The following is a 144,179-nucleotide window of genomic DNA, read 5'->3' on the forward strand; positions in this document are numbered from 1 at the left end:
TTTGTTACATTTGTACCCTGCGCTTTCCCACTCATGGCAGGCTCAATGTGGCTTACATGGGGCAATGGAGGGTTAAGTGACTTGCCCAGAGCCACAAGGAGCTGCCTGTGCTTGCAGTGGGAATCAAACCCAGTTCCCCAGGACCAAAGTCCATCACTCTAACCACTAGGCCACTCCCCCACTCACTTTTTGCATGTATCATCCCACAAAAATATCACAGAAATGATCCCCAGAGCAGTAGCAACTCATGTCTCCTTCCAACCACTCAGGTGATAATTCCCAGCCCTGTGCTGACTAGAGCTGCTAAATTAGCCAGTTCTAGGCTGGAGGCGTTTTGGTTAGTCCTGGTTTTAACTTACATCCCAAAGCAGCGTGGGGGCTTGTAATGCCTGATCCTGCCCGTTGAAATCAGTGCTGCAAGTCCCATAATGCACCAGGATGGTGTGGTCAGAAATCCAGGTCTGTCCCAAAATCTCTAGCCTCGAACTGGGTATCTTAGCATCTCTGCATTTTTTCTATTTCCTCCATGGCCCAATGGAAGGGCTTCTCAGTCCTGTACCGATTAATCTCTCTGCTAGGACTCTATTGATGATCTCATTAGGGCAGTATTAATCATCTTCTCCCTCAGGACCCCAGGGAGGGAATATCCATTTCCATCCCTGTGCCAATTATTCCTTCCTCCATGGCTCCAGAGAAGAGCTTCCTCGGTCCTGTATTGATTCATCTCTCTTCTGTGGCCCCGTGGATGATCTATTTTGTGCTGTATTGACTGTCTTGTGTCCCAGGGCCCATGGAGGGAATCTGTACTGACTGCCTTTTCCTCCAGGGGCCCTGCTCCCTTCCTAAACACATGACAGGAAACTGTGTACATTGGCCAGTTTTTTCAGAGGTTGCTGTTACAACTTTTTCACAGGTCTTTCACCCCTTCTTTTTAGACCATCTCTAGAGGGAGCCTCAGCTGGGTGCCCTCCATGTCCACAAAGAGGAACATTCTGGAATCCATGCCCCTAAACCGAACCCAGCTTGTTACTGAATATTCTCGATTCAGATTGTTATTTCTATTGTAAAGTGTACCGAACCTGAAAGCTATATTGTTATAGATGTTGCTGTAAGTTGTTGGCTTTGTTTTTAATACGCTACTGTAAACTGCCTTGAACCATGAAAAATAAATTTAATATTAATATGATCTAATGGAGGCCAGACTTGCCTACCAGTATCTTGGCAGAAGGAGTGCCTCTCTAAACTGGAGGGCCTGTGTCTTCCTTCCACCAAGGGGTACGGGGGGGGGGGGGGGATAGAAGAAACTGTCTGAGCTCACCTACTTGGCCATGTGCTACTGGATGGCAGCTCACCCGCAAGCCAGCTAGGCTTGATCTCTGCAGCTCCGCTTACTGCTTAGCAAGGGGCCAACTACATACCTATAGCTTTCTTCAGAAAACACTATTTTTTAGCAACACTAAGGAGGTGAGTATTCAGCAAAGGCCACCACATAAAATTAGTGGATAAGTATATAAGTACATGTGTTGTTATACTGGGACAGACCGAAGGTCCATCAAGCCCAGCATCCTGTTTCAAACAGTGGCCAATCCAGGTTACAAGTACCTGGCAAGATCCCAAAACAGTACAATACATTTTATGCTGCTTATCCTAGAAATAAGCGGTGGAATTTCCCCAAGTCTATTTTAATAACAGTCTATGGACCTTTCCTTTAGGAAGCCATCCAAACCTTTTTTAAACCCCACAAAGCTAATTCCAGAGTTTAATTACACGTTGAGTGAAGAAATATTTTCTCCAATTTGTTTTAAATTTACTGCCTTGTAGCTTCATTGCGTGCCCCCTAGTCCTAGTATTTTTGAAAAGTGTAAACAAGCGATTCACGTCTACCCATTCCACTCCACTCATTGTTTTATAGACCTGTATCATATCTCCCCTCATCCGTCTCTTCTCCAAGCTGAAGAGCCCTAGCCGCTTTAGCCTTTTCTCATAGGGAAGTCAACCCATCCCCTTTATCATTTTCGTCACCCTTTCTCTGTACCTTTTCTAATTCCACTATATCCTTTTTAAGCTTCGGTGACCATCCACTTACCGTTATGCCAGATTTTCACCTATGCTGTCCAAACAGCACCAGTGAATTTGTAATCCTAAACTTCAAAGGATAGATAAATAAAGTTCAGACAGTTATTTATGTGTCCCTACTTAAAATGGATAAAGAAAGCAGGCAGCATCTCAATAATTACCACTATCCACTTAAGTAGAGGACTGTGGTAGCCGTGTTAGTCCACTCTTAAGGTTATCAATAGAAATCAAACAAAATAAAACATGGAAAAGAAAATAAGATGATACCTTTTTTATTGGACATAACTTAATACATTTCTTGATTAGCTTTCGAAGGTCGCCCTTCTTCCTCAGATCGGAAATAAGCAAATGTGCTAGCTGACAGTGTATATAAGTGAAAACATTCAAGCATTACTATGACAGTAAAATAGATACCATTGGAGATTCTACATGGAATGTTGCTACTATTGGACATTCTACATGGAATGTTGCTATTCCACTAGCAACATTCCATGTAGAAGGCTGCGCAGGCTTCTGTTTCTGTGAGTCTGACGTCCTGCACGTACGTGCAGGACGTCAGACTCACAGAAGCAGAAGCCTGCGCGGCCACATTGGTGATCTAAAAGGGCTGACTTCTACATGGAATGTTGCTAGTGGAATAGCAACATTCCATGTAGAATCTATAGAAATCAAACAAAATAAAACATGGAAAAGAAAATAAGATGATACCGTTTTTATTGGACATAACTTAATACATTTCTTGATTAGCTTTCGAAGGTTGCCCTTCTTCATCAGATCGGAAATAAGCAAATGTGCTAGCTGACAGTGTATATAAGTGAAAACATTCAAGCATTACTATGACAGTAAAATAGATACCATTGGAGATTCTACATGGAATGTTGCTACTATTGGACATTCTACATGGAATGTTGCTACTATTGGAGATTCTACATGGAATGTTGCTATTCCACTAGCAACATTCCATGTAGAAGGATGCGCAGGCTTCTGTTTCTGTGAGTCTGATGTCCTGCACGTACGTGCAGGACGTCAGACTCACAGAAGCAGAAGCCTGCGCGGCCACATTGGTGATCTACAAGGGCTGACTTCTACATGGAATGTTGCTAGTGGAATAGCAACATTCCATGTAGAATCTATAGAAATCAAACAAAATAAAACATGGAAAAGAAAATAAGATGATACCTTTTTTATTGGACACTAGTAAAAAAGCCCCGTTTCTGATGCAAATGAAACGGGGGGCTAGCAATGTTTTCTTTTGTGTGCATGTGGGAGTGTGTATGTCTCTGCCCTCTGGCCTCTCTCCCCTCCCCCCTCTGAGTCCTTCACTGTTACAGAGCCAGCGATTTGATTTCGTGCTCTGCTGTTTTCCTTCACTGACTGTGTTACAGAGAGGGCGGGGCAGACACTCATAGGGAAACCGGATATCTCGCCCCCTTCACACTTCCGGCTGGAGGCTTCATAGAACGTTGGTTTGCCTTTTATATAGAGAGATAACTTAATACATTTCTTGATTAGCTTTTGAAGGTTGCCCTTCTTCCTCAGATCGGAAATAAGCAAATGTGCTAGCTGACAGTGTATATAAGTGAAAACATTCAAGCATTACTATGACAGCCTGACAGGGTGGGAGGAGGGGGGTGGGTAGGAAGTATGCATGGGGACATCAAAGCATATCATTGATATGTGGTATATATCATTCAGTGTAAAAAATGTAACGAAGGATGCTATATTGGAGAAACAGGCCAGATGCTTAAGACAAGATTCAATTTACATAGACATCCCACCCCTGTTGGTCAGCATTTTACAGGACCAGAACACTATACCAGTGACTTCACAGTGAGAACCCTGAAAGGTAACTTTAAAACCATACAAGAACGTAAGACCTTTGAAGTCAGAATGATTGAATATTTTAACACCCAACAGAAAGGACTTAACAAGGATCTGGGGTTCCTAGCCCATTATAAACCATAAAGCTGTATTTCTCTGTTGATCACCCCACCCCACCCCTCACCTATCCACACCCATCCTGTTAGAATATCAATGATATGCTTTGATGTCCCCATGCATACTTCCTACCCACCCCCCTCCTCCCACCCTGTCAGACTGTCATAGTAATGCTTGAATGTTTTCACTTATATACACTGTCAGCTAGCACATTTGCTTATTTCCGATCTGAGGAAGAAGGGCAACCTTCGAAAGCTAATCAAGAAATGTATTAAGTTATGTCCAATAAAAAAGGTATCATCTTATTTTCTTTTCCATGTTTTATTTTGTTTGATTTCTATTGATAACACTATCCACTTCAAAGGGGGGTCATTCTGAAAAGGCAGCTGACCCAACATAAACACCTACACCCCGCAACACAGCAAATCCAAGCCCGAAATGGACACTTTACAACCTTTCCTCTCTTCGACCCCACTGTACCTGAAACATGTGTACCTTATCCAACCACAATGTCACATTGTAACTGTTTCTACCGGATTGGCGAATGCCTTTATGGTACTATGTAAGCCACATTGAGCCTACAAATAGGTGGGAAAATGTGGGATACAAATGCAACAAATAAATAAATTAGTCAACAACCAAGACTCAACTGTGTTTCGGCCGAGGAGTCTCCTGGATTGTTGGCAGTAAAATTCTCAAGAATACTAGACTGTATCATCCACTTAAAGCAATGTCTGCCGCCAGTGGAAAAAAAACAAACCAAAGAGTTCTGTGCGCCAAAACGATATCTTCCTTACAAACGCTTCTCAACTCCGAACAGTGATGGTTTTCCTGAGTGTTGATTAGACCACCAGGACTTGTTTCTTCTGTGTGTACATCAAAAATGCTGACGTATATATGCATATTGTGCGCAGATACACACGTAAATGCCAAGATGCCACCTTGGTGCTATTCTGCAATACCCCACTTCACCTTAGACAACACATATTTGCAAGGGGGCCAGAACATGGGTTGGATATAGGCGGGGATCCCACTTAGACCATTCTATGGCTGGTGTAATGGGGTGAATTCTATATATGCCACTGAAAAAAATTGTTGCCAAAAAAATACACTATTCTATCAGCCTTAAAGTTAGACGTGGCTTATAGAATAATGCTTAAACCCGGGAAATGCACGTAACTTTACGCACAGCCATTTGCACCAACCTAAACATGGTGCAAATATAAACGCCTACATTAGGCTTATATCCTCCCTCATTATATAAGAACACACGTGGATATTAGAAACACCCCCGTTCTCCCCATGACCTTCCCATTTCCACACAAACAAAAAGCGGAGAGGAAAATCCTCACACGAATTGAAGACAATGAAAACAAAAACATGAGGACAAGTGTGGAGGAAATCCGAGGAACTTTATTCATAATCATAAAACGACCCGACACGGCCGTGTTTCGGCATCTAAGCCTGCATCAGGGGTCAAACAAATCTTCTTTGGTTGTTACTCGATTAAAAACCAAGAGAAAACAATGTCACTTCTGTGTATTGCCATCGAGGCGTATAGTAGTTGAGTTCTTAAACTCCTGAATTTGAGGGAAGTCCATAACCAGTTTTTTCTCTTGGTTTTTAATCGAGTAACAACCAAAGAAGATTTGTTTGATCCCTGATGCAGGCTTAGATGCCGAAACACGGCTGTGTTGGGTCGTTTTATGATTATCAATAAAGTTCCTGGATTTCCTCCATACTTGTCCTCACTTTTTTGTTTTCATTGGCTTCCCATTTCCACACCCATTTTTTCAACTCACACGTCAATGTCAATTAAATCTAATTAGTGCCAATAATTGCTTGTTAAAAAGCCAATTAATGGCACTAATTAGCTCGTTCTTCAACTAAATTGCACACGCAAATTGGGCATGCACCCAAATTTGTGTGCTCAATTTTTGGCGACTTTTATAGAATTAGGGTGAATGTGGGCACCTACATGTTAGACACATCAAAAGCAGGTTACGCTAGTATTCTATAATACAATCTAAATGCCTAGGTTCCTTTATAGAACAGGCTTCTACTACACAGCCTTGCTGCAACTAGGTAGGGGCGCCCAGTTATAGACTTACGACCATAGTCTCAGACCCAAAAATTTCAACTTAAACAAAACTCATTCTGAATATCAACCTCATAGTTTTCAATCTTTTCAAAGACACTTCAAGCATTTCTGTAGGGCAATGGTTCTCAATCTGTACTTAGGACACACCCAGATAGTCAGATTTTCAAGATATCCACAATGAATATGCATGAAGTAGATTTGCAGACAGTAGAGTGGTGTGTGCTGAAGACTGGGTTGAGAAACACCGTTGTGGATGGTTACAGCACGCTGACAAAATTCTTTCCAACCCAATGAAAGTTGGAAAGGATTGTACAAAAGACGTCAAGAAATATCTGTCTGTCCATCTAGAGGCATAATAACCAGTGGCGTAGCAGGGGGGGCTGCCACCCGGGGCGGGGCAGTTCGCCGTTGCACCCCCCCCCCCCGGGTGCAGCACGATGACACCCCCCTCTCCCCCGACAACAGGCTCCCGCACCCTACCTTTAAAAAGAATATCGGGAGGCGAGACGCAGCGCCTCGCGCCTGCCCTGCACGTAAAAGAAATGTGGACTGTCGGGCCTTCTCTCGCTCTGTCTGTCCCGCCCTTGCGGAAATAGGAAGTTGCGTCAGCGGAGGGCAGGACAGATAGAGCGAGGGAAGACCCGACGGTCCACATTTCTTTTACGTGCAGGGCAGGCGTGAGGCGCTGCGCCTCGCCTCCCGATATGCTTTTTAAAGGTAGGGGGTGTCAATTCGCCAAGAGGGGGAGCTGGCAGGGAGCACCCCCCCTGAGCTGACACCAGGGGCGGACCGCCCCTCCCCCCCCCCCCTTGCTACGCCACTGATAATAGCACTCCAAAAATTAAACAGAATGGGATGAGACTTGGCCTGGGGGAAAACCAGTGAAAAGATACATCAAGTTTGAAACAGAGCTAGATCAGACTGGAGGTTCCAGGGAAAAATAAGCCCCCTAAAAATGCATTTCTATGGGAGAAGCAGATACAGCTTGTACAGCGTAGAAACATACAGTACTCATACAGAGAAACATAGCACTTAGAGAATCCCCCCTCCAAAGTGTCTGTCCTCTACTGCCTCCACCTTTCAAAACTACCCTCCTGCAACTGTCCCCACTCAACAAACTGCCTCCACCTGCCAAAAATACCCCCTCACCTGCCCCACCACATAAATAACCAATCCCCTAAACTACCCTCTGCAACTGCCCCACTACCCCCAAACTGCCCCACCCCCTAAACTACCCCCACAATTCTACTAGATGGTTTAGGGGAGATATGATTGATGTGTACAAAATCCTGAGTGGTGTAGAACAAGTAGAAGCGAATTGATTTTTTACTACTTCCAAAAGTACAAAGACTAGGGGACACTCAATGACGTTACATGGAAATACTTTAAAAACAAATAGGAGGAAATACTTTTTCACTCAATGAATAGTTAAGCTCTGGAACTCATTGCCGGAGAATGCAGTAACAGCGATTAGCATATCTAGGTTTTAAAAAAGTTTGGACAAGTTCCCGGAGGAAAAGTCCATTGTCTGTCATTGAGAAAGACATGGGGAAACCACTGCTTGCCCTGGGATTGGTAGCATAGAGTGTTGCTACTATTTAGGTTTCTGCCAGGTACTTGTGACCTGGATTGGCCACTGTTAGAATCAGGATACTGGGCTAGATGCACTATTGGTCTGACCCAGTATGGCTTTTCTTACGTTCGTGTGACAAACACTACACATGTGCATGCTATAGAGAAAGGAGTGTGCACTTTTTCATAAAGAGTGCATATTTTTTCCAGTCTGCCTGCTTTCAAAGAAGGGCGTACTCAGGGGTCCTTTTACAAAGGCGCACTGAAAAATGGCTCACGGTAGTGTAGGCGTGGGTTTTGGGCGCACCCCAATCCATTTTTTTAGCGCGCCTGTAAAAAAAGGCCTCTTTTCCTTTTTTTGCCGAAAATGCACGTGCGGCAAAATCAAAATTGCCGCACGTCCATTTTGGGTCCGAGATCTTACCGCCAGCCATAGACCTAGCAGTAAAGAGTCTGAGCGGTAATGACCTGCGCGCGTCCATTATGTGTGGCGGATAATACAAAATATTTTTCAGACACGCCCCAAAATTGAAATCACTGCAATGGGCTGTAACTCCAATTTGGCGTGCGTTTGGCGTGCATAGGCGCCTACACGGCTTAGTATAAGGGGCCCTCGATGACTATGCACCCGAGATGAAAAAATGACCGATGAAAACGATAAAAATGAACATTCCCAGACACAACATGGGAAACAAGAAATAAAAATGTTCTAGCTGTCCATCCCTAACTGTTACTAACCTTTATTAATAAGCACATTAAAACTATATCATAGCACTTTTCGTGCCCCAGATGTTGCTACAAATAAATATCATTCCTCATTTTCTTCATTGGCTTGGATGGCTGTTTTGTCTTTTCTGTTCTTCTTACCATCGTCCTGCTGTTTGTTGATGGTATTAATAATATAACCAGCAGGACATGGGGCACCATGGGGGCCAGAACTATCTGAATAAATATTGAATGACATTAGGACTGTTCGGTAAATTACTTGGTGACCTAGGAATTCAGCAGGTTACTTCTATAATTCAGCCTTCCTCAGTTTATTGCATTTACCTCCCGCTGGCCTTGAATATTTATTAAACTAGTTCATATAGAGAGCACGGATTTCTTTCTAAAGCAGAAAGGTAAGACATTCCTTATTTGTGAGAAGGGAAGTATAGTTAAAAGAGCACGAGGTCTTTAAAAGTCTCGACAACGAAAACAAGTTAGCAAGCTAACGTTTGTGTGGAAAATATTGCCTTGATTTATACAGCGCTGTAAAATAACATTTCAGGGTGATTCCTTGCCTTTTCACAAAGCAAGGTGAGTTACAACAAAGACATAAACCGCTCCACACACACACACAAATTCACGCTCAAGATGAAGTAATAACTAATTTCCGCTTTACAGCTTTTCCTTTTTTTGTTCTTGCTTGCTTTTTCTGAGAAGGAAATAAAGGACAATATTTGTCATGAGGAAAAATGTCCCTTCCAGCAGCCTCTTAATACATGATGAAGGAATATTTTCCAGGTCTCAAGGGAGCGGCCATTTTGACTCCACATGAGGTGAATGCAAAACTAGTTCTAGGGAAGGAAAGATCACAAGATCTCGATGAAAGCCAGGCTGCTATAAATCCACCCTCGCTACACAAAAAGAACAAAGGACTCTGAGGTCAGGCTCTGTGGTCTTTGCTATTCTGCTTTTTCTCTACTTTGATTTTTAGAAAAACAAAAAAATATATATGCACCTATGTACTTAAAGAACAACAGTAACTGCCATAGACCAAGAGACATCTTAATGACTTTTCTAAACAAACGTGGCTTAGCTCATTAAGGGGCCCTTTTACTAAGCTATGGTAGAATGTGGTCTGCGGTAGTGTGGGCACGTGGAATTGCCATGCACTGAGGCCACTTACTATCACAGCCGTGAAAAGGCTATTTTTAAAATGGAGATTTTTAATGGCCGCATGCTAATGTAAAAATGGTGCACAGCCATTTACTGCCTGAGCCCCCTACTGCCTCCTATTTAGTGGGCGGTAAGGGCTCATTCGCTAATCCGGTGATTATCAGGCAGCAATTACTGCTGGGCATGCTTACTCCCCGCCCCCACACTAGAAAATAGAAAATTATTTTCTGGCACAGGAAACGGCGCATGGCAAAATCAAAACTACCCACTGGGCAGCCAGTGGTAAAGCTCTTTTGTCACAAGCTACCCACAGGACAGCCCTACATCAGCTTGATAAAAGGTCCCCGAAGGATTTAGGTACTGGTACCATTGCTCATAAGTACATAAGTACATAAGTAATGCCATACTGGGAAAAGACCAAGGGTCCATCGAGCCCAGCATCCTGTCCACGACAGCGGCCAATCCAGGCCAAGGGCACCTGGCAAGCTTCCCAAACGTACAAACATTCTATACATGTTATTCCTGGAATTTTGGATTTTTCCAAGTCCGTTTAGTAGCGGTTTATGGACTTGTCCTTTAGGAATCCGTCCAACCCCTTTTTAAACTCTGCTAAGCTAACCGCCTTCACCACTTTCTCCGGCAACGAATTCCAGAGTTTAATTACACGTTGGGTGAAGAAAAATTTTCTCCGATTTGTTTTAAATTTACTATACTGTAGTTTCATCGCATGCCCCCTAGTCCTAGTATTTTTGGAAAGCGTGAACAGACGTTTCACACCCACCTGTTCCACTCCACTCATTATTTTATATACCTCTATCATGTCTCCCCTCAGCCGTCTCAGTTGTTTTTTAGTATTCTGGCAAGGGCAATGTGTTATAATCTAAGGGGTCCTTTTATAAAGGCGCTGAAAATGGCTTGTGGTACTGTAGGCGTGAGTTTTGAGCACACACCGATCCATTTTTTAGTGCGCCTGTAAAAAAGGCCTTTTTTTGCCAAAAAATGGACGTGCGGCAAAATCAAAATTGCCACACATCCAGGGCCACCGAGAGGGGGGGCAGGGGGGGACAAAATTCCCTGGAGCTGAAGTCCCACCCGCCCTCCGTTGTCAACCGTCCGCCACCGGGCTGGGCCCCCTGCATTGAAATCACAGCACCTCTCACCTCTGTGTGAAAGCGCTGCAGGCAGCATCAAATCACCTCCCTTTGGGCCTCCTTCCCTCCCCGTGTCCAGCCCTCATCTGATGTAACTTCCGCAAGGGCGGGACACGGGGAGGGAGGGAAGGAGGCCCGAAGGGAGGCGATCTGCCGCTGCCTGCAGTGCTGTCACATGGAGATGAGAGGCACTGTGGTTTCAATATGCAAGAGGCCCGGCCCGGTGGCGGACGGAGGGGGTGGGTGGAGGGGGGGAGCGGCGACGACCTAAGGGGGCGGCGGCAGGGTCCCGGGGGCAGCCTTGCCCTGGGCCCGGCCCAGTCTCTCGGCAGCCCTGCACACATCCATTTTGGGTCTGAGACCTTACCACCAGCCATTGACTTAGCAGTAAAGAATCTGGGCAGTAATGACCTACGTGAGTCAAATGCCACTTGGCGTGCATCTGTTACGTGTGCCCAAAAATAAAAAATATTTTTCAGATGCTCGTATCGGCCGCGCACCAAAAATGAAATTACCACAAGAGCCACGCAGTAGTCGGGTGGTAACTCCATTTGGTGTGCATTGGGCACGCGTAGACGCTTATGCGACTTAGTAAAAGGGCCCCTAAGTGGATCTAATCACTTGATGCTTACATTATGAACAGATTAATTCTTAAGGGGCCTGATATGCCCAAAAGCTGAGCTCCCAATTTTAGGGGCCCTTTTATCCAGCGCACACAGCAAAACAGCGCTACCATGGGCGTACCCAGCTGCCAAGCAGTAGTTTTGTTTTTGCAATGCGCTGTTTTCAATGCCAGAAATTAATTTTGTATTTTCTAGCATGGGGGGTGGGGGAGCGGGGAGTAAGCATGCCCGGGGGTAATCAGGCAGCGCTGTGCACTGCCCAATTACTGGTGGGTTAGCGCTTCAGCTCTCGGCACCTGCTAAACAGAAGGCAGTAAGGGCTCAGGCAGTAAATGGCTGCACACCAGGGGCATAGCCAGACTTCCCCGGGAGGGGGGTCCAGAGCCCGAGGTGAGGGGGCACATTTTAGCACACCCCCCCCCCCCCCCGCTATTAGAATTTTGGATCTAGTAAAAAAGCAGTTGGGGACGCCCAAAATCGTTTTTCGATTATACCAATTTGGGCGACCCTGTGAGAAGGATGCCCATCTTCCAATTTGTGTCGAAAGATGGGCATCCTTCTCTTTCGAAAATGAGCCTGATAATGATGTGAACGAAACGCAAGAGGTAACCAATGAAGACAGATCAGCAAATGAGAAACACAATCAAACTTTAGCTCTACACAGAAAATGAGCACAAGAATTTTGTAAGCTTTGGAGAATACGAAGCTGAGGTTGAGAAATACCAGAGTAAAGAAAATTACAGTAACCCATCTGTGAGATAAGGCGGCATGAATTAAAATGTGTAAAGATTGGAAAGCAATAAAATTGAGGACAGAGAAGAGACAACATAGTAAAAGAAAACACAATTTAAGAACCTGAGAAATTTGGACAGAGAAAGAATGCTCAGAGTCAACGATAACACCTAGATACCAAAAAGAACGAACAGCAGGTATAGAGACGTAAAAAAGAAAAGGATCAAGAGATGGAGGGGAGAGTGTTCCAGTGATCCAGTGGTTTTAGCAGTTCCATCCTCAGTCCAGTAAACTGGATATATATAGGGCACCACTGAAGCCTCCAGAACATCTCCCTAAAGACTGCTGCACCACTCATACTATAGAGAGCTACATCAATCAATTTTAGTGCAATCAAAAGAAATCACTTAAGACCAGGGAGGGAAGATGACGGCTGTCCCTGGAATGACACCGAGGAACTATGTTTGAGAAAACATTCCTCCAGTTCATAAGGCCATTGAGAGTAAATGAACTTGGGGGTGCTGCGATAGGACGGGAGAGAAGATGATATCCATTGGCCTAGCGGTTAGGGTGGTGGACTTTGGGCCTGAGGAACTGAATTCGATTCCCACTTCAGGCACAGGCAGCTCCTTGTGACTCTGGGCAAGTCACTTAACCCTCCATTGCCCCATGTAAGCCGCATTGAGCCTGCCATGAGTGGGAAAGCGCAGGGTACAAATGTAACAAACGTAAAATAGATACTACTGGAGATTCTACATGGAATGTTGCTTCTATTGGAGATTCTACATGGAATGTTGCTATTCCAATAGCAACATTCCATGTAGAAGGCTGCGCAGGCTTCTGTTTCTGTGAGTCTGACGTCCTGCACATACGTGCAGGACGTCAGACTCACAGAAGCAGAAGCCTGCGCGGCCACATTGGTGTGACTCTGGGCAAGTCACTTAACCCTCCATTGCCCCATGTAAGCCGCATTGAGCCTGCCATGAGTGGGAAAGCGCAGGGTACAAATGTAACAAAAATAAAATAGATACTATTGGAGATTCTACATGGAATGTTGCTTCTATTGGAGATTCTACATGGAATGTTGCTATTCCACTAGCAACATTCCATGTAGAAGCCTGCGCGGCCACATTGGTGTGACTCTGGGCAAGTCACTTAACCCTCCATTGCCCCACGTAAGCCGCATTTAGCCTGCCATGAGTGGGAAAGCGCAGGGTACAAATGTAACAAACGTAAAATAGATACTATTGGAGATTCTACATGGAATGTTGCTTCTATTGGAGATTCTACATGGAATGTTGCTATTCCACTAGCAACATTCCATGTAGAAGGCTGCGCAGGCTTCTGTTTCTTTGAGTCTGACGTCCTGCACGTACGTGCAGGACGTCAGACTCACAGAAGCAGAAGCCTGCGCGGCCACATTGGTGTAACTCTGGGCAAGTCACTTAACCCTCCATTGCCCCATGTAAGCCGCATTGAGCCTGCCATGAGTGGGAAAGCGCAGGGTACAAATGTAACAAAAATAAAATAGATACTATTGGAGATTCTACATGGAATGTTGCTACTATTGGGGATTCTACATGGAATGTTGCTACTATCGGAGATTCTACATGGAATGTTGCTTCTATTGGAGATTCTACATGGAATGTTGCTATTCCAATAGCAACATTCCATGTAGAAGCCTGCGCGGCCACATTGGTGTGTCTCTGGGCAAGTCACTTAACCCTCCATTGCCCCACGTAAGCCGCATTGAGCCTGCCATGAGTGGGAAAGCGTGGGGTACAAATGTAACAAAAATAAAACTGTAGGGTAGTTGCTGGGCAAAATGGCGCACGCACGCACAAACACACACTTTTCTTCAGGGCTTGCAAGTTCACAGACCAGTGTACCTTGCCTTCCCCATCCACCCCTTGTGTTGGCCTTGAAATAGGGGGATAAAAAAAATATGTGGCATTCCATAGCAGGTGATGGCAATAGAGAAAGACCTACCAGGAAAAAAAAAAAACATGCTGGGTTCACAATATCTCTTAACTGCCCATTCAAAGGGAAAGAGTGCACCACAGAACGAAACTTTATGCAAACGGGAAGTTCAGGCTGGGAAGTATACTTTGGGCAACTGTATACGCTGAATCAAATCACTAGATCCCCCTTTTCATGAGAGAGAGCTGTATTACATTGGAAGCTAGGAGACATGTCAGTATTCTCTCTGCTACCTATGAAATAAAACCGAGCTTCCAATCTCGTAGGGTGGTCTCTTAACAGTGTTTTTCAAAACCAAAATGGGAAATGCTGCTGTTATCATAATTAAGCAGGTAACCACCATCTTCTTTCCAGGTCATTTTTTTTGAAAAAATTCAAAGAAAAAACATTTTGAACTGGAGTCTATTGGTCTAAATTCAGAAAAATGATTCATCTATTTATTGCCTTACTGTTATCAGCAGTGGGAAGCAATTGCATCACAGCTGCAAAGAAACATGTAAGATGAATACTCAATATATCACAAGGCACCATCAAGAAAGGGAAATGGGACTTGATATACCGCCTTTCTGAGGTGTTTTTGCAACTACATTCAAAGCGGTTTACATATATTCAGGTACTTATTTTGTACCAGGGGCAATGGAGGGTTAAGTGACTTGCCCAGAGTCACAAGGAGCTGCAGTGGGAATCGAACTCAGTTCCCCAGGATCAAAGTCCACTGCGCTAACCACTAGGCTACTCCTCAACTCACTCCACAAATAAGAGCCAACCTCATCAGTGATGTCACAATGACTTGATTGCCCGATACTTGGCTCACTTCTGATATTGTGATGTCATAAGGGAAAGGGGGAAAGGGAAATGGGACTTGATATACCGCCTTTCTGAGGTTTCTGCAACTACATTCAAAGCGGTTTACATATATTCAGGTACTTATTTTGTACCAGGGGCAATGGAGGGTTAAGTGACTTGCCCAGACTCACAAGGAGCTGTGGTGGGGGAATTGAACTCAGTTCCCCAGGATCAAAGTCCACTGCACTAACCACTAGGCCACTCCTCCACTCCATTTATGGCCAACCAAGAAAGACTTGGTTGGCCATAAATTCTCAGGGAAATAAATGCATGGTGCCTGTAAGCTCTCTCTCCTGGACCTTCATGCAGGATAAAAGGTGAAGCCAGATAATATAAGCAGCTGCAGTCAACCCCTACCTCTAGAAACCTAAGCATCCCCCCCCCCCACCCTCAACAAGAAACACCAACTGCTTCTCAGAGCATCCTGCATCCACATGAGAGAAGGGATTAAGCAGATACAATCTGTTAGAATAGCTGAATGTATCTCTTTAAACCTTCAATACCCTTCTCACACTGGCTAGGATAATCACATTAGTTTTGTCATTAAAGGATTCCCTTTTATAGAAAGCACCAAAAGCGCTTAAACCACCCAGAGAGGTCGCATACATTAGACACAGCAAGACAGACGGAAGGGATTTTCTACTCCGTAGCTCACGGCTTCTTTGCCCTTCATCTGCCCAATATCCTGAACCTAAGAATCTGTACAACGATCAGTAACAGGGAGAATTTAGCACTGAAGGTAAGATTGTTCTTTTTTTGTTTTGAGAGGGATATAGACGCTGGTATGGGAAAGCAGTAGCATCGCCGAAATGAAAATTGATCAAAAATGGCACATACAGATGGGTATGTGGAAAAATGGGTACTAAATGTGGGACCAGAGGAAGGCTGAACAAACCTCAGGAACAATGAAGTTAAAAATAATTATAGTGTGTATAAAAAAATGACATAAAATCATTGCTCAACAATTCAACATGTAAAAATCAATACACAATAAAATAAATCAAACTGCATCGAAGCGAATACCATGGTACTTCTTTATACCCACAGGCTTTGCCCAACAATCAAAGTAAAGTTACATACTTAACTGTTTTGATTATCACAATAGATAAAAAGTAGCCCTGGTAATTGTGCCTCTACATCAGTGGTTGCCAAGTTGGTCCTGGAGTACCCCTTACCAGTCAGGTTTAGTATAATAATGATAATAATTAGCATCATAACAAAATATGACGACAGTGTACAGAAATAGTAACATAGTAAGTGACAGAAGATAAAGACCTGTATGGTCCATCTAGTCAGCCCAACAGTCATACATTATCAATTCATGATTAAATCAACAATGAACATGATATTATATACTTGACCATGGTCTTTCTTTGGATATTTCTGGGACACAACCCGTAGAAGTCTGCCCGACTCTGTTCTTGTGGTTCCAACTATTGGAGTTGCCATCAAAGCCCACTCTAAACTATCCAAAACCATCTTGTCATTTGCGGGACCCAGACCGTAAAAGTCTGCCCAGCACTGTCCTTGGTTCCAGCTACTGAAAGTTGCCGTTGAAACCCTTTACAGCCCATTGTAAACTGGATTGCCATATATAGAACATAGACTTACAAAGTCTTCCTGGCACCGGCCTTAGTTCTTCACAGCCGAAGTTGCCATCCAAGTGTCACACACACACCATCCATTTTCTAAATAGAAATCCTCTGTGTTTATCCCATGCCTTTTTGAATTCCATCGGTTTGTATCTACCACCTCCCTCTGAAGGACATTCCAGACATCAACCACCCTCTCCGTGAAAACGAATTTTCTGACGTTACTCCTAAGTCTACCACCCTGCAACCTCAGCTCATGTCCACTAGTTGTTTTGTTTCCCCTCATCTGGAAGAGATTTGTTTCTATATTAATACTTTTCAAGTATTTAAACATCTGCATCATATCTTCCCTATCCCTTCTTTCATCCAGACTATACATATTCAGGTTGCCAAGTCTCTTCTCATATGTCTTATGGCCAGTGGTGTTCTTAGGGGGGCTGACACCCGGGGCGGATCGCCGATGCGCCCCCCCCCCCCCCCGGTGAAGCGCGACTATCCCCCCTCCCCTTACTCTGCTATCCCAATCCCTGGTGGTCTAGAGGTACCTCTTCGGGGCAGGAAAGAGCCCCCTCTTTCCTGCTCGGAGCTGCTAGCTGCCTTGCATCCTCCTGTCCTGTGGTGAGTCCGGCTTTCGGCATTTCAAAATGGCCGCCGAGAGTTGAAGTCTCACGAGGCTACTTCAATTCTCGGGCGGCCATTTTGAAACGCCGAGAGCCGGACTCACCACACAGGAAATAACCCGTTCCGGGGCCAGAGGGAGCAGAGAACGAGCATTGCCAACAGACGCTCGGCACCCCCCCAGCGGCGTGCACCCGGGGCGGACCGCCCCCCCCTTAGTACGCCACTGCTTATGGCACAAGCCCCCATATCATTTTTGTTGCCTTCCTCTGGACTGCTTCTAGTCATGTTACATCCTTAGCCAGATACAGCCTCCAAAACTGAACACAATACTCCAGGTGAGGCCTCACCAGCAACTTGTACAGGGGCATCAACACTTCCTTTCTTCTGCTGGTTACGCCTCTCTCTATCAGCCACCACTTTGTCACACTGTTTTTGTTGCTTTAAGATCCTCGGACACCATCACCCCAAGGTCCCTCTCCCTGTCTGTGCATATCAGCCTCTCACCTCCTTGGACATATGGCTCCCTTGGGTTTTAACATCTTTGTGAGTGATATTGCGGAAGTGCTATCTGGTAAAGTTTGCAGATGATATCAAACTCTGCAGTAGGGTAGACATCCCGGAAGGTGTGGATGACAAGAGGAAAGACCTAGCAACGCTTGAGGGATGGTCCAATATTTGGCAACTAAGATTTAATGCTAAAAAATGCAGGGTGATGAACTTGGGTCACAAGAATTCGAGGGAATGGTACAATAAAGGAGGGGAAGTGCTTCTGTGTACAAAGGAAGAGTGGGACTTGGGGGTGACTGTGTCTGATGACCCTAAAGTTTCCAAACAGGTACAAAAAGTGACGATCATAGCCAGAAGGATGCTTGGGTGCATAAACAGCAGGAACAAAAAGGTGATAGTGTCCTTATATAAATCTCTGAGGAGACCCCATTTAGAGTACTGTGTGCAATTCTGGAGCCCACACCTATGGAAGGATATAAACAGGATGGAGTTGGTCCAGAGGGTGGCTACAAAACTGGTAAGTGGTCTTGAACACAAAACATATAGGGACAGGCTTATGAGCCTCAACATGGGAGAGAGGAGGGAGAGAGGAGATATGATAGAGATGTTTGAATAGCTCAGGGGCAGTGGCGTACCAAGGGGGGGGCGGTGCACCCCGAGTGCACACCGCTGGGGGTGTGCCATGCGCCTGTCAGTTCCACTCGTTCTCTGCTCCCTCTGCCTCGGAACAGGTTACTTCCTGTTACGGGGTAGAGGGAGCAGAGAACGAGCAAAGTAAGCAGTCTGCTACAGCATTCACAGGGAACCGGTTCACAGTTTTCGCTTTTCAGTTGTCCGTAAGGCTCACCTGGCACCTAAGTTAACGGAGAGAAAACACTGAAATAAGAGGGGAGGGGAGGATTTAGGAAACGACAGGATTCCTTGTTATTTGCTGCTCATTGTGAGCGGGTTATGCCTGCCTGCCCTCTGCTATCTCACATCTTGCGAGACAGCTCTGTAGGTGCTGCACCCCCCCAGCAGGTAAAAATGCACCCGGGGGGGTGTCCTTTCACCGGGAGGAGGTGTCCTTTCGCCAGGGGTGGGGGAGGTCACGCTGCACCGGAGGGGGGGGGGGCGCAACGGCGATCCGTCCCGGGTGTCAGCCACCCTAGGAACGCCACTGCTCAGGGGCATTAATGTACAAGAAGTGAGCCCTTTTTAAGTGGAAGAAAACTCTGGAATAAGGGGGACATATGATGAAGTTAAGAGGAAATAGGCTTAGGAGGAATCTAAGAAAGTATTCGTTCATGGAAAGGGTGGTGGAGGTCGTGGAGATGAGAACTGTGTCAGAATTTAAGAAAACGTGGGATCCCTTAGGAAAAGGTAGTTAGTGGTTATGAAGGATGGGCAGACTGGATGAGCCTTCTGGCCTTTAGCTGCCGTCATGTTTCTATTTCTACTCCCCAAATACATCACTTTGCACATCTTTGCATTAAATTTTAATTGCCAAACGTTAGACCGTTCGTCTAACTTTTGCAGATCCCTTTTCCACTCTATTACAAATCTTAGTATCATCCACAAAAACACAATAAATAAATAACCAAAAGGATGACTCTGCTGGTCCAGGTTCACAGAGATTCAACCGCATTCAATTTGAGATGCTCTGGCACCCTCTTGAGGCAACAAGCAGTAATACAATGCATTCTAAAGGTGGCTGTTTTTCATCCTGAAGGTCACAGGTTCAAGGCAGGCTTCTGCATAAGGCTTAACACTGGGAAATATCAGGCGCACTGGAAAGAAACCCGTCAGGTGGACTTGGGGGAAAGTCCGCTGCTTATTCCTAGTTCGGGCAGCATGAAATCTACACGAAAAAAGAAAGCCACATTGGTTTGATTTTTGCCACCCAAGTAATGAGTGTAGCAACAGAATGTCTAAAGAAATCAGTACATTACAAAATGCACAGTGTTCATCATGGCAGACATATGCTTTAAATACATAGGCAATAAAACAAAGAAAAAAAGGTATTAATATGAAAACACAGAAATTATTTTTTTAAATGCATAAGTTCCACATTATAGAGAGATGAAGTTTACAACTGAGACACAGATCAGAAACTTAATTAGCAGAGTTTTTTGATTGATTGTGTGTGCTTCCCTTGCAGCCAGCACAAATCCTCTCCTCTTCTCTCCCCTCCCCCAGTATCCCCTGACCCAACATACCTTAAAAGGTAGGAGCAATGCTCACTCACTCCTGCCTATACCACCATCTTGAAAAATAGCATGTCCTGCCCTGTGCAGTTTATCCTAGGGATGCTCTGGGTGGGGTTTAGTCTGCCATAAGGGAAAAAAAATCCTCTCAACCAACCTTTCTACTCTGGCCTGGAAGACATTTTCCCGCATCAGCCATGCATCCAAAACTGTATTCTTTTTTTTATTTGCATTCTACAGAATGGCTAACCACCACATTTGCATTCATTTTGATGCAGTGTGCAGTAAGGTTTCTGCATAAGTTTACACCCACAGTTAAAATGCACGGCAGTGTATGGGAAGCTTTCCACATGGTTCTCTCACCCATATACATAACCAAGAAACAAAATACCTGTCTGGTATTTCCACTAACTAACTAACTAACTAACTACCTACCTACCTACCTACCCCCCCCCCCCCCCCTTGCAATAACTTTGGCTATTTCTTTCAGTACAAGAATCTCTCCCTTACCTGAGGGTAAATTGTGAGCTCACTAAGGGGTAGCATCAGGGATCATGGTCCCAAAGCATGTGTTTCTATGTTCAGTCCCTACACCTCCATGCTGCTCTGCACTGAGGAGATGGAGAGCTTGCTGCAGTGGGATGATGCAGGGAGAAAGCATCGTGGTAGAAGCAGGGCGGAGAGTGAATGGATGAAGAAGAGAAGAATTCATTAGGTTGAAATCTTTGCACTACTTTGTAGATTTTGACTCCAACTATGCCTTCTAGGTCACTGAAATATTTAAATACTTTTCTGTCTCCTCAGGGAACAGGAAGGCCAACAATCTATCAGATCCCACTCTTGGTAGAGAGTCAGCCAGCCTGAACTAGTTCACTCCTCTTACTTTTCTTCTTTAAGAGCAGAGGACTGTGGCTGCTCTTTTTTCAGTTCCAGGTTAGGCATATTATCCAGTCACATGGTATTAGTGGTCTTGATTGAGATGATGATGGAGTGGAGCTAGAACTATATCACCTCCTCTCCCCTCCACCATCGATGGGCTTAGCTGGTCTGTGGTGTCCTGATGTGATTTACTACTACTACTTAATATTTCTAAAGCGCTACTAGGGTTACGCAGCGCTGTACAATTTAACATGGAAGGACAGTCCCTGCTCAAGGAGCTTACAATCTAAAAGACAGGTGTACAATCTAGAGACAAGTGTACGATCTAAAAGACAAGTGTAGAGTCAATCTGATAGGGCATACTATATTTCTCGAAAGGGTTAGGTGCCGAAGGCAGCATTGAAGAGGTGAGTTTTAAGCAGAGATTTGAAGATGGGTAGGGAGGGGGCTTGGCGTAGGGGTTGAGGAAGATTGTTCCAGGCATAGGGTGAGGCAAGGCAGAATGAGCGGAGCCTGGAGTTGGCAGTGGTGGAGAAGGGTACTAAAAGGAGGGATTTGTCCTGAGAGCGGAGGTTACGGGCGGGGACATAAGGGGAGATGAGGGTAGAGAGGCAGTGAGGAGCCGCAGACCGGGTGCATTTGTAGGTAAGGAGTAGAAGCTTGAATTGTATGCGGTATCTGATCGGAAGCCAGTGAAGTGACTTGAGGAGAGGGGTGATATGAGTATATCGGTTCTGGTGGAATATAAGACGTGCGGCAGCGTTCTGAATGGATTGAAGGGGGGATAGATGGCTGAGTGGGAGGCCGGTGAGGAGTAAGTTGCAGTAGTCAAGGCAAGAGGTAATGAGAGCGTGGACGAGAGTTCGTGTGGTGTGCTCAGACAGGAAAGGGCGAATTTTGCTGATGTTGAAGAGGAAGAAGCCACAGGTCTTGGCAGTCTGTTGGATATGCGCAGAGAAGGAGAGGGAGGAGTCGAAGATGACTCCGAGGTTGCGGGCAGATGGGACGGGGAGGATGAGGGTGTTATCAACTGAGATACAGAATGGAGGAAGAGGAGAAGTGGGTTTAGGTTGAAAGACGAGGAGCTCGGTTTTGGACATGTTCAGCTTCAGGTGGCGGTTGGACAACCAGGCAGCAATGTCGGATAAGCAGGCCGATACCTTGGCCTGGGTCTCAGCGGTGATGTCTGGTGTGGAGAGATATAGCTGGGTGTTATCAGCATAAAGATGATACTGAAAACCATGAGATGAGATCAGTGAGCCTAGGGAAGAGGTGTAGATTGAGAAGAGAAGGGGTCCAAGGACAGATCCCTGGGGAACTCTAACAGATAGTGTGATGGGAGTGGAGGAAGATCCATGATTTATTCATTTGATATACTACATTCATTTGTTATACTACATTTTACACCCAAGTCACCAAACCAGTTCACAATACTGCAATTACAATTACTAAAACAAGTATAAAACATCTCAGACAACACAAAAAACTTTGCCCAGTTTATCATCTACAATGCAGAAATAACTCAATCTCATCCACTACAATTGCCCAAAACAATTTATTTATTACATTTGTACCCTGCGCTTTCCCACACATGGCAGGCTCAATGCGGCATACATAGTAACAATATGAAGAATTACAAAGCGTAAAACGTTTGTAGTAAACGCAATATTAATGGGGTTAACAGATAAGTAAATTGAACATAGGAGGAATTGGGTGCAGAAGGAAATGAGCATTAGAAGGTAGGCGTAGGATGATGGCGAGGAAAGGATATGGGATAGCAATAAGGATAATGGGAAATATGGTCAATGTATAACAATTGTCAATAAGAATCATGTGGGCAAGCTTTAGATTAGGTTGAATCGTTAGGGTAGGTAGGCTATCTTGAAGAGATGGGTCTTCAGTCTTCAACTGACAAAGCCAGGTTTTCAAAGCTTTACAGAAAATTCCCCTAGTGCCCTCAGGCAACAAAATAAAACAGCCAAAGTGACAAAATGCCAGTTTCGTGGTAGTTAATTTAAGCATGGATAAAGGGGGAAGTTCCAATAAAGTTAATTGTGAGGATCGTAATTGCCTGGATGGAACATATTTAATAAGCAGAAAGATACTAGGAACTCTCAACCAAAACGTTTTAAATACCAAGCGTAAAACTGAAGTTTATCTTCGCTGACATTGGTAACCAATGCAACTCAGCCAGAACAGATGTGATAAAATCAGGTTTCTTGCCTGTAATCGGACAGGTCGCTGTACTTTGTACTAACTAATCTTTTTAAACTAACGAGTCAACCCCCTGAAAAAGAGAATTACAGTAATCCAATCTACTGCTGAATAGAGCATGTATAACTTTCACCAGGTTTGAGCTAATCAGTACTGACCGCAACTGACACTCTTAATTGAAAATGGCCAAGATTTGACTACATTACTGTCCCAAGATTGAATTTTATTTGATCATCATAATGAAATCCTAATGTTACCGGATCATGAACATTTAATTCTTTACCTTGAAGTCTAAGGAATTAGACTTATGAGACATCAACCCAGCTACTGCCATGTATGTAGTCAGTTCCCTAAAGCTACCAATTTTTGATTAAATTTTGTGACGACATCACACTGATAAAGATGATGAGCTGGATGTCATCTGCAAAAAAAATGAAAGTTCTGATATGAAGTTTCCAACAGTCTTGCTAGAGGAACTAAATACAAATTAAACAAAAAAGAGGTGACAAAAGTTATCCTTGAGGGACTCTGCGAACTAACTTCTTGGGTTCGGAAATTTCTTGATTCCAATTTACCATTTGTGAATGATTAGACAAATACGAAAGAAGAAAAAAAAAACAATTCAACACTGTAGAACTGATTCCCCAGGCTCCTCAACAATTCAAGCAATTTAACATGGGGGACACTGTGTCAAAAGCAACGCTCAAATCTAGCTGAACCCACAGAGAGGCATATTTTCAAAGCACTTAGCCTCCCAAAGTTCCATAGAAACCTATGGAACTTAGCCTCCCAAAGTGCTTTGAAAATATGCCTCAGAGTATCATAACCCTGTTCAGCCTTACTTAATACATCATTAAGTACAGAGATTCAGTACTATGATTACGTCTATAGCTGATTGACGTTCATGCAACACCCAAATAGGGAACTGGTTCTGAAGAACCTGAAGATTCTCTCACTCCCAGACCAGCACCTTGTACGACTGGACATACAAAAGCACGGTGGTATAATACCAAAGAGCGCAGTATTTACAAAAGTAGAAGATATTCACAGATTCCATCCTCAGGCATTGGCGCAATGAAGATTAATATCATGTATTATTCCACAGTGGCAGCAACAGCAATCACTATGTCCCTTAGGCACACATGCGGATTATCAGGCCCAAGGCAGAACGCATTTGCTCAGTCAGCAGTACTGTCTGCATCCCCCATCTCCACAGGTTGATATGACTGGGGATTTCCCAACCCTCCTTTAAGAAGAGTAGAGAAAATAACTACTGGCAGTTCTTAGATGTTAAAACCCCAAAATAGTTCCTGGAAATAGAGATTGTGCAGGGTATTCAAATTCCTCATGCTGAAAAAAAATCAGACCATAGCAGAGTGCATGCTCAGTCTAAGCCATCCATGTAACCAGACAGTGAATGATACATACCTGTAGCAGGTGTTCTCCGAGGACAGCAGGCTGATTGTTCTCACGACTGGGTGACGTCCGCGGCAGCCCCCACCAACCGGAACAAAACTTCGCGGGCGGTCCTGCACTCAGGGCACGCCCACCGCGCATGCGCGGCCGTCTTCCCGCCCGTGCGTGACCGTTCCCGCTCAGTTGAATGACAAGCAAAAATGATGAAACGCAACTCCAAAGGGGAGGAGGGAGGGTAGGTGAGAACAATCAGCCTGCTGTCCTCGGAGAACAACTGCTACAGGTATGTATCATTCACTTTCTCCGAGGACAAGCAGGCTGCTTGTTCTCATGACTGGGGTATCCCTAGCTCTCAGGCTCACTCAAAACAAGAACCCAGGTCAATTTAACCTCGCAACGGCAAGGGAACAACAGAAAATTGACCTACGAAGAACAACTAACAGAGTGCAGCCTGACCAGAATAATTCGGGTCCTGGAGGGTGGAGTTGGATTTACACCCCAAACAGATTCTGCAGCACCGACTGCCCAAACCGACTGTCGCGTCGGGTATCCTGCTGGAGGCAGTAATGTGATGTGAATGTGTGGACAGATGACCACGTCGCAGCCTTGCAAATCTCTTCAATAGTGGCTGACTTCAAGTGAGCCACCGACGCTGCCATGGCTCTGACACTATGAGCCGTGACATGACCCTCAAGAGCCAGCCCAGCCTGGGCATAAGTGAAGGAAATGCAATCTGCTAGCCAATTGGAGATGGTGCGTTTCCCGACAGCGACCCCTATCCTGTTAGGGTCGAAAGAAACAAACAATTGGGCGGACTGTCTGTGGGGCTGTGTCCGCTCCAAGTAGAAGGCCAATGCTCTCTTGCAGTCCAATGTGTGCAACTGACGTTCAGCAGGGCGGGTATGCGGTCTGGGAAAGAATGTTGGCAAGACAATTGACTGGTTAAGATGGAACTCCGACACCACCTTCGGCAGGAACTTTGGGTGAGTGCGGAGCACTACTCTGTTGTGATGAAATTTGGTATATGGAGCATGAGCTACCAGGGCTTGAAGCTCACTGACCCTACGAGCTGAAGTAACTGCCACCAAGAAAATGACCTTCCAGGTCAAGTACTTCAGATGGCAAGTATTCAGTGGCTCAAAAGGAGGTTTCATCAGCTGGGTGAGGACGACGTTGAGATCCCATGACACTGTAGGAGGCTTGATAGGGGGCTTTGACAAAAGCAGGCCTCTCATGAAGCGAACGACTAAAGGCTCTCCAGAGATGGCTTTACCTTCCACACGATAATGGTAAGCACTAATCGCACTAAGGTGATTCCTTACTGAGTTGGTCTTGAGGCCAGACTCTGATAAGTGCAGAAGGTATTCAAGCAGGTTCTGTGCAGGGCAAGAACGAGGTTCTAGGGCCTTGCTCTCACACCAAACGACAAACCTCCTCCACTTGAAAAAAGTAACTCTTTTTAGTGGAATCCTTCCTAGAGGCAAGCAAGACACGGGAGACACCCTCAGACAGACCCAACGCAGCGAAGTCTACGCCCTCAACATCCAGGCCGTGAGAGCCAGAGACTGAAGGTTGGGGTGCAGCAACGCCCCGTCGTTCTGCGAAATGAGAGTCGGAAAACACTCCAATCTCCACGGTTCTTCGGAGGACAACTCCAGAAGAAGAGGGAACCAGATCTGACGGGGCCAAAAGGGCGCTATCAGAATCATGGTGCCGCAGTCTTGCTTGAGCTTCAGTAAGGTCTTCCCCACCAAAGATATGGGAGGATAAGCATACAGGAGGCCGGTCCCCCAATGAAGGAAAAAGGCATCCGACGCTAGCCTGCCGTGTGTCTGAAGTCTGGAACAGAACAGAAGCAGCTTGTGGTTGGTCTGAGAGGCGAAAAGGTCCACCGAGGGGGTGCCCCACTCTCGGAAGATCTTGCGTACCACTCTGGAATGGAGCGACCACTCGTGCGGTTGCATGACTCTGCTCAGTCTGTCGGCCAGACTGTTGTTTACGCCTGCCAGGTATGTGGCTTGGAGGAGCATGCCGAACTGGCAAGCCCAACGCCACATCCCGACGGCTTCCTGACACAAGGGGCGAGATCCGGTGCCCCCCTGCTTGTTGATGTAATACATTGCAACCTGATTGTCTGTCCGAATTTGGATAATTTGACAGGACAGCCGATCTCTGAAAGCCTTCAATGCGTTCCAGATTGCTCAGAGCTCCAGGAGGTTGATCTGAAGATCCTTTTCCTAGAGGGACCACAGTCCCTGGGTGTGAAGCCCATCGACATGAGCTCCCCACCCCAGGCGAGATGCATCCGTCGTCAGCACTTTCGTGGGCTGTGGAATTTGGAATGGATGTCCTGGGGTCAAATTGGTCCACCAGTGCAGTGAAGTGCGGCAACTGGTGGAGAGGCGGATGACATCTTCTAGATTCCCGGTGGCTTGAAACCACTGGGAAGCTAGGGTCCATTGAGCAGATCTCATGTGAAGACGAGCCATGGGAGTCACATGAACTGTGGAGGCCATATGACCCAGAAGTCTCAACATCTGCCGAGCTGTGATCTGCTGAGACGATCTGGTCCGTGAAGCCAGGGACAGGAGGTTGCTGGCCCTTGCTTCGGGAAGGAAGGCCTGAGCCGTCTGGGTATTCAGCAGAGCTCCTATGAATTCCAGAGACTGGGCTGGCTGGAGATGGGACTTTGGGTAATTTATCACAAACCCCAGCAGCTCCAGGAGTTGAATAGTGCACTGCATGGACCGGAGAGCTCCTGCCTCCGAGGTGTTCTTGACCAGCCAATCGTCGAGATATGGGAACACGTGCACTCCCAGCTTGCGTAGATACGCCGCTACCACCACGAGGCACTTTGTAAACACCCGTGGGGCAGAGGCGAGCCCAAAGGGCAGCACACAATACTGAAAATGCCGTGCGCCCAGGCGGAATCTGAGATACTGTCTGTGAGCTGGCAGTATCGGGATGTGAGTGTATGCGTCCTTTAAATCCAGGGAACATAGCCAATCATTTTTCTGAATCATTGGCAGAAGGGTGCCCAAGGAAAGCATCCTGAACTTTTCTTTGACCAGGAATTTGTTCAGGCCTCTCAGGTCTAGGATGGGACGCATCCCCCGTTTTCTTTTCCACAAGGAAGTACCTGGAATAGAATCCCTGCCCGGGTGGTACGGGCTCGACCGCATTGGCGCTGAGAAGGGCGGAGAGTTCCTCTGCAAGTACCTGCTTGTGATGGGAGCTGAAGGATTGAGCTCCCGGAGGACAATTTGGTGGCAGGGAGTCCAAATTTAGGGCGTATCCGCACCGCACTATTTGGAGAACCCATTGGTCGGAGGTTATGAGAGGCCACCTTTGGTGAAAAAATTTCAACCTACCTCCGACCGGCAGATCGTCCGGTACGGACACTTTGAGGGCGGCTATGTTCCCATGGATCCAGTCAAAAGCCCGTCCCCGGCTTTTGCTGTGGAGGCGCAGGGGGCTGCTTAGGCGCACGCTGTTGACGAGAACGAGCGCGCTGGGACTGTCCCTGTGCCTGACGAGGCCTTCGGGCCGGCTGGGTGTACCTACGCTTGGGAAAAGCATAGGGCGCAGCCTGCCGGGCCCGGGAAAAACGTCCACCTGCTGAGGTGGATGCTGAAGGCGCCCGGTGGGAGAGCTTGTCAAGGGCGGTTTCCCGCTGATGCAGTTGGTCCACCAGCTGCTCGAACTTCTCACCAAAAATATTATCCCCCCGGCAAGGGACGTCGGCCAGTCTCTGCTGGGTGCGGTTGTCCAGGTCAGAGGCACGCAGCCATGAGAGCCTGCGCATCACTATACCTTGGGCCACAGCACGAGATGCCACGTCACAGGTGTCATATATACCCCTGGACAGGAACTTTCTGCACACCTTCAGCTGCCTGACCACCTCCTGAAAAGGCCTGGACTGCTCCGGCGGGAGCTTGTCAACCAGGTCCGCCAGTTGCTTCACATTATTCCGTATGTGGATGCGGGTCACGAGCATGGAAGATTGGTAGGCCTTCCTCCCAAACGAGTCCAGAGTGCGAGATTCCCGCCCCGGGGGCGCCGAGGCGGTATCCCTTGAACTCCGTGCCCTCTTGAGAGCAGAGTCCACGACTGCCGAGTCATGAGGCAATTGGGGCCGCATTAACTCTGGGTCCGAGTGGATTCTGTATTGGGACTCTGCTTTCTTGGGGATGGTGGGATTAGATAATGGTCTCACCCAGTTCCGAAGCAGTGTCTCTCTGAGGACATTGTGCAACGGTACCGTGGAGGACTCTCTAGGTGGTGATGGATAATCGAGGACCTCGAGCATCTCAGCCCTCGGCTCATCCACAGAGACCACGGGGAAGGGAATGCATATAGACATGTCCCTGGCAAAGGAGAGGCTCTCAGGAGGCGAGAGCTTTCTCTCTGGTGAAGGCGTGGGGTCGGAGGGAAGGCCCACAGACTCCTCTGAGGAGAAATATCTGGGGTCCTCCTCCTCCCCCCACGAGGCCTCTTCCTCGGTGTCGGACATAGGTTCGTGCAGCTGAGTCCTCAACCGGGCCCGGCTCGACATCGAGGCACAGAGGCCTCGGTGTCGTCGAGCGGTGGACTCCCGCGCCGGCGGGGATGAAGCTCCCTCCATCGACGGGGACTCCACCTGCGTGGCGGTCGAGACCGGCGCCGCAAGCGGCGTCGGAGGCCTCGGCACCGGGCTAGAGCTCGCCGGCGCCACAGTCAACAGCGCCGAGGGCGCAAGCACCCCCCGCGCCGGCACAGTCTGGCGCATCAGCCCTTCCAGGATCCCCGGAAGGATGGCTCAGAGGCACTCGTCCAGGCCCGCTGCCGGGAAAGACGGGGGGGCCGGTAGAGGCGTCGGTGCCGGAAGCTGCTCGGGTCCAGGAGACTGCACCGAATTGCTGGGACCCTGACGCGGCGGTACCTCTACTACCGAGGGGGACCTCTCCTCTCGACTCCTCTCCGGCGCCGGGGGCCGGATGCATCGATGGCGACCGATGACGGTGCTTCTTTGTTTTCTTGCGATGCCCGTCATCGGCGCTAGGTGGAATGGAGGAGGAGGAGGAGGTCGATCCCCCTCGGCCTCAAGGGACCGGGTCCGACAGGGTTCGGTCCCGAGGGCCCTGGGTAGAGGGAGTGACCGGGGCCGATTGCCCACGCGGCCTCTCACCCCTGCCGTCAACGGAGGATCGGCGGGCCGACGGGACCTGTGCTCCTGGGGTCGATGCCATCGGTGCCGATTTCGCGGACATCGATACCGAAGAACCGGCCGTCGATACCGATGCCGTCGAGGTCGACGTTGAGGGGCCGGCTCAAGTTCCAAAAAGACGGTCCCGAAGAACTTGCCTCGCTACTTGAGTCCGTTTCCGGAGACCAAGACACAAAGTACACGACTTGGTATCGTGCTCCGGCCCGAGGCACTGGAGGCACCAAGCGTGAGTGTCGGTCTGCGAGATAGGCCGGCTGCACCGACCACACTTCTTAAATCCACTCGGGACCTTCGAGGACATCGACGGAAAAATCGCGTCGGCGAAATCAAAGTCGTCGATGGTGGCGGTAAAATCACACCTTCGAAAAGAAATCGACCGTGCGGCCACAAGGCCGCAACGCGACGCCCCCGCTAAAAGACGAGGGAAAACAAGTACAGCGCGTTTTTTTTTTTTTAGAAAAACTAAAGAGAAAAACGCGGCAACGAAAATAAACGAAAAATAAACGAAGATTCGCGAACAACGCGATCCGGTTTCCGGGGTTGAGAAAGAGAGAGGCGAGCACGTCTCTCTCCAGGCGCGGAAAAGAAAAGACTGAGCAGGAACGGTCATGCACGGGCGGGAAGACGGCCGCACATGTGCGGTGGGCGTGCCCTGCGTGCGGGACCACCCGCGAAGTTTTGTTCCGGTTGGTGGGGGCTGCCACGGACGTCACCCAGTCGTGAGAACAAGCAGCCTGCTTATCCTCGGAGAATGTCATTTTTGAGGGGGCCTGAACCCACAGAGGAGGGGGGCACAAATTTTTTCCCTTGCTCTCTGCACCCCCCAACCCTGACCCTCACCCCAAACACCTTTGGCAGCTGGGGAGAATCCCCAAGCAGAGGCAGACTCAGTGATCTGGGCCCCCTGGCTGAAGTGGGATTTGAACCTGGGTGAGTAGGAGGAACAGGGGAGCTCAAATGGTCCTGCCATTTCATTTTGACTCAAGCAGAAGAGGGCTGAGCTGGCTAGTGCCGATTTTCAGCACCAACCAGCCAAGTTATTTATTCATTCATTGGTATTCTGCTCATCTTTCATTCTTCAAAGACATTTAAAATCTGCAATACTGCATACCGATATGAAGTGGTGCTTAAGACCACTCTTAAAACACAACATGCATGTCTTTCATAGCATTCAGATGTATAGATGTGGAAGCTAACGACGATACAGGGTAATAGACATTAACGCAAGGTTAGTTTTAAACAGCTGAGCACAGGTTCTGAAAGTCACATGATCAATGGCACCAAGCATACCAATAAATTAAACTCGGACCACTCAGTAGCTTTTGTTCAAATCAACCTTTACTACGATACAAAAAAAAAAAAAAAAAAAAACACATTGAGATTGAAAAAAGGATCAGTAACAAAAAACAGATTGAAGCTAAGTGATTCTACAGCATTCCTGATGCAATATGCCACGCAATGTAACAGCTGCAGGACCCACTGGAATTAACAAAAAGGTTTCAATTCCCACGTTTTAAGCTGACTGCTCTGTCCTTAGACTGCCACAAGATACTGTGCACACGAAGTCTGGCTGATTGTCTTTGTTTCGAAATCTTTATGCCAGCCCACTGGTATCAGAACAGGACTTAGATCTGAAACTATTCAGTGGTGTCGCTGTGTGCCAACTGCTGCAAAGATACCATGCAAAGATTTTAAGAGTCCACAAGCTTCAACCAAGTACAAAGCATATGAACCATACCAATGCATGAAGTAAAATGGCCAAGAATTATTTTTTTCCCCACTGGCGAGATTGTCTACGCTAGAAGAGACATCATCTTTATGAAAATTCCATTAGACACAAAGGTGTTTGTGAAAACAAAAACTAAAAGCATAAAATCATGGATTTCGTGAACAGCCAGACAGTGCAATACCTTATGACTTCCAGACAGAGAAGGGATACATCAGAAACAGAATCAGGGTCCAGCCCCATAAGTTATTTTGGTGGAATTAAGAAAAAAAAAAGTTATATAAAGTATATACATTTGTATTTGATGAACAATTTTTGATTATTTAAATCAGCAATAAAAACAAACCATTTTTATTGTTTTACAACTGTTTCAAATCCAGTGGAAAAGGAACACTTAACCTGCAAAAAAGCAATTACAGTACAGCCAAGGTACAATATAAAAATATTCTTGCAATACTTGTCAGGAAGAAAAAAAAAAAAGAACCCCCCCCCCCCCCCCACCTTATCCTGTCTAGCTCTTCTCTGACAGACAATAAATAGTTATGGATGTCACTTTCGGCACCTAACCATTGTACCTCTATCCCAGGAAACCTAGACTGCCCCCAATTTGATTGCCTGCACTTTTTTGTCCTTTAGATTGTAAGCTCCTTTGAGCAGGGACTGTCCTTCTTTGTTAGATTGTACAGCGCTGCGTAACCCTGGTAGCGCTTTAGAAATGTTAAATAGTAGTAGTAGTAGTTTAATGGGCAGTTGGTGGATTCCTCAGCTACGCTCTTACAGGGGCTAACACAAAGCTTAGCTGGAAATGAGCTAATAGTGCTTTTGAGGAACCAGGAGATTATGGTGGTAACTATACAAAACCTACAGGAGCACATTTCAAGAACAGAGGGAAGAGCGAAGAGCTACCCATATAGGCAGTAGAATGGGGTGGCCATCGTCCTACCAATATTTTGCCCAACACAACATCAACTAAAGAGCTTGGGGTAGGGATGGATATTGGTTTGCCCCCCCCCCCCCCTTTTTTTTTTGTTACATTTGTACCCCGCGCTTTCCTGTGCCTGGCCCTTGCAGATTACCGATGTGGCCGCGCAGGCTTCTGCTTCTGTGAGTCTGACGTCCTGCACGTACGTGCAGGACGTCAGACTCACAGAAACAGAAGCCTGCGCAGCCTTCTACATGGAATGTTGCTAGTGGAATAGCACACTACACAAATCCAAAGATAAGAACTCAGTGTCTGCTCACTGCATATAAATACTTTTAGTAATGCAAATTCTCATATGGTTTGGATATTGGGAGCCCTCGGACGATGCCACTTAAAAGCAATTTCATTAGTTTTTGCCTAGTGGCCAGGCCTCTCTTCATCGGGTACTCCCTTTTCTTAAACCTTAAATAAATGCTGTGGCACTGTGAGAGTCTGCGTGCACAGACTGTTGAGGATTTAAGGCGGGCAAGTTTAACCCGAGTCCCTGATGAAAATATTGAAACCCGCGGCGTCGGGCGTAATTTAGGGAAAGCCAAAGCGGACTTCAACAGCGAGAGACATGTACTATGTTCAAGATAAGTTTTTTCTATTTTTCTTTTGAATTTTGAGCACGTATATTTTGGGCACCAGTGGAGTGTGTTTGCCACAGCATTTATTTAAGGTTTAAGAAAAGGGAGTACCCGATGAAGAGAGGCCTGGCCACTAGGCAAAAACTAATGAAATTGCTTTTAAGTGGCATCGTCCGAGGGCTCCCAATATCCAAACCATATGAGAATTTGCATTACTAAAAGTATTTATATGCAGTGAGCAGACACTGAGTTCTTATCTTTGGATTTGTGTAGTGTGTGATTGCAGTTTCCAAAGATTTTTGGTATTGGAGATCTTAGTGGTTTCAGGCTAGTGGAATAGCAACATTCCATGTAGAATCTCCAATAGTAGCAACATTCCATGTAGAATCTCCAATAGTATATATTTTATTTTTGTTACATTTGTACCCCGCGCTTTCCCACTCATGGCAGGCTCAATGCGGCTTACATGGGGCAATGGAGGGTTAAGTGACTTGCCCAGAGTCACAAGGAGCTGCCTGTGCGTGAAATGGGAATTGAACTCAGTTCCTCAGTTCCCCAGGACCAAAGTCCACCACCCTAACCACTAGGCCACTCCTCCACTAGCAACATTCCATGTAGAAGTTGGCCCTTGCAGATCACCAATGTGGCCGCGCAGGCTTCTGCTTCTGTGAGTCTGACCGGATTCACAGAAACAGAAGCCTGCGCAGCCTTCTACATGGAATGTTGCTAGTGGAATAGCAACATTCCATGTAGAATCTCCAATAGTATCTATTTTATTTTTGTTACATTTGTACCCTGCGCTTTCCCACTCATGGCAGGCTCAATGTGGCTTACATGGGGCAATGGAGGGTTAAGTGAATTGCCCAGAGTCACAAGGAGCTGCCTGTGACTGAAGTGGGAATCAAGCTCAGTTCCTCAGTTCCCCAGGACCAAAGTCCACCACCCTAACCACTAGGCCACTCCTCCAGACAAAACCAAAAGGCATTCTGAAAGCCCTGAGCTAAACTGACATTAAGGACAGAGTAATTTATTTTAAGTTTGAGAGCAACATATACAATAGCCTCTCTCCTCATCCCAGCCACAGGAAAAAAAAGAAAATGGGGAGGTACACTGGGAGAATGCACATGGCCATTTCATGCAAGAATAAAAAAAAATTTTAAACAATCTAAAAAGACTAGAAAAATACGTATTGTCATTAGGGTGATACAGAAAGTTATGCCTAATAAACAAAAGCATGAAATGAAACTGCCCAAAGGAGACTGAGGCTCAACCAAATTTTATGAGGTACTTATAAAAAAAAAAAAAAAAAGGGGGAGGGGCAGGATATCAAGATAGCTCATCTTAAGGATGAAATAAACTTTATATTCATTTGAGGAACTCTTCCAATTGTTAAAAAAAAAAAATAGATAACCACATCTTGCTGCTTCCCATAGTCTCCCAGAAACATTTCATTTCTTAAATGTGCTCAGGACAACAGTGTTCATAAACCCAACAGCAGCAGAAGGGATCATACGGGACAAAACACATGTCCCTAACAGTGGTAGCACTTTCAGCGATCAGATCTGGACTTCTTAATCCATTGCTTCATGTAATGCACTTCCAAGTCTCGGGCTCGTTGTACCGAAGGTGGGTCGTGTGCGTTGCTGTAGCGCAGATCCAGATGGTGTGCGCCTTCAGGAATTGTTACAGCGACCAAGGTATCCGAGATGTTATAATTCACCCCACCAGAAGACCATGGATCCAAATAGCCATTACTAAGAAAGGAAAAAAAAAAACAAATAGCACCCGTCAGTCATATTACAGATCCTTGGGGCAATACAGAGCGCAATTTTGTTAAATTGTTCACACTGGTGCAAAGCCTGCAGGCATCGTTTACTCACAGATAATGCGTTAACTTTCGAAGTGAAGCACATACTGCAGTTTCACTCCGAAGTTATTCCAGAAAAAAATTACCCATACATTATACCAGGTAAGCTTACAAGCACTGTCGTTTTTTTTTGTTTCCTCAAATCTCTGCTGGAAACCTGTTATATGGTTGAATTGCTTTATGTTAGAATTTACAGTAAATTGGAAAAAAGATTAAACAGACATGCTAAGAGGGGCATTTTCGATATGACGTCTAAATCCAACTTTGGACATTTTTGCTGAAAATGTCCAAAAATCAAGTGGTAGACATGGCCATTTTTGAACCTGAAAAATGCTATTTTTGTGTTTGAAAAATGGCCATGTCCTAAATGTTTTTACACATTTTACGCTCGGTGCGTTTTTCTGTTGTGACCATTTCTGGAAAAAAGAAATGTCCAAGGGAAAAATACACCCAAGAACAAGCCATTGGGATGTATGATTGGGGGCAGCATTCTTAGTAGACTGGCCACACAGACATCACAGCACAGCAGTGGGACACCCTAGGGCAGGGGTAGGCAACTCCGGTCCTCGAGAGCCGCAGGCAGGTCAGGTTTTCAGGATATCCTCAATGACTATGCAGGAGATAGATTTGCATACCGTGGAGGCAGTGCTTGCAAATCTAACTCCTGCATATTCATTGTGGATATCCTGAAAACCTGACCTGCGGCTCTCGAGGACCGGAGTTGCCTACCCCTGCCCTAGGGGGCACTGCAGTAGACTTCACATAAAAGATCCCAAGGTGTACATCTCAGTTACCGCCTTATATTTTTCAGCAAACCTACAAAAACCAACAAAAGCCTACAGTATTCAACTGTACACCAACAGCCCTTATGTCTGCAGGTATCACCTATTTGTGTTACAGTAGGCTTTTGGTGGGTTTCAGGGGGCTGACACTCAAGGCCTGTCTTAGCAAGTGCGGGCCCTGTGCATACCAATTTGGAGGGGCCCCATCCTAGCTCCGCCCCAGCTCCATCTCATTGATAAGATTATTCAATTTTTAGAAAATTTTTTATTTATGAAATTTCAAATAAAGCCAAATGAAGCTAAACTTGTACAGAAAAACTGATTGAAATAATAAGCACAATGCTATCATGAAACCCCCTCCCCAGAAATTATACAGTTCCAAGTCCACTACAATTAGTAGTTCCAATTCTCATAACCCCGGGGGGTCAGAGATGCAGACACACAATCTCTCCACTGCAAAACACTATACACAAACTTGTGCAAAAACACACTCATAACCTTACCAAATCATAACAGCACTAATTCCAAGGACAGGATGAGCTACAACCATATGCGTGGAAAGGCAGCACTGTAATTACACCAGGCTCTAAAACACCAATACACTACCTCGTGAAAAAAACAAAACAAAAAGGGCTGCAAATACTACACGCTAGCAGGATACTGCACCTTGATCACACATGAAAAACACATGACAACAGATATGAAGGCAAAATACTGAACTGGAAAGTTACCTCAAGAAGTCAGACTCAGCATGCAGCAATACTAGAAAAATTGAAACTTACATGCAAAATATCACAGATGCATATTTCCAAAAGCTGACATATTCCAATTAATAAATTCTGAATAAAATACTTTTTTCTACCTTTGTTGTCTGATCATTTAGTTTTTCTATTTGCTTTGGTCCCAGTGTCTTCTGTTTTATGCAGTGTCTTCATTCCATTTGATATTTTTTCTCTCACCATGTCCACCATCCTCCTGTGTCCTTATGTGTCCTGTCTACCATCTGTAGCCCTGTCCCTATCCTTTCTCCAGTTTCAGCATCTGCCTTCAAAGTGTTCCGATCCAGCCCTTAAATTTAGCAATTTCCCCTCCATCCATATCCAGCATTTCTCCTCACGCCCCTCCATCCATGTGCATCTACTTTCCAACCCTTCCCTCCATCCATGACCAGCATTTCTCTTCTCTCCCTTCCCCTCCATCCATGTGCATCTCCTTCCTTTGTCTTTCCTTCCCTCCATTTCTCCTCTCTCCCTGGGCCCTGTCCTCCCATCCATGTCTATCCTTGTCCATTGATGCTCCTCTCTCCCCTTCCTTCTTCCATCCATATCCAGCAATTCTCCTCTCTCCCCTGCCCTCCCCTCCATGTCCAGCAATTTCTCCTCTCTCCCTGGGCCCTGTCCTCCCATCCATGCCCATCGATGCTCCTCTCTCCCCTGCCCCCCTCCATCTATCCATATCCAGCAATTCTCCTCCCTCCCCTCCATGTCCAGCAATTAATCCTCTCTCCCTGGGCCCTGCCCACCCATCCATGTCCATCGATCAATGCTCCTCTCTCCCCATCCCATGTCCACCTGCCCGCCCTCCCCTCTTCTCAAATCTTCTAGTATTTAAATTTACCTCCGTTTCAGCAGCGTCAGTGAAAGCGCTGTCTGACGTCTGTCCACCAGCTTTCCCTTCGCTTGTTCGTTCCCTCAGTGCCCCGCCTTCTTCTGACGTCATTTCCTCGAGGGCGGGACACAGAGGGAACGAACGAGCAAAGGGAAGGTTAGAGACGGCGGGCAGCGCTTTCACTGACGCTGCGCAGCTGCTGCGACGTTGGAGCGAGGTAAATTTACCGGAGCGCCGGGATGGAGCGAAGATGGCTGACTGAGGAGCGCCGCGCGGGGCCCCCTTAAGCACGAGGCCCTATGCGGCCACCTCGGCCTAAGACTGGCTCTGCTGACACTTCACCACAAGTGTACCAGTTAGAGTGGGATATGGACCTGGGTTCCCTTCTCTACAGTGTACTGCACCGACCAATAGGCTGTTCGAGTAACCTGCTTGCTGCTCTAATTGGACTGACCATAACACCTGAAGCCGTCAGAGGCTGGTATGTACTGTTTCTTTCACATCTTTGGGAGTTGGGGGGCTGGGGGGAGTAAGGGGGTTTCTGCCTTAATCCCTCCAGTGATCTGGTCATTTAGGACACCTTTTTATGAGTTAGTTGTTATTGAAACGGGTCTAGACCAAAAAAACATCCAACTTTTAGTCCTTGATGTCATTACTTTGTTCCATTATGGCAGAAAAACATCCCAAGTTGTGGGAATGCCCAAATCCTGCCCCCAGCACGCCCCCTTGTAATTCAGATGCACTGCAGATGACCTGCATAGAATAACATCTTTAAAATGTGTTTTGAAAATACAGATTTTGACGTTTTTGCAAGAAAAACATCCATCTGCTGCTTTGTACTCTTTTTGGACATATTTCTGTTTTGAAAATAAGCTCCTAAAGCATAAGCATTATTCAAGAGATGTCTGAAGAAACTGCAAATTTCAAACAGAAAATCACAAGCACCAGGATTTAATGAGGCTCTACACCAAGAGAGATTGTAGAAAATCTGAATGTGCATGAAGGAAAAAACAAAATTCTAAACTGGAGCAAATCTATTAGCTATAAATCACAGCTTATTAATGCGAGGGGCATAATCGAACGCGAACGCTCATCTCCATGAGCGTCTTATCTCCGAGGACGGGTACGTGAAGGGGCGGGCCAGACCGTATTTTCGAAAAAGACGGGCGTCCCACCTTTTGTTTCGATAATACGGTTTGTGCCAGGCAAATGCATCGCATTTGGGCGCATTTGAGCTGGGCGGTACCGTTTTTCAGCGATAATGGAAACCCAAGGCGCCCAGCTCAAAAACGAACAAATCCAAGGCATCTGGTCGTGGGAGGGGCCAGGATTCGTAGTGCACTGGTCGTCGTCCCCCCCCCCTCCACATGCCAGGACACCAACCGGGCACCCTAAGGGGCACTTGTAGCAATTTAAAAAAATTAAAAAATACCTCCCAAGTCCATAGCTCCCTTCCCTTGGGTGCTGAGCCCCCCAAATCCCCCCCCAAAACCCACAACTCTACACCATTACCATAGCACTTATGGCTGAAGGGGGGCACAGTGGGTTTTGGGGGCGGTTTGGAGCGCTCCCATTTACCACCACAAGTGTAACAGGTAGTGGGGGGGATGGGCCTGGGTCCACCTGGCTGAAGTCCACTGCACCCACTAACAACTGCTCCAGGGACCTGCATACTGCTATCATGGAGCTAGGTATGACATTTGAGACTGGCATACAGGCTGGAAAAAATAAAGTTTTTAAAGTTCTTTTTTTGGGGTGGGAGGGGGTTAGTGACCACTGGGGGAGTCAGGGGAGGTCATCCTCGATTCCCTCCGGTGGTCATCTGGGCAGTTGGGGCACTTCTGGGGGACTTGTTCGTGAAAAAAAAAAAAGGGTCCAGAAAAAGTGACCCAAATTCTCGTTTCTGGCACCCTTCTTTTTTCCATTATCAGCCGAGCGCGCCCATCTCTCCTCGGCCAATAAATATGCCCCAGTCCCGCCTTCACCACGCCTCTGACATGCCCCTGTCAACTTTGTCCGTTCCCACGACAGATTGCAATTGGAGATGCCCAAAATCGGCTTTCGATTATACCGATTTGGGTCGAAATATGGGCGTCTTTCTCTTTCGAAAATAAGCTGGTTAGTCTTCTTCAATAATAGGGATACATCAATTGGATTCTAAGAAACTTTTTAAAATAGTGGAAAACCTCCATCTCCAATTCAGGAGGTATCTTTGAACAGGCAGTATTAAACTAAGCACAGTACCTGCTTCAGTTGATCATTAGTCTGTACACTACCTGCATGATGTAATATCTTGTCATGCTATGCTCCTTTTCCTTTTTTCAATGTTATGCACGTTTCATAAATAATAATTAAAAAAATAAATAACTTGGACACTAAATTCAAAAGATAGTTTAGGAAAGACTACCTACAGCAGATAAACTAGATCTGACATTATGAAAATTAGACCAGTTACTAGTGCTTTTTTGACCTGGCTTTAAGTTTTTTTTTTTTTTTTGCGGTTCCAGAGGCCATCTTAGGCCTGTACCCCAGCTAGGTTGCATTGACCTTTTTGGGGGGGGGGGGGGGGGGGGCGGCGGCGGCAAGTGGCCTTTTCCCCCTCGTCATGGAGTCATTTGATTTTGCATCGCCTGTTTTCCTCTTCATGTCCCAGAAGATTCCCAGTGGCTTCAAGCACTGTTACCAGTGTAAAAGGGTCATCTCTGGAACTGATTCCCATAACTAGTCTCTCCAGTGTTTGGGGCCCGACCATGACACTCCTTCCTGTGTCCTCTACCTGTTCATGCAAGAGGACACAGAGCCAGCGAGATCCAGCGAGATCCAGCACGATTTGTGGCACTAAGTCTGGTCCAGCGATGTCAGCACTGAAACTACTGGCCCCGATGGCTGCTGTGACTACTTCCACACACAGAGCGCACTGGCATTGATGTATCCCCCTGCCAGATGCTGTGACAGTGCCCAGGTGTAGATCTGCATCAGACCTGACACCAAGGTAGCATAAGGATATGATGTCATCCTCATTGGTACCACGATAGGCTTAGACTGGTGCCAAGCACTGGAGTATAAGGAAAAGTAAACATTGGTTCCCCTCGAAGTGCCATACCAGGAGCTCCAAGGCATCAGCGTCACTTGGGAAATGTCAACGTTGAGAGGAGCAGAAGAGTGCTCCCCCTCTGAGGAAGGGGCCGACACTGCAGTCGCCATATAGCTGGGCTTCATCATCTGATTCAGGACTAACAGATTCTCAAGCGGTTTGCACATCACCCCCTATCCCACCTTTGCCAATGCTCATCTTCAACAACTGGTTCCAGGCCATACTCAGGAGCAGCTGTTGGACTTGCTGTAGCAGCCAAGTGTGTCAGCATATAGGGTGCTTGCGCCAGCCACGGCACAGTTCTAGCTTTCCTTTGAGGCCCACGCTTTGGAGTCAGGTTCAGGCGATGCAGTGACCTGCTCAACATCAGGGGACCAAGCTTCCCTGGGGACAGGTGGTAGATCTGCACCTCGGTGACCCAAGAGGTCTGGATGCTCAACCAGTAGACCAAGATAGCAAGGGCTCATTTCTCTTAGGAACAGTACCTTAAATCATATTCCCACCCGTCTTGGCAGTTTTAGGGAGAGTCAAACTACTTCTCAGGGGAGAGGTCTTATAGCATAACTTCAGACACCTCCCCTCCAGAGGAGGGAAGGAAGTCTCTACCAGAGTCCCCTAGTAGCGAGATAATACAGGCCAACATCTAAGAATTTAGACATAAGAAAAACAAAACAAAATAGATGCCTACCCCCTGGACTACCCTCAGGAAACAGAATCGATTCTTGTGGAATATACAGCCAAGGTCCTAGGCCAAGATAAACAGTCTAGTCTAACCTCCAGCACAGACATATGGATAGGAGATCTTACACTGCAAAGAATAAAACTAAATAAAGGGCAACATACAGTTTTCATAAGAACCGACATACAAATGAACAGCGGTATGTTCCAGCATATTCACAAATATTAGCAATTAGCTAACCTCGGGATCCACAACTGAGAAAGAATAAAAGGGAGAGGTAATTAATATGAGCTACTTTTTTTGTTTAACAGGAGCTTATGCCAAAGAAGGCACCCCCCCAACTGAACTGAAACCCACACATTAAACTGGATCAAGTCCAGGAAGGCACCCCCAACTTGACTGAAACAAAGTTTGAGAAGCTGGTCCAGGAGACAGGCCAAATAGGCACCCCCAACTCAACTGATACTCGGCATAAAACCCCAAAAGGGTAGTTAAAGCTCAACCAAAACTAGTTAGAAATCAGGTTAGAAGCAGGGCCATTAGCCTGTCATCCATCCGCTTGGAGAAACACTGAACATTTGATGCTGCACAATACCCTTAAGGGGCGATATCACTTGAGAACTATTTTCATTCTGTCTCCATCTGTTGGTAGATGGACACAACCCGTTGGTCCGGACTGGTAGGATACTAAAGAAAGATGGATAAGGCAGCCATAGGTGAAAAATCTCAGTGGGTGGGGGGACATCTTAGCCATATCTAAGCCTCTACTACTTTCTTCTAGCTCTGTTGGAAGAAGGCTCACAAAGAGGGACTATCTTTATTCAGAAAAAGCTTGTTTGCCACCAGATGCCTCAAACTGGTGCATGCCATTGTCATCAGAATGGGCCACTCTTGCCAGTCACCTGTCAGCTCACCTGAACAGAATGTTGCTGTGAGAGCTAATATTCTTCCCACCATATATGGATGTAATCCAAGACAACCGAGGCCTCACTCCCCACTGCTTAAAGCAATCTTCAGAGTATATCTCAAAATCCCAGGACTGAGGTTCAAACATGTCATTCACTCCATCTGCACACATGGGCATCACCATTTCAGTGCAGGCCTGAAAGAGAAAATACAATATCAATATTAAAGTCAAACCATAAAGCTTTGGAGCTATAAGACAGGCAACACCTTGCAGTTTTCCCCATTTTATTCAGTAAGGGAATTCAAATATTTTAATTCTGTACTTGATATCTCCCTTGTATTGGCCCTGCCAAATGAGCATCCAAAAACTGTACCCAAACCACAGTAAAAAAAATCAAGCAGACTAAGGAGACATCCCCACATACAAACTCACTCCCAGGTCATCTCCATCCAACTCAAGACTGTCAAGAAACAGATGAAAACCTGCCTAGTTATCTGAAGAATTAAAAAAAAACATGTGTGCAGTTGATTTGTGTTCAAATACGTAGCCCATGTTATTCATCTAGAATAGTGATGTCCAACCTCAATCCAAGGGCTGCAACCCAGTCATGTTTTCATATTCATTGTGGAAATCTTGAAAACCCAACTGGGCTGCAGCTCTCAATGGCTGAAGATGGACACCCCTGATAGAACTTCTGTCATACCCAGTTCCAGCTCTCTGTATGTGCTATTGTCACATGTCCCCTCTGTCCTTTATTAATGTACTAGCCATTAATCCCGTTAAAACGGGCGAGATTTCCAGCTACCCTCCTCGCCGCTGCTCCCTCCCCCCTCCGTGCCAGGCCCCCTGCACTGACAGCGCCTCTCACCTCCGTGTGAACATAGTAACATAGTAGATGATGGCAGAAAAAGACCTGCACGGTCCATCCAGTCTGCCCAACAAGATAAACTCATATGTGTATACCTTACCTTGATTTGTACTTGCCTTTTTCAGGGGACAGACCGTACAAGTCTGCCCAGCAGTATTTCCCACCTCCCAACCACCAGTCCCGCCTCCCATCACCGGCTCTGGTACGGACCGTATAAGTCTGCTCTCCACTATCCTCGCCTCCCAACCACCAACCTCTCTTCCCCCACCTGCTCCGCCACCCAATTTCGGCTAAGCTTCTGAGGATCCATTCCTGCTGCACAGGATTCCTTTATGCACATCCCACGCATGTTTGAATTCCGTTACCGTTTTCATCTCCACCACCTCCCGCGGGACATCGCTCTGCTGCTGCTGCCTGCAGCGCTTCCACACGGAGGTGAGAGGCACTGTCAGGTCAGTGCAGGGGGCCCAATATGGAGGGGGGCGGGAGCGGCGGCGGGGATGGGGAGAGGGTGGAGGTTGGTGCGCGCGATGTTCGTTTCGAGGCTCCAGCGGCAGCGTCCGAAAGTTGACCAACTCCATTTCCCTCTCTGTTCCGCCCTCTGACATCATCACGTCTTGACGTGAGGGCGAGACAGAGAGGGAAGTCTCTACTGCGCATTTGCAGGCGAGTTGGTCACTTGCCATATGTTTGATATGCCAATATTTTAATTTTAAAATTTAATTTAACCCAATTTATGCACCACCTCCTTGGTAAACAAAAAAAAAAAAATACAACTCAAGGCAATTTAGAATTCATAAGACGCATACAATCTACAGTCAAACCGTGCTCAAATTTGAACATTTTGTTGTTTCACCATCACTAGAATTTTAGTTTGCTTATTTCCATTTAAACTTGCTGTACACTATCCACCTTATAATTGAAAGAGAAAAACGCCTATATTCCGACCTAAATCGGGAGATGGACGTCTTTCTCTCGCGGGTGCCCAAATCGGTATAATCGAAAGCCGATTTTGGGCGTCTTCAACTGCACTCCATCGCGAGAACGAATAAAGTTGATGGGGGCGTGTCGGAGGCGTGGTGAAGGCGGGACTGGGGTGTGGTTATCGGCCGAGCAGAGATGGGCGTCTTTAGGTGATAATCGAAAAAAAAAGGCATTTTTACCGCGATTTTGGGTCACTTTTTTTGGACCCTTTTTTTTTTTTCACAAACAAGTCCCAAAAGCTGCCTCAACTGACCAGATGACCACTGGAGGGAATCGGGGATCACCTGCCCTGGCTCCCCCAGTGGTCACTAACCCCCTCCCACCAAAAGAAACCCACTTTACAAACTTTTTTTGCCAGCCTGTATGCCAGCCTCAAATTCCGTACCCACCTCCATGACAGCAGAACGTGTTCTATCCTCTGACAGCCTTTCCCTGGTTCTGATGTGGGTCTCGGGTGAGTAGGACACCTTTTCTGTTAGGTGCACTGCAGAGTCACATCAGCAATGCATTGTGGTGGGTTTTGGGTATTGGGCTCCGTGATTCAACTAGCTATTGTTAAATGCTCACGATGTTGGTAGTTGGTAGGCTGTACTCCCAAGGTGCTTTTCCCCCTGCTAACTGGGTCAGAGTGTGCCCTGTTGTGTTTCCAGTAGTCCATAAGGTAGCGGCCATTTTTGTAAGCCAGTTTTAGATCCCGGTCATGTGTTAGCCACGTTACAGCGCTTAGTTCTTACCTTGAATGTTGCTGAAAGAGGGCATTGTACACCCAGCTCGGACCTACTGCTAATCTCAGTACCAGCGAGACTCGTTGCCAGTGGGGCACAACCTGTGATCTGCAGTTAACTGTGAGTAAAGGTGCTTATTCAAATAAAGGACATTTTCAGCGAGATTAGTCTTCAGGTGTGAACTGCTGTGCCAAGGTTATACAGCAGCAACAAGTCCTGTCCCTGGAGCACTTTTAGTGGGTACTGCAGTGCACTTCAGGCAGGCAGACCCAGGCCCATCCCCCCCCCCCCCCCACCTGTACCACTTGTGGAGGTAAATGGGAGGCCTCTGAAACCCACATGTAGTTGCCCCCTTCACCCCTAAGAGCTATGGCAGTGTTGTACATTTGTCCCTCCCACGACCAAATGGCTTGGATTAGGACGTTTCTGAGCTGGGCGTTTTTATTTTCCATTATCGCAAAAAACACAAACCGCCCAGCTCAGAAAGGACCAAATCCATGGGCATTTGGTCTGTTCAAACTGTATTTTCAAAACAAGATGGTCGCCCATTTTTTTTTCGAAAATACGGTCTGTCCCGCTTCTTCACGTATCCGTTTTCGATCATGCCCCTCCACGTTAGATACATATTTTCAAAAGGCAGTTATATTTATTTATTTGTATCCCACATTTTCCCACCTATTTGCAGGCTCAACGTGGCTTACATAGTGCAGTAGTGGCAGTCGCCAATACCGGCATGAACAAATACAAAGTGTGGTTATGACAGACTAATGATCAGAATGGATAGACATATTGGGGGTCAAGGAGAAGAATAGGTTAGGTTATGTCCAACATGAACATTTATATTGATGGATTGCGGGGTTAGGCATTTAGGTCGAATCATTTGGAGTATGCCTTTTTGAAATAGTAAGTCTTCAGGAGTTTCCGGAAGATTAGGTGGTCGTATGTTGTTTTCACAGCGGTCGGAAGCGCGTTTCCATAGTATATAGTATACTTCCAATTCAAAAATCACCTTGAGGTCCAAGCTTCAAAGGAAAGGGTTGCTGACGTGCACACATTGGGTGCAGTGTGAATGTAAGTGTATTTAAACTGAAGAGAAGATAAGTATCTTAAGCAAAGCAAAGCAAGAGCAAAGCTGACCAAGCATATATCTCTGTATTACTGCTAAGCAAATATATATCTCTGTATTATTGCTAAAAATATATTGTGTAAGCAGACTTTGCTTCCAGTGTGGTGTTCCCACACTGCCTCTGTCCGACGGAGGACAGTTGAAAAAAATAAAAAATTTTTGATTATTCTTTTTATAACAGGTGTCAGTTTCTTTGTTTACACACATATAGGGTGTAAATCAACAAATTCAAAAATCACCTTGAGGTCCATCTTTCCTTATTATTGAGAAAGTGAGATTGTACAACCCAGAATGCTTCAAGATGAGGGAAAAAAAAGTTCTGCAAGTTGAACAGTTGCCGTGGAGGAGTATTTTCAAAGCACTTAGACTTATAGAGTTGCATAGTTACCTATGGAACTTTGTAATAGAGAATGACACGGGGACAAAGTTTGTCCCTGTCCCCACAGGCTCTTTTCTCATCTGAAGAAGTCTCGGACATTTATGATTTCATGTACCATTGGAGAATTTCACTCAGCTATCAAAAGTAAACTTGAGCCCCTAGATGACGTAGCCCTCTGGCACAGCTCCCCATTTAACCTCACTATCTTAAGATCAATAGAATCCACATGAAAACGTAATGGCATCTGGGCTTTGTCTCAAACGTTTATCATTGGATGCTTTTTCTCGCCTCACCCTACGTTTGGAATAAACTCCCCGAGTCCATACGTCAAGCCCCCTCCTTGCCCATCTTCAAATCCTTGCTCAAAGCACACCTCTTCAGTGTCGCATTTGGCACGTAACCATTATACCTCTATTCAGGAAATCTACACTGCCCCAACTTGACATTTCGTCCTTTAGATTGTAAGCGCCTTTGAGCTTGTAAGCTCCTTCTTCGTTAAACTTTACAGCGCTGCGTAACCCTAGTAGCGCTTTAGAAATGTTAAGTAGTAGTAGTGATGTTCCATTAAACCACTCTTTCTTGGGAACAGGTAACTTCATTTGCCACCTCTGATCAATCTGTGTCCTCCTTACATCTTCCCCTTCAGAATTCACCTCCCTTTGTCAAGCCATTGTCATAGGCAGAAAGAAAGCCATCATCTATGTTTAAAAAACACCACTTCAGGACTATTAATTATATGCTTCTGTTTGAATCCTCTTGGTTAAAAGATCTGGATATCAACCCAATGGAATTTGACTGGGCTACCTTCTGGTCCAAGACTCTGTCCTACAAAATCTAATGCACTGATGCGGTCTTCCTTGTTTATTATGCATCAGGCATATTGGACCCCTCAACGATTAGCAAAAATAAATACATTTTTTTTAAAAAGGTCTCTACGAATATCTACTGGTCTTGTTCGTCTGAACCAGAGTCTCTATCACATATTATATTTACTGTAAGAACGTGCATGCTTAATGGTCCTAAATCTGGAACAGAATTGTTCAAATCTTCAGGATCTAAACATCAACTATAAAAAAACTAATCCTACGCTCCGATAATCCGTCTCTCTCACTACCAGATTCCCATCAAACTTTTCAATTTGATGACAGCTACTGCGATGCATCTCATCTGAAACCGGAGAGAGAACTTTTAAGCAGAACTTTTCTGAATGGTGAAGCTACCTATTTGGCCCTTAAACAGCTTACTATCATTCTGTTCTGAAAATGTGGGCACCGTTGCACTTTTGCTCTACAATATCACCTAAAAACAGCATAGGTTTGCATTTGCTTGTAAGCATATCTTCATCACTTTGGTTACATAAGTACATAAGTAGTGCCATACTGGGACAGACCAAAAGGTCCATCAAGCCCAGCATCCTGTTTCCAACAGTGGCCAATCCAGGTCATAAATACCTGGCAAGATCCCAAAAAAGGTCAATACATTTTATGCTGCTTATCCCAGAAATAAACAGTGGATTTTCTCCAAGTCCATTTTAATAATGGTCTACGGACCTTTCCTTTAGGAAGCCATCCAAACCTTTAACCCCACTAAGCTAACCACCTTTACCACATTCTCTGGCAAAGTTCAGTGAAGAAAACATTTTCTCAGATTCATATTAAATGTACTACTTTGTAGCTTCATCGTATGCCCCCTAGTGCTAGTATTTTTGGAAAGTGTAAACACTCTTCACGTCTACCTGTTCCACTTCACTCTTATTTTATAGACCTCTATCATATCTCCCCTTAGCCGTCTTTTCTCCCAGCTGAAGAGCCCTAGCCGCTTTATCCTTTCCTCATAGGGAAGTCGTCCCATCCCCTTTATCATTTTCGTCGCCCTTCACTGCACCTTTTGTAATTCCACTATATCTTTTTTGAGATGCAGTGACCAGAATTGAACATAATATTCAAGATGCGGTCGCACCATGGAGCGATACAAAGGCATTATAACATCCTCATTTTTGTTTTCCATTCCTTTCCTAATAACCAACATTCTATTTCCATTCTTAGCCGCCGCAGCACACTGAGCAGGTGGTTTCAACGTATCAATAACGACACCTAGATCCTTTTCTTGGTCGGTGACTCCTAACATGGAACCTTACATTATGTAGCTATAATTCGGGTTCCTCTTTCCCACATGCATCACTTTGCACTTACTCACATTAAACATCATCTGCCATTCAGACACCCAGTCCTCCAGTCTCGTAAGGTCCTCTTGTAATTTTTCACAATCCTCTCACGATTTAACAACTTTGAATAACTTTGTGTCGTCAGCAAATTTAATTACCTCAATAGTTACTCCCATCTGTAGGACATTTATAAAATATGTTAAAAAGCAGTGGTCCCAGCACAGACCCCTTGGGAACCCCACTAACTACCCTTCTCCATTGAGAATACTGACTATTTACTCTCTGTTTTCTATCTTTCAACCAGTTTTTAATCCACAATAGGACACTACCTCCTATCCCATGACTCTCCAATTTCCTCTGGAGTCTTTCATGAGGTACTTTGTCAAACGCCTTTTGAAAATCCAGATACACAATATCAAACGGCTCACTTTTATCCACATGTTTGTTCACCCCTTCAAAGAAATGTAATAGATTGGTGAGGCAAGATTTCCCTTCACTACATCCTTGTTGGCTTTGTCTCATTAATCCATGCTTTTGAATATGCTCTGTAATTTTGTTCTTTATAATAGTCTGTACCATTTTGCCCGGCACCGACGTAAGGCTCACTGGTCTATAATTTCCCAGTTCTCCTCTGGAACCTTTTTTTTAAATAAATAAATAAATAAATAAAAATCGGCTTTTCATTGGCCACTCTCCAATCTTCCAGTACCACGCTCAATTTTAAAGATAAATTACATATTACTAACAATTGTTCCACAAGTTCATTTTTCAATTCTTATCAGTACTCTAGGATGAATGCCATCCGGTCCAGGAGATTTGCTACTCTTCAAATTGCTCTATTACATCCTGCAGATTTATAGAGATTTCATTCAGTTTCTCCGACTCGTCAGCTTTGAATATCATTTCTGGAACCAGTATACATAGTAACGTGGAGGGGCATAATCGAAAGGCGCTGGGCATCTATATGGGTGGCCATCTCTAAGGCTGGCACCGTAAAGAGGTGTCCCGAACCGTAAAATCGAAACAAGATGGCCGACCATCTTTCATTTCAATAATACGGTTGGGGCCGGCCAAATGTCAGAGATGGCCGGGTTTCAGATGGCCGGCATCGGTTTTCGCCGATAATGGAAACCGATGCTGGCCATCTCAAACCTGGTCAAATCCAAGGCATTTGGTCATGGGAGGGGCCAGCATTTGTAGTGCACTGGTCTCCCTCACATGCCAGGACACCAACGGGCACCCTAGGGGGCACTGCAGTGGACTTCACTAATAGCTCCTAGGTACATAGCTCCCTTCCCTTTGGTGCTGAGCCCCCCAAAACCCATATCCCACAACTGTACACCACTACCATAGCTCTTATGGGTGAAGGGGGGCACCTACATGTGGGTACAGTGGGTTTTGGGTGGGTTTTGGAGGGCTCCCATTTACCACCACAAGTGGAACAGGTAGTGGGGGGATGGGCCTGGGTCCGCCTGCCTGAGGTGCACTGCAGTACCCACTAAAAACTGCTCCAGGGACCTGCATAGTGCTTTGATGGAGCTGGGTATGACATTTGAGGCTGGCAAAAAAATGTGTTAATTTTTGTTTTGGGTGGGAGGGGGTTGGTGACCATTGGGGGAGTAAAGGGAGGTGATCCACGATTCCCTCTGGTGGTCATCTGGTCAGTTCGGGCACCTTTTCAAGGCTTGGTTGTGAACAAAAAGGGACCAAGTCGGCCAAATGCTCGTCAGGGTTGGCCTTCTTTTTTCCATTATCGGTCAAAGACAGCCAAATCTTAACCATGCCCCTGTCCCGCCTTCGGTACACTGCCGACACGTCCCCTTGAACTTTGGCTGGCCCTGCAGCAGAAAGCAGTTGAAGCCCTAGGGTGCCCGGTTGGTGTCCTGGTATGTGAGTAGGGTGCCCGGTTGGTGTCCTGGTATGTGAGGGGGGCCAGTACACTACAAATGCTGGCTCTTCCCATGACCAAATGCCTTGGATTTGACCGGGTTTGAGATGGCAGCCATTAGTTTCCATTATCGGCGAAAACCAATGGCGGCCATCTCTAACACCGGTGATTTCTAAAGGCGGCTCAAATGTTGAGATTTGGCCGGCCCCGACCGTATTATCGAAACGAAAGATGGCCGGCCATCTTGTTTCGATAATACAGTCGGGTACGCCGCTTAACGGGGCCGCCCTTATAGATGGGCGCCCCCGTTCGATTATGCCCCTCCATGCTACCCCGCCATCAATTCGATCCACCCTATCACTACGATATAATTTGTACCCCTGTATGACAGCGTCCCACTGGTTATCCTCCTTCCACCAGGTTTGAGAGAGGCCTATTTTATCTAATTTTTCATTTAGTGTAATATATTCTAACTCTTCCATCTTATTTTGTAGGCTTCTGGCATGTGCATATAGACGTTTCAAACTGTTTGTTGTTCCTATTTACATCATGCTCAGTACTTGACAGTATTAATTTGCAATCTTTTGTCCGATTTTTATTTTTATTTAAGGACACCTGATCTACTATGGTCTCTTTTGAAACCTCACTATCGGGACATCCTGTCTTCCCTGTTTTGGTGATATCTTTGAAAGATATCTTATTCCGAACCATGCAATTTTCTAGTTTAAAAGTTTCTAGTTTAAAAGCTGCTCTATCTCCTTTTTAAATGCCAATGCCAGCAGCCTGGTCCCACCCTGGTTAAGGTGGAGCCTATCTTTTCGGAATTGGCTCCCCCTTCCCCAGAATGTTGCCCAGTTCCTAACAAATCTAAAACCCTCCTCCCTGCACCATCATCTCATCCACGCACCGAGATTCCGGAGCTCTGCCTGTCTCCTGGGCCCTGCGCATGGAACGAGTAGCACTTCAAAAAATGCTACCCCTAAATACTAAACTAGGTCCTGCAGTGCCTGCTAGAAGATATCTGTTAATGCTGTGGTACAAAGTTCAAGCTTTAAAACTAGGCGGAACGAGTATGAAGATTAGTTGATAAAGTTTGATTCTTTATATTTTTATTCTGCCTATCACTAACCTGGGAAAATGTGGGATATAAATGCAGCAAAATAAATAAATAAATAAACCTACAATTCATCCTTTAAACCCCAATCTTTAAGTTCCCAAAGCAAAAAACAAAATAGTGTTGCAGCTTATTGATAGCATGTGTTTTATGGACGCTGACTTTTTTTTTTTTTTTAATGAAAAGCTTTCAACAAATATTGGAGGAAAAAAAAATAAATTAAGAAAATGAGCACCTTCGTGATTGGAGAGGCATCCGATTGCCTTAGATCAGGGGTAGGCAACTCCGGTCCTCGAGAGCCGCAGGCAGGTCAGGTTTTCAGGATATCCACAATGAATATGCAGGAGATAGATTTGCATGCCATGGAGGCAGTGTATGCAAATCAAGTTCATGCATATTCATTGTGGATATCCTGAAAACCTGACCTGCCTGCGGCTCTCGAGGACTGGAATTGCCTACTTCTGCACTTTGCTACTCCTCCACTGGCAACATTCCATGTGGAGGCAATGCGGCCGCGCAGGCTTCTGTTTCTGTGAGTCTGACGTCCTGCACGTACGTGCAGGACGTCAGACTCACAGAAACAGAAGACTGCGCGGCTGCATTGCTGATCTGCAAGGGCAGGCTTCTACATGGAATGTTGCTAGTGGAATAGCAACATTCCATGTAGAATCTCATATAGTAGCAACATTCCATGTAGAATCTCAATAGTAGCAACAGAATCTCAACATTCCATGTAGAATCTCAAATAGTAGCAACAGAATCTCCAACAGTAGCCAACATTCCATGTTCCACTGCACTAACCACTAGGCCAGGGGTAGGCAACGCCGGTCCTCGAGAGCCGCAGGCAGGTCAGGTTTTCAGGATATCCACAATGAATATGCAGGAGATAGATTTGCATACCATGGAGGCAGTGTATGCAAATCAAGTTCATGCATATTCATTGTGGATATCCTGAAAACCTGACCTGCCTGCGGCTCTCGAGCACCGGAGTTGCCTACCCCTGCCTTAGGTCTACATTGTATTATCCACAACAAGTGACCCACATTGGAAGGATTTACCTGATAAGACCAGCCCAAGTCTCCAAGATTGCCTGTTGCGGTCTGAGATATGTTCAAGCACTGTGTATCCCCCGAGTAATTGTAGTAAATATTTACTGCCTGGAAAATCCCGGTCACTAATTCTTTATCTGGAAGCCTGGGATCTTGCAAAGACTTGCAAACAACCTATAACAGGAGAAAATGCATTCTTGTAATTTGTATGTCTCAAATATTATACTCAAGAACTACATTTTTCTGAAGTACTATCTAGGACCAGATGTATTAACCATTTTCCCTGTTTTGTGATGGGGGGAGGGGTTGAAGTGGAAAGCTTAGCATGCCTGGTTCTGAATCACAAAGGGACCCTCTTACTAAGCTGCATTAGGTGCTCATATGCACGTAACACAGCTTTAAAATGACGTACTATGGGACACTTAAAGATATTTAGCACATGCTAATCCACATGCTAAAAAATTATATTTTGGGGGGGGGGGGGGGTGGAAAGGGGGCATTTCTGTGCTAAACAGCATTTAGTAATGTAGCTGTGCTGATTAGTGCAGGTTTACTGTTTGAGCCCTTACTGCCTACAAAATGGGTGGCAGACTTTTTTTTTTTTTTAATGGCCATATTACCATATGTCAAATTGAAACTAGTTTACCAACACCTCATGGATAAGGTAGATTGCAAAGGGATATTACAAATCCTATATAATAAAACTCACCCTCAACGTTCTGAGGACACTGACGTCACTGTCAGGTCCTCCGGGCACTTCCTTCCGGTTCGAAGCCTTCGTGGTGGTGAAGCCACCGAAAACACTGTGTTGAGGCCCCACCCTCGCGTCAAACGTGATGACGTCAAGGGCGGAGCAATGGCGTCACAGGCTTCAAAACCAACGATGCAGCAGATTGAAGGTGGCGTGCCGAGGACCGCAACAATGGCAGTCAGTGCCTTCAGAACGCCGAAGGGGTGAGTAGGGAGGGAGGGAGGTACGGAAGGAAAACTGTGCTAGCGCCTGTTTCATTTCCGCACAAAACGGGCATGTTTTACTAGTAAATTATAAAACGAGGCCACAGAGCTCGTACACGCATACAGGGAAATCAGTATACTCTTCAGAGTCCCAACGTTTTGTAGCATAGAATGTTGCCACGATTTGGATTTCTGCCAGGTACTTGTGACCTGGCTTGGCCACTGTTGGAAAGAGGATGCAGGGCTAGATGGACCACTGGTCTGACCCAGTATGGCTACTCTTTATGTTATGTTTATCATTGGCCTAACAAATCCAGAAAAAAAAAAAGAGCAGCCAAAAAACTCCCAAAAATATGAAAGTGGGTGGGAAAAAAAAAATACAAAATCCCAGTTCCAAACAAACTTCAGTAGAGAGGTGAGGTAGCCATTGTTAGTCCACTTTTAAAGGTAATCAATAGAAATAAAACATGGAAAAGAAAATAAGATGATACCTTTGAAGTCAGAATGATTAAATACTTTGACACCCACCAGACAGGACTTAAAGATCTGGGCTTTCTAGCCCATTATAAAGCATAAAATTGTATTGCTCTGTCACCTTCCTGTCTCCCTGACTCTCACCTATCCACCCCCATCCTGTGAGACTGTCACTGAAATGCTTTGATGTTTCACCCATATATACTGTCATCTACCAACAATTGCATATTTCCGATCTGACGAAGAAGGGCAACCTTCGAAAGCTAATGAAGAAATGTATTAAGTTATGTCCAAACAAACTGGCTGCTGTTTAACACAATGGACAGCACTGCAGGTCTCTCTACCATCTGGTAAACCCCATGTTAGCCGCTTAATGCAGCATAGTAGAAGGGCCAGTAAACGAGTCCAATATTCTGAGGACAACCTATGTAGAATTGTATAGGCTATACAAGTCAATTTAAACTGAATACGATCCTGAATTGGTAAGCAATGAAGTTAAGCCTCTCTATAAGTACTATATCATTTCTTTTTGATTTCAAAATCATTCTAGCTGTGACATTTTGAAAGAGTTGTAAATTTCTTCAAAAAAAAAATGTATAAATAAATAAATAAAAATTAGAACAGATTCCTACATACAGGGCACTGCATAATCCAGTTGAGGGAGTTACTAGCATGAAAAGAGCTAATGTTGCTTTGGGGTTTTGTTTTGGGGTTTTTTTTTTTGGTTTGTTTTTAACAAGAAAGGAGATTCTTAAAAAGGTTATATACCAGAGGTTCCACGGATAGAGAGGCATCTGAATACCCAGAACCTTAGACACACTTTCATGGCCAGAGGAAGAGTAGAAGGAAAATTATCTTTAGAATCATTAAACCATAAAATCTAATTTGCATTCGAACGTTAGTGAGTTAACAGAAAACCAGTCTTTTACCCCTTTAAAACAGGTTTAAAAAAAAAATCTTAAATGTAAGTGGATCCTGCTCAACACAACACAAATGTCATCTACACAGTAAATGTCAGCAGATAAGACCTGCACGGTACATCCAGTCTGCCCAAAAAGGTGGCTATAATTGAATCTAGCACTCTGCACAGGTTCCACTTCATAATTAAATGCTGGTATACTTAAATCTGTCTGTCCCTATCAATTTTGGGGCACAGACTATAGAAGTCTGCCTGGCACTGGTCCCACTTCCCCAACTACTGAGTTGCCATCAAAGCCCACTCCAGCCTTGATCCTGATCTGTTTTTGCCATTTACAGGACTCAAATCTAGTGTCCTATAATTGTTACCTATAATGTTCTACTTCAGGTATGCTGCACTATTTCCCATCCCCCATCTTTCTTTACTATCAGCCACATGACGGAATTTCTGGCTGGTCACAAACTCTGATGGTGCCTCCCATTGCTACGGCAACTCAGCTACCTGGTATAACTTGTTACAAATGTAATTTACTGAGAAGAGGTGTGGCAAGGACACCAATTGCAAGCCTCCAGCACATATGAAAGACCCAATTACAAATCTCCAGCACATATGATTGGTCCAGGGTAGAGGAGAGGTGGATGCTAACCACAGCCTATAAAACCACTCTGCAGACAAAGAAACTCTGAAAAACTAGCCATGCTTGGAAAAAGAGTTTCAGATCCGTCCAATGGCCTATTTGTTCCCAAAGGGGGTGCTCTCCCCACTTTGTAAAAACTAATTCTCTACAGCTAAGAATCTTTCTTTCATTCATTCTCTCTCTTTTTTTTTTTTTTTAAATTTGTACCCCGCACTTTCCCACTCATGGCAGGCTCAATGCGGCTTAGGTACTTATTTGTACCTGGGGCAATGGAGGGTTAAGTGACTTGCCCAGAGTCACAAGGAGCTGCCTGTGCCTGCAGTGGGAATTGAACCCAGTTCTCCAGGACCAAAGTCCACCACTCTAACCACTAGGCCACTCCTCCTTTCTCTCTGTTCTGTGACCTTTGTATGAGGAATAAACTTTCCTTCCTCCTTTTTTCTCTCTTTATATAATTAGTCTGATTACTTATAATTACCAGAGGTACTGATGTTAAATGTTGTAAGTTTGTTACAACTTGAAACTAAACTAATAACTGATGCTATGCTGGTGGGTGAGTAATAAAAGACTTTTCTCTGGTTCCTGTCTAATTTTTCTGTAATAGTTTGTAACAAGTTTAGAGAATAGCAAACCAAATAAAGATGCTCTCCAGTTCCTAGATAGTCCAGTTTCTATTTTCTGAGTTACCTGAATGGGCCAAGCAGGCAGAGGCTGTAGAAAGTTAGCTGCGTATGGGTAGTCTACCATGGCCAGGTTCACCCATGTTTCACTCAGCCATGATTTCAGCATCCCAACATCCTCTTTCGTCTTCAACAGGAAACACAAGTGAAATGCAGTAGAAAGCCACAACAATCCTTCATCTAAAAAAGAAAAAAAAAATGTTTTTAATGCATTTAAGGCATGTTGGAAGCAGAAAGGAAACCAAAAGCCAGGGGAACCTAGGGATCTGGCTCCAAAAATGCACAATGGCAAAGATGTTATCAAATCCCCAACTCCTAGCACTTGAGTTTATGCATTAGCCATTAGCGGTTTATAGGTTATCAAACATATAAACGGCAAGTGACTGTACTCACTTGCAAATGCGCAGTACAGACTTCCCTCTCTGTCTCGCCCTCGCGTCAAGATGTCATGACGTCAGAGGGCGGAACAGAGAGGGAAACGGAGTCGAATTGTCGGACGCTGCCGCGCCGCCTGGAAAAGAACATCGCACAAAACAACCTCCACCCTCCTCCCCCATCCCCGCCGCCGCTCCCGCCCCCTCCGTATCGGGCCCCCTGCACTGACCTGACAGCGCCTCTCACCTCCGTGTGGAAGCGCTGCAGGCAGCAGCAGAGCTATCTGCTGCTGCCTGTAGCGCTTTCACACAGAGGTGAAAGGCACAGTCATGTCAGTGCAGGGGGCCCAGCAGGGAGGGGGGAGGGAGCGGCGGCGAGGAGGGTAGCTAGACATGGGAGGAGGGGGGAGGATCGCTGGACAGGGTGAGGCCAAGGGAGAAAGGAGGGCTGCAATACTCGCCCGTTTTTACGGGCTTAACGGCTAGTGGTTATATATAAGAATATAAGAGTATCCATTACTGGGTCAGACCAATGGTGCATCTAGCCCACTATTCTGTTTCCAACAGTGGCCAAGCCAGGTCACAAGCACCCAGCAGAAACCCAAATTGTGGCAACACTCCATGCTACAAATCCCAGGACAAGCAACTTTCATTATTTAAATATATATTCTAACCTAGATACTATTTGGGCGAGTAAAGGATTTTAAGGCTCTGTTGGGTATGATGAAGATACAGAATTTTAATCAAAACTTGTGGCATGCAGAAGCTAGATTCTATGAGAAAGAAACCTGCAGAGATCGTTTTCAAGCACAAGTACTGGTCAGCTTATAATGTTAGTAGGGAAATATGATAAAATGAAATTTATATATTAGAAATAAATTTGAGAAGAAGTGTATTGCTCTTGACTGTAATATTTGAGAGTATATAGTCTTCACATTCAGTGAGAATGTGCATCAGGCTGGTATAATGTCTGCCAAGTAGACCAGTGTCTAGACTCCATTACTCTATTTCAGGAAAAATCTATATCATGCTTGGCCTTAAATCGGTTTTATGACTAAAAACAGAAACATCTCATTTTTTTTCTTGTTACTTGTGCACAGATTGTGAAAAACAAAACATGATTGCCAGCTTTTTATATTTACCCAGTCTCTCACAACATTCCCCGTCTCGGAGTACATTTAACTACATTTGCAAAGACTTGGGAACCTGAAGTCCTTGTTAAAATGACTCGCCCAGTTGTCATCCTGTGCTTGCAGTTCCTGGGACCGGGGGGGTAATTTCCTGTGGGTTTACCAGAGGTCTATAGACTGCCAGGTCTATCCCCAGTGGGCTGCACTGGTTCACATTCACACAACCAGTCTTTAGTTTTCGGTTTTGGCCAAAACCAGGCAGTAAGTTGACTTGTATCTCATAAGGGACAATGCCTTGCTGGGTTTTTCCCGGAGCTGCTACACTGACCGTCTTGGCCCCCACCGCTGATGCTTTTGGGTCTGTTTGTGCGTGCCATTAGTCCCTTCCTGAAACAATGTCAGACAACCAGAAACACAAAAAGCGTTTTTCTAACTCTATGAAACATGCTACAAGCTTTCATTATTTTTCAGTGGACTGGAGGACAAGTGGTGGCAAGTTTACAATGGGCAAATTTTGCTGGATGATGCTTTGATTTCCTTGGAACCAATGGCAACCAGTGGTCTTGTGTTGCTACAAATAACGCAGCATTGAAATTGTCTTGACCAAGAAATTAAACCAGATGATGGTAGATAACTGAATAGGCCATTACATTTGCCTTTCCTACTGCAATACTACAACCACTGACCCCCATCTCCAACTTACTTTCACTTCCCTATCAATCCTCTGTACTTATCCCATACTTTAAAATTCCAATAGTTACTTGGAGGGGCATTTTCGAAAGAAACGTCCAAGTTGCGATTTGGATGTCTTTGCAAAACGGTGAAATCCAGGGGCGAGGAAACCCGTATTTTCGAAAAAAAGATGGACATCCATATTTCATTTCAAAAATACTGTCAGAGACATCCAAATCCTTAAATTTGGACGTCCCTAGACATGGATGTTTCTAAACAAAGACGTCCTTGTCAAAAACATTCAAATGCAAGCCATTTGGGCGTGGGAGGAGCCAGCATTTGTAGTGCACTGGTCCCCCTGACATGCCAGGACACCAACCGGGCACCCTAGGGGGCACTGCAGTGGACTTCATAAAATGCTCCCAGGAACATAGCTCCCTTACCTTGTGTGCTGAGCCCCCCAAACCCACTACCCCCAACTGTACACCACTACCATAGCCCTTACGGGTGAAGGAGGGCACCTATATATGGGTACAGTGAATTTGTGGTGGGTTTTGGAGAGCTCGCTGTTTCCTCCTCAAATGTAACAGGTAGGGGGGTATGGGCCTGGGTCCGCCTGTCTGAAGTGCACTGCAGTACCCACTAAAACTGCTCCTTGGACCTGCATGCGCTATCATGGACCTGAGTAGGACATTTGAGGCTGGCACGACATATTTTTAAAGATATTTTTTGAGGGTGAGAGGGGGTTAATGACCACTGGGAGAGTAACAGGAGGTCATCCGGTCATTTCCGGCACCTTTTTGTGCCTTATTCGTTAAAAAAAACATGTCCGGGTGAAAACACCCAAGTGTTCGTCAGGGACGTCCTTGGTTTTTTTTTTTTTAATTATGGGTCAAAGATGTCCAAGTGTTAGGCACGCCCAAGTCCCACCTTCGCTACGCCTCCAACACGCCCCCTTGAACTTTGGACGTCCTTGCGACAGACAGCAATTGGAGACGCCCAAAATCGAGTTTCTCTGGGAGAAAGACGTCCATCTTCTGATTTATGTCAAAAGATGGACATCCTTCTCTTTCGAAAATGAGCCCATTAGTAAGTCAGGATTACAAAAGGTTTTTTGATTGTTTATTGTTTTGTATTAGGTTGACATTTTTACTTACAATAGTTGTTTATAGCTTTGGCGATTTAATCCTGTCTAGATTCTGTATAAAATCTTGGAATCAGATGGGCATACGGGCTGGGCAGGAGGTGGTGAGTTGGGGTAGGAGTGAATCTTGTAACAATATTGACCACCACATGTTTGTTTGAATTAATGTATTTTTATTTCTCTGCTCAATAAAAAAATGGTTTACAATTAAATTCCAATATAGTTTACGCTTGTAATCACACCCCTACGGGGAGACTCTTCTGCCCATCTAAAACCCCTTCCAGGAAGGAAGATTTGCATGCATTATTCCTGACCAGAGCACTTTTCAATTCACTAAGATTCCCTCTTTATTCTGGAAATCTTTCAATGAAAAATGCAGGGCTCTTCAGGATTATTTACATCTTCTGAAATGCTTGAACATACAAAAAAAATACTCAGATGGTACCCTAATTGGTATCATGATTTAGAATTAAAAAAAAGTTTGGCCCACTTCCATACAAACCCACAGCAAAGGCTTCATACCTGTCGAAGACAGCCGGTTAATGGCTTCCCAGGACTTCTGGATGCTTTCAACACAGCCAGGGCCACTCGTTCTGAAATCATTTGTCACAATGTTGTAAAACGTGTTGCAGGGAACAAGATCCTCGAACTGCCAGATTGGTGCAGAGGCTGCAAGAGCTCTACACGGAACAAAAAAAAACAAAACACAAAAGAGTCAGCTGGGCTTAACAAGTGAGGAAAGGATACAGAATATGGCATATGGACTTCTTTCCAAAGTGTATGTGGGCGGAGTGGGTAGTCAGCGTAATGACAAGGGAATCATTGGTGCCACCCAAGACATTTTTTCACAGGTTCCACTAGTTGGCTGGTGCTGCTGCTCTAAGAAACTGTTGCGAGTCGAAACATTTCGGTAGTCAGATGGGTCATGAGCCTATATAGTCAAAACATGGCTAAGTGGGAGCCTACTAGAGAGTTGCATGGGGACAGAAATCTTACCCATCCCCACAAGAATTTATCTCATCCCAAACCATCCCCACAAGAATTTAACCCACCCCCACCCATCCCCGTAAGAATTTAATGGTACATAAAAGAAAATTCTGGTCAGTTCTCTGTCTCTCTCTGGATTTGAGCCACAGCACTGCAGGCAAGGAAGGAATGGAAGTTGGAACTTGGAACACTCTGGTGCGCACATGTAAGATTTGTCTCACCGGCACTGTGTGCTGAGAGGTCGCCACATGCATGCACCAGTAGGTCAGGTGACATCTGATGCTCACGCCTGGTCAGAGCTGAGGTCTGCACATTAGCCCGGGAGCAGAGAGAATTAACAGTAACATAGTAAGTGACGGCAGATAAAGACCTGAACGGTCCATCCAGTCCGCCAATAGTCACACTCATTCAATATATGATTAAATCAACAAGTATGATATTATATACTTGATTATGGTCAATTCTTTGGTGTTTCTGGGACATAGACCATAGAAATCTTTCCGGCTCTATCTTTATGTTCCAGCTGCTGGAGTTGCCGTCAAAGCCCACTCCAATGTTCCATCCACTGAAGTTGCTGTCTAAGCCCTTTCCAGTCCATCCTAAACCAGATTGCCATATATGAGACACAGACTATACAAGTCTGCCCGGTATCGGCCCTAGTTCATCACAGCCAGAGTCACCATCTAAGTGTCACTTGACAAATCCACACACATGCAGCCATTTAAGGTTAGGTTTATTTTTTTTATAACTTCCCATTTTCTAATTAAGAGATCCTCTGTGTTCATCCCATGCCTTTTTGAACTCCGCATTTGTGCTGTTAAAGCAAGGAGGAAGAGGGGGAGGAGACAGCACTCAAAGAACTTGGTAATTGGTAGATAAGAGGCTGGCGCAGGTGCAGCTTTCACTTCCACAGGAACTGCTTCCGTCCCCAGGGGAACCCCGCAGAACTGCTTCCATCCCTACGGGAATCCCGCAAACCCCGTTCCCATGCAGGTCTCTAGGGCCTACCTAATCAAGCTTAAAATTTCACATATTACTTCACAGCTATCTATTAGAGCTGTTATTTTGAGGGGGGGGGGGAAGGCTTATGGACAGCGATCTTGTTAAACAGTTACAGAATGGTCATAGATAATATTTAATAAATTGTGAGTGGGTTAAAGATAATAGCTCAGCTTGCATGACCCATTGTTTTCTCTGCTCCAATGACCACCTTTGGTACAGTTCAACTTATTCCCATTTACCAGAGGGGGGGAGCAACAGGGCCACCTAGCCTGGGCCTCAATCTCAAAAGGAGGCCTGGAAATGTAGATGCTTGTTCATTTTAAAAGTTAGTTCATTTGCATAAAAAAGGCTAGATGAGAATGTATTAAGATTCAAATTATGTCTACAATGAGTATTTATTAAATAAGATATTCAAATTTTGTCTCACTTTATGGATTCCTTATTTTTTTCTATGTTACCTTTTTTGTTGCTGTTCACTCTATTATGGCTAGGAGTCTCAAATGCTGAATTAGCCCAACACTCTGGATCTCCAAGGCCTGTTCATGCCCAGGGGTCAGCATTGCACCTAATGGGACCCCCTTTGTTAAATGGCACAGGTATGTGACAATACTGACATGGTATATTTTGAGAGAAAATGAGAAAAAAATTTTAAAAAACCCCAAATCACACACAAAAAAAATGTTAAAGAAAAAAAATATTAAAAAGAAAAAAAAAAAGTTAACTCTGTCCTATGACGCCTAGGCATTATAACTTTCTTTACCCAACCACCACATCGGGGTATTTCATTCTAAACCAGGCTGCAAGCATCCCTCCATAGGATCCACCAATAGCAATGACAGGACTGTCCCAGGCTCCTGAAATGCTCTCTTTTAGGTAGCGAATTAGCACTGCGAAATCTGCCAAGGCCTGCTCAGATGTCAAGTAGTTTAAATGTTTGGAATCCTACAAAAAAAAAAAAAAAAAAAATAAGACATGAGACAGCATAAAACTCCATACCATTTCACCTACAAAGTAATGTCAACAGCTAGAGTATTTGGAGAAGCCTTACAAAAAGATATATAAAATCCATCATTTGACTAGTCTGTATAAGAAAAATAGATTTTTTTTTTTTGCAAAGGATATCCGGCTGGGCATCTTTTTGGTGGCAAACATCTGTACTGATGAAATCCAAGGATTCAACCATTCTACTTACAAATCCAGAACACACTGTTGGAAAGTCTAAGATTTGGTTGGCTCTATCATGCTAGACCTCAAAAAAAGTCCAACCTCTGCACTATTAGGTGTTTTGTAAACAGTTTAAAAAAAAAACAGTAACCGATATCTATATATTCAAGCAAAATATTTTGAAGTTTTGTGTACATAACATAAGAAATGCCATATTGCGCAAGACTTAATAGACCTACCACCCAGAAACGCTAAAAGATCATCCCGAACTTTCCTCAACCTTCACTTCCCTAATTGCAAAGGCATAAAATACAAAGCGCTGCATGCATCAACCTTTTCTCATATAAGCATGCAACTCTACCACACTACCACACAACCTGAAAACGATCTACGAACTAACCAACTTCCGCAAATTATTGAAGACTCATCTCTTTGATAAAATTTATTGAAAGGATCAAAACACATGAAGTCCACACACACTGTTAGTAATGCATCAATACATTCTCTTCTGAATTCTTATCCCCCTTAATTTATACCTTTACTCACAGTAAAATGTTATACCGAACGCACTCCTACTATTGTTCTGTTGCCCTATCAGTTTCCCGTTGTTTCTTTCCACTGTTCGATTCCCTCAACGATACTCTGACTTTGACTTCCCATAACTCCTCATAATGTAATCCATAACCGCGTTGTAACAAATTGAATTTCCATCATTCACAATGTATTGTAAGCCATACTGAACCCGCAAATAGGTGGGAAAATGTGGGATACAAATGCAATAAATAACTAAAATATTACAAGGTCCTTTTAGCCTGCCTCTCCTGTCTGACAGCAGCCAATGGTTACTTGAAATACCCACCCAACAGATCCTAATGAAGAACCCCTTAGCCACCTACGCTCACTCTCAGCAGTAACAGATAGTGTTCCCCAAACTTGCCTGGTTAATATTTTTTTAAACAGCCACACACACCTCAGGAGGTCAATATTCAGTAACCTGGCAAACTGAATTCAGAAAGATACCCCAATGATGTTAGTCAAATATTAAGATATTGGAGACCGCTTATCCAGATAAAAGTACCTCTGTATATACCCACCCAAATTTATCCTGGATAACATTTTCCAGGTTAACTTTGGCACTCAATGTGCAAAAAGTGGGAATACGACCAAGGAAACCAGACACTGGAAGACGTTCTTAAATAAAAAGACTTTATTAAGGATTTGAAGAGTCTTTTTATTTAAGAACGTCTTCCAGTGTCTGGTTTCCTTGGTCGTATTCCCACTTTTTGCACATTGTTGTTTTTACCGTGGGGTGCTTGAGTTTTCCACCTTCTAGTGGATCTTCCCTAACTTTGGCACTCAACAGGCTTTCAATATTGGGGGGGGGGGGGGGGGAAGAGGGAAGAGAATCAGATGGCCCACTGGTACCTGTTCCTCCTCCCCTTCCCCCCACAAGTATAAAAGATAGCACAGCTTCTTCCTACTCTCCCAACAAAAATGTTGTCCTGCTGAAAAAGCAGTTTTTTTCCCTGGATGTTCTTGAAACAGAGCTGCTGTTTTAGAAGCGCATTAACTGGATATCCGAGACCAAGTCAGAGTATAATTGTTTTTCTTCTCTACTTTCCAGTACAGAAAACTTTTGCAGCCCATGTTGTCATATATCCTTAACTAGTTTTCTCCGTTTTCCATATTTATAGAACTCTGGAATATTCTACAGCACAATATGGATTTTCTAAAACTTAGAAAAACGCTTGAAAGCTTTGTTATTCAAGCATATTGGAGGAGCTGAAGTACAATTTCAGCATTTTCTCTTTCATAAAAAACTTCAGGACCACCTGGCCTTGCCTTTATTGAATGATCATAAAACCTACTTGACCACTAGTCTTCTTGCCTGTCCTGACCAATTCAAATCAACGTTCCTTCTAAGGTGTGCGGGAGCACTCTTTCACCTGTTAGGAATGAGCAGGTTCTGAGAGTCTCGCACAACTTTAACTGATGCTTAAGATGCTGTAGATTTAATTATACTTTATTGATTTACTTGTATTTTGTATAGCTTTGTTTACACCAATTTTTAATCTTACTTAGTAGTCACCTTGATTATCATAACCCCTTATATAATGGTGTTTCCTAATCTTTCCTACATCATTTACAAATGATACAATACAGCCATTAAACTTCTGCAGTCCCTTAGAGGGTCTATCTCCAGCAAAACTCAGGCCCACCTGCACCCTATGCACTACACTAGCACTTTCCTCCACTGGGTCACAACCGCCTCTGGGCAAGTCTCCCACTTAAATTATCCCCAGTGATTTCTAGTTTACTGGTGGCCACGTTCCCAGTGGTCTTAGTTCCCAGAAAGCACTCACAGACCCAGCACACAAACCACCAGGATTCTTTATCAGTCTAGAAAGGCAGAGGCAATAAACACTTGTTTATTGTCTTTAAAAATTGAACAATTAACAAAAAATTGTGCAATCAGTAAACAGTAACAGATAACTGAAATATGGATCAATTATAATACTAAACATTTGTTTACTTTCTAAAAAGTACCTGGGAAGATCAGATCATATAACTGTGTTTACTGAACCCCAGCAAAGAGATCCTGTTCTTTTCTCCCAGGCTAAGCCTTGGGGAAAAAACCCAGTAAAGTCAAAATGAAAAGAGCTCCTGGGTCATCAGAGCCCAGTCAACAAGTTTTTAAAATATACTGCTCACAGTAATGTAGATCACTTCTTCAGAGTGAAACTAAAAGAGGGAGCTTTAACTTTTCTATCACAGCTTTACAGCAAAAAAAACACCACCCGCTGGCCAACTAGGAGAAAATACACTTCAGGACTTGTAAGGCAGGAAAATATCCAATACATTTGTTTCTTCACAATGATCATGTTACTCCATTGTCTGGAGCACCATAAATTGCATTGCATGTATATTCTTACCCTAGCTCATGGGGTGGGGGAGGGGGAATTCATCCAGCAGCATTAGGTTCCTTCACGCAGGTGTTAATTCCCTTAACACACAATAAGGCCCTAAGCCACACTAAATACGAAGCAGCCCATTTTATACCCATGGACCTCTTACATTTTAGCATGCGTTCAGACCCTAATGCCTCTTCGGTGGCAGGAAAGAACCCCACTCTATTTTCACTGGTTCTTCTTTTCCAGCGTCCACTTGAATATATTAGCCACCCTCCATCCTAACCTCCTTCCCCAAGTTTATAAAAATACATTATAATTATTAACTGCCAGTACAGCTAATAGCTATACTGGCACTCAGGGGGGGATGCACTAACGTCGTCGTTAGAGCCGTTCCGTACCGAATTCCATAGCGAATCAGACGAGGGCGGGCCAGGGAGGAAAGGAGGGAAGTCCAGAGAGGTGATCAGCTGTTGTTGCCGGTGCAGCACCTTCACACAGAGGTGAGAGGCACTGTGAGGGCCCGGTGGCAGAAGGAGGGGGGTGGGTGGAGGGGGCGGAGTTTCCTCAAGACAGCATAAGTAATTAATCACCACATTTTCAATACAACAGGTAGATACTTGAAAAAAAAAAATTATAATGGAAGGCAAGTCCAGCCTCAGTTATTTAAGTCTAGGAAAAGGACTTACCTTATACGACTCATTTCCAAAGGGCAAAGACTCTCCATAGTACCTGTGTTCAGCAAATACCAACATGGCTTTTAACTCCTCAGCCACTTCCCACATAAACCCCTAAAAAGATGCAAATTAATACGTTTATAGCAGTATATTAACACTTGTCAGATAAGGACCACCTGGCCTTGCCCTGCTTATTGAATGATCATAAAACCTACTTGACCACTAGCCTTCTAGCTTGTCCTGACTAGTTCAAATCAACTTTCCTTCTAAAGGTATGCGGGAGCACTCTTTCACCTGTTAGGAATGAGCAGGTTCTGAGAGTCTCGTATAACTTGTCAGTGGGAAAGCAGATGACGGACTCCTCCCTCCTCTACGCACACCTTAAGAGGGGACATTATTTCAGATATAGACACTTAGTTATGACTAAAAACGTCTTAAAATAAAATTTTGGCCCTACATGTTTTCATTTTGTTAAAAAAACAAAAACAACAACAACTCTTGGGGCTGCCCTTGTCCCGCCTAAAACATTCCCCCTTGAAATTTGGATGAACTATGGAGCAAAATGTGTACAATAGCGGCATCAAATCGCAACTTGGACCTTATGACATTTTGTTTTGAAAACGAGGCCTTTAATCTTAAATACCAGCATTCACCATGGCTGGCTATGCCCCTTCTACTGAAGGGTCAGAATATCTAAAGAAAGAGTTGCACATACCGTATTGTTGCAAAACCAGGCGATATCGCCCTCGTTGCCAGTATAGAAGAGTATTGGGCCATTTTTAGACCAATGAAAGTCAGATACCAAATAGCGCTGCTTGAACGTAAGATCCAAATCAAATCCGAAGTGATCAATCTGTGGAAGCAAGAAAACAGGGTTAGTGCCAATATTCCTACATGCCTCTCAGAACTACCTTCTCTGTCCCCCCCCCCCCCCCCCACCACCACCACAACAGCCAGACAAGACGAAGGTGTCCATGGAAAAGTTACTAATGCATGGAATGGCCAGTGGAGGTGGAACACAGCGGACTCTCGGTGTAGATGCAGTTGTCCTTGGAGCTGCTGTAGTACCTGATCTGTGTCTCCATCTCATCCTACCCCACTCCACCAGTACAGCTCTTCACACTACCACTAGAACTCCACTTGCTGGGAAGGAGGGAGCCCTGGGCTCTTCCAGCTGCTTCCCTCTTGGGGCCACCACTACCCCAACTTTGGTAGTCAGACAAATAAGACCTATGGTCCCACAGCAATGCTTTTTAGCCACCATGCCGCCCCACCCCCACCCCCCAAGTCTGTCTGCCTGCAGGCTAGACCCACCTGTGACAGGACAGGCAGAAACAATAATATATATATTTTTTTTTTCTTTAACACAACTAATACTTTCTTGCATAAAATGGCCCTCATTTCATTTTACAAGCCTTATTCTCATCTGTTAGTACATAAGTACATAAGTAGTGCCATACTGGGAAAGACCAAAGGTCCATCTAGCCCAGCATCCTGTCACCGACAGTGGCCAATCCAGGTCAAGGGCACCTGGCACGCTCCCCAAACGTAAAAACATTCCAGACAAGTTATACCTAAAAATGCGGAATTTTTCCAAGTCCATTTAATAGCGGTCTATGGACTTGTCCTTTAGGAATCTATCTAACCCCTTTTTAAACTCCGTCAAGCTAACCGCCCGTACCACGTTCTCCGGCAACGAATTCCAGAGTCTAATTACACGTTGGGTGAAGAAAAATTTTCTCCGATTCGTTTTAAATTTACCACACTGTAGCTTCAACTCATGCCCTCTAGTCCTAGTATTTTTGGATAGCGTGAACAGTCGCTTCACATCCACCCGATCCATTCCACTCATTATTTTATACACTTCTATCATATCTCCCCTCAGCCGTCTCTTCTCCAAGCTGAAAAGCCCTAGCCTTCTCAGCCTCTCTTCGTAGGAAAGTCGTCCCATCCCCACTATCATTTTCGTCGCCCTTCGCTGTACCTTTTCTAATTCTACTATATCTTTTTTGAGATACGGAGACCAGTACTGAACACAATACTCCAGGTGCGGTCGCACCATGGAGCGATACAACGGCATTATAACATCCGCACACCTGGACTCCATACCCTTCCTAATAACACCCAACATTCTATTCGCTTTCCTAGCCGCAGCAGCACACTGAGCAGAAGGTTTCAGCGTATCATCGACGACGACACCCAGATCCCTTTCTTGATCCGTAACTCCTAACGCGGAACCTTGCATAAACCAGCACTTAAAATGTTTCTTGCATAAACGCCTAACGTTCCCGTAGTACAAAGTCAGGATATGAACCTATCAAACCCAAGTTCATGTAAAATGGCAAGGAACATGTCCTGGGCATAATTAGACTGGGACAAGGGTATAGTAAGTTTAGACATTAAACTCCCTATTTCAGTATCAGTAATTACACCTGCTACCAAGTACACTTAAGATTTGGTAAACTGCTACTGAGTAGCACTCCACTGCAGGAATTGGTGTGGGGGGGAGGGAAATTGCCTTCTTAATCCCCAATCGGAAATAGCAAATGTTGGTAGATGACAGGCCCACCCATTTCCACCCAAGGCCCACCTAAAAATAGTGGATCGCAATCGGGCATCATGGTGGCTAAGGTGAAGTTTCTTTTCCCGCCCTCACCACCACTGCGAAGCAGCAGAGATTCACAGAGATCAACTCCGGAGCCTTCCCTCTGCAATGATCCGAGTGGTGGCCAAGGTGAATCATCTTTTCCCTCCCTTACCCCCGCCTCAAAAGCACCTAGTTTAAATTAAGGGCACCGGCCAGCAGCGATTCAAAGAGAACCACTCCGGAGCCTTCCCTCTGCAACGATCCGCCCTCTCAGAAACAGGAAGTTGAGACAGAGAGAAGGCTCTGGAGTGGGTCTACTACTAAACATTTCTAGAGCGCTACTAGGGTTACGAAGCGCTGTACAAATTAACAAAAAAGGACAGTCCCTGCTCAATGGAGCTTACAATCTAAAGGTCGAAATGTCAAGTTGGGGCAGTCTAGGTTTCCTGAATACAGGTTTAGTGGTTAGGTGCCGAAGGCAACATTGAAGAGGTGGGCTTTGAGCAAGGATTTGAAGATGGGCAGGGTGGGGGCCTGGCGTATGGGCTCAGGGAGTTTATTCCAAGCATGGGGTGAGGCGAGGCAGAAAGGGCGGAGCCTGGAGTTGGCGGTGGTGGAGAAGGGTACTGAAAGGAGTGATTTGTCTTGAGAGCGGAGGTTACGGGTAGGAACGTAAGGGGAGATGAGGGTAGAGAGGTGGGGGGGGCTGCAGATTGGGTGCATTTGTAGGTGAGCAGGAGAAGCTTGAACTGTATGCGGTACCAGGGTCTCTGTCTATCAATCACTGTCAGCTGGTGCCCTTAATTTAAACTAGAAGCAGTGCAGTGAGAATGAGGGGGGAAGAAGGACAGATGATGGAGTAATGCTGATCTGCGGGACGGGCTGGGAGTGAGTGGCTGTACCTGCAGGGTGGGAGACCGTGGTTGCACCTGGGTGGGGTGGGGGTGGGGGGGCTGGAAGCCGATTTTGATGTCAGGTGTGTGCCCACTTGTGCTGGGTTCAGGCAAAAGTATTTTTAGCCCATTCTTGAACTGCTGCTAAACAGGGTTAGTCAAGTTTATTTGGGGCTGTGGGTAAGTCAGATTCAATGGGATATTAGAGTGGGAAAGCCAAGGCATTGCTGACTTTGAAATGGATGAGTAGACTCAAGGACAGAAAGAAGTGCTATCCTGACCCTGTAACTCTTGCCTCTCTCCCCACCACCAACAACCCCCTTATGACAGGCACGAAGGCCAGAAGCACAAGACAGGATGGAAAAGGATAATACATCTTACAAGCACAGACACCAACCTCAAGACTTGGCACATTGAGCACCAAACACAGCAGGTAAGAGGTTGTCCAAGTGGCCACTAGGGATGTGAACAGCCAAAAGTGTGTTAAGCTTTAATTTTAAATTAAAGCTTCGGCAATTTGCATTTGTTTTTTTTCATACATTTATGTATTTTGTGCCTACTGTATACACGCAGAATTCGTCTATACGTAAAACACCAATATGCATGTTAATTTGTAAGTGAGTGGAGGAGTGGCCTAGTGGTTAGGGTGGTGGACTTTGGTCCTGGAGAACTGAGTTCGATTCCCACTTCAGGCACAGGCAGCTCCTTGTGACTCTGGGCAAGTCACTTAACCCTCCATTGCCCCATGTAAGCCGCATTGAGCCTGCCATGAGTGGGAAAGCACAGGGTACAAATGTAACAAAAATAAAATAGATACTATTGGAGATTCTAGATGGAATGTTGCTACTATTGGAGATTCTACATGGACTGTTGCTATTCCACTAGCAACATTCCATGTAGAAGGCTGCGCAGGCTTCTGTTTCTGTGAGTCTGACGTCCTGCACGTATGTGCAGAACGTCAGACTCACAGAAGCAGAAGCCTGCGCGGCCACATTGGTGATCTGCAAGGGCCGACTTCTACATGGAATGTTGCTAGTGGAATAGCAACATTCCATGTAGAATCTCCAAGAGTAGCAACAGTGGAGGAGTGGCCTTTGGTCCTGGGGAATTGAGGAACTGAGTTCGATTCCCACTTCAGGCACAGCTCCTTGTGACTCTGGGCAAGTCACTTAACCCTCCATTTCCCCAGGTACAAATAAGTACCTCTATATATACAAGCCGCATTGAGCCTGCCATGAGTGGGAAAGCGCGGGGTACAAATGTAACTAAAAAAAAAAAAAGTATATGTCCATGCAAGTGATCTGCATGCACTTGAAATTTTAAGCACCAGTAGAAACTGAACGAGTGCTAATGAACACACCTATTGGCCAAGGCAAAAAGGGAAGACAAACTGCTCAATGCTCTTGGGATCAAGGTGGAGTATAGGAAAAAGAGCCACTAGTCAAACCAGGGGTGGCTTTAGCTCAACAGCTGCAACAGTCAAGCTCCACAGCACCCTGTGTTACCGTGGCACTATAGAAAGAGTGCGGCAGCAAGGTAGAACATACTGGCTGCAGTTCTCTTCATCCAGACTACCTTCAAACTCCAACCAAGTATCCAATAATGATACTCTGCCCAAGGAATACCTGCGGCTTGAAAGATGACAAAAGATATGTCAAGTTCATTTAAGCACAAACTAATCATTGCCTATTTTACAAGCAACCATAGCAGGTATATTGGGACTTGTGAGAACTCACAGGGTTGGGTGGGGGGGGGGGGGGGGGGGAGGATCTGGTGCTCTCTCCTTTAAATCCTGAGTAATTCACCTTAATCTGCCCAATTTCAGCTCCTACAGATTTGCAAGTCATACACAGCTCAGAAAGCTTTCAGAAATGGAAGAGGCAACAAATATTAAAATTGAATATTTGGCATTGTAATGTGGAGGACAGTGACAAAATGGAAAAAACGAAGTCTGTAGTACTCATTAAAAACAAAAATGACCTAACCCCCTCCTCCAAATACATCTTTTAGGATGCATAGGACTATTTTAGTTCTAAATGTTCATCCTGTCTTAAATAAAATTCCTCCCTGTAGAAAGATACAGGAAGATTAGATTTCCTCCTATTCTTTTCTTAACCTGAAAATCTTCCCCTAGTATTAATCTAGTTGTTGCCGTGAAGGGGGCATATGGTCGGGAGTGCAGCGAGGTTTTGTGTTTTGTTAATCTTTGGGAACTTTTACAATTCTGATAGCAACATAAGATGTGGTTAAATTATGAGTAAGTCAGAAGGAACCAGCTCACATAAAACTTAATAAAGGATCCCTTTTTTTCCCCCAAGATATTTTTGGCTGCACATTGGTTCTTCAGTTCTCTGCTGTGCTTCTAGTTTATTTATTTATTTAACACATTTATATCCCACATTTTCCCCACTTAGTTGCAGGCTCAATGTGGCTTACACAATACCAGAGAGGCAGGCTCCGGTTCAATAAAATACAAATACACAATATAGTAATCAACATGGAAGAAAAGCATAGATCAACAAAGAAATAAAAAGGGGATGGTGATAGAGGAGATTTGTCAGGAAGTCCATGAAAGTGTTTGTCAAGAGACTTCACAGAAAGTGAAAAAGGCCAGAGAAACTACAAAAAAAAACCCACCAACAAAATACTGAGGGACTGGGGACATTGAGAGATGCTGGCTAAGGATGGGCCTGTGAGTAGTAATGTCATAGAACAACCACACTATATAAGGACCCGTTTACTAAGCCGCACTAAAGCGTTAGTGTTTTTAACACACGTTAACCACGTTATGTGCCTACAATATCCCTATAGGTGCCTACACGGTTAGCACATTTGCTAAGTGTAGGCGCATTAAAAACGCTAATGTGCCAACTGCAAAGGTATTAAGTACAAAACCCTCTAAGCATTCAATTTCTCCTTCTTAGGTAGCAAGCTTTGGAATGCTCAACCAAAACCTATCCGTACCATTAATGGACTTTTGCCCTTCAGCAGAGCCGTAGCGAGGGGAGCTGACACCCGGGGCGGGTCGCCGCTGCGCACCCTCCTCCTGCTGGAGTGCACCCCCCCCCCCCACCGGAGCGCATACCTGCAGCGAGGGACAGGCGGGAGGGCCGATCCGCCCTGACTGCACGTTGCTGGGGTGTGTCGGCTCCGCGCTGGTTCACTGCTCTCTCTGTCCCGGAACAGGAAGTAACCTGTTCCGGGGCAGAGAGGGCAGTGCACCAGCGCAGAGCCGACACCCCCCAGCGACGTGCACCTGGGGCGGACCGCCCCCCACCCTACGCCACTGCCCTTCAGACCCATCTCTTCAAGACAGCTTACCCTAACGATTCAACCTAACCAAAACCTGTCCGCATGATTCTTCATGATAACAGTTAAACCGACCATGTTTTCCCACAATCCTTTTACTGCCCCATATACATTCCTTTCCATCTTTATACGCCTACCTTCCAACACCCATTCTCTTCTGCACCCAATTCCTCCTATGCTCAACTTACTTTCCGTTAACCCCATAAATTATGCGTTCATTACAAACTGTATTTTATTCCTACGACTTCGTAATTCCTTATAGTGTTACTATGTAAGCCGCATTGAGCCTGCCATGTGTGGGAAAGCGCGGAGTACAAATGTAATAAATAAATAAACAGGGTCCTCCTATATGTTCAGATATTTGTATTTTGGAGAACTCTTTTCTTCAAACTGTTTGTAAAAATAGTTCAAATTCCTCATACGACATTGAAACTTTTACTGTTCTCTGAAAATACCTGTACAAGAAATGAGTTGGGTTTTTTTTTTTAAGAGTTCCTAAACTGTTATCCATCTGGGGGCTTTCCAAATATGTTTTAAAAAAATTGCTAACCAGGACTTTCATTTTAAGTAAGATACATTCTGGCAACAATACTGATTCTTCACGGGGGGGAGTTCATTATACAAATCTAAGTGAGGATGGCAATCAGTTGACATAATAGTTAAGACATACCACCAACCAAGACTTGCTTTGGTTTATGGTCATCTTGCCTCTCTCTCCAACTCTATCTCCTGCAGATTCAACAGTAGGGTGGGTTACCCATTTTTCCTAAATGAAATCATCAAGGGGGAGGGAATTTTGGCGTTAGGGGGTATGGCATCCCTTAGTGGAACATCTGCTAGAGTTCTAACCTCAATTCTGCCACCTGATCATACCATTCAAGAAACTAGTGCTTTGGGTAGTCGAGGAGGGGGACCGAGCACTGGGAGAAGTCGGGGTGGTGGCCTCTCTCAGATGTGGCTGTGATACTAATAATTCTTCTGGGGGCAATGACTCCAAATGGTAACCAGAACAGCAGCTCTGGGAGCAGCATGTCCAGTTGGCAAAGATAGGCTGGGCTCAGTCCCTACTTTGTGCCTGTGAAAAAAAAACCCCCAGATAACCGCTATCCCATCTCAGAGCCTACATAAGTACGTAAGTAATGCCACACTGGGAAAATGCCATCGAGCCCAGCATCCTGTCCACAACAGCGGCCAATCCAGGGCAAGGGCACTTGGCAAGCTTCCGAAACGTACATTCTATACATGTTATTCCTGGAATTGTGGATTTTCCCCAAGTCCATTTAGTAGCGGTTTATGGACTTGTTCTTTAGGAAACCGTCTAACCCCTTTTTAAACTCTGCTAAGCTAACCGCCTTCACCACGTTCTCCGGCAACGAATTCCAGAGTTTACTCTGAATTGAGTAAAAAACACACCCCACACACTATTAAGGGCTATCCAAGGAGGTTCTAGTCTGCATTCTAAATAAAGGGGAGCGAAAGAAGGTATCCCACTCCCATCACTACACTGCTGTGTCAAACACTCCGAGCGTTTCTAACCAAAAAAAAAAAAAAGTGCTGCCTCTTCCAAAAGACACTGAACCATATCTCAAACAATTTAATATTACCTAACATAGTAACATAGTAGATGATGGCAGAAAAAGACCTGCATGGTCCATCCAGTCTGCCCAAGACAAACTCATATGTGTATACCTTACCTTGAATTTGTACCTGTCCTTTTCAGGGCACAGACCATATAAGTCTGCCCTGCAGTATTTCCCGCCTCCCAACCACCAGTCCCGCCTCCCATCTCCGGAAAGGCGGTAGAACGAGAGGACATGAAATGAGATTGAAGGGGGGCAGACTCAGGAAAGATGTCAGGAAGTATTTCTTCACGGAGAGGGTGGTGGACGCTTGGAATGCCCTCCCGCGGGAGGTGGTGGAGATGGAAACGGTAACGGAGTTCAAACATGCGTGGGATATGCATAGAAGAATCCTGTGCAGAAGGAATGGATCCTCAGAAGCTTAGCTAAAATTGGGTGGCGGAGCAGTTGGGGGGAAGAGGGGGTGGTGGTTGGGAGGCGAATTGGTTATTACTCTATTTACCATTAACTTTCTCTTTGCTTCAAGTACAATTTGTCATTCATAATAGATTTTCTAAATGTTAAATATCCATAGCTATGCCAGTATGTTTATGTTAATGTATTGTAAAATTGGATTCTTACAACAAATTGCTTTCTTATGCATTTATTCTTTGTTACGTATCCTATACTGTTTATTGTAAGCCACATTGAACTCAAACTTGTTTGGGATAGTGTGGGATATAAATGGCACAAAAAATTTCTCAACTAGCTTTCAGCTACATTTTACACATTGACATTAATTTAAATTTAAAATTGCACTGAAGTGTAAGTTCCAGTAGAATAGCAGTTAACCAAGAGCTAGAAGGGGGGGGGGGGAGGTGGAAAGAATCACACTGAGGGCACTTCAATATTTTCATGGAAAAATCAACTGGTAAATAGAAGTGGGTTGTGACCATATTTGGTAAGCAGAAGAAAGGACACTGCACTAACTGAAATTCAGCTCAGGAAGGATATCCCTAATTACTCTGCTGTGTAGCGAAAGACTAGCACTTCCTGCTTTAGGAGATGGGCCATTTTGGGCTCCCCTTTGTCTTGCTAGATGGGACATCTCAAAGGGGTCAACAAAATTAATATTGTTTAGCATATTAAATCATGACTAACTGCTTTATGCTACCTCAGCTACTTCCTTCTCTTTAAAAACTTTCTTCCACCAGTTTCACAAGGTCGGGGACAAGAGATCAGGTATAATCAACCATATAAAAGGGAAGACAACAAAAACCTACAGTTAAATGAAAAACTACTGGGTTGATATTTGCGGCCATTACAAAACTATTCATTTTAACCAGAAGAATCAAAATTATTTCCCCTCACCCCCCCCCCCCTTTTCACTATAGAGCCTACTCATTAGTGATAAGGGCCAAGGGAAGAATGGAGTACAATCTTGGCGAAACCAGGAGGGTTGTATCAGAATGCTAAAGAGTCAAAACACCTGGCCCTGCTACTCAGCATTTACTTTTACACTTGACCACACCCAGCTCCTACTGACTGTAAAATTAGGTCCCATCACAAGTCTCTGCTAATAGCCTAACATCCATTTGTATCTCCCAAAGGCTGCCCATGCATGCCATGGAAGGAGCCATAGCTGGCCAGGTGGCTCAGCTTCAGTATCAATCTTGGGATCATTCTTGAACCTACTACTACTATTAAACGTTTCTATAGCGCTACTAGACTTAAGCAGCGCTGTACAAATCAACATGAAAAGACAGTCCCTGCTCAACAGAGCTTACAATCTAAATTGGACAGACGGACAGGCAGCTAGGGGTGATAAGTGAGGGTGTTGAGTAAGAGAGTCATGGTTAGGAGTCGAAAGCAGTAGCAAAGAGGTGGGCTTTAAGCCTAGACTTGACCTGAACCTGCCCCCCTTCACCAGGTCATATACCATGACCTCAAGTGATACCAGCCACCATCACTCTGTGAAACCCACTTCACCACCATTCTTTGGCATGTGTGCTTAGATCAGGGTCTTGCTCGTTCTTCACTTTTATTCTGTTGCATAAATTTATTCCATATTTTTAGCTTGTTATCTATTTGACTAGATAATACCAGACCTTCTTGTGGCTCAGAGCTTAGAGATGTTGGGGGATGGGTGCTGCTGAAGGACCCAAGCAATGATCTTTGGAGATAGGAGTGGTTGCACAGTATTGGAGGGGAGGGAGTGATGTCCCTCAGTAGCAATAAGTAGGAGGTTGAAAATTATAACCGTGTTGCTTTGACTTGTGAGGGCGGAAGCGATGGAGACTCTGAAAGCAAGGATAGCAAACTATCTTCAGTCCTGCAAGATCTGAGATCAAAGTCAAAACAAAGGTTTACCCGAGGGAGAGCGTGTCCAACGTCTGTCGGGTTTTGGTTGATTGGGAGTGATGTATTTAAATACCAGCAAAGCTATTGGTATTCCCCTGCATAAGGGGCTCAAACTTAGCAGGATAAGGGTGGGAGCTAAGGTGGTAGACCGACTTAGGAAGTGGAAAGAAAATTTCTGAAGGAAGGAGAAATTACTTGTGGTATTCTATTGGGAAGGATTGTGGAACCATTTCCATTCCATATCTTTGCAAACAATATTAAATCTGGGGGGGGGGGGGGGGGAGATTCTAAACAACCGGCACAGAACCTGACATGGGGAGAGCAAGGCAGCAGCACTGGTTTGCATGAACAGAAAACAAATTACAGAACCCAGAAGATGAAAATGCAGCTCCTCAGTACCTCTTCACTCCCTATACTCCTCCCTGGAAACTGTTCATTGGGTTAACTCTCTTATCTGTATCCTTCTCCTCCACCGCTAACTCCAGACTCCGTTCCTTTTATCTTGCTGCACCATATGCCTGGAATAGACTCCCTGAGCCTGTACGTCAAGCTCCATCTCTGGCCGCCTTCAAATCTAGGCTAAAAGCCCACCTTTTTTATGCTGCTTTTAACTCCTAACCCCTATTCACTTGTACACTCCCACCTCAGTAATTCCCTTATTTCTCTGTTTTACCAAGTCTCAGTTGAACTTCAGGAAGACTGAAGGGAGGAAACTTCGATGGTCCTCTTTATACTTTGCACCTATTGATGACCGTTTTTCCACTATTTCTGGGATAAGCAGTATAAAATGTTTTGTACTTTTTTGGGATCTTGCCAGGTATTTGTGACCTGGATTGGCTAATGTTGGAAACAGGATGATGGGCTTGATGGACCTTTGGTCTTTCCCAGTATGGCAATACTTAAGTGGTTATACTCCTGAGCTGATACGAATATAGGTGCTACAATTTTGTGGCATCTCATGCTAATGTTTTATGAAGACCCATAGGCACTTGTTTGCTCTGTCCAGCTTAGACAACCTGTTATTAAAAACCAAAAAAATAAAAACCTACCCTCATTTGCCTTAAGTGAACAAGACTTCCTTTACAAGCATTAAAACACTGTAGTGGCCAAATCTTTGCTAAACTTGGCATTTTGCCCCTTTAAAAAAAAAATCTTAAAGTTTTAAATAAGTACATAAGTATTGCCATACTGGGACAGACCGAAGGTCCATCAAGCCCAGCATCCTGTTTCCAACAGTGGCCAATCCAGGTCACAAGTACCCGGTAAGATCCCAAAACAGTAAAATACATTTTATGCTGCTTATCCTAGAAATAAATCCAATGAAGCATGACCTTAAGTCTATAGGCAATAAGCAAACAACTTAATACAAAAAATATGTATTAGACAATTAATTCACTCTTGTATGATTCTCAATTTGATAAGAGGGGAAAAAAAAAGTCTCATAATATGTGACAGTCTGGGTCAATGTTTCATGTATAGCTAATGCCCTCTTGTGGCACCTTTCAAATGTCAGTCTTGAAATTTTCTGTTGTGTTCAATATCAATATTTATGTTTTTTCAATTATATTCAATTTTCTTCTTTTTTTAAGATTTACAAGCGGTAAGCAAACAAAAAAGTGAAGTCACTTATCTGTGAGCTCAATCAGCTCATCAGACCCCGACAGGCACCCGTTTCGCAAACGCTTTCTCAAGAGATCTGGGCTGATGTGAGCCTAGGTATGATTCACTATTCATATGTGCTGCAAGAGGGCATTATCTATACATGAAGCATTGATTCAGACTGTCACATACCAATCCCCGTGGCATGATGAGACTCCCCCCACCCCTTATCAAATTGAGAATCAGACAAGAGCAAACTAATTGTCTATACATATTTTTTGTATCCTAGAAATAAAGCAGTGGATTTTCCTCAAGTCCATTTTAATAATGGTCTATAACCTTTTTTTTAAACACTGCTAAGCTGACTGCTTTTACTATATTCTCTGGCAACAAATTCCAGAGTTTAATTGCACACTGGGTGAAGAAATATTTTCTCCGATTCATTTTACATTTTTATTACTTTGTAGCTTCACTACGTGCCCCCTAGTCCTGGTATTTTTGGAAAGAGTAAAAGAAATTCACGTCTACCCATTCCACTCCACTCATTTTATAGACCTCTATCATATCTCCCCTCAGCTGTCTTTTCTCCAAGCTGAAGAGCCCTAGCTGCTTTAGCCTTTCCTCATAGGGAAGATGTCCCATCCCCTTTATTATTTGTCATCCTTCTCTGTACCTTTTCTAATTCCACTATATCTTTGAGCTGCAGTGACCAGAATTGAACACAATATTTGAGGTGCAGTCACACCATGGAGCAAAACAAATTCATTATAAATATCCTTTTTGTTTTCCATTCCTTTCCCTAATACCACCTAACATTCTGTGAAGAAACAGTGTTTTTTAAGCCTGTTATTTTCCTGCATTCATTATGTTCTGAAGTGTATTTCTCCTATTTGGCCAGCAGATGGTGAATGTTTATGCTTAAAGTTGTTACAGAGGACCAACTTTTTTCTTTTAGTTGGCCCAAGATAATAGAAAGTGCCCGCAGTGATGTAACCAGTTTTTATTTGAAACACGACTGTTCTGAGCTCCGATTGGCCTGGAGTTTGAAATAACCCAACAGATGCTGGCTGTTGCTTCAGTTTCAGGCCGGGAGGAAAGACGACAGATCTCTTTGCTGAGGCTCTGTGAACAGTTATATATCCTGATCTTCCCAGGTACTGTTTAGACAGTATATAGATGTTTAGTGTTACAATTTGATCCATTTTTCAGTTACCTGTTATTGTTTGGATTGCCCATTTTTTGTTCATTGTTCCAATGTGAGAATAAACACATTTGTTTGTTCGTTCTGCCTGTCTAGACCGATAAAGAATCCTGGTGGTTTGTGTGTTGGGTCTGAGTGCTCTCTGGTTTGTGTGTTGGGTCTGAGTGCTCTCTGGGAACTGTGGGGCCACTGGGAGTGTGGCTCCAGTAATCTAGAAATCATTGGGGATAATGGGAGAGCGGGAGACTCGCCCAGAGGCAGTTGTGACCCAGTCGGTGGGAGGAGGGTGCTAGTGTAGAGCATAAGCGGCAGGTGCAAGTGGACCCGAGCTGTGCTAGGGATAGACCCTCTAAGTGGCCGTGGATTTACCCCAGGCGGGTCTAGGTGTTTTGTGACACATTCTATTTGCTTTCTTAGCCACCGCCACACAATGAGCAGAGGGTTTCAATGTATCAACGATGCTTGGTGATTCCTAAATGTGGAACCTTGCATGACGTAGCTATAATTCGGGTTCCTCTTTCCCACATGCATCACTTTACAACTGCTCATATTAAACATCATCTGCCATTTAGATGCTCGGTCTCTTGAGGTCCTCTTGTAATTTTACAACTTTGAATAACTGTGTCGTCAGCAAAATAAAGGTGCTGCTCTCAGGTCCAGGAGGACTGTGGCAGAGCACATGTCCAGGCACAATCCTGCAGAAGTCCCCTATGATCAATGCTAATAATGCACCTATATTTGGGTATTAATCATAAGGGCGGTCTTTCCCTGTGCTGTTCCAGCAGTGATTTTACAGAGCTGTTCAGAAACAGTGTGGGGAACTAATCATCGGCACCTAAGTAAATGTAACTAGTTATTGTACTTTAAAAGTTTTGTAAAGTACTAGATAATTTGTTACTTTACTAAAGTAATAATTTTGCCAAGTTTTACTATTTTTATTCAGTTACATCTGATGCTTGCGGTTAAATGTAGAAAGTAAGAGCAGAAGGAAGATGTGACAGTTCTTCAATAAACCAAATTAAAACAGCAAAACTGGGAACAGGATTTTGCTATTGCAAACCTTATCACACAAATAGTGGATCATCTCATCTTAAATTCTGCTGTTCAGTGAACACAGCCTATAAGGACAGTGGAGTTGCCTGTGTTTGTTGAATTGGTTACTGGTCTCCAGCCAAACAGAACAGTGATGAGTTGGGTCCCTTTACAGTAGAGATGTAGCAATTCTTGGTGAACAGACATATGCCTCTACAACAGACTGCTGGTCATCCCATGGAAAAGTTTTAGAATGGGGTAACTGTCCACTGGATTGCTAAAAGTCTTTAGGCAGGGCCGGTGAGATAGAGAGTAGGGGGCAAGATTCCCCGGGCCCAGCACCAGAAAGTTCTGCTCCCTCCTGCTCCTGTGTTGGGACCCAGTACAAAGGAACAAGAGTGACAGACCAAGGGAACAGCAGATACAGGAAGGTAAGGGATTTGGGAGGCTGCCCTGAGCCTGGCTTTGTCTCTAGGAAGTCTGCTTGTCTGACCTTAAGACTGAAAGGTTCCCACACATTTGATGTTCTTGCATCAGTTCTCAAAGGTATTCAAAACAGAGCTTGCCATCAGATGAAAAATTGTTAGGACAAGATTCCAACTTTGTGAAAGCCTTCTTTGTAATTGGACAGCATGACTAATGAAGATACAAATGAAGAATCAGAGAGCGCTACTTCTAATGCAGATAATGACCGTAAATGATAATGTACTCTTTGGCTACATGGAATTCAGTGTTTCAGAGATTCCTCTGATCATAACCTGCAGACCTCGTCAGAAGATATCAATAATATTGCAAACTGGTCCGATTTGAAGGAACTTTTTATCAGACTGAACAATCCGCTTTCTGCTAGTGTAGCTGAACCTTTTTAACTGTGCTGGATTAATGACCCTCAAGCCACGCATTCGCATAAGTGACAAGTCATTTTCAAAAATTTAGTTTTACTAAAAGCAAAGTGGATTGAATTGTAGAGCAATAAAGTTGTCGGTTAAAAATGTTAATAGTTGCATTCATTGTAGTTGTTTTTAAGTATTAAAATATACATTTATTTTTACTTTTAAAAAGTACTTTGGCCTAGTATTTTGGACACTGATTATGAGCAACTTGGATGCAGGAGGAGAAAGCAATTGCCGAACGGGGGAGAAGGAAAGAAGGTAAATCACCACATACCCCCAGTCTACATTAAACTGCAGTGAGCACAACTCAAATTCCCAAGCAAGCACGCTTGGGCTCTTGTCAGTAAAACCACAACAGAAGAAATGCTTACATGAATTCAACAAAAACACTTCAAAAGGGCTATTAGCTAAAAATTACACGCTCATTAAAACAAAAACCATTATTAACTTGAATTAAACACCTTTAGCTAGTCATTTTGAAAACTAACTTTCTGCTAACGACTATAATAGATCCAAAAGGTGTCAGATATGAACCATATTAGTAAAAAATATTGTAATCACTATATATATTTGTTCTTTTTCATGTTATCTAGTCCCATGGGAGACATGGCTGGAAGCAGAAAGATGATGACAAGATGTTTCCTGCATAAGTTGGAGTCTGCACCGTGACCGTCTGATAAACTGCCCAAAATTGCAAAGTTTCACTGACCAGCTTTTGCAACTACTTCCTGATTTGCTGAATAAAGGCTATTGTTGGGACTTCCTGTTCCTATCCAATTAGTGTTAAAATCAGTGTAGGGCTGGCCCTGGGCCCAGCAGCCAAGTTCAGCTTCATAAACTGAAATCCACTGCTTATCCCTGGGATAACCCCAAATTTATCCACATTTTGGGATCTTGCCAGGTAGATTGGCCACCACTGGAAACAATGTACTGGGCTTGGACCTTTAATGCGACTCTGCATGGCAATTCTTTTGTTCTTATGCATGCTCCCCCACTCGATATGCTCCACTGGTCCTTGCGTCTTGGAGGACGTGGGACCTAAGTGTTTGCACCGACACGGTGGTAATGGCACCCCCTACTGTGACTTTCTAGGTTATGGCGCATGCCAACAAATGCTAGTGGCCATATTTAGTTTTGTTTTACATATGGTAGTTATGAAAATCTAACTGTAGCTTACAAACATGAATACGGTATAAACTAGGGGTGGGCAATTAACGCATTAACACTATTAAAATGTTATGTGTCACTTAAAGGAACATGGAGGATGTCAGGAGGAAGAAAGAGCACAGGGCAGGGAATGCGTCGCGCCGGAGGCCAACACTGAAGGCAGTTTCGGCTGGCGAGGACCCCCGCCTGCAAAACCAGGGGCCCGGATGAAATTTGCGGGGGCCCAGGCTCCCGTGGCCCCACCTAGTTACGCCCCTGGCAAACGTATGCAAAAAACGCTTAACAGAGGTCCCTGAACTGTTCTGTTGGATATAGAAGAGAGACCTTCTATGGAGAACCAGGTCTCGGTTCCGTTTTGCTTTATGGTTGTCCCTACTTTATTCTTTGCTTCTACTACTCTGTGGGGAACTGTTCTTCCTGCTTTGGTCATGTCTCTCACCTATACATGTCTACTTACAGAGTACTTAACCACACAAGGGCACATGTAACTTATGTGCCCACATTTAAGAACTGTACACCACCCTGGGTGAATCTCTTCATAAAGGTGGCTAATAAATCCCAATAATTAAAATAAGAATATCCATAGTGGGTCAGACCAATGGTCCATCTAGCCCAGTATCCTGCTTCCAACAGAGGCCAATTCAGGTCACAAGTACCTGGCAGAAGTCCAAATAGTAGGAACATTCCATACTACCACTCCCAGGGCAAACAGTGGCTTCAATTGTTAGACTACTTAAAGCAGTTTACAATAAAAACATACAAAATAGAGGTGATATTGTAGGTACCTACACAGTTAACTCGCGTTAAAGATGTTAACGTGTCTATAACGTGGCTTAGTAAACAGGGCCCTATGTTTGTGGTTCCTATTTACATCTTGCTCAGCAGTTGACAGTGATAATTTGCAATCTTGAATATCTGACTGCTTTTTATTTAAAGACACCTGGTCTACTATGGTCTCTATTGCAACCTCACTATTGGGATGCCCCATCTTCCCCGTTTTGGTGATATCTTTGCAAGATACCTTGTTCCGAACCATGCGCTTTTGAGCGACTATCAGCTTTCCCCCAGTTTCTAGTTTAAAAGTTGCTCTCCTTTTAAATGCCGATGCCCGCAGACTGGTCACACTCTGGTTAAGGCGGAGCCCATTGTTCCGGAATAGGCTTCCCCTTCCCCAGAATGTTGCCCAGTTCCTAACAAATCTAAAACCCTCCTCCCTGCACCTCATCCACACATTGAGACTCCGGAGCTCCGCCTGTCTTTTTGGACACTGCACGTGGAACAGGGAGCAGTTCTGAAAATGCTCTCTAGTGGTTCTGGATTTGAGCTTTCTACCCAAGAGCCTAAATTTGGCTTCTAGAACCTCCCTACCACATTTTCCTATGTCATTGGTACCCACATGCACCAAGACAGGCAGCTCCTCCCCAGCACTATCTAAAATCCTATCTAGGTGACGCGTGAGGTCCGCCTCCTTCGCACCAGGTAGGCAAGTGACAGGCGATCCTCACATCCACCAGCCATCCAGCTATCTACATACCTAATAATCAAATCACCAACTACAAACAGCCATCCTAACCCTTTCCTCTTGGGCAGAAGCTCCTGGAGACACATCCTCAGTGCGAGAGTTTATTTTATCCCCTGGTGGGCTGGTCCTGGCTACAGGATTACTTCCAGCTTCACCAGAGTGATGGTCTCCTTTTATGAGACCTCCCTCTTCCAAGGCAGCACAAGGGTTGCCAGACTGGAGGTGGGACTTCTCTACAACGTCCCTGTAGGCCTTCTCTATGTACCTCTCTGTCTCCCTCAGCTCCTCCAAGTCTGCTTCTCTAGCCTCAAGAGAACGGACTCATTCTCTGAGAGCTAGGAGCTCTTTGCATCGAGCACACATATATAACCTCTCACCAACTGGGAAATATTCATACATGTGACACTCAATGCAAAAGACTAGATAGCACCCCTCTCGCTGCTGGACTGCATCTTAGTATATAGAGTTGTTTAATTAAAACTTCTTAAGGTACTAGGAATATTGGGGATATCAAATGAATATAAAGAGCCTTAAGATTATATGGTATAATGTGTAATTTATCTAGTGTTTGCTTCTCAGAAACGAATTAAATGTAATTAAAACTCTAATGAAAACTCTCCTTTTGTTGTCCTAATTAGAATAAATTGACTATAAATGGAAGAGCTCTGCTGGAGGGGGTAGGAATGAAGACTAGAAGGCACAGCAGGGCCTAGTTCAGAGTCTCTGTTAATGCTGTGGCAGAAAATTCCAAGTTTTAAAAACTAAGGGGAAAAGAGTATGGAGACTAGTTAATAACATTTGCTTTTTTAAATTCATTACTCTACAATGCCTCTTTGAAACCCAATCTTTAAGTTACCAAGCATAGAGCAAAATAATGTCACCCAGAGAAATGTCCTCTTCTCTCAGAACGTTTACAAGGCAGGAGCAATGCCCAATGCCTCCACTACCACCATGCCAAAAAATGGGAATGCCTGACCCTAGAAGTGAGCTGCAATACACTACTAGGGGCCACGTGTACCAAATTAAGCAATGTTCCCCCTGGACCTGAATCCTTTGCCCTTAACACACAAGACCTAGTAGTCTAGTGATGCCTAAGCTAGTGGACCCCCCTGGACCCGATTCTCCCTCAACACAAAAAAATTAATTCCTGATAATCTAGTGAACCCACCTTCCCAGACCTACCCCATACACATTCAAGTTACAAGGCAGGAGTGACGCCCGTTCACTTCTACCTCCAGTGCCACCATCATCAAAAACAGCCACACTTAAACTGCACTTAGGTGCTGTTATACAATGTTAGTGTCTGAATTAACATGACGAACATAAGCGTTGCCATACTGGGCCACACCAAAGGTCCATCAAGCCCAGCATCCTGTTTCCAACTGTGACCAATCCAGGTCACAAGTACTAGGCAAGATCCCTATGAGGGAGTCTATAGGAAGTTACCATTACCCCTTAACAGCACTCCCTCAGTCAGAGCCACCTTAAAAGGTGCACCATAGAGCAAGGAAGAGACAACTCAACAGGAGCAGAGCAAGGAGGGCATGGTCAAAGAAAGATCAAAGAACTCTAGCATACATCAGTCAGCAAGGTCCAGATGAGAAGCTTTCATCCCTGTAAACTGCTGCAGAAGCTCTACTCGGGTAGGTTCAGTTTATCCTGGACCCTGCTGAACCGTATTGTTGGAAGAGCTAACCCTGTGCCCAAATGTGCTGAAGACTGAGATACAGCACTTGACTCTGGGACTCTAGCTAAAAAGACTAGTACACGCCATGGCCTTGCCACGTGACAGAAAACATAAGTATATGGACTGGTTTTTGTCCTTACCTGTGAAGGCAACAGGTCACCCCCATCCCTCTGAATATAGGTTAATTGATTTTGTTGTTTCACCTTCTAACCTTTGTGTAGCTACGTTTTCAAGGCTCACAAGCCTATACATGGTCACACGTTATAATCCCAAAAAATAAAGCACTGGATTTTCTCAAGTTCCTTGATATAACGGCTTATGGACTTTTAGGACATTTTCCAAATTTTTTTAAAACCATGCTAAGTTAACTGCTTTTAACCACATTCTCTGGCAATGAATTCCAGAGCCGAATTACATTTTGAATGAAGAAATATTTTCTCTGAATGTATTTATTCCTTAGTAGCTTCATTAGGTGCCTCCTAATCCTTGTAATTTTGGAAAGAACAAAACAAGCGATTCACGCCTACCCATTCCACTCCAGTCAGTATTTTATAGACCTCTATATCTCCCTTCAGTTGTCTTCTTCAAACTGAACAGCCCTAGCCTCTTAGGCTTTCCTCATAGGGAAGTCATTGCATCCCCCTTTATCATTCTCATCACCCTTCTCTCTACGTTTTCTAATTCCGCTATATCATCTTTTTTTGAGATGCAGTGACCAGAATTACACACCCAGTATTAGAGGTGCAGTTGCACCATGTAGTGATACAAAGGCATTATAACATTCTCATGCTTGGTTTTCCATTCCTTAATATTCTCTTTGCTTTCTTAGCTGACACTATACACAAATTCAACAGCGCATAACTTCAAGAGGGGCATGACAAGTACACAGTTACATGGCTAACTACCGCATTTAGACACATTTACATCTGCCGTAGAACTAACACAAGTACTCACACCTAAAGTTACATACAGTGGGGGAAATAAGTATTTGATCCCTTGCTGATTTTGTAAGTTTGCCCACTGACAAAGACATGAGCAGCCCATAATTGAAGGGTAGGTTATTGGTAACAGTGAGAGATAGCACATCACAAATTAAATCCGGAAAATCACATTGTGGGAAGTATATGAATTTATTTGCATTCTGCAGAGGGAAATAAGTATTTGATCCCTCTGGCAAACAAGACCTAATACTTGGTGGCAAAACCCTTGTTGGCAAGCACAGCGGTCAGACGTCTTCTGTAGTTGATGATGAGGTTTGCACACATGTCAGGAGGAATTTTGGTCCACTCCTCTTTGCAGATCATCTCTAAATCATTAAGAGTTCTGGGCTGTCGCTTGGCAACTCGCAGCTTCAGCTCCCTCCATAAGTTTTCAATGGGATTAAGGTCTGGTGACTGGCTAGGCCACTCCATGACCCTAATGTGCTTCTTCCTGAGCCACTCCTTTGTTGCCTTGGCTGTATGTTTTGGGTCATTGTCGTGCTGGAAGACCCAGCCACGACCCATTTTTAAGGCCCTGGCAGAGGGAAGGAGGTTGTCACTCAGAATTGTACGGTACATGGCCCCATCCATTCTCCCATTGATGCGGTGAAGTAGTCCTGTGCCCTTAGCAGAGAAACACCCCCAAAACATAACATTTCCACCTCCATGCTTGACAGTGGGGACGGTGTTCTTTGGGTCATAGGCAGCATTTCTCTTCCTCCAAACACGGCGAGTTGAGTTCATGCCAAAGAGCTCAATTTTGTCTCATCTGACCACAGCACCTTCTCCCAATCACTCTCGGCATCATCCAGGTGTTCACTGGCAAACTTCAGACGGGCCGTCACATGTGCCTTCCGGAGCAGGGGGACCTTGCGGGCACTGCAGGATTGCAATCCGTTATGTCGTAATGTGTTACCAATGGTTTTCGTGGTGACAGTGGTCCCAGCTGCCTTGAGATCATTGACAAGTTCCCCCCTTGTAGTTGTAGGCTGATTTCTAACCTTCCTCATGATCAAGGATACCCCACGAGGTGAGATTTTGCGTGGAGCCCCAGATCTTTGTCGATTGACAGTCATTTTGTACTTCTTCCATTTTCTTACTATGGCACCAACAGTTGTCTCCTTCTCGCCCAGCGTCTTACTGATGGTTTGTAGCCCATTCCAGCCTTGTGCAGGTGTATGATCTTGTCCCTGACATCCTTAGACAGCTCCTTGCTCTTGGCCATTTTGTAGAGGTTAGAGTCTGACTGATTCACTGAGTCTGTGGACAGGTGTCTTTCATACAGGTGACCATTGCCGACAGCTGTCTGTCATGCAGGTAACGAGTTGATTTGGAGCATCTACCTGGTCTGTAGGGGCCAGATCTCTTACTGGTTGGTGGGGGATCAAATACTTATTTCCCTCTGCAGAATGCAAATAAATTCATATACTTTCCACAATGTGATTTTCCGGATTTAATTTGTGATGTGCTATCTCTCACTGTTACCAATAACCTACCCTTCAATTATGGGCTGCTCATGTCTTTGTCAGTGGGCAAACTTACAAAATCAGCAAGGGATCAAATACTTATTTCCCCCACTGTAGGTAACTCTAGACTTATGCTAGTATTCTATAATGGGAACCAAGTGTAATTATAGAGTTCATAGTTAGGCAACTGGTACAGAATTTCCCCCTAAGTATCAGTACACAGCTCTAACACAGGATTATTATAACAGCCCTGCTGTACTGAGCTTTAGCACAGAGATCCAATACACACCGAGCTTCCTTATTACATTAGACCCCACAGTGAGCACATGGGCTCCACAAGTTCAGCTCTTCACCACTTACTGGAAGCAAATATGCATAAGAAACAAAGATGCAGACTCCTCGAAGGAATTACTTGCCAGAATTCTTAGTTTAGCACTAAATAGCAATAAGCTTCTAAATTTAAAAAAAACTACAATCACCATCCAGGACCTGTTCATTGATATTTCTTTCTAATTTTAAAAGTATTCTGTACCTTATTTTACTGCACATCTTTGAATGTATTAAAAAAAAACGCAACCCTGCAGCAATTATGTGGGTGTCTACACTGTTTTAAGTTATCCCACATCCAGTTCCTGAACAGGATTTTAAATTAGGTATTTGGGGTGTTTTATTTTATTTTTTTTTTGTGTGGGGAGAGGTTCAGACTTTCGGGTTCCTCCTCTGGGTGATCATAACCTTTAGAAACAGCAATTGCAGATTAAATAAATAGGACTACTGATATTACAGTACAGTGGAACATGAACTAGAATATGTGCAAAAAGCCGCCCTCTTTCGATTTGGGTAGTTAAAACGAACTGATCTTTAGTCCCTGCAGCATAGTCAGGAGTTTTTGACAGGTCTATAGAAATTGAGAAAAGCGAGAATGGAATAGACGAATACAAGATATCCACAGTTTGATTTTTCCGAGAGATCACGTGAATGTCTGCAGACCATGATACATAGTCGTCCAACAACAAATGAACAAGTCACAAATAAACAGGGGGCACGAGGTTATGACACACAATGGATCTTTTCTTCCAAAGCTAGAGCGTTCGGGGTTGATGAAGCATCACTATTCTTAGATTAGACCTGCCGGAAGTAACAGCTCTTCTTACCTGCTGAGTGAAATAGTAAGTTTGATAGACAGGAGCGGGAGGGTCGCTTGGGCCGGCAGAAGGATAGCTCAGCCGGGAGACGTGGATGGAATTATAGGCACCAGCAAAAGAGACAAGTCCCCCCAGTGCGAGACAAACTACCGCGAGCAGCGCCATCCTAACACGTTTCCACATCTCTGCAACCCCACAGAAACGTCTGAAGATGGGGCAAACAAGAGACGAGGGCGGAACCAAGCCATAAGTACCACCTTTCCAGAGGCGGAGCAAGAAGACGCCCCGCCCATATAAGAAAGACACCGAAAGAGCTCCGCCTCTAAGGGGCGGAGCAAGGAGCGACGACAACAAAGGAGCACCGTCCGTCACCGTGCGTGAAGCAAGAAACGTCTCAGAAAGAGGGCGAATAGAAAGGGCCGGCATCAAGGTAGCAGTAGCGATAACCCCCCCCCCCCCCCCCCCCCCAAACCTGCTACTCGAACGGAAAGCTGAGAATACATAAACCATATACAAGGAGGAGGAGCGCCATTGCCGGGGCCTTGCAAGATTGTGACGTTACAAAGAAGGCGGGGAGACTGAAGGACTAGTGCCAGTACCGTCTACTCGGCCGCGGAAGCATAGCCGACTTATGCATTATGAAGCCATTTGTACCAGAGCTTTCCCTCTGCAACATTTTTCAGACTCCCGATCGCTTGAAGTCAGTTGAGGATACAAACGTCTGCTAGGATGCTGAGATAAACGACACTTGATTTGTGGATGTTTTTCACTTTTCATTTATCAGTAGGAATTTGAGAAAGCCATCTGGGTGGCAGGACGGAGAATGATGTAGTACTGTACGATATAGCATTTGAGAAAAGTGGATGCCATTGTTCTTGTACAAATTCCCCTTTTTATGTTTTATATGTTTCAATTATCTTGACTGGCGATGATCCCAGTGGTTGAACTGCAGACTCTAAGCTTTCAGCGTTTCTTGATGCAGTTTTCTGGTCACATGAGTCTAAAACATGTGAGCTATATACATGTGATTGCTAGATAAACTGTGACCGATGAGGAAGCAGGATAGTGAAATGAGCTATTTAGTTACCTGTAGTGAGGCCGAGTGTAGTAAATAAAATAAATGCACACCTTTCTTTTGCTACTATTTGTGGTATACTGCTGCTCCTCTCCTTTAGCTTCTTTCAAGATGTTTTCCTTCCTAGAACTTGTACTCTCCCTTCCTTATCTCTAGCTCTGACGAAGGACTCAGGTCCACACCTCAAAAGTTGTTGCATGCATTTCCATCTGCTGGTGAACTCTGATTTTGAAACAGCGATCAATGCTCGAAGAATTGCATGCACATAAGATGCACAGAAATTCTGCAAACAGCTTGGTAGGGAAAATGCCTAGCACATATGCAGAAGTCTCACGTTTTTTATTTGTCACATTTTCCCACCTATTTGCAGGCTCAATGTGGCTTACATGGTACCGTAAAGGCATTCGCCAGTCGGTTGATAACAAATATAAGGTTGAATTGTGGTCAAATGATGTGGGTGGGTGTCAGGCTCCGTGAAGGTCGAAGGGAATGAGGATTGTATGTTGTCCAGTACGATCATTGGTTGTGCTATGTTGCTAGGTGTGGGGATTTACATTGGATCTGTGGGGTAAGCCTTTTTGAAGAGGTTGGTTTTTAGTGATTTTCTGAAGTTTAGATGGTCATGGATTGTTTTTACAGCTTTTGGGAGTCCATTCCATAGGTGTGCGCTTACGTAGGAGAAGCTGCATGTGTAAGTTGTCTTGTATTTAAGTCCTTTGCAATTTGGGTAATGTAAGTTTAGGTATGATCGTGATGATCTGATTCTGTTTCTGGTTGGTAGATCTGTGAGGACTGTCATGTATCCTGGGACTATGCTGTAGATAATTTTGTGGACAAGGTGCAGATTTTGAAGATGATACGTTCTTTGATTGGGAGCCACTGCAGCTTTTTTCGGAGGGGTTTAGCACTTTTGAAGCGTGATTTACCAAATATCAGCCTGGTAGCTGTATTTTGGGCGGTCTGGAATTTTTTTGTGAGTTGTTCTTTACATTCCGCAGTAATCTGCATGGCTTAGGACCATTGATTGTATTAGGTTTCAAAAGATTTCCCTTGGGAAGAAAGGTTTTATTCGTTTGTTTCCACATTGAATAGAACATTTTCTTTACTACAGAGTTTACTTAGTTCTCAAGGGTAAGGTTGCGGTCAATTGTGACACCGAGTATTTTTAGACTGTCTGAGGTAGGGAGGGTGTGTTGTAGGGTGCTTATGGTTGTGGGTTTGTACTTGTTATGTTGAGATGATAGGATGAGGCAGTGTGTTTTTTCAGTGTTCAGTTACTACTACTACTTAGCACTTATATAGCGCTACAAAGCGTACGCAGCGCTGCACAAACATAGAGGAAAGACAGTCCCTGCTCAAAGAGCTTACAATCTAATAGACAAAAATAAAGCAAACGAATCAATTGTGTAGAGGAAAGAGGAGAGGAGGGTAGGTAGAAGTGAGAGGTTACAGGTGGTTAAGAGTCAAAAGCAATGTTAAAGAGGTGGGCTTTCAATCTAGATTTAAAGGTGGTCAAGGATGGGGCAAGACGTAGGGGCTCAGGAAGTTTATTCCAGTTGGAATGAATTTGCCCAAGAGTTCATGATGTTCAGGCCATCATTGATTTCACTGGTTATTTCTGTCAAGTCATGACTGAAGGGAATATAGATTGTGACGTCGTTTGCATAAATGAATGGGTTGAGGCCTCAGTTGGATAGGGACTTTGCCAGTGGGATCATCATCATGTTGAAGAGTATTGGTGATAGTGGTGATCTTTGAGGTACTTTACAGGTAGCTTTCCACGGTGATATGTTTGAGTTTGATTTTACTCAGTAGGTTCTGGTGGTTAGAAAACCCTTTATCAAGTTAAGTACGCTCCCATCAATCCCGAAATGGCCGAGTCTTAGTAATATATTGTGGTTTACCAAGTAGAACTGGAGAAGTATACTTTTACCTCTGGCTATTTCTTGCTAGAATTTGGCCAGGAGTGTGACTAGGACAGTTTTGATACTGTGGTGGGGGGGTGGAACCCTGATTGTGAGTCGTGTAGTATTGAGAACTTACTACTACTACTACTACTTATCATTTCTAAAGCGCTACTAGATGTACGCAGCGCTGTACACTTGAACATGAAGAGACAGAACTTGTCCATGTATTCCGTAAGCTGTTTGGTCACCAAGCTGTACATCAGTTTGAGTACTAGTGGTATAAACGCAACTGGGCAGTAATTAGTTAGGCCGTTTGTGTTTTTCTTGGCGTCTTTTGGTATTGGGGTGAGTAGGATGTTGCCATATTCCTCGGGGAAGAGACCTTGTTGTAGCATGAAGTTTAGGTGGGATGTGAGGTCTACTATGAAGCGGTCAGGGGCGGATTTGAGTAGGTGACTGGGACATATGTCCAGTTTGCAGTGGGTGTTGGCAAACCTATGAGTCGTTTTTGTGACTGATTCAGTGGTGAGGAGAGTGAATGTTGACCAGAAACGGTCAGCTGGGCATTTGGTCCAGGTCGTTAAAGAAGTTTTCGATGTCAGTGTTGTGCTGAGGAAGTCTGCTGCGTAATTTTATTATTTTTTCATTTAAGTAGTTAGCAAGTTTGTCTGCGGGTGGGATGTCTGTGTTGGTTGTGGTGATAGGGGTGGTGTCTAATAGCTTATTTACGAGTTGAAATAGTTTCTTTATATCTCTGTAATGCAGTCCTATGTTAGTTTTGTAATAGGACCTTTTGGTTTGTCTTATTGCATATTTGTATTTTCTGTGTCCTTGTTTCCATGCATTGAGTGTATGTTCATCTTTTGTTTTTTTTTCCATGCTCGTTTAAGTTTCCTGGATTGTGTTTTGAGTTTTTTTAATTCGTCATTGAACCATGGTACTGAGTTTTGTCTTCTTGATATTCTGGTCTTTAAGGGTGCTATTTCGTTTAGTACGGTTCTGCATCTGTCCTCCCAATGGTTGAGGTAGTATATGGAGTCCTTGCGTGTTTTCCATTCGTTGTCATATATCAGTTGCCAGAATACTTGTGGATCTATTTGCCCTCTCGTGGTGTAGGTTGTTTGTGCTGGTGTATGGTTTAGTCCCTTCTTCCGCCAGTCTAGGGATAGGTTTAGTTTGTATTGGTCGGTCCATTTGATGTCTGTTATTAATAGGTTATGGATCTGTGGATAGTTTTTGTGATAGGTCTAGTGTGTGTCCCTTGATGTGGGTAGCTTGCATGTGAGGCCATTTGAGATCCCAGGACTGTAGGAAGTCTTTGCATTCACATGCGTTGGTGGAGTTGGGGTCTTCAAGGTGAAGGTTTATGTCTCCTAGTATTAATGTATTGGAGCCATTTATACAAGTGTTTGAGATGAAGTCCATGAAAGTAGGCTGGCTTTCGTTCCAGTTTTTCCAGGCGGTCTGTAAAATAGTACGTTGAGATGATCAGGGGTTTGTTATGGATTCTGAATGATGCAATTTCTACTTGGGGTGTTATGGATTCGGCGATGGTTTCAGTGGTGAATTGAGTTCGCTAGATTATTGCTATGCCTCCTCCTCTTTTCCGTTCTGGTCCAGTGAGTGATTTTGTAGCCTGGAGGGCATAGTTCAAGGATTATGGGATCCTTTGGATCGTGAATCCATGTTTCGTTGATGAAGATGAGATTGAGGTTTTCTGAGATGATCCAGTCTGATATAGTTGTTGTTTTGTTAACTACGGACCTAGCATTAATGTAGCCCACTTGGATATTTTGGTATGGGGCTGCTAGGTTTGGTGATGTGTGGATTTTTAGTAGTTGTCGTTCATTGGGTGGTGTGTGTTTGTTGTGATCTTTCCTTCCGTTTTGTTGGTATTGTCCGTATTTAGATAAGACTTCCTTTAGTTTGATTGGTGTCAGTTTGGTGGAGTGTTTGATCATTAGTAGGATGGGTATGATATTATTTTCTGTAAGTGGGATGGATAATGTTAGGTAGATCTGCGAGAAGGAGTAGATTGTTAGGAGTATTTTGATTGTGTTCATTTTGGTGTCAGTTTGGGATGGTAGGTTACTCACAATTAGATGCTCGGGGGTGATGTCCTGGGCGCAGAGTTCTGTTGCTTCGGACGCTGTTCAATGGTTGGAGGCAAGGAGGTTTCGTTAACAAGGGCGTTGTGCTGTTGGTTGGGGTAGAATTGTAGGCTGGTTGTCTGGCAGGTGGCGGTCCTGGCAGCTGTTGGATTGTACGCTGGGTTACTTGAAGTGTATGTGTTGATTCAGTGGCAAAAGGAGGAGTCAAGGTGTTTAGCAAGAGTCACGTCGTTTAGCAGATCGGGTCGTCGCTACTCCTGGGTGCTGGAGACGGTGTAAAAGCCAGATCTGCAGGATCTTCTGGGTCGGGTACAACCTTAGGACTGGAATGCGTTTTTGTATTGACGGCTGCTGCTTGCAGTACAATGCAGCGGTCGTCAGTCATAACCCAACGCTGCGATTCTCTATTCCCTCTTTCTGTGGCGAGTCTATGAGGGGGTTAACCAAGGAGGTGTAATAGATTGGAGTGAAAGCGAGCCTATCTAGTCCATTGTAGGTAATTGAGACATTGGGTTAGTCTCTGTTTCCACTCCCTTGCGCTGCCGTCATTCCATTCATTCAAAACACAGCAAGCAAACCTGTGAGCTCCTGCGTCCACATTGTCGTTCTCTATTGTCAGGTGGGGCCGGTGAGGAGCAGCTCCAGGTGGACCCCTGCGTTCTTCGCTCCGGGGTGGCAACAGGCCGCTCGTCGGCCCCTCTGCCCGGACCTGAGCGGCTCTCTCAGGCATCCTGACTTACAGGGCTGGCGGCAAGCAGACCCGCACACCTCCACTCCTAGCAGCAACGGTCGCTCGCCGATCACGGAGCGCCCTCCCGTGCGGCTTGGCCTAGCTCACCCTGGCGTCCCCCGTCTGCCAGGGCGTCTGGTCTCTCGTTTGGCTGGTGGAGGTCGAGCCGGCGCCCGGCCAGCACCGGTGGATCCATGTGGGCTCCTAGACTCACGGCCAGAAGCCGTCCGCTGTTCTACCGGGACTCGCCCTCAGCTCCGCAGCCTCGCCAGGTGGGTACTACTCGTCCAAGTTGGGGGTCGGTCACAACTCTGTCCTCGAGCCTGGAGCTCGTGCAGACCCAACCTATACGGACGCCATCTTTGCTTAAATACATCAATGTATTTTCTGCACGTGCCTAAGGACCCGACCTATACGGACGCCATCTTTGCTTAAATACATCAATGTATGTTCTGCAAATGCCTAAGGAAAAAAAAGGCAACAACCATGACGTAGGCAAGCATCCAATGGCATATGGCATTTCCTTTTTTTTTTCTTTTCTGTTCCACAACTTTTAACATTACTGTCACACAGTGCATAGCTAGGTGGGTGGCCAGGGAAGTGACAGCTCCCCCAGACTTCTGACAGCACTTGTGCCTATTTTTTACATAGTCCCGCAAGTCCATCATGCTTGAGCAGTCTGCTCTCCGCCTCCCCCATCACAACCTGGCTACTCTTCTGCTATTATGTGCGGGACACATATGCAGATACTGTTGAAAAATGCAAGCAAACTGCACTGAGAAGTTGCCCTCATGCGATGACTGCTCCAGACGTGCCAGTAATTTTTGAATATTAAAGGTAGACACTCCTTTCTGTGCATTACATGGAATGTTCATTTTTACTAATCAGGTTGTTGTAATACATTTTAATAGGATTATTGGTAGCTGCTATCATGAACGCTAAAAGTGACACAGAACGCTGTGCATTAGACGCTGAATAATGTACATGCTAGACTCGCTACAACCAGTCTAAATCAAATGTTACAAGCATGGTAAGCTTTGAGCATTAAGGCCTCGCTTTCTCCTTTTCCTTTCTGACCACCACTCATGGACTGTCTCTCACCTTCCACAACGAGCCTGATGAAACAGCTGGCCTTAAGAAATGTGCCCTAAACTTCCAGCACAGTTTCCTAATTACTCTTCAGTGCGATAGCTAATTTATTTTATTTATTTGGATTTTGCTCACACCTTTTTCAGTAGTAGCTCAAGGTGAGTTACATCCAGGTACACTGGATATTTCTCTGTCCCAGGAGGGCTCACAATCTAAATTTGTACCTGAGGCAATGGAGGGTTAAATGACCTGCCCAAGATCGCAAGGAGCAGCAGTGGGATTTGACCTAGCCACCTCTGGATTTCAAGACTGGTGCTCTAACCACTAGGCCACTCCTGGGCATTCAAATACCACAGCACTTAAAAAAAAAAAAAAGGCAGTTTTCTGTACCAGGCAGAAATCTTTTTTTGCTTCTCCTGTCCTGTCAATAGTATGAGCTAATCCCTATTCAGTACTGAATAGCAGGACTGTACTCGGCTGTAGCTACACCCTGTGCGACTCATCTACTGGTACCCCCATCCCCACCCTGCCCATTTTACCTGTGCCGGTGAGAGGAGACTGGACTGGTTGCAAGATTGCACCCCTTCCATATTTGAGCCCTCTATAGCTGCACCACTTGCATAGCCAGCTCCAGTACTGGACTGAATACTGAATGGGGACTGGCTCATTTTCTGCCAGTGAATTCAAGGACAGGAGAGGAAAAAGAAAGCAAAACGTCCTTCCTTTACAAAGGTTCTCGGGTCCAAGGCACCTCTGGCCTGAGCATCCGGCACAAGGAGGCCCTGAAAGCCCCATAAACTGCAGCAGTACCTATTGATCAATAACGCTTACCTGTCCTAGTAATGCATTTGTTCCTCTGCCACCATCTTGGAAAATGACCAGTCTCTAATATTTCTTTCTGGCAAAACTTAAAAAAACAGACAGTCTACATTCAACTCAACAACTGGCTAAATAAAAGTCACTGGCTAGACCCATGTCAGTCTGGTTTCAGACCTGGGTACGGAACAGAAACAGTTCTTCTGTCCCTTATTGATGATCTGCCTCGATATTAGCGCTGCTGGATTTCTCAGCAGCCTGCGGCACTGTGGCAGAAAGAGGAATCAGTGGCACAGTATTTACATGGTTCAAATCCTATTTGTCAGACAGACAACAATCAGTTCTGTTCAGCAACAACACATCATTGTCTTGGGCACTTAACTTTGGCATGCCACAGGGACCCTACACTGTCTCCCGTTTTATTTAGTTTTTACCTTAAGGCTCCGGCTGAGCTGCTTCGGTTGGTGAACACAAAATTCTATATCTATGCTGATGATATGCAACTACTCATACCCATTGAACCAAATCTACCACAGCTTTTTAGCAAACTGAGGAATGGGCAAAAAAACAACAAACGCTGCCTGAACCCGAGCAAACCAGAGATTCTTTGGGTACCTAACACAAGCGGACAAATACCTGACTTCAAAATACTTTTCAGAAAGTATGAAATCCCCCTAAAATTACAGGTCAGGAATCTTGGGATACTGGTAGACTCATCACTCACTCTGATCCCACATATTCAAACAACCTTTAAAGCTGTCTATCATCTGCAGCAGCTATGAACTCTCTCTCTCTCCATATACTGAAAAGATAAGTCTGACACAGTAGTCCATGCTATGATAACATCACGACTAGACTACTGTAATGCCCTATACACTGGTCAAACCAAAAGGTTTGCATTAGCTCCAACTAATTCTGAATGCTGCAGCACAACTGATGGCTGCAAGCAGCATGACCACATCACACCCTTCCTACAAAACACTCCCTGTGCTCTTCATATCTCGATGCAATTGACTGTAATACATTATCTCAAAAGAGCAATTATGACAATAAACCCATTTCCCCTGGGCTGAATAACAAGCTTTTCTTCTTGGTTCTCTACTGTCCCCCTCCCTGCTCCTGCCCTCTTTCACTCCCAAGCCCATCCTGTCCCTTATTTACCTTGCTTCCTTTTCCCTGTATTCTCAATCCCTCTCCCTCCCCCCCCCCCCCCCCCCCACTAACATTCACTCCCGCTCCTATGGTTAGGAGCGGTCACTAAACATAACCTTGCTCCAACATCACAAAACATGCTCACAGAGCCCCAACAACCCAACCCCCGTTAAACTAACCCTTAAACAACATCCTATAAGTCCACAGCCTTCTACCAGAAGAGAAGAAAGAAAAAAAACTGTTCAAAAAGACACTCATCTTGCCCTGTCTGGCCGAAGCTCTAGGATCCATGTCTCAAGCAATAGCCCTCCTCCTCTCTCCAAGAGGCAACCATAACACCAGGATAGGGTATCAGTGGTTCCCTGAAGAGAACATTTTTAAAAATTGCTTTCAGTGCCATTGAATGTACATCCATCTTCCAACAAGAGAAATCCAACCTGTAAACTTCATAGAAAGTTGAATGTATGGGCCCAATCGAGGCCTCCATTAAACTGACAATTAGGGCCAAAGTCTCAACCAAGCAAAACAAGCCCCCGAGCCAGAGGCTATCCAAGGTAAGCATTCAGATACATTCAGATAGAAGCTCCAAAGCCGCATCCCTTGGGGGCATCAAGTGCCCATAGCCTGCCCATTATGATTATCCAAGCTAGTAAGAAATTTTTGAGCTTCCGAACAGATTCCAATAAGTTTTGTTCCCATAGCCTTGTTCAGGCACGCTGGTTAGATCACAGAGAGAATTTAACCACCGGAACAGATTGGGGTAAATGCTCTGTGCTGCCCTGCTACTTTTGCTGAATAATCCTGAAAACACAGCATCTTTCTCCCTTCATAAGTTAGTGTTTGCCCCGCTCTCAGGGCCTGCAGAATCTAATTCCTATGAGCATAACTGAGGGCATATAATACGAGGCCAGTCCACGATGTTTGTTTACTGACCCAGTCTATGCGCATGCCCAAAGACCCCATGTGAGCTCCAAGCTGAAGCAATTGTTGCAGCCAAAGCTCCAAAAAGCCCACTAGCTCTCTTTTATAGTCTCAAGAACACCAACGAGTCTAAAATTGCTTTTTCTCGAGGTCTTCAATCTTATCCTCTATCAGCTCCAATCTGCATTGCATTTGCTCCCGCGCAGTTTCCATGACCAGTAAGTATTCAGTCCCTCAGTTCTCCTGTTTTATGCTGGTAAGTTGCAAATTCTCAGCTCAAATGGGCCAGCATCTCATCCACTGTTTCTAATTTTTGCTTGATGGGCTGTAAATGCCTGTCGAAGGCCCACTCTACCGCCCATACCAAGCTCACTGAAGGCCCCAGAGGACTCTGTGGAGCCGCTATCTTGGGTTCAGCTAGTTTCTCACGAACTTGCAAGTTTAAAGGGCCCGTGCTGTGGAGGCGGGGGGGGGGGGGGGGCAGATGGAAGGAAAGATGCCAGACACTTTGGAGAAAAGGGGTGGGAAAATTGCACTTGAATGGAAGGGGTGGGAACGGGGATGGGAATGCTGCACTTGAATGGGAGGGGTGGGATAACTGCATTTGGATGGAAGGGGAGGAGGGAAATGCTGCACTTGGATAAAAGGGTAGGAAATGAAAGAAATGTACATAAAGAGAAGGGAGGGGAAAATGCTGCACCTGGATGGAAGAAAAAGGAGAGTTAGGGGAGGATAAAGGATACCAAGATGATGGTTGGAGGGGAAGAGAAGAGGAGATGCCAAAATAGTTGGGGGGGGAGAGAGAAGATGCCGTGGGGTTGGGGGAGAAGAGATACCAGGATCTGCACGGAAAGAGATGTTGGTCCTGCAAAATAAGGTGAGGAGCACTTGTTAGTCATCTGGGGGGAGGGAGAGATGCCAGCACAACGATACAGACGTTCAAATATTTGAAAGGTATTAATCCGCAAACAAATCTTTTCCAGAGATGGGAAGGGGGTAGAACAAGAGGACATGAAATGAGATTGAAGGGGGGCAGACTCAGGAAAGATGTCAGGAAGTATTTTCTCACAGAGAGGGTGGTGGATGCTTGGAATGCCCTCCCGCGGGAGGTGGTGGTGATGAAAACGGTAACTGAATTCAAACATGCGTGGGATAAGCATAAAGGAATCCTGTGCAGAAGGAATGGATCCTCAGAAGATTAGCCAAAATTGGGTGGCAGAGCCGGTGGTGGGAGGCAGGGCTAGTGCTGGGCAGACTTCTACAGTCTTGTGCCCTGAAAATGGCAGATACAAATCAAGGTCAGGCATACACAAAAAGTAGCACATATGAGTTTATCTTGTTGGGCAGAGTGGATGGACCGTGCCGGTCTTTTTCTGCCGTCATCTACTATGTTACTATGTAATGGGGGGAGGGGGGTGCATAGGGGCACACGTGTTATTTGGATAGGGCAAGAATAGGGACACAGAGATGGGAGATGCTCAACATAATGGGAAGATAGGGGCAAGGAAATGGGTGATGCTGAGTAGGATATAGATGCAGTGAGAAGATGATGGTGGATATAGAAAAGAAGTGGACAAGGAGACTCTGGCAAGATAGTTAAGAGAAGACAGAGGAAAGCAAAAACCAAAGACTAGGACCAACACCATTAGAAAAATAACGACCAGATGACAAAGGTAGGAAGAATTTTATTTTCTTTTTATTGATTAGAATATGCCAGTTTTTGTAATGTGCTTCAGCCAGAACTGGTTTTCAGACACAGCAGGGGCTCGTGAGAAAAACCTCACTCAGCCTTCAAACTCTAGCATAAAGATGGTAAATCTCCAGCTTTCAAATGGGTCACCCTTGCCAGCTTATTTTCGAAAGAGAAGAGCGCCCATCTTTCGACACAAATCGGGAGACGGGTGCTCTTCTCTCTGGGACGCCTAAATCAGCATAATCAAAAGCCGATTTTGGGCGCACTCAACTGCTTTCCGTCGCAGAGACGGCGAAAGTTCCAAGCGGCGTGTCGGAAGAGTAGCGAAAGCAGGACAGGGGTGTGCCTAAGAGATGGGCGTCCACAGCCGATAATGGAAAAAAAGAAGGGCAGCCCAGACGAGCATTTAGTCCACACACACTTGGTCCATTTTTTTTTTATATTTGTACCTTGCGCTTTCCCACTCATGGCAGGCTCAATGCGGCTTACATGGGGCAATGGAGGGTTAAGTGACTTGCCCAGAGTCACAAGGAGCTGCCTGTGCCCGAAGTGGGAATCAAACTCAGTTCCTCAGTTCCCCAGGACCAAAGTCCACCACCCTAACCACTAGGCCACTCCTCCACTCCAAACATGACTAAGCCTCAAAAAAGTGCCCGAACTGACCAGATGACCACTGGAGGGAATCGGGGATGACCTCCCCTGACTTCCCCAGTGGTCACTAACCCCCTCCCAACTTAAAAACAAACACTTCAAAAACTTTTTTTCCAGCCTCAAATGTCATACCCAGCTCCATGACAGCAGTGAAGCCTGTGAAACTGGGATTACCTTAATCAGTGGGAATTGGATTAGAGACTCAAGTGTTTGTATTGTTAAATAATTTCTGGTTTTAAAAGAGAAAAAAATGAAATCAGTTGTATTATTTCCACTAATATTAGACAATAAGTATGTTTCCAACTAAATAAATTGACTATACACCATTTTGGGTTTGAAGAAGCCAACCAGACGATCAATGTGGAATAATGAGTCATAATAAATAACTGGGGGATAATCAGGTTAAAACCACATTTTCTTTGTTTACTGTTGTTTAATTGATCTCCTTGTCTTGTTTCATTCTCCCTATTTTGTGGTCTAAGGAAGAGTTTATAATTACCTGATTGAAATAATTCTTGCATTATTTTGTCTGTATTTCTGTCAAGTTATTTTAGTGCTTGTAAAATTAAATTATTATAAATAAAATTAAAAAAAAAAGAAGCAAATACATAGCAAACATTTTTTTTAGATACATTAAAAGCAGGAAGCCAGCTAAATACTTGGTTGGACCGCTGGACGAAAATGGTGTGTTAGGGGCAATCAGGGAAGACAAAGTCGTAGCGGAAAAATTAACTGAATCTTTGCTTCGGTCTTCACTGAGGAGGATTTGGAAGGGCCACCGGTGCCGGAGGGGGTATTTGAAGCAGGCAAGTCGGAGAAACTAAACAAATTCTCTGTAAACGTGGAGGATGTAATGGGTCAGTTCTGCAAAGTGAAGAGTAGTAAATCACCAGGACCAGATGGTATTCATCCCAGAGTATTAACAGAACTTAACCCTCCATTGCCCCAGGTACAAATAAGTGCCTGTATACAATATGTAAGCCGCATTGAGCCTGCCATGAGTGGGAAAGCACAGGGTACAAATGTAACAAAAAAAAAAAAAATTGGTGAACATTTTTCTTTACTCAGCGTGTAGTTGGACGCTGGTACTCGTTGCCGGAGAATGTAAGCAGCTGGCCTTACAGAATTTAAGGGGGGTTGGACAGATTCCTGAAGGAAAAGTCCATTCAACATTATTAATTTTTTTTTTTTTTTGGGGGGGGGGGGGGTTGCTGGGTTCTTGAAGCCTGGATTGGCCGCTGTCGGAGACAAGATGATGGGCTTGATGGACCCTTCATCTTTTCCCAGTATGACGGTGCTTAAGTGCTAATAATTAGAGAGCATAGAGGCAGGGCTGGAAATTGGTTTATTTGGCCCTTCTAACCAAAATGATGTTACACTGCCCCTGCTGGAACCTGTGAAGCACTAAAGAAACATAGATGAAAAGTGCGAGCAAAATTAGCAGACGATGAAGCAGCACACTATCTTCAACCCACCCCTGAATCATTTAGTACTGTTTCATTTTCTATGTAAAGCCAGATTGAATAAACTGGTTAACTACACATCCTGTTATTGTTAAAAAGCAGACTGTACTATTTGTACTCTTACAACTGAAGCAGGGTAACAAAAGATATGGGTCCCTAAGAAGACTATAACCTGATTTTGGAGGAGAAAATGTAGCCACACGATGCAGTACTGGACTGTTTTTTTGATAAGGATTTTGCGTGACGCATTTGCAGCTGGGTCCTGGGATCCGCGCGGCAGTTTTTTGTAAGAGCGCACCAGACCGGTTTATCACCACTAACAGCAGCCCCCAGTACCGGGGAAGAGCACAGAGGATCAGCGATGGAAGCGACTCCACCTACTCCTGAAGTAGGATGACCTAACCGCCTTGAAAGAAAAAGCAGGTCTGACTCTGCCGAAAAAAAACTCTCGCACCATGCACCTCCCATCCTGCCACGTGACGTAAACGTCACTTCTCCCTTCCGGCCGGCTCCCTCCGTCCTGCTTTGCGTCACTTCCGGGAGACGCGTGAGATTTTGGATCCGTGCCGTGGTGGGGGTGGGATCCAAGTTTTACCCGAACCCATGATTGGAGAGTTATGCGCTTGGTGCAGCGGCGCTGATTTTTAAACGTTAATCGGAAGTGGTAGAGTAGGTTGGTCGGGTGACTCTCAAGGAGGTTAAATCTCCTCTTGTCTTGAGTTTATAATTATGGCTTTCGGAAACGGAGCGAGGTAAGCTGTGGGCTGTGCTCTTGAGTTGTACTACTACTACTTGACATTTCTAAAGCGCTGCTAGGGTTACGCAGCGCTGTACAATTTAACATAGAAGGACAGTCCCTGCTCAAAGGAGCTTACAATCTAAAGGACAAATATACAGTCAGTCAAATAGGGGCAGTCTAGATTTCCTGAAAGGTATAAAGGTTAGGTGCCGAAAGCAACATTGGAGAGGTGGGCTTTGAGCAAGGATTTGAAGATGGGTAGGGAGGGGGCTTGGGGTAAGGGCTCAGGAAGTTGATTCCAAGCATAGGGTGAGGCGAGGCAGAATGAGCGGAGCCTGGAGTTGGCGGTGGTGGAGAAGGGTTGTAGTGCGTTGTTTCCTGTGTGTTAGGTAATAGTTGGCTTAGTTCTTTCTTTCTTTCTTTTTATTATGTGTGGGGAAAAAAGGACACAAAAAATAAAATACTGTCTCCGTCCCTCCACCTTTTTTCCTCCTCCCTCCCCCTGGTCTGACCCTGATCTCTCCTTGAGTGCTGCAGGAAGGATCACACATAACTACGAAATACGAAAGTTCCAAGCCCTTATGAGAAAAACTACATTGGCTCCCAATCAAAGAGTGAATTGCGTTCAAAATCGGCACCCTGATTCATAAAATTATTCACGGCGAGGCCCCAGTCTACATGGCAGACCTTAAAGACCTACCAACCAGGAACACAAAAAGGTCTGCACGCACATACCTAAATCTCCATTACCCTAGCTGCAAAGGACTAAAATATAAAACAACATATGCATCCAGCTTCTCTTATATAAGCAAGCAAATATGGAATGCACTTCCAAACGTCATGAAAACAATGCACGACCTAACAAACTTCCGGAAATTGTTAAAAACCAAACTGTTCACAAAGGCATACTAGAATGATCAAACCTAAATACCCTGCAACACAATTGAAACTCCTACCAGAACTGGACAAAACTTAACTTCTCTCCTTGAATACTTAATATACTCTGTCATCTATGAACATTAACACTTGACCACTCTGTATTTCTCTTACTGGAATTGGCGATTGCCATCACGGTACTATGTAAGCCACATTGAGCCTGCAAATAGGTGGGAAAATGTGGGATACAAATGCAACAAGTAAGTAAATTAAGGGCAGGCTACGCACTGTATACCAGTGTTTCCCAAGTTGGTCCTGGAGTACTCTCTTACTAGTTAGGTTTTCAGGATATTCACAATGAATATGCACGAAAAGAATCTGCATACAATGGAAGATCAGCCAGCCTGTGGTGTATGTGTGGGGGTGCGGGGGGCCACCACGGATCACAAGGGCTGCTGGCTATTCTGTACACAACTGTGTCAGGCTCCAGTCAGGCTGGGCTGCTTGCCTCCCTTCTCTCTCAGGCTCATCTAGTGGTGGGACGGTGTAAAAGCCAGATCTGCGGGATCTTCCGGATCTAAGTAAGACCTTAAGACTGGATCGCGTCTTTGTTTTGACGGCCGCTGCTGCTTACAGTATGCAGCGATCACCATCCATAACCCAGCGCTGCAATTCTCTATTCCACTCTTTACGTGGCGAATCTTCAAGGAGGTTAAACCAAGGAGGTGCAATAGACTGGAGTAGCAGTGAGCCTATCTAGTCCACTGTAAGTAAGGAAGACATTTGGTAAATCTCTGTTTCCACTGCCCCGCGCAGCCGGCATTGGCATTCACTCAAAACACAGTGAGCAAACCTATGAGCTGCTGCGTCCACGTTGTCGTAACAAGTTTAACACTGTTTTTGTTGGATAGGCAGTGCCTTGCAAGGTGGAGGAGAAAAGACATCTATTATAATAAAACTCACCCTCAATGTTCTGAGGACACTGACGTCAGTGAAGCCAAGCCCTGACTTCCTTCAAAAAGGTTCGAAGGTTCGTGGTGGTGAAGCCACCAAAATCGCTCCGGGCCCGGCCTCAAGGGCGGGGCTATGGCAGAAGAAGGAAGGGGTTGGCAGGGAGGGAGGCGGGGGGAGGGGAATCGCTCCGGGCCCCGCCCTCGCGTCAAATGTCATGACGGGGGCGGAGCAATGGCAGAACAACGAAGGGGTTAGCCAGGGAGGGTGTTGGCGACGAAAACCTTGCTAGCGCCCGTTTCATTTGCTCAGAAACGGGCCTCTTTTACTAGTTATTGAATATCACTAAAAACAACTTCAAAAATTATTGTAGCTAGTAGAAACAGCAATTATAAATTCTGTAGTTTGTGCTCATTTTTCTTCACTGTTATTGTATACAATTCAGATGGCCAGATTTCAGTGAGAATATCCTGTTTCCTGATAGTTTCATCTTAACTGTTGTAGTAATCTGCTTTGGGAAGCCTGGTGTTTATAAAGACGATGGAATATATTGAAATTAAATGGAAGTAGAATTAAACTCTCCTTGGGGCACATGGAATCACATATTCATCTATTTTGTAGAAGTTTACATTTTAGATATACAAATGGATTATTCTGTTTTGAACATGTTTCAGGGCAAGTGGTTTTATAAGTCCAGGGAGATTGTAGGGGAGTCTTCCCGCACGTCTGTCTCAGCGGCGCGCGTTGGTTTTCCCGCATCAGTCGGTTGTGGAGCCAGTGCCATTTTCTTCTGTAGATCCTTCCTGCCTCTCCAGTCCAACTGTTTTGGCCCCTTGCGCCTCAGGAGCACTTTCTGAGGTGTTTTCTGCAGTTTATCCTGCTGTCCCTTCGGGTTCCGATTTTTCTCCAGAATTATCATGTTAATACATCAGGCTTATTTGATGAAGAAAGGGTACCCAGTGCCCCCCTCCTCCTCTTCCTCCTCCTCCTCAAGAGCCTTTGGTAGGCAGAGAGGCTTCTCTTTCTCAGGGAGATTTGGGTTCTCTCTTGCTTCTTGAGGATTCTGGGGCTAAGCATAGAAGGATTACTTCTTTGCCAGAGGAAGGGTCCTTGGGACCTCATTCTCCTCCTCCTTCCATTTTGGCGGGCTCTGGTGAGTCTGGCCGTCCTTCTAGGCTGGAGGACTTGGAAGAGGCTGTATTTCTTCCTGCTGAACAGGAAGATCCGACGGCTGTCAGGATTTTTCATCGTGATGAGTTACCTGTCCTGATCTCGCAGGCCTTGGAGGCTGTGAATATTTCAGATCCAGAGGTTCAGGCGTCAACTTCGGTTAATTTGAAAATGGCAAGCATGCGGAGACCTTCTAAAGCTTTTCCTCTGCATGATTCCATTCAAGAGCTGATTTCCGGTCAGTGGTCTGACCCTGAGAGTGTTTTCAAAGTGGCTAGGGCTATGTCCTGACTTTATCCGTTTTCTGCTCCGACTTTAGATTCTTTTTCCTTGCCTAAAGTGGACGCTTTGGTTACTGCAGTCACGAAGAAGACCACTCTTCCGGTGGAAGGTGGGGGTTGCGCTTAAAGACGTTCAGGATAGACGTCTGGAAGCTTCCCTTAAACGTTCCTTTGAGGTGGCAGATTTGGCTTTACAGGCCTCTATTTGCAGCTCTTATGCTGTTAGGACTTGTCTTTCTTGGTTCCAGCAGGGTATAGAACAGGTTTCTGACCCTGCTTCTCCCCCATCTGCTGGTCCTCATATGGAGTTGGCTCTTGTTTATTTGGCGGACGCCCTTTATGACCTGGTCAGGACGTCTGCTAAACAGATGGCTTTAGCGGTTTCGGCTCGTCGTCTTCTGTGGCTCCGCCACTGGTCAGCGGACATGGTTTCTAAACAGCGCCTTACCAGGCTTCCATTTAGGGGGAAGCTTCTTTTCGGTGAGGATCTTGAAAAGATTGTGAAATACTTGGGAGATTCAAAGTCCCAGCGGCTTCCGGAAGACAAGCCCAAGCCTAATGTGAGGTCGGCCTCTTCTAAACCTCGATTCCGTGACTCCCACCGCTATCGCCCTGGTTGTGGTTTGGCATTTCAGTGCTCGAGATTCCAGCAGTGGTCTTCCTTTCGAAATGACAATCAATTGTCGACTGCGGCTACCAGACCTCAAACCCAAGGTCGACCTGCACAGGGGCGCAGGCCCTCTCTTCGGTTCTTTCTATAGGAGGTCGGCTGACCCTATTTTACGAAGAGTGGATCAAGATTACTACAGACCAGTGGGTCTTGGATCTTATCAGAGATGGCTACAGATTAGAATTTGCCTTGCCCATCGCAGACTTCTTTTTTGGAATCTCTATGTGCCACAAAAGCCAGAAGAGTGGCAGTAGAAGCCACTTTGCAGGCGTTGCTAGACCTTGGAGCGGTGGTCCCCGTACCACAAACTGAGGTATGCACCGGTCGTTATTCCATCTACTTTGTGGTTCCTCAAAAAGGGGGTTATTTCAGGCCTATTCTCAACCTCAGATATGTGAAGGAGCATCTCCGAGTTTGCCACTTTTGCCACTTTTGCATAGAGACCGTGATTGCGTCTGTCCAGCCGGGAGTTTCTCACAGCTCTGGATTTGAAAGAGGTGTACTTGCATATCCCCATTTGGCCTCCTCATCAGAGGTTTCTTTGGTTTGCGGTGTTAGCCCGTCATTTTCAGTTTCGCGTGCTTCCCTTTGGCCTGGCTATGGCTCCTCAAACCTTTTCCAAGATCATGGTAGTCACCGCGGCCTTTCTTCGAAAGGAGGGGATCAAAGTCCACTCTTATCTGGACGATTGGTTGATCCGGGCAGACTCGGAACAAGAAAGTTGGTTGGCCACCTCTCGAGCTTTGCAGTTTCTACAGTCCCTAGGTTGGGTAATCAATCGGCCCAAGAGTCATTTGGTTCCCTCCCAGTCCTTGGAGTATCTGGGGGTAGTTTTCGAAACAACCCAAGGACGGGTCTTCTTACAGAAACTAGGAGACTCAAACTTTGTTCTCAGATTCGCTGCCTTCTTCAGACTCCCTCCCCTCGGGCTTGGGATTATGTCCACATTCTCGGGTCGATGACATCCACCCTGGAGGTGGTTCCGTGGACGAGGGCTCATATGCAACCCCTCCAGCGCGTCCTTTATTCCGATGGTCTCCAGTTTCTCACTATTACCAACGTCATCTTTCTTGTCTTCCTTTGGCGAGGGACAGCATGACTTGGTGGTTGTGTGCTCCCTATCTTCAGAAGGGAATGCCTTTGGCGTCCCCGCAGTGGCTTCAGGTAGTTACGGATGCCAGCCTCTTGGGTTGGGGAGCGCATTGTCTTCTCCGGGTGGCGCAGGGGTGTTTGGTCGGTGAAGGAAGCAAAGTGGCCCATCAACAGACTGGAGTTGAAAGCTGTGTCGCTAGCCCTTCAATCTTTTCAGGATATCCTGGAGGGCCAGGCAGTTTGAAATCTCTTGGACAACACGTCGGCGGTGGCTTACATCAACCGGCAGGGAGGCACTCAGAGCAGAGCTCTTGCCGCGGAGGCCTGTGCCCTGTTGATTTGGGTGGAGTCTCATCTTCTCTGTCTCTCAGCGGCTCACGTTGCAGGCCAGGACAGTGTTCAAGCGGATTTTCTCAACCGTCATCTTCTAGATGCAACGGAATAGGAGTTGGCGACGGAAGCATTCTGTTTCATCTGCCAAAAGTGGGGCTCACCAGTAATGAATCTGATGGCAACCAAATCCAATGCCAGAATCCCCAAGTTCTTCAGCAGAAGGAAAGAGGTCAACTCTGCAGGACTAGACGCTCTGTTACAGCCCTAGCTGGAAGCACGTCTTCTTTACGTCTTCCCACCGTGGCCTCTAATCGGGCGTCTTCTACGTTGGATCAGACTTCATCACGGTCCAGTGGTTTTGGTAGCCCCAGATTGGCCACGTCGTCCGTGGTATGCGGACCTAGTTCGTCTTCTGCTGGAGCCTCCGCTACAGCTCCCAGTTTTTCCGGACTTTTCCATCAGGGCCCAGTTCTGATGGAGGATGTCTCCCGCTTTGGTCTTATGGCTTGGCTCTTGAGAGGACAAGATTGAGGAAGAAGGTTTATGCTGACTCAGTCATTGCTACTCTACTTCGAGCCCGGAAACGTTCCACTACTACAGCTTATGCCAGAGTGTGGCGCACATTTGACGCTTGGTGTGCAGAGCGGGGTTGGTCTCCCTTTAAGGCGTCTATTTCTCAGATTTTGGCATTTCTGCAAGAAGGGCTGCAGAAGGGTTTGGCTTATAATTCCCTTCGGGTTTAAGTAGCAGCTCTTGCCTGCTTCCGTGGTCGGGTGTCTGGCTCATCCTTGGCGGCTTACTCTGATGTGACTCGGTTTTTGAAAGGAGCTCTTCACCTTAGGCCTCCAAACGTCCGTGTTCTTCCTGGAAGTTGAATCTTATGCTCAGCGCATTGCAGGGTCTGCCGTTTGAACCCTTGCGTTTGGCCTCTGATAAAGGTGTCACTCTGAAGACAGTGTTTTTGGTGGCCATTACTTCAGCGCATCAAGTTGCTGAACTGCAGGCGGTGTTGTGTAGAGAACCTTTTCTGCAATTTTCAGACTCTGGTGTGTCTCTAAGGACTGTTCTGTCCTTTTTGCCTAAGGTCGTGTCGGCTTTTCATTTGAATCAGCCAATTTTTCTTCCTTCCGGAGGTCGGATTTTCCGCAGAATTTTTCTCTTCTAAGACTGTTGGATGTTCTTCGCTTCCGACGAATGACTTTCGGCGTTCGGATCATCTTTTTGTCCTTTTGTCAGGCCCTAGACGGGGTTTTCCTGCTTCCAAAGCGACCATTGCTCGGTGGCTTAAAGAAGCCATTCTTTCGGCTTACCTTCTGAAAGGTCAGATTCCTCCTGACTGTTTGCGTGCCCATTCGACTCACACTCAGGCTACATGGGGTCGAAAGTGATCAGGCATCCTTTTATACAGCAGTGCGATAAAGGAGCAGCACTGCTGGTGGCTCCTTTACTCGGCACTGCTTCAGAGGTCCTTACACACATCAAACGCTCTGGTGGTTTCTCCGGGTTTGTATCTTCTGACCTCCCCCTCCCCCCCGCCGCCCCCCTTTCCAAGTTAATTCTGCTGCTCCATAACGCCTACATGTTGCAGAAGTCTGATAGGAGAACTGACAGTTCCTTTTTAGCTCAGTCTTTGGAGATTTATGGCTTGTTCCCTGCCTCAGTCTCCACTTATGGACCTTGCCCCAAAGAGGAGACGTCTACACTCCAGCTCAGAAGTAGGGTTTATTGCTCCCTTCTCTCCCTCTCATTCTGAGGGAGTCATTTCAGGGCAGTCCCTTTCTGCACAGATGCAGGAGGAGGGGGAGCATTTTACAGAGTAATCGGATGATCCCACCATGGTGCAGGTATTTCATAAGGGAAGAGTTGCCTTCCTTTATACTTAAGGCTCTCCAGGTCTGTCCAATTTAGATTGTAAGCTCTGTTGTGCAGGGACTGTCTTTTTCATGTTAATTTGTACAGTGCTGTGTAAGTCTAGTAGCGCTATAGAAATGTTTAATAGTAGTAGTAGTAGTAATATTTCTTCTGATCCGGCTACATCTGCATCTGCTATAAATGGCAAGCACTAGAATACTGCTTCAGTCTTTTTCAGTGCATGAGGCTATGCAGGAAGTCATTTCTGCTCAGTGAGTCACCCCAGACATTGCCCTTCGAGTGGCAGTGGCTATGTCTCGTCTTTACCCCATTTCCATGCCTAAGCCCGAAAAGCTACGTTTGCCTAATGTGGATTCGTTAATGGCAGCAGGCCATGCTGTTTGTGATGAATTAAGATTTTACTTATAGTTCCAGAGTTATTTAAATGCTGTTCCTAGTGTGGGAGCCAGTGAACAGCATTAGGCAGGGCTGGGGAGAGGGGGATAAAATTCCCCGGGCCTGGGACTCCAGGAGGGCCTGGCACCGGGGTCTCTTGCCTTCTCCTGCTCACAGGCCGCTGGCGCCGCAGTCCCCAGTCTCCACCTACCTTCCCTCAGCTCCCTTCTATCTGCCATTCTACCCCGTTCATTAAAAAAAAAACAACTTGAAATTGGCAGCGCAGAGCCTTCTGTGTGAATGCGGTAGATCGCCTCAGGCGGGCCTTTCCTCACTGTGTCCCGTCCTTGCAGAAGTAGGAAGTTACATCAGAGGAGGGCAGGAGACAGTGAGGGAAGGCCCGCACAAGGCAATCTGCCGCTTTCACACAGAAGACGCTGCGCTGCCGATTTCGAGAGTTTTTTTTTTTTTTAAATGAAGGGGGTCAAATGGCAGACAGAAGGAAGCTGAGGGAAGATAGGTGGAGACTGAGGACTGCGGCGCCGGCAGCCTGGGAGCAGGAGAGGGAGGAGACCAGCAGCAGTGGCAATTGGGGGGGAGGCGGGGCGGCGGCGATCCTTGGGGAGGGGGGCTGCGAGCGGCCTTGCCCCAGGCCCGGCTCAGTCTCTCGGCGGCCCTGGCCTTAAGGCAGTGCACCGTGTTTGGTCCTCTGAAAGGGTCTATTTGGTGTTCTCATATTCTTAGATACCTTTCATTTAGAGAGTTTTAGAGAGCAGTTACTTAAATACTCTGAAAGTTTCCCTCTATTCTTTTGTGGAACTTTTTTGTTACCAGGACTCTATTTATATTGACAGTACAGGTATTCATTTTTTCAGCACCTTTTACAAAGGAGTTCAGTTTAGAGTCAGGCTTAGTACTGTTGGCGCCATGTTTTTTGTGAGAAATGTTACGTATTGAGTTACTTTCTGAGGCTAGTGTACTGGTCTCCATGGTAACCATGGAACCTCAGTGCTGCCAGGGTGGCATTTTCTCCAGGTGTGTTTACAGCAAAGTAGTTTTATTCTGGAAGGTGGCTGGCTTTCAACCTGAAGGTCACAGATTCAAGGCTGGTTTGTGCATCATATTAGACTAGCCGTTAAGCCCGTTAAAACGGGCGCGTATTGGAATGTTTTTTTTCCCAAGGCCCCCCTCCCGTTGCAGCTGCAAGGCCCCCTGCCATCCTCCTTCCCTGCCAGCTCCAAGGCCCCCTCTGTCCCTCCCTCCCAGCTCCAAGGCTCCAGTCCTCCCCCCCTTCCCAGCTGCAAGGCCCCCTGCCCTCCCTCCCTCCCAGTTCCAAGGCCCCAGGCCCTCCCCCCCAGCTCCCAAGGCCCCCTTCCCTCCCTCCCTCCCAGTTCCAAGGCCCCCTGCTCTCCCTCACAACTGTAAGGGGCCCCATTCCCTCACAACTGTAAGGGCCCCCCTGCCCTCCCTCCCAGCTCCAAGGCTCCAGTCCTCCCCCCCTTCCCAGCTGCAAGGCCCCCCGCCCTCCCTCCCTCCCAGTTCCAAGGCCCCCTTCCCTCCCTCCCTCCCAGTTCCAAGGCCCCCTGCTCTCCCTCCCTCCCAGTTCCAAGGCCCCCTGCTCTCCCTCACAACTGTAAGGGCCCCCCTGCCCTCCCTCCCAGCTCCAAGGCTCCAGTCCTCCCCCCTTCCCAGCTGCAAGGCCCCCTGCCTGCCCTACCTCCCAGTTCCAAGGCCCCAGGCCCTCCCCCCCAGCTCCCAAGGCGCCCTTCCCTCCCTCCCAGTTCCAAGGCCCCAGGCCCTCCCCCCCAGCTCCCAAGGCCCCCTTCACTCCCTCCCTCCCAGTTCCAAGGCCCCCTGCTCTCCCTCACAACTGTAAGAACCCCCCTGCCCTCCCTCCCAGCTCCAAGGCTCCAGTCCTCCCCCTTCCCAGCTGCAAGGCCCCCCACCCTCCCTCCCTCCCAGTTCCAAGGCCCCAGGCCCCCCCAGCTCCCAAGGCCCCCCGCCCTCCCTCCCAGTTCCAAGGCCCCCTGCTCTCCCTCACAACTGTAAGGGCCCCCCTGCCCTCCCTCCCAGCTCCAAGGCTCCAGTCCTCCCCCCTTCCCAGCTGCAAGGCCCCCCGCCCTCCCTCCCCAGTTCCAAGGCCCCAGGCCCCCCCAGCTCCCAAGCCCCCCCCCAGCTCCCAAGGCCCCCTTCCCTCCCTCCCAGTTCCAAGCCCCCCCCCCCCGTGCCTTCTTCCCAGCCAGCTGGAAGGCCCCCTTCAGTCCAGCCCTCCCAGCTCCAAGGCCCCCCTCCTTCTGAGACCTCCCATGTCCCCTCCCCCCCAAGGTAGCCGCTACCGCCCCCCCCCACCCCGGAGTCACCACCACCACCCCCCCTTCACCCGGCCCGGGCCCTCTCTTCGTTATTCAACTTACAGCAGCGCCAAAACAGCAGCAAGCAGCAGCTCCCGTTGGCCTTCCTTCACTGCCTGTGCCTCGCCCTCGTGTGACGTCACGTCGGCGAGGGCGGGGCACAGGCAGTGAAGGAAGGCCAACGGGAGCTGCTGCTGTTTCGGCGCTGCTGTAAGTTGAATAACGAAGAGAGGGCCCGGGCCGGGTGAAGGGGGGGGTGGTGGCGACTCCGGGGGGGGGGCGGTAGCGGCTACCTTGGGGGGGGAGCGGTAGCGACGTCAGCGGTTCCCTCCCTCCCCTTCCGCGCAGTTTCCCTCTCTGTCCCGCCCCCCTCCCCCCGTCATCACGTCTTGACGCGGGGGCGGGACAGAGAGGGAAGTCTCTACTGCGCATTTGCAGGTGAGTCGGTCACTTGCCATTTATAGGTTTGATGCTGTGGCACTCTGCTTCATTTAAATTGGTGCATATTTTACTTCACTCTCCCATATTGCTTGTCTTGACAAGCAGTTCATTGCATGGCTGGGATAGCTGACACTACGCAACAGTGCTAAAGGTTAGCTGTGTTAGTTTGCCACAGCAGCTCTGTGCTCTGATATTACATACTGACACTGGCCAAAACTATTGCATACCAGCTCCAGCCACCGCTGTATCAGCGGCACCACTAGCTGTATGCTGTAGTGTCTCTAAATGCTTCTGTTGCACTTTTGTACCTTTTCATTGTATTAGACAGCTAGCGATGTTACATACCTACTTCAGTGTAAAGGAATAGCTTAATGGTTGAACCAGCAACCTCTGTGCTCTCTCAGCAGGCTGCTTTAAGTACCACTGCAGCTTGCCATCAATAGTGCACAATGGTACAAACAGCCATATTCTGCTACACCATCTAGCTCTCTGCCACACTGGTATTGGAGCTATTCCGGCAAGTTTTAGTGCACTGCCACACCAGCCAATTCTTGACCCTCTCGGTAAGAAGTTAGCTCTGGCTTAGGCATTGGACAGTTGCTATGGCTTCTAAGTCGCATTTAGCAAGCTACCTTTTAGAGGTAAACTTCTGTTTGGAGAAGATCTAGAGAAGTTGATTAAAGACCTAGGGGGCTCCAAGTCTCAGAGTTTGCCAGCAGGCAAGACTAAAGATTATTTTAAATCCTCTCAGCCTCGTCTTAGGTTTCGTAAGGCCAAGTGCTATAGGCCAGGCAAATCCAATTTTCAGCGTTCCCACTTCAACAAAGACAAAGCTGCCTTTCATGCTGACAGAGAGAATTCAGCTTCAAACTCTAGGTCTACCATTGCCTTCAGCATCTCCCAATGATGGGCTTTCGGTTCACTACTCGGGTTTCATAGTACTACTACTACAACTACTACAAATCATTTCTATAGCGCTACCAGTGCAGGACTCCTCTCCAGGTTCCATGAGGAGTGGACCAGAATTACCTCGGACCAATGTGTCTTAGAAATACTAAAGCAGGATATACTAAATACAAACTGGAGTTCTCCCATTCCACTGCAGATTTTTTTTCTTGGAATCTCCATGTAAGCTCCAGCTCAAATATCAACTAGTTCAAGCCACCTTGCAAACGCTTCTTCATTTAGGCACAGTCAAGACTGTCCCCAGTTGTAATTGGGGAACAGAAAGTTATTCCATTTACTTTGTAGTTCCAAATAAGGGAGCTTCCTTCTACCTGGGTTTGGATGTCAAAAAGAGTTAACAGAGTGTTAAAGGTTCAACATTTCACAATGAGAACATTGCAGTTTGTAATAGTTTCAGACCATCAAGGAGAGTTTCTAACCTCCCTGGATCTTAAGGAAGCGTGCTTTCATATTCCCACTTGACCTTCCCATAGGATATTTGTGATTTGTAATCCTTGGGAAACATTATCAATTTTTGACCATGTTATTCAGCGTTTCCACATCACCAAGGACATTTTTTCAAGATCATGGTAGTGTCAGCCTTCCTTCGCAAGGACTGATTGCAGGTTCATCCATACCTCAAGATTTGGCTGATTTGTGACTCTTCCTATCAAGAGAGTCTGCAAGTTTCATCCAAAATAGCTACTCTTCTTGGTATTCCATTTTACCAAGAGTCAGTTGTTTGCAACACAAATCTTGGCGTATATGGGAGTGATATTCGACACAGGCTTAGGGAAGACATTTCTTCCTGTTGTTCATCAGCAAAAGACTCACACCCAAGTCAAGTTCTACTTTCCCTACCTGGTCCTGGGTTCTGAGAATATGTTCAAGTTCTGGGCACAGTGGCCTCTATCTTGGACATTCTTCCATGGGCAAGATTCCATATGAGACCACTTCAGAGGTTCCTTCTCAGCTGTTGGTCTCCATCTCTCTTAGACCCTCCAAGCCAAACTCAAAACTTAACTGGTAGATTCAGTGCAACCTTCCTCTGACAATTCAGAAGTTCTCTCTTTTTGCAGGTGCCTATCTGCAGCTTGTATGCTGTTAGGGTGAGCCTTAGCTGGGTGCAACAAATTTCTCCTTCCAGAAGTCTGACAGTCAGCCCTCCTGAATTGTCAGATGTGGAGATGGAGCTGTCATATTTGGCAGATTCCTTGTATGACTTGATTCAGGCGTCAACCAAGCACATGTCTTTGGCTGTCACAGCCTGTCATTTGCTGTGGTTACGCCACTGAGTGGCAGATGCGGATTCAAGCAGTGGCTGGTTAAACTCCCGTTTTAAGTGCAAGCTGTTGTTTGATGTGGACTTAGTGAAGTTGGTGAAAGATCTGGGTGACTCAAAGACTCGGCGTCTAGCCATTTTCTGTCCCCCATACCACATCCATTATTATAAATATTTCTTCGAGTCCCTTTTTGAAATGTATCTTTAGTGTTCAACCGTCTAATATGATTACCTTTCTTCAAAGTGTTCCTTAGTTAAAACCATCTTAGTGACATCACTGAAGATCATTTTCCAGGTCGGCAAAATATCTAGAGATTTTGCATGATCTCCCTTGTATGGTTCTAGGACAACTACAGATGCAGTTGTGCACTAATACATCAAGATGGTGAAATGTAAAGGATCGCCACATTTTTACTTTGTTTTGGTTAAAGTTCTCTACAATGGCCTCTTTAACATTTTTCTTGGTCACAAAATCATGAATTACTCTGCTTTTCCATAGTTTCAGAGTACAGTTTAAAAATTCTTTACCCTGTCTGTATTTTTAGACATGCTTCCAAGCCCCAATATCATTTCAAAGGCATCAATCCCTTCACAACTGGTCTTTTTTTTCAGACTCATGGTACATGGAGTATTTTGGTAAAATGTCAATAATTGTTATAACAGCTATAAATACAAACTATGCTGGGAGATCCGCCAAGTCGGCTTGACACTGCACATCCACCTCTTTGTCTGCCATTTTGTTTCTCTGAAGCAGACCCTTGTTCCCTAACCCATTCCTCTACTTGTTTTCAGATTCTTATGTTTTCTGGAATGTTCAAAAAGAGGTCATGCCTTCTAAACTCTCTACCAATTCTAGGTCAGAATACATTCTGCTTGTTTCTTGTACATGTCTGGAGTGCTTATTTAAATAGCTTTGTTTTCCAAGTCCAGTCTATATTTAAAAAAAAAATGCTGGGGGAGTTATTGGTGATGGGGAAGGAGAATGCTGTGTTGGGTTATGAACAAACAGGAGGGGAGAGTTGTGAGTGAAGTAAGGTGAGGGGGATGATGGGGAATCTCATGGTTGATAGACTGCATTCAAAAATGTTGACACTGAAAATGTGTTGGAACTGAATAAGCTAGGACAACAATTCGGATTCTGCTCTATCTAGGCTAAAAGAGTTCTGTGTTGGGTTACAATCAGACAGGTAGGGGGTTATGTTCTATAGGTGAGGTAAAGGGGGTATTTGACTATAGAGATTTCTTCTTTCACAAATTCTGAGCTCCTAAAACTACTTAGAATTCTGTCAAAATAATATTTTAACACTATAATAGACTTCAGTTTTTGCTTCAGTATGAGTCATTTCTACATGGTTTTTCTCATCTCTGCTTGAAAGAAAAAAAAAGGAGGAGGAAATGGGTTTTTAGACACTTAAAATGACTGATTTTCTTAGGTACACACCTGCTGCTTAAGTATTTCAAACATTATTGTACCAAGCAACCTTTAAATATACAGTAACGGCAGAATAGGAATATAGGTCATCTGTTTATACTGTTTTATTGAGATGAAAAGGATAAGGCGATAAATGGATTCTTTTTAATGCTTCCATATTTAAATTCTCACCCAGTATGGTGGAAAAACTCCACATCAGTCTTTTGAGTGAACAGGAGGAGAGGATAGTGAGGAGTGTTAAGCTGTGGTTTTTTTTTCTTTCTCATCTGCTTGTGAGAAACAAAAGAGGGGTAACTGAGCTGTGAGTTTTCACAGCCTTTGAGAAATGGTTGACTTTTTAGGTGTATGCATGCTTCATGGTAACGAAGGATGGGGCTTAAAGGAATCTGCTTTCTATGCATGCTCTGGACGGGGAACCCTATGACGGAGACGTCCTGTTACGTGGCGGTGACTATTTCTGGTCACATCAATTTGGTAGACAAAAGATGGCCACTGGACTCCATTAGGTATACAGTTATGGCAGCCATATTAGAGATGTTGTCTATAAGGGCACAAGTGAGTGCATTTAGGACCATGCCTGTGACATTAGAGGTTTGGCTATATTTCTGTGATGTCTTCCAGTGGCCAGAAATAGGTATGGTTAAAGTGGGGGCTGTGAATGGTGGTGATTGTCAGGAAGTAGGCAGAGTTTAACAAAGGTCACCACTGGTTTACTGACCTGACTGTCATAATGAGTTTAACAAGAATACTACCACCTATACTACTATACAGGGAAAGAGAGAAGATCTTAAGTACCAAAAATTACGTTGGACCAAGAAAATGTAGCAGAAAGACGCAAATTGTATTGGGCATCCTCAACCTGATTTATAAGGCTTCTTTGTACACCTATGCCATCTGTACTTATTTGCCTAGTGCTACAAGATATACAAAGCACTTTAGCCGGTGGTGGGAGGCAGGGCTGGTGGTTGGGAGGTGGGGATAGTGCTGGGCAGACTTATACGGTCTGTGCCAGAGCCGATGGGTGGGAGGCGGGGATAGTGCTGGGCAGACGTATACGGTCTGTGCCAGAGCTACTGGTGGTAGGCGGGGCGGGGATAGTGCTGGGCAGACTTATACGGTCTATGCCCTGAAAAAGACAGGTACAAATCAAGGTAAGGTATACACAAAAAATGGCACATGTGAGTTTATCTTGTTGGGCAGACTGGATGGAACGTGCAGGTCTTTTTCTGCCGTCATCTACTATGTTACTATGTTACTCCTTGGAGCTTATAATTTAGTCAAGACAGACGCACAAAAGAAACAAGACTCCGGTACACCCTGGGGCTCATTTTCAAAGCGCTTAGCCTCCCAAAGGTCCATAGAAACCTATGGAACTTAGCCTCCCAAAGTGCTTTGAAAATATGCCTCCCTGTGAACTCCAGGTGGTGGCTCTCTTTGGCATAGTACAAGGGTTGACATGCTCATTTGCTCATATTTACTGCTAGCCCTCATCTCCAACACACCCCTGGCTTAGGAAAAAGGTTCATTCTTATGGTATGTGCAAAACTATCCCATTTAAAGACCTTACCCCATAAGAGCCCATTTGTTGTAGGAATCAGGAGACTGCTCTTGACGTATCTATGCATTTAAAAATGGGTGTGGGAGTGCAGGGTAGAACTATTTAGTTTTACCATCCTTGAAGGCACTATGAAATTTTACATCTGGGAAATGGGGGCAGGTAGAATTATCTAGTTCTATGAATGAAACTTCTGACTGCTCCTGGCCTAGTCATTCTGGTGGTGTGGTGTAATTATCTATCTTCTTTTGCATACAGCACTACAAGTAACACATATTGAGCATTTAATTGCCAGAACTGGTATAAAGCCTTAACTAAAGCCCAGTTAAAGTTCAAAGCTAAGACCAATCAAAACGCATCTTTCATCTAACCATTGTATAATGATAAAATAGGATTTTTTTTTTTAGCATGTTCAGTAGTAAATTAAATCCTGTTTTTACTGTGTTGCTGGTTTTCACATTTTCTATTATTCATCTTTTATTATAAAAGAAAACAGAAATAGATGTGGCTTTATCTATTTGTATTTCTGGGTTTCTTTCCCTTGTTGTCCTCTCCCCACCCCCACCACTTGATTCATGGTCTCCCTGAGATCCGGGTGGAGGAAAGGCTCCTACACTGAGCCCCTCAACTGCAGTGCTGCTCTTCTACCAACAGGTGTCTCCCTGTAACAACCATCCTGTCTCCTTTCCAGCATCAGCATGCACCATTTGCCTTCACAGTATACACAAGCCATGTCAGACAGGAGACTTGTGCTGTAGTCCAGCTGAATCGTAGGAATGGGGCCATTATTTTCTTTTTAAATTGCATCCTTTGCCTCACCAAGCATTGTGCTGTCCTAATTGTCTTTTTATCTCTAAGCCACACAGCTGTTAACTCTGGCATCTTTTCTGATTTTGCTGGAATCATTAGATGGTTGGTTGTATAACTATTTATTCACTGTAGAAATAAAGTATAAGGGTTTATTCTTCTCTTCTCAGAGAACTCCCATGACCACATGAATGACAAGAGGCAATTTCTTGTTGCCTCGGTTCTTGCTATCCAGGATTCCTGCTTTCTGTATCCTTCTTGTCAAAATTGCTGCTCCCGACTGATTCAGACTTCCAGGAGGTAAGACGAAATTGCAGTGTAGTTCTGTAATTATTCTTTCTTTTTACCCATTTCAAATGCATGCTAAGTAAAGTGAGGAAGCTATAAGTGATTAGGTAGCTTTATTACAGGAACAGTGCAGCTGTTTCTCCTCTAGTGCAAATCCTGTGTAATCTGGTAGTGACAAAGGCAGTCTGTGCACTGATTCCAGTCAATAGGAGGCATGTTACACCTTCATGTTAATTTTTAACTTCCTCCTTGCTTTTTCCCTGTGACTTGCTGGGTAGTGTGCTTGTAACACCCTCCAGGGATTTAATAAGACAGTTCTTTATGGAGCTAGTTATGAGCAAGCTTTTAGCAGACCAAAAGACTTTAAGAGATGTCATGCCCCTCACTTGGGCTGAAGCACATTGGCAGGAAAAGGAGGGGATGTACACGCTGCTGCTTGTACTGCATCTTGCTCAGCAGAAGTTTTGTAGGTACTAAATATCCCTACACAAGAAAATAAAGTCCTGGAAAGTTACATATTTAGTATCAACATTTCCCTTCCTTAGTAGTTTGAGCATGCTTTTCTTTTTACTAATAGCCATAAGAACATAAGAGTAGCCATACTGGGTCAGACCAATGATCTTTCTAGCCCAGTATCCTGTTTCTAATAGTGGCCAGCCTAGGTCACAAGTACCTGGCAGAAACCCAATTAGTAGCAACATTCCATGCTTCCAATCCCAGGGTAAGCAGTGGCTTACCCCATGTCCATCTCAAAAAGCAGACTATGGACTTTTCCTCTAGGAACTTGTCCAAACTTTTTTTAAACCCAGATACGATGACCACTCTTATCACATCCTCCGGCAGAGCTTACCCATTCATTGAGTGAAAAAAAATATTTCCTCATATTTGTTTTAAAAGTATTTCTAGATATGATGGAATGTAAAACTTCTCAAATATAGAGCTCTTTGAGCAGGGACCGTCCCTCTATGTTTAAATTGTACAGCGCTGCGTAACCCTAGTAGCGCTTTAGAAATGTTAAGTAGTAGTAGTAAATATACAGTTCTTCCATTTAACACTTATTTTAATTCAATTTCATGACTTTTATTCTGCAACTTTCAGATAAAACTATATAGTGAATATTATAAATAAAGTCAAGAAAATAAGATGATACCTTTTTTATTGGACATAATACATTTCTTGATTAGCTTTCGAAGGTTGCCCTTCTTCATCAGATCCGATCATTTCCTCATATTTGTTTTAAAAGTATTTCTAGATATGATGGAATGTAAAACTTCTCAAATATACAGTTCTTCCACTTAACACTTATTTTAATTCAATTTCATGACTTATTCTGCAACTTTCAGATAAAACTATATAGTGAATATTATAAATAAAGTCAATAAGATGATACCTTTTTTATTGGACATAATACATTTCTTGATTAGCTTTCGAAGGTTGCCCTTCTTCATCAGATCCGATCATTTCAGATCTGATGAAGAAGGGCAACCTTCGAAAGCTAATCAAGAAATGTATTAAGTTATGTCCAATAAAAAAGGTATCATCTTATTTTCTTTTCCATGTTTTATTTTGTTTTATTTCTGTTGATTGCCTTTAAAAGTGGACTAACACGGCTACCACACCTCTCTACTCATAAATAAAGTCAAAACATAATAAAATCATTTATTATCTTGTTTTCCCTACCCCAGTCACCTAACTTCAGATAAACCAAAAGTACCCCCCCCCCCCCCCCAAAGCATAAAAGAAGATTCATTTCTCCCATAATAGGTAGCAAGAAGCCATGTTAGCTAATTTGTAAAAGGCAAATACTCTGGCACTTCTAATTTTGGGTGGCAGTGAATTCCATATCATTGGAACAGCTGCAGAAAATGAGCAAACAGGAGTCTTAAGGCAGCACAAAATTCACTGACAACTTGGAATGCAAATTTCAGGTTCAAGCTATAACTGATTTTTTTTTTAATTCAAATACTTAGGTCCAATGCTGTGAACTGCCTTAAAGATAAGATACATCTTAAATCTAATCTTATACTCCAAAGGGAGAATAATACAAGACAAAGAGCAATGGAGAAACTCTATTCCTAAGTTTACTGTACGTCACAAAATTTGAACTTGCTGTAACCTTTTTACTGCTCTCTTTGGCAGGCCCAAATTGAGTTACAATAATCAAGATGGCTAAGAACTGTTATTTGGACTCCTGTCCGTAAATCCTGTGGCCTAAGATATGAACTAAGCTGCCAAACCAACTTTAGCTTTTACCACCTGATCAATGTGTGTATCCAGTGCTAAAGCAGAAGATAAGCACACCCAAAGGCTTCAATTCCTGAATACCAGGGACAGCAAAACCTGGTAAAGGTATTGTTTCTAGTTCAGGTAGCAAATCCAGTTTTCATCAGAATCAAGCTTTTATCAGTGCTGCTGCAGAGAACTCGCAACTTATGCATACGTCTTCCTAAAACATCCAATGATTCTGTTGTAGACTTATGCCAGAGTACACAAAATTGTACATGATTTGAGCACACAAAATTGTGTGTCTGTGTACAAAAAAGGTCTAAAATCAAAGAACTGTTTTAGTTGTGGCTAAGGCAGGGGTGGGCAACGGAGGCACTATATGCCAATAGATCTCATGCTTATTCGTTGGAGAAATCCTGAAAATCCAACTGCGTTGCCCCTCCCCCCAGGCTAAAGGGTCTCTATCTCAGTTGATAACACCCTCATCGACCCCGTCTCATCTGCCCGCAACCTCGGAGTCATCTTCGACTCCTCCCTCTCCTTCTCTGCGCATATCCAGCAGATAGCCAAGACCTGTCGCTTCTTCCTCTATAACATTAGCAAAATTCGCCCTTTCCTCTCTGAGCACACCACCCGAACTCTCATCCACTCTCTCATTACCTCTCGCCTTGACTACTGCAACCTACTCCTCACTGGCCTCCCACTTAGCCATCTATCCCCCCTTCAGTCCATTCAGAACTCGGCTGCACGTCTTATCTTCCGCCTGGACCGATATACTCATATCACCCCTCTCCTCAAGTCACTTCACTGGCTTCCGATCAGGTACCGCATACAGTTCAAGCTTCTCCTACTAACCTACAAATGCACTCGATCTGCAGCCCCTCCTTACCTCTCTACCCTCATCTCCCTTACGTTCCTACCCGTAACCTCCGCTCTCAAGACAAATCCCTCCTCTCAGTACCCTTCTCCACCACCGCCAACTCCAGGCTCCGCCCTTTCTTCCTCGCCTCACCCCATGCTTGGAATAAACTCCCTGAGCCCATACGCCAGGCCCCCTCCCTGCCCATCTTCAAATCCTTGCTCAAAGCCCACCTCTTCAATGTCGCCTTCGGCACCTAACCACTACACCTCTATTCAGGAAATCTTGACTGCCCCAACTTGACATTTCGTCCTTTTAGATTGTAAGCTCCTTCGAGCAGGGACTGTCCTTCTTTGTTAAACTGTACAGCGCTGCGTAACCCTAGTAGCGCTCTAGAAATGTTAAGTAGTAGTAGTGTGTGTGTGTGGAGGAGTGGCCTAGTGGTTAGGGTGGTGGACTTTGGTCCTGAGGAACTGAGTTCGATTCCCGGCACAGGCAGCTCCTTGTGACTCTGGGCAAGTCACTTAACCCTCCATTGCCTGCCGCATTGAGCCTGCCATGAGTGGGAAAGCGCAGGGTACAAATGTAACAAACATAAAATAGATACTATTGGAGATTCTACATGAAATGTTGCTACTATTGGAGATTCTACATGGAATATTGCTATTCCACTAGCAACATTCCATGTAGAAGGCTGCGCAGGCTTCTGTTTCTGTGAGTCTGACGTCCTGCACATACGTGCAGGACGTCAGACTCACAGAAGCAGAAGCCTGCGCGCCCACATTGGTGATCTGCAAGGGCCGACTTCTACATGGAATGTTGCTAGTAGAATAGCAACATTCCATGTAGAATCTCAAATAGTAGCAACAGTGGAGGAGTGGCCTAGTGGTTAGGGTGGTGGACTTTGGTCCTGAGGAACTGAGTTCGATTCCCGGCACAGGCAGCTCCTTGTGACTCTGGGCAAGTCACTTAACCATCCATTGCCTGCCGCATTGAGCCTGCCATGAGTGGGAAAAAGCGCGGGGTACAAATATAACAAAAAAAAAATATATATATATATATATACACACACACACACACACAATCTCAGAAAGCAGTTGAGATAATGGGGTTCTGCATGACTCTTGAATATGTATTGCCATCCCAAACATGAAAAGACTAATAAAGAACTTTCCTTCCCACCCAACCTCCCTCAACCACTTTATGAAAGTACCATTTACAGTATCAAATGCAGCAGTTATATCCAATGATATCAAAAGCCCTAATTGACCATTATTCAACAACACCCTAAGAGCCACTGAAACCATCTCAGTACTATAGTGAGAACAAAAACCCAACTGTGCACAGTGCAAGCCCTGTATCTCCTTTAAATACTCATAAAGCTGCACCATTGCACAAGCTTCAGTCGTCTTTGCCACTATTCCCACATTTGAGAGTGGATGGTTGTTACTAAGTGGAGATACTGCCCTGCCCAGAAAAACAACCCCCCCCCCCCCCTTTTACAACTGCTCTACCACCCTACTAATTGCCACTACTCAGAAAGACTAACCCCCAATCCAACTGCCCCACCTTAAAAAAAAAAAAAATTATGTACTTCACCACTGGTAACTGTCCCCACTCGTATGCACACATGCAGAGGGGTTGGAATGAATTCCATGAGCCATGCTTTGCATGCTTTCCCTACTTGTTGTTTCATTACTCAGAAGACATTAATTTCATTAATTTGGGTTTGAATTGTTTACTTTGGGGGTTTTTTGACAGTTCCTGCTGACCCCCATCAGATATGTGTAAAGCTTTAGTAAAACATGGACAGCTGGACGAAAGGAAGGAGGTTTTCGTAAAGCAAGAGGCATTGCCATAAAAAGTGGCTTTTTCCACAGAAACTGTAGAAATCATTTTAAAAAATTCATATTTACACCAACATTGAAAAAAGATGCAGACAAAAGACACAAAGGAGAAACCGAGCAGGCTCAGGCAGGCTGATATTCGGATGAGTCTAGCAAGGACAGCTGGAGAAGAAACCAGGCAGACAAGCTGACATTTTCCTTTTCTCTCCCTCCCAGCTTTGACTGTCTGAGATGTGGCTGCCGAAGTGAAGCTGAGCAGGTTAATTACAGATATAAGCTGTCTGTGAGGGTTGCAGACAAAGGGGAACTCTTCATCATTACTGTATTTGGAAGCTGCTTAGATGCCTATTTTGGAGTCTCTGCAGGGGCTCTGCAGAGGTAAGTTTGATGCTTAGCAGCATAGCATGTTAAAATGCCTATAGGGAAGATTTGGGGTGGAGCTTCTTGGCCTGTTTGCATACCTGCAGCTCTATTTTTGTAGTAGGTGTTAGAACATTACACGGTTCTGTCATGATTTTAGAAAATTAGGCTTTAATGTGTTATTACCCAGTTGCGATATTCACTCTCTCAAAAATTATTTTTGTTGGGGAAATGAAGTAAATTCAAATGCAGAATGTCAAAAAAGTAATGCATGTAAAACAAATTGTTAAAGACCAGGTGATGCCACAAGTGGAGCAGGATGTGTTCCTGACCTGTTCTGAGGGCCCACCCCCTATCAGAGCCCATCTGATCCTTCAGACTGGGAGCTAGCACCATTCTCTTGTCTTTTCTGATCACCTGACAAATACACAGGGTCTTTTAATTATGTGATATAACATTGAAACTACAAAAGAAAGGAAAGGAGTGTTGCAGAGGACAAGATGATGAAGGGGTCACTGAACACCTGCTGAATTATTATTATTATTATTTATTGCATTTGTATCCCTCATTCCCCCACCTATTTGCAGGCTCAATGTGGCTTACATAGGTTTGTTGACATTGTCATACCAAGATAACAGATACAATTAGTAACAACTTTCATCACAAATTTGATCAGTAGATTTCAAGTTTGATTCTAATATTGAGAAATGATCATCTCATATCTCCAATAGTTTCATTTAGGGCTGTGAGAAATATTTGCATTTAGGTTTTTAAGTATGTTTGTTTTAATAGTTACTAGTAAATAAGGTCCGTTTCTGACGCAAATGAAACGGGCGCTAGCAAGGTTTTCCTCGGAGTGTGTATGTTTCAGAGAGTGAGTGTGTGTGAGAGAGAGTGAATGTGAGAATGTCTGTGTGTGTGACAGAGAGTGAGTCTGGGTGCGAGTGTGTGTGTCAGAATGAGAGTGTGTGTGTGACAGAGAGTGTGAGTTTGACACAGATACACTGTGTGTGAGATAGAGTGTGTGTGAGACAGAGAAGAGTATGTGTGCGATACACAGACTCTCTGTGAGACCGAGAGAGTGTGTGATTCGTGACACATAGAGAGTGAATGTGATACAGTGTGAGAGAGTGTGTGAGAGAGAGAAAGACACTGACTGTGAGCTAGAGAGTGTGTGTGTGACAGAGATGCCTCCCCCCCTCCCTGTGGTGTGGGGACCCCCTCCCCTCTGGTCTCAGGATCCCCTCTCCTCTTGCCCCCTGTCAGGTCTTAGGACCCCCCTGCCCCTCCCCCCCTCTGCGTGGTTGGCAGCACCGTGCAAGTGTGTTTGTGTCAGAGAGAGAGAGAGTGAGACTGGGTGCGAGTGTGTCTGTGAGAGAGAGAGTGTGTGTGATTGTCCTCTCTCCCCTGCCCCCCTCCAGGCACCTAGCGATTCTCCGCTGTCCCCTGCCCCCCCTCCAGCCACCCAGCGATTCTCCTCTGTCCACTGCCCCCCCTCGAGCCATCCAGCGATTATCCTCTGTCCCCTGCCCCCCCTCCAGCCACCCTGCGATTGTCATCTGTCCCCTGATTAGGTCCGTCGAAGTGGCGGCGTTATTGAAAGCCCTGGCCGTCTGTAGCCTGGCCATCTCCATCCTTCAATTTCGTTCCCTCAGTCCTCCTGCTTTCTGCTTACCCGCCCTCGACGTCATAACGTATTGACGTCTCCAGCCTTCGATTTCGTTCCCTCACCAGTCCTGCCTTCAGGTTCCCCGCCCTCGACGCCATCACGTTTTGACGCGAGGGCGGGGCATAGAGAGATGTGACACCGTTACGAACCCTTCACTGAAGCTACAGAGTCAGCTTCGGAATGTTGGAGGTGCGTTTTATTATAGTAGATAATATTTTTGACTAATTGTGCTGATGGTATTTTCCCGGTTTTACCCGGTTTCTTTTTTTGCAAACCACACAGAATGGTTAAGGTTGTTGTGGTATAAAAATATTAGTTTCGTTTAGTTGCAGCACATGATGGCTGGAATTACTCAATGCACTAGCAAACTGGAGCAGCAGGTCTCCAGCGATGAGGATGACGTGCAAGGGCTCTTAAGAGAGATGCTAACTCAAGCGCTTTTAAGTGATGCTGCTGGTCAGAGTCTCCCTCTGACATGACCACAAACCAGCAGTTGCATGAGTAGAAGTCCTGCTGAAACTGACTGGTTCCCTGTCCCCTGATGAAGCATGTTAGCACCCTAGATGGTTGGTTGTCTTGCTTGTTTCTCCCAATGACCCTGTTTACAGTGCCAGCCTTTCTCATTGTTACTCTGGCTTTGGGTCACATAACTTTTGAAGGATTTTTTTTTTCTCTATAAAAGAAATAAAGGTACGTCGGGGTGGTCATTTGATGCTAGCAGGTTGAGTGGACGTCTCACAGCCTTGCTCCTTTCCCGCCGTTCTAATTCCCTCATTTTTTTATGGCTTAAGCTCCCCGAAATAGACCTAAACCTGCTTGATCGGATATGGTGTTATCAGGTGTGTTTTTTGTGATACTTAGAAGTTTCTGCTCCTGTTTGGCGAGGTATTATGCCCGTGAAGACTCCGCGCCCAGGGAAGAGCCGAGTTCAGCCTCTGAGCCCCAATATGGTGCCGCAGCAGGCAGGCCCCGCGCCAGTGGTCTTGTCGGAGGGGGCCATCCAGGAGATCACCCAGCAGATCACAGCGATTTTAGACGAAAAATTAACTAAATTACAAGCATCAGTGGATGCTATTAAGGAGTCGCTTGAGCGACAAGGGGCACGGTTGCAGCAGGCGGAAGAACGAATATCACACCAGGAAGACCGGATGGAGGAGGCGGACACGAGGATTGCAGCATTAGAATCCCGTTACCAGCAGCTGGTGCAACAGATAGATGATCAAGAGAATCGTGGCCGGCGTAACAACGTTCGAATTATAGGCTTACCGGAGTCTGTGAAAGATCAAGAGTTGCGAGACTTTGTTGGAAGTTGGCTGCCTGGCCACCTGAATTTGCGACTCTCTGAACAGCCCATTGTTCTTGACCTTCAAGTTGTTACCTTTTGGTATGCATTTTCTGTTTCTCACCCGCCTTGCTGGAGACAGCTTCTAAGGGAGATAAGGGGGGCTAGTTTGCCCACAGCATGTCCTTGGTGTTACAAGACTGCTAGTGATTTTCCAGAAAGCTGAATTAGCTAAATCACTGTTATGCAGGTCAGAGTTTACAGCCTCCATTTTGATGTCATAGGATTATACAGGCCAAGACCATCAAGGTGAGACACACAGTACTGGGGTGCAGGAGCTGGGGATGTATGTGCAGGTGGAGAAAATCAAAAGCTGAAGAGCAGTATTGAGAATTCAGTTTGAGGGGGAGTTGTCATTGCGAGACAGCTACTGGCGGGGAGAGTGTATGCCATAGGAGGCTATATGAGATGGTGATTGACAGATCTATGGGTGAGTGCATGTCAGAGGAAGTAGAGATAGGGATATGGGAGTGTGTGTACATGTGTGTGCATGTGTGTTAAGTCTGGCTCCTAGATCCTAAAAAACTAGTCCATAAACAATAGAAAAACAATTCCACAAATCACAAATATTCTTAATTTAAATATGTAAAGACCTCAGACATGGCTGTATACTAGCATAATGCTATGCAGATAGCCAAACTGTCAATCACAGGTCTAAAGAAACTTTGTAAAGTGCTTTCTGCATGAAAAACTTATGCAAAACCTTTACTATAAATAAAGGTGGATGAAAGTTATTTGCTTATCTTAAAACATATGGTGGGCTGGATTTGAGATTCATCGTCCCTTAGTAGATGAGTATATAAAATCCCAACTGGGCAGACTGCACAGTAATACAGTTGGTGACAGCAAAGAAAGACTGAAACGGCCTATCCAGCTTTCCCAATAAGGTATCAATTATTTTGTGCACATTTACCACTCCCACTTCTTTATTAATAAGTTCCAAATCATTTCGCTGATGCTCTCAAATCTTGGTTTCCATTCGCTTTCCTTTTTAGGAGTCCTCTGTATATCTCACGTTCTTGAATTTTTTTTTTCACCATTTTTATCTCTACCACCTTGTCTGGGAAAGCATTTCAGGCATCCACCAGGCTTTCCATGAAAAAATATTTGCCATTTTTCCCGAGTCTACCAGCCAGGAAGCTCCATATCTTGTCCCCTAGTTCTGCAGCTTCTGTTCCTTTTGGAAAAGATTTTTTTCATGTGCTTTAATACCTTTGAAGTATTTCAGTGTCTGTATCATATCCCCCTCTCCTCTAAAGTATACATATTCTAGTCCTCCAGTATGGCCACTGTCCTCTGGACTGCCTCCATCCATTTTGTCCACTCTCCGCTGCGTGGTGATAGCCCGACGCCAGCGGTCAGACCAGATATTCAATGCCATATCTGGCGACCGGCAATGAATGTCCGGTTTTAGTTTTGGCCGTGGCAACTTAACCAGGTATGTCACTCAATATAGCTGCTTACTGCCGGATTCTACATATCACGCCTACCTTTCCACGCATAAATCAAAAGCTAAGCGTATTCCATAACAATGCATGTAACTTAATTGGCTTAACAAGCAAATGAGTGTTGTTAACAGCACTTAACAAGCAATAGCACTAATTGGCAATAATTAGAATTTAAGTGCATAACTCACTAAGCGTATGCTGTAATGAACTGCGCCTGAATTCTAAAACGTGCAGTTCAAAAGGGGTGTGGCTATGGGCATGGAAATGGGCATTATGTGGGCATTCCCAAATTTAGGCGTGTTGTTATAGAATATGGCCCAGACTGCATAAATCTACACATAGGGATTTACGCCACGTTTTCGTTGGTGTAAATGGAGGCGCATAGTTTTAGGCACTGGGCTATCAACTAAGTGTATTCTATATACTGCATGTAAATATTATAGAATACACTTAGGCGAAAACGATTTCCACGCAGATTTTCCAGGCACCATGAATCTCCCCCTTAGTGGCTAGCCGCTAACTGTGGATATTCAGTGGAGAGAGTCAGTTATCTCCTGCTGAATATTTGTGGTTAGGTGCTAAACCGCTATTTAACCGGCCAGGAGCCATTTCTGGCCGGTTAAATAGTTTTGAATATCGGCCAGTATGTTGTTAGCTGTAGTTTAGCTAAAGAAATCGAAGAACAATGTATTTGTTTATAAAACATCATAGAATCACTTTCCCACTTCATGTATAGTCCTTAATCTTCATTTTCCCAACTGTAAAGGTCTAAAGTACAAACTAATGCACGCATCAACCTTTTCATATATGAGCACACAAATCTGGAATGGGCTGCCGCGAAACCTAAAAACGATCTATGATCTAACCAACTTTCGCAAACTACTGAAGACCCATCTCTTTAACAGGACATACCACAAAGATTAACACATGTGAACTCCCCCACATATATCCAAAAATGTCTTAAAATATTCTCTTGTTATATTACTGTCATGTTTTTCATTATCATGTAACCCAAAATCCTTCTGTAATACCAAACGCCTATTCTCTTCTTATTTCCACTATTCATGATGTATTGTAAGCCACATTGAGCCTGCAAAGAGGTGGGAAAATGTGGGATACAAATGCAATAAATAAATTAATTAATGAAAAGTTTACAACCAGCATCGGAGGGCTCCATGAAAAACCACCCTAGTGTATTTTCTGTGGATCTTGTGATTGCCCGTAGTTTTCATATTGCTAAACTTTTCAGAGATAAGAACTTTTAACTTTTGCTTTCTACCACCCCCCCCCCCCCCCCCCACAAGGTACATCCAGGATTTGATCCAAGTGTCAGAACAGGAGTGCAGTACAATTCAGGATTTATTATTTCAAGCAGCAGAATACTGCTTCGTCGGGCGAACCTTTGTATTTGGATTAAAGGTACTTTTTTACATTATCACCAGAATAAATTCTATGATTCACTTCTGTTTCCTGGCAATGTCATCTTATGCTACTTCTGTTTTGGGATATGAGGAAGGTTATATGAACTCCAAACACTAGTCAATGATTATAAGGATTAACTTAGTCCAAGTATCATGATTTGTACAATACGTACCAGCACTGTACAGCAACACAATATACAGTCCTGAAGGACAGTAAAAACCAACAGACAAGACATAATTAAAAATAAACATTAGGATATGAGTTAGGGCAACACCGATGTGACTGCTAGATGCAAGGTAGGTGGTATAAATAAGAGATTACCTTTTTAGTTGTGTCAACATTTATTTCAATCTATTCAAGCAGACTAACATGACAAACTTTAAAACTAAAAATTAATTTTCATAATACTTGCCTGCCTCACACATTTTGCTAGTTCTCAGAAAGTAGTCATGCAAACTTTTATGCATGCTGGAATATAGTTTTGGGGCTTCAGTACCATTCAGAGAGGTTACATAGCATTCCTTGTATTGTGCATTTTATTTATTTTATATCGTGTACACCTAAAGTACCAACTGGAAGGATGTGGCCAGGCAGCTTTTGTATAAGTAATTTCACTCGCCAGGAAAATACTGAGCGAGTGCAGTTTGATAATTCATCCCTAGTCGGTTGTGTCAGATGTATAAAGCGCTGTACAGACGTGGATGGTAATCTTAGAATAGGGCATCTAGGCTATGAAGGAACATGGTATGTATATGTGACTGTCTCTGCCTTCTTTATATTAAAAAGTTTGAGCTGCACCATTTTATATTGCAGTATGTGATTTTTGTCATCTTCGCTGTGCTTTTGGGTTGCTCTTTCTGTCCAGGCCATGCAATGCTACTGAAGTAGAAACCCATGCTCCAGGGGTATGGAGCAGGGGCATAGCCAGACTTTGGCGGGAGAGGGGTCCAGAGCCTGAGGTGAGGGGGCACATTTTAGCCCCCACCCCCGCCATTGCCGACTTTGCCCCCTCCTGCCGCCGCCAACCCGCCGTTGCCTACCTTTGCTGGTGGGGGACCCCAACCCCCGCCAGCCGAGGTCCTCTTCTTCTCGCAAAAGGCTTCCTTCTGTTTCTGACGTCCTGCGGGAGGGGGGGGGTCGTCGGCAGGGGAGTCCATGGCCAAATCTACGGGGGCCCAGGCCCCCTTGGCCCCACGTAGCTATGCCACTGGTATGGAGAAGAGCCAAGTACATTCCTGAAACCTAGTGACTCAAAGCTCTACAGTATGGAGAAATTTCTGGGGCATATAAGTACATAAGTAATGCCATACTGGGAAAAGACCAAGGGTCCATCAAGCCCAGCATCCTGTCCACGACAGCGGCCAATCCAGGCCAAGGGCACCTGACAAGCTTCCCAACGTACAAACATTCTATACATGTTATTCCCAGAATTGTGGATTTTTCCCAAGTCCATTTAGTAGCGGTTTATGGACTTGTCCTTGAGAAATTATTCTCTGTGGCCTCGAGCAAGTCATTTTCTCTACCTGACTCAGTTTACCATATGTAAGGGAGTGATCTCCCCTTTGAAACATGAAACTTCCTTTAAAAAAAGGCTTTCCTAAAGATCTCAAATCCTCTAAATCAGTATTGGGTACTGTGAGCAATTGCAGAGTCTGCACCAGGAATGCTATGAGAGGAGACCACTAGTTTTCCTAGTAGGCTGAAACACGGCCCATGTCAAGTCGTGCTTTGTTTACATTAAAGAGTTTGATCTGCGCCATTTCATATTGCTGTATGCAATTTTATCATCTTCGCTGTGCTTTTGGGTTACGATTTTTGCTAGTTGCAAAGACTTGTTCTTCGATTGCTTCATCTGGACAGAAAGAGCCCAGCCAGTGTAATTGAATACAGTTGGCATTTTGAATATATTAGATTCTGTAATATGTGACTGGCACAAATGATTCAACAGGCTAAACTCAATGTGATTTTGGTTAGCCACTATCCTTGACTGATTGAACACTCATTCCTTGGAATGATCCATGACTGATCATTTGCATGAGCCCAGTTTTAAATCTGAGCATAGAATCTGTCCCCTGATTAGCAGCAATGGTTTTCAAGTTTTAAAAGTTACTCCAGATTTTTTAACCAATTAATGACTCCAGTCTTGTTTCAGCATACACAAAGATAACCCTACGAGAACACAGTTAAGATGGGCTCTCAAGCAAATCTATTTTTAATTGCATTTCCACACCATTTGTTCATGTTTTTATGCATGTTCCCAGTGTCATTCAAGGTAAAAGTAGATAAGCAATGCAAGAAGAAAATGAATGATTAAGGCAGTGTCAGAAAAGACACAAAATTTACAGGAGTCATAAAATAAGTCTACTCTAGGAAGAGATAAGGAAGACCCTCTAAATGAGAAGGAAAGGCACGATTTGAGGAGCTGTTGTGGTAAGAGGTGATCACAGAGACTTGTTTGCTTCCACTCTATAGGCATGGAATTACCCTCTAGGGACCCTGAAGACAGATATGGGGCGGCGTGAATTACTACAAGAGGGGCAGCATTCTATCAGTACACCCCCACCTTATAGAACAGTATTATGCCAGATATTTTTTTTTAAACAAAGTGCAGCTCTAAAACATTATCCAAACTGAACCTCGAATACAATCTAGTTAACCCGTTTTTACATATAGTGCCCTACTCCCCCTTCCCATTCACTTAAGCCCCAACCAAAGAACTATACCCAGAGGGGCATCAACAATAGATCTTCGTTCACCCCCTCATCTTCCATCCATTTCCCTATCTCTATTGAGGTTCTATAGGCGCATTATAATTTTACCAAAGGGGATCAAATTGACAAGAAAACGTCTGTCCTGCCCTAAGTAACCATGTAAATCTATTGTATCCCATAAATTCTCTCGGATTCAGTAACCAGTTGCCTTCTGAAGGTGCAGCTTCCTCTTTCTATATCCAGGCTATTGACATTCTGGCCACCAAGAACGCATTTAAGTTAAAATTCCTTGATCTCTTCCCCTCCCTCTCCCGTCCCAGTACACAGTATTCATTTCTCTTATCCACTTTGAAGCCCGTTTGTCCTTTCATACCTCCTCCCAGAAATTTTTAACATACATATACCCGCCACATATGTTTCCATCTCAAAATACCCTCTCCATTCATTTTGAGAAGTCTCTCTATGTGAGGTAGAATTGAGAAACTATATTGCAGCTGTATTTTGTTGCAAATGAGCATTTGTGAGCTTATAAATGAATGTTTGCACATTTCTGCCTCAGTCAGCTCCCTACCCAGTTTTCAGTTCCACTGGATTTTATGGTTCCGTGGCACAGTGCCCAGCTTTTGCAGTAGAGTTTTGTAAAACCTAGAAAATAGTTTCCTCTAGCTGTCCCCTTTGAATAATACCCCCTTCCAGTTCATGAGGCAGTTTTAATGAATTTGTTCTCGAAACTTCATTAAATAAAAAGGATTAGAGAAGAAAGTATTGAAAAAATGGGATTGTACTATTCAGCAACCCCTCCATTTCTGCCATGGATATTGTAAGTCTCTGAACAATTAGCGATTTGTGATCTGCTGAGCAAAGATACCAAAAGTGAGGGATGTGACTTTATTTGTGCCACAAGATAGAGGGATATCAGCTGCATAATCCTGCAAAATTTTAGCTTCAGGTATGCACTAATTACTGCTTTAGAAAATGAGAAACATTTATCAATAAAGTACATTCTTCAGAAAATGGATTTGAAAAATAGCAAACACAGCTATATCTCTGTAATCCATAAGAAGCTATGGATAAAATTTTTGCATAGTCCCTTTCTACTGACCATATAGTACACGCAAATTAAAGTTGCCCAAATTTACCCATTCAAACTTTTTTTAGCTTTTATCTCTGTTATTCATAACGCCACTTTTGGTACCTTTTCACTCAGTGGGGTCACATATTTTAAATTTCTTGATCCATACGTTTGCTATTCTCTCTAGCAGCCCTGTGTATACATCAGAGTGGAAAGGGGACAAAATCTTCAAACATTTCCAATCCCAACCTGGCTCTGGATCACCGTTGTTGCCCTTTCCACCCAACCCTACCTCACCCCTCCCCTCTTCTTCATGTCCTCTGCTGCTCAAACACTGAATGCAGGCTCCGCACCTAATGCTCAGTTCTAACCCAATGAGTCATCCCTGGCCTATCACCATGTTTGCTTCAATGCCTGCAATAACTCTGCATTATCTGCTGACATTTTAAAAATACACTAACACAGTGTTTCCCAAACTGTGCCCCATGGTACCTTGGTGCATCACAATGAACTCACAGGGGTGCCGCAGAAGAAGATGCGCATTAACGATCTGCACGTGTCACTGCTATGTTTCCTGCCCACCCTTGACATACAGCCTCTAGCATGTGAAGCAGCTGCACCGTGAGAGCAGACACCTCTTGAGGCAGGGAATCCCAGGCCCCACTGCTGCTGAAGGGTGAGGAGCACCTAAGGCCGCAAACAGAGCATCTGCAGCTCCTCGTCTGGGAAGTGCTTGAGGAGGGGTGGAGCAGGGTGTGCTAGGGGAATGAACCTTTCAACTTCTGATGGATTGTTGGAGCTCACTAGGAATCGACCTCATGGCATCCCAGCAGAACACCAGGGCTCCCAGGTTCTTCAGTTAGTGAACGGGAAAGGGATCCCTGGGCATCGATGCATCGCTTCAAAGCCAGCCAGTGGAACAAACTATTTTATGTGTTCCATTGTGTCCACCAATTGAATGTATTGCATAGGATTCTAGACCATCACTTTCTAGTGATTCTGGTAGTGCCAGACTGGCCCCAATAACCATGGTATTCCAGTCTTGTGAACCTTTTGGTGGAGGAGCTGCTCTGGTTCCCCAGGAGGACCAGATTTCTGAAGCAAGAGCCAATCCTCATTGGGGACCCAGATCCCTTCTCTATGGCCTTGCCTTTGAGAGACATAAACTGACACAGAAAGGTTGTTGAGGTACTGTGGTTTCCATTCTACTGAAGGAAGAGTAAGCTTCTACCTCCCTGTCACGTGTCAGCAGGTAGGCATGGAGACACGTCATGTGTACATTCCAGCTATTTTGGCTTTTCTGCAGAAGAGGTTTGAGCAGAGACCACTCCACTCCCTTAATTCTTTGAACATACAGTTGGCAACATTAGCTTGTTACCAGGGGTAGGCTCAAGATTTGGCCTTGGCAGTGCATCCAGATTTGTGGTGCTTTCTCAAAGGGGTTAAACAACTGCATTCCCCCTACCCCCCCCCCCCCTTTGAGACTGGTGTTCTTTTGTACACTATTCGCCAGTATTTCTTATTCTGGATCATCATTAGCTGTCTACCTTAGTATTTAGACTCCTGATGCAGGCCCTTTGGCCGAAACACAACGGTTGTGTCGAGTCAAATATACTAATTAATAAAATTTGGTTTTAGCTTTACTGTGATCCAGTCTCTGGGACTCCTGGTTTTGTGCCCACTTTTTTGTTTGTTCTTTTGATGAGGCCTGGCTTTGGTAGTCAAAGCTCTAGTGGGTCTGATATTCAAGCCACTCTCAAAGGCATACTGGAAAGATCTGTTTACATAAGTACATAAGTAATGCCATACTGGGAAAAGACCAAGGGTCCATCGAGCCCAGCATCCTGTCCACGACAGCGGCCAATCCAGGCCAAGGGCACCTGGCAAGCTTCCCAAACGTACAAACATTCTATACATGTTATTCCTGGAATTTTGGATTTTTCCAAGTCCGTTTAGTAGCGGTTTATGGACTTGTCCTTTAGGAATCCGTCCAACCCCTTTTTAAACTCTGCTAAGCTAACCGCCTTCACCACTTTCTCCGGCAACGAATTCCAGAGTTTAATTACACGTTGGGTGAAGAAAAGTTTTCTCCGATTTGTTTTAAATTTACTATACTGTAGTTTCATCGCATGCCCCCTAGTCCTAGTATTTTTGGAAAGCGTGAACAGACGCTTCACATCCACCTGTTCCACTCCACTCATTATTTTATATACCTCTATCATGTCTCCCCTCAGCCGTCTCTTCTCCAAGCTGTATAGCCCTAGCCTCCTTAGTCTTTCTTCATAGGGAAGTCGTCCCATCCCCGCTATCATTTTAGTCGCCCTTCGCTGCACCTTTTCCAATTCTTGGTGGTGATATTTTCAGTGCAGTGGGTTATTGGAACTACAAACTGTATCTTGCAGAGATCCTTATCTGTTTTGTTTTTCCAGAGGAATCCGTGACAGTACCATCTTTTTTCACCAAAGGTAGTATCACGTTTTCATGTGAATCAGGAAGTGTCTCCTGGCCTTCTCCAAAAGATAAGGAGGGTCGAAGGTTATGACTAACACCTTTTAGAAGTTGGGCCATCTTTTTATGTTGCTTAGTGTCCCTAGAAGAGAGAGGGTAGGTGGCTTATAAGTAAATAGCTCATTGGATTAAAAAAGCAATAGGATTGGTATATCTGTTGCAGAGTTGCCAGTGGTGTTGAGGGGGTCACTCCACAAGAACTCAAGCGGAGACCCAAGCAGTGTCACCAGTAGAGAGATGCAGGGTTTGTGAAGCACCACAGATTAGAGCTACAAGCTAAGGAGGACAGCGCCTTTAGGCATGTTGTCATTGAGAAAGCATTGTCTTCCCACCTGGGACAATAGAGTCTAGGTATGTCCCACTAGTCTGGCCTGGTCTAACAGAAAGATAAGGAAGGTGAAAATTGTTCTTTCCTGGCAATAATTTCCTTTCCCCGCTAGACCAGTCAAAGTAGCTTGCAGCTTACGGCTGTATGAGTTGCAGCTGAGGAGAGATTTTTGCACCCATAAAAGCAATTGGAAATCACTTTTTTTTTTCACTGAGGCAAAAGGGAAGATGAAGTTTTTGCCAAAGGAAGAAAGGGGGGGGGGGTTGTACCAATTCTGACAAGGATTGAAAGAAATGAGAATCCAGGGTAATCCATAACGTTTTCACTTTGAGGGATGGAGATGCTCAGGGTAGCTGGAGAAAGAGTGGGTGGAGCTCCTTCCACAAAAAAAAGAAAAAAAATGGACTTGGATTTAAGAAGGTTTAGATTTAGTCTGATTAAAAAACAAAACATGCACAATGGCATCAGGGCACGATGGACCAAGAGACGTTATTGATTGTATGTTGTCTGCATAAAATTACCCACTAGCACCAAAACTTGAGTTGCTGGTGGGGCCAGATACAGATTTGAAAGTGGGTGCTAATATAGAGTCCTGGAATAAGGCTAAAGTAAAGGAGCCGTTTGTCAGGAAAGAGTGATCTTAATATCCTTGGAATGCATTGGAGTAAGCTATAATCTTTGGACAGCAGTGGTAGTAAAATTAACATTTTGGCTGCCATTGGCACTAGCAACCATGAAACTGATTACTGGAGACTGTACACATCTGCTGCTTGATGAGAAGCCCATTAAGGAATAAGGAAATGACTTTTACAGGAAAGGATAAATAAGCATTTTAAAATGCTTACTATGAGTGTATTTTTAAGAATTTTGAAAGACAGGGGTGTGTGGATTTTTTTTGTTTGTTTGTTTTATTTTCCTTCCCCTCTACCCTGTTGGAGCTGAGTTCTGCTGCTCATTACTTGCCTCTCCCCATTCATCCCTGGTGATGGTGTTTGCTAACTCACTCCTCTATCTTCAGTATTAGTTGTTGTCACCTCTCCCCAGCTCAAGTGATACACTTTATACCTATGCTTTATTGTTAGTGATACTCTATGCTTCGTCCTCTCAGCATCTGCAGCACTGGAAAAGGAAAGATGTTGACAACAGTGCTCACATGATGATTCATTTATAATGGCTGTACGCTAATGGTGACATTACTGCATGGCCATTAATAGCAAAAATGGAAAATGTACCATTTTACTACTGCAGTAGTAATCATTAGAAATCAAACAAAATTAAAACATGGAAAAGAAAATAAGATGATACCTTTTTTATTGGACATAACTTAATACATTTCTTGATTAGCTTTCGAAGGTCGCCCTTCTTCGTCAGATCGAAAATAAGCAAATGTGCTAGCTGACAGTGTATATAAGTGAAAACATTCAAGCATTACTATGACAGTAAAATAGATACCATTGGAGATTCTACATGGAATGTTGCTATTCCATTAGCAACATTCCATGTAGAAGGCTGCGCAGGCTTCTGTTTCTGTGAGTCAGACTCACAGAAGCAGAAGCCTGCGCGGCCACATTGGTGTGACTCTGGGCAAGTCACTTAACCCTCCATTGCCCCATGTAAGCCGCATTGAGCCTGCCATGAGTGGGAAAGCGCAGGGTACAAATGTAACAAAAATAAAATAGATACTATTGGAGATTCTACATGGAATGTTGCTATTCCACTAGCAACATTCCATGTAGAAGGCTGCGCAGGCTTCTGTTTCTGTGAGTCTGACGTCCTGCACGTACGTGCAGGACGTCAGACTCACAGAAGCAGAAGCCTGCGCGGCCACATTGGTGATCTACAAGAGCTGACTTCTACATGGAATGTTGCTAGTGGAATAGCAACATTCCATGTAGAATCTATAGAAATCAAACAAAATAAAACATGGAAAAGAAAATAAGATGATACCTTTTTTATTGGACATAACTTCATACATTTCTTGATTAACACACCTCTTTACTACTGCAGTACAAATGGCCTTAGCACATGAGAAAAACCCGGGAAAGGGGGGGGGGGGGGGTTGGGACTTGATATACCGCCTTTCTGTGGTTTCTGCAACTACATTCAAAGCGGTTTACATAGTATATACAGGTACATATTTGTACCTGGGGCAATGGAGGGTTAAGTGATTTGCCCGCAGTCACAAGGAGCTGCGGTGGGAATCGAACCCAGTTCCTCAGGATCAAAGTGTCCGCTGCACTAACCACTAGGGGGCGCGCTAAGGCCATTTTCTACCACAGCTTTGTAAAAGGGTCCCATGGTGTCTAAAGACACATCATCCAGCACCTTCTAATAGTAACATAGAAAATGACGGCAGATAAAGACCTTAAGGTCCATCCAGTCTGCCCAACAAGATAAACTCATTTTACATGGTATGTGTTACTTTATATGTATACCTGTTCTTGATTTATCCTGTACTAAAAGTTCTGAAGATTCTGGAATCCTAAAGAGTAGCAACATTCCATGTAGAACCCCAAAGAGTAACATAGTAAATGACAGCAGATCATTGCACAGTTGGGTTTGTTTGTTTTTAATGTCCATAATGGCATTTTATGTTTAAATCATTTTTATTGGTTAACAATGCTTAACAGTGTCAGAAAGCAACACCTTAATATGTGGTAGAAAGCAATGCTAATGTAACATTTTATATCTGACTATAAGAAACCCGTGCCCTTAGGAGACCCACCCCCAGCCAGCTTTAACCAAATGGAAACTTATCCCGTCATTGTCCGACAACGAGTTCCCCAAATCACCCAATAAATTCCAACATATACATTTACAAACTACCGTATTTTTTGGACTATAAGATGCACCGGACCATAAGACGCACCTAGGTTTTAGAGGAGGGAAATAGGAAAAAAAAAATTTCCTTTTTCCCTCCTCTAAAACCTAGGTGCTCCGGTGCGTCTTATCCGAATCCCTCCCTCCGAGTTCGGGATCGCCCTCCCCCCGGCCCTGTCACCACTTCTCCCTACTCATGTCACGCGATCTTCCCTGGTGGTCTAGTGACATCGGGGCAGGAAAGAGACCCCTCTTTCCTGCCAGCGCGCTGCTCTCCATCCTCCTGTATGCAGCCTGACGGTCTCGGCGAGATTCAAAATGGCCGCCGAGACTTCAATTCTCGGCGGCCATTTTGAATCTCGCCGAGACCGTCAGGCTGCATACAGGAGGATGGAGAGCAGCGTGCTGGGCAGGAAAGAGGGGGCTCTTTCCTGCCCCGACGTCACTAGACCACCAGGGAAGATCGCGTGACGTGAGTAGGGAGAAGTGGTGACGGCCGGGGGGAGGGCGATCCCGAACTCGGAGGGCGGGCGGCCAGCCAGCCATCCAAATGTACCTTAGGACTATAAGACGCACCCCCCATTTTCCTCCCAAATTTTGGGGGAAAAAAGTGCTTCTTATAGTCCGAAAAATACGGTAATAACCAATTGTCCTGAGGAACGAGAATAAATAAGTACAACAGTCTACATAACAGCCCCTTTAAATCCTCTTTGATCTCCTCCCTACCCTACCCCTCCCAACGCCCTCTAATACCCCCCCCCCCCCCCCCCCCTTAGCAACTGTCAAAAATTCCATAATGGCATTTAAGAAAAAACAGTTGTGCAGTGATAAGATGCTGGATGATATGTCTTTAGACAATACCTGGCTTTTTATTAGCACAAAGATTTAAATTAAAAAATAAAATACAGAGATATTTTAAAAATGTATGCTTTTTGAATATAAGAAGTGAGGTTTGTTTGATGTCAGAGTGAAAACCCGTGCATAATATTGGGTCTGTGAGCACACTCAAACACAAGACCTTGTTAGGACTGCTGCTATTGCCTTTATCTTTAGATATGTAGAGAAGAGGAATAGAGAGGAGAGGGTAGGTCTGGGGTCATGTAAATTTAAGCGTTAAAATAGGGTTATAGTAATGAACCCCATGATGCTCCTCCACATTCTCCCCTACAGCACTCTAAAATGTTCCACAGTCACATTCGCATGCAGGCGCTGCCAGGGTAAGGGAACAGATTCAGACCTGGAAAGAAGTAGGCAAGGAGGGATGAGAGATGGTCATTGTCCTTGGAGAGGTGGAGAGTGAGGGAACGGAGGAGGATTGTTAAGAGGGGGCAGGAAAGAGCATCATCAAAAGGGGTGTGAAAGAGGAAAGCATGAATGGAAGAGAAAGGAGCATTTGGGGTGAAATCTGTCTCTGGAGGGAGAATGGAGAAGGGCTGGAGTGAAATATCAGTGGGATAAGGGAGAGCAGAAGTTGGCTGCCTTTACTGAAGAAAGGCTGGGTGAGTTGAGGATGGTGTTGCAGGGGAAGGAGTAGAGGGTGAAGGGCATTGTAATAAAGCAGAAGCATCATGGTGGGAGAAGGGAAAATGTAAATGGGGCTCAGTAGACACATTGTGGTGAAGGGACAGGATTTAACAGCGGCAGGAGTAGGGTGAGGTCCAAAACAGGAGGGGCACTCCACATCTGCTGTAGTGGAAAGGAAGGAGGAAGAAGAGTGTCACTGGGCAAGGGTGAGGATTTCAGCATCTCAAAGGAGGAGGCAGCAGGGTTCTTGGGGTGGGGCGGGGACAGAGGGAGAAGTTGGTGTTGAGTGACTCACGGAGGGGTGGAGAGAAGAGGTGGACAGACAGGCTCTGTCACTAGGGAAGACCATGGTTCATGTGTATCACCTGTTGGAGGGGTGGCACAGAATCGTGGGTGGAGGGGTTAGATCATGTGGCAATACCTGTATGGCACTCCTGACTGTCGATATTTGTCTGCCAGCTTTTAACAAAATAGCTACATTGCACATCAACAAACGCGTAGCACTTGTTCTGATAGATGGAGTCAGGTACTTTGCTTTTTTCCTAAATAGAAATTACAGTATATATATACTGTCTGGGCAATGCTTTTCAGAATCTTTAATACAATACATATTGATTGTTTTGCAGACTTCTGTAAACCACGGTGGACAATCCTTGATGTCAAACAGCACACTGCAAAGCTCATACACCAGCAACAGATATATTAAATACCTTGTGGCCTGCCAGATTTCTCTGCCAAACCTTGGTTATGTTGGTTGCACAGTTATTAGCTGCTTCAAACGGCTTCTCGAATCCGTTAACTTCAACCACGTTTCTGGTGCCTCTCAGCCCCCTGGGAGTGTTTTAATTGAAATAGATCTGCCTAGTGGTGAGCTGAGCAGCCTGTGTGGCTCCGGAAGCACACAGGAATCAGTTCTATCAAGTAGTAGGGATGACTTATCAAGTCCTTGGCAGCAGATATCATTTGAATTGATTTCTTTATCTGTGGAGAAGGCATCCAAAGAGCTTTCTCCTTCAGAAACAGCCTGTACAAGAGACAATCACAGTCAGACTTGGGAACAGGAGCACATCTCTGAAAAACCTGACACATTAGGTGCTGGTAGCCAACCCACTCAAGATGAAAGCAGAAGTGAAGAGAAGAAGGAGGAAGGGGAAACATCTTGCGAATTTGGTGTGAAGCCTTCTGTGTCCAATTTTGCTAGAAGCAAAGCTTCTCAGAAATTGAAAAATACTTCCCAGCAGGCACTGGCCCAACCTCTTGACACACATGACTTCAGGCCAGTAAAAAGCACATTGGGTGTGGAAGATAAATATTCTGAAACTGAAATCGCTTGCACACCAACTTGTTTAGATGAATCTTGGAACCCAGTGCTCTGCATGCATCACAGTAATTTATTATGTTCCCCTGAGTTATTGTGCAAGAAGAGCAGAGCAGCTGGAATTTGCGAGGACAATGACCCAGCTATTTGGGATGATTTGCCGCTTTCTGAAAGCTTGAGTGAATTTATAGCCAGAGTTGAAACTAACAAGAGTCCTGTGTCTCCGCAAGGCTTTGATGCTTCCCATTCTCCTGCCAGTGAAACAATTGATGAACTGGAGAATGCAGACAGTTTGCATCCTAATGCAAAACATCCATGTTTCAATTCATCTCCAGAAAGCGCAACTAGGAAATCAGCCCAAGTTGCACAAATTGTGAATTCTTGCACAGGATATAGCTTCGGGTTGGAATCTACAAAAAGAAGGGCAACAGAAGACAAGAAGCTACTTAACCGTAGATTAATGCAGGCTGAGGAGGATTGGAACTGTTCTCTTCTGCCACT

At 45.0% G+C, this 144,179-nt stretch overlaps 2 protein-coding genes across 3 annotated transcripts in view; one reads left to right on the forward strand and one right to left on the reverse strand.

The window, feature by feature from the left end:
* Nucleotides 1–32,193: 32,193 nt before the first annotated feature.
* On the reverse strand, nucleotides 32,194–89,366 carry PRCP (prolylcarboxypeptidase). 2 transcript variants are annotated; one of them, XR_003941863.1, is made up of 10 exons: nucleotides 89,166–89,366; nucleotides 66,471–66,608; nucleotides 65,768–65,869; nucleotides 61,766–61,947; nucleotides 59,539–59,696; nucleotides 55,704–55,876; nucleotides 52,042–52,206; nucleotides 41,743–41,930; nucleotides 33,769–34,552; nucleotides 32,194–32,264 (listed from the first exon to the last, which is right to left on the reverse strand). XR_003941863.1 is itself a non-coding variant. In XM_030200092.1 (9 exons), the coding sequence occupies exons 1-9, from the start codon at nucleotides 89,337–89,339 to the stop codon at nucleotides 34,348–34,350; spliced, it is 1,485 nt and encodes a 494-aa protein (XP_030055952.1). In that variant the 5' UTR covers nucleotides 89,340–89,366; the 3' UTR covers nucleotides 33,688–34,347. The 2 variants fall into 2 exon arrangements, 1 of the variants encoding a protein (XP_030055952.1); XM_030200092.1 differs by lacking the exon at nucleotides 32,194–32,264 and having other exon boundaries at nucleotides 33,688–34,552.
* Nucleotides 89,367–103,366: 14,000 nt separating this feature from the next.
* Nucleotides 103,367–144,179, forward strand: part of DDIAS (DNA damage induced apoptosis suppressor) — a 43,255-nt gene continuing 2,442 nt past the window's right edge. The window contains 5 exon segments of the mRNA XM_030200093.1: nucleotides 103,367–103,516; nucleotides 120,107–120,236; nucleotides 125,373–125,534; nucleotides 131,280–131,394; nucleotides 142,987–144,179. The exon segment at nucleotides 142,987–144,179 is cut by the window's right edge and continues 780 nt beyond it. Of these exon segments, the coding sequence (XP_030055953.1) occupies nucleotides 120,124–120,236; nucleotides 125,373–125,534; nucleotides 131,280–131,394; nucleotides 142,987–144,179 (1,583 nt within the window). The 5' untranslated portion in view covers nucleotides 103,367–103,516; nucleotides 120,107–120,123.

Source organism: Microcaecilia unicolor, chromosome 4, assembly GCF_901765095.1.
Source record: "Microcaecilia unicolor chromosome 4, aMicUni1.1, whole genome shotgun sequence".
Lineage (NCBI taxonomy): Eukaryota > Metazoa > Chordata > Amphibia > Gymnophiona > Siphonopidae > Microcaecilia > Microcaecilia unicolor.

What these genes read in the sequence shown, in the direction of transcription:
- PRCP (XM_030200092.1), bottom strand. Translation starts at nt 89,339, where the DNA reads ATGTGGAAACGTGTTAGGATGGCGCTGCTCGCGGTAGTTTGTCTCGCA. An exon ending in CTTACTATTTCACTCAGCAG is followed by an intron (nt 66,609 to 89,165) that starts GTAAGAAGAGCT and finishes TTGCTTCCACAG; the next exon opens with ATTGATCACTTCGGATTTGA. An exon ending in TTGGAAATGAGTCGTATAAG is followed by an intron (nt 61,948 to 65,767) that starts GTAAGTCCTTTT and finishes TTTTTTTTGTAG; the next exon opens with GATTCCAAACATTTAAACTA.